General features: G+C 42.5%; 3 protein-coding genes across 13 annotated transcripts; 1 reads left to right on the plus strand and 2 right to left on the minus strand.

Moving 5' to 3' along the window:
* Positions 1 to 3,843: 3,843 nt before the first annotated feature.
* Positions 3,844 to 28,065, plus strand: LOC143012482 (uncharacterized). Of its 2 annotated transcripts, none has more exons than XM_076165623.1 (8): positions 3,844 to 4,204; positions 13,281 to 14,068; positions 19,498 to 19,659; positions 21,765 to 21,840; positions 23,610 to 23,740; positions 24,328 to 24,449; positions 25,296 to 25,415; positions 25,889 to 28,065. In XM_076165623.1, exons 1-7 carry the CDS (start codon positions 4,126 to 4,128, stop codon positions 25,405 to 25,407), a joined length of 1,470 nt encoding a protein of 489 aa, XP_076021738.1. In that variant the 5' UTR covers positions 3,844 to 4,125; the 3' UTR covers positions 25,408 to 25,415; positions 25,889 to 28,065. The 2 variants fall into 2 exon arrangements, with proteins under 2 accessions (XP_076021738.1, XP_076021728.1); XM_076165613.1 differs by having other exon boundaries at positions 3,845 to 4,204; positions 21,765 to 21,927.
* Positions 28,066 to 30,232: 2,167 nt separating this feature from the next.
* Positions 30,233 to 39,449, minus strand: prkg2l (protein kinase cGMP-dependent 2, like). Its single transcript, XM_076165085.1, has 19 exons — positions 39,240 to 39,449; positions 38,360 to 38,725; positions 37,241 to 37,407; positions 36,793 to 36,906; positions 36,113 to 36,218; positions 35,956 to 36,019; positions 35,789 to 35,866; positions 35,496 to 35,590; positions 35,079 to 35,147; positions 34,785 to 34,883; positions 34,497 to 34,644; positions 34,262 to 34,398; positions 32,732 to 32,821; positions 32,277 to 32,418; positions 32,028 to 32,191; positions 31,789 to 31,911; positions 31,400 to 31,462; positions 31,029 to 31,095; positions 30,233 to 30,899 (listed from the first exon to the last, which is right to left on the minus strand). The coding sequence occupies exons 1-19, from the start codon at positions 39,359 to 39,361 to the stop codon at positions 30,804 to 30,806; spliced, it is 2,310 nt and encodes a 769-aa protein (XP_076021200.1). The 5' UTR covers positions 39,362 to 39,449; the 3' UTR covers positions 30,233 to 30,803.
* Positions 39,450 to 44,326: 4,877 nt separating this feature from the next.
* On the minus strand, positions 44,327 to 120,884 carry col13a1 (collagen, type XIII, alpha 1). Of its 10 annotated transcripts, none has more exons than XM_076163922.1 (39): positions 120,078 to 120,884; positions 115,362 to 115,439; positions 81,525 to 81,551; positions 78,699 to 78,734; positions 76,761 to 76,787; positions 74,067 to 74,117; positions 72,472 to 72,507; positions 72,191 to 72,217; positions 71,878 to 71,904; positions 70,483 to 70,509; positions 70,363 to 70,389; positions 70,111 to 70,137; positions 68,900 to 68,971; positions 65,121 to 65,210; positions 64,939 to 64,980; positions 64,802 to 64,819; positions 64,334 to 64,360; positions 63,749 to 63,793; positions 61,729 to 61,755; positions 56,472 to 56,555; positions 56,338 to 56,364; positions 56,168 to 56,203; positions 56,014 to 56,070; positions 55,895 to 55,918; positions 55,766 to 55,810; positions 55,554 to 55,598; positions 55,287 to 55,421; positions 54,686 to 54,757; positions 54,446 to 54,481; positions 54,271 to 54,321; positions 54,062 to 54,088; positions 53,823 to 53,909; positions 52,631 to 52,666; positions 51,140 to 51,193; positions 50,980 to 51,033; positions 50,746 to 50,781; positions 47,904 to 47,990; positions 45,787 to 45,825; positions 44,327 to 45,685 (listed from the first exon to the last, which is right to left on the minus strand). In XM_076163922.1, the coding sequence occupies exons 1-39, from the start codon at positions 120,390 to 120,392 to the stop codon at positions 45,683 to 45,685; spliced, it is 2,061 nt and encodes a 686-aa protein (XP_076020037.1). In that variant the 5' UTR covers positions 120,393 to 120,884; the 3' UTR covers positions 44,327 to 45,682. The 10 variants fall into 10 exon arrangements, with proteins under 10 accessions (XP_076020037.1, XP_076020028.1, XP_076020054.1 ...); XM_076163913.1 differs by having other exon boundaries at positions 65,121 to 65,213; XM_076163939.1 differs by lacking the exon at positions 68,900 to 68,971 and adding an exon at positions 68,149 to 68,190 and having other exon boundaries at positions 120,078 to 120,883.
* Positions 120,885 to 144,179: the final 23,295 nt, after the last annotated feature.

Below are 144,179 nucleotides of genomic sequence, written 5' to 3' on the forward strand. Positions count from 1 at the left end.
GCTGCAGAATGTTTGGATTCTCATGATGGGTGGAATGTTTGTCTTGCGTCTAAAGTTTTTCCAATAATATTTTCTATAGTATTTCCTGTTTCCTGTATATCTGCAGATCTGTTGTGACAGGAACATTTGGGAACATATGGGAAGTATGCTTGAATACATATTAGCTGCTAAGATCAAAACACTGGACAGTGTGAAACTGAGAGGAGGTAGAGAGAGAAGAGACAAAATGTCAGCTTCAGTTTGTTTACAATAATACAATGTCGAGATTTTATCACGTTTGACAATACATATATGTGTCAATACTGTAGCTCCTTACCTTTACATGATTTATCAAACAATGAACTACCTTACCTGTATCTGCCTCAGTTGACCTCCCTGAATTCATCAAAGTTGACTACAACAACAACAACTACAACAGTAACTGCAAACACGTACAAAAATCTATCTCGGTATTATTAGTATATTGCTTCAAACTCTGTATAGATGTTTCAATTCAGACGTGACCACCACTGAGAATCATTAAATGCTGCTTGATGAGAGTGTGTGGCCGTATTTGTTTATTTGTGATAAAAGGAGCTTATGTCCTCATTCACCACAGTTCCTGCTCACTGTCCAGTTTATTTTATCAGCGGCTCACATTGTAGCCCTGACAGGCTGCTTAGATAAGGTGTGAGAGAACATCACCAGGCCTTACTACATTTAGTGTCATGTGGAGTAAAATGTACATTAGACTCTATCCTGTGTGTTACTGAGATTGTGGAGTGATCAAATAATAGTTGTGGAAGAAGGAGAAAGAAAGAGGAGAACAGATTTGGTTCCTAAGGCTTAGGCTGTCATGGTGCAACACATTTACTTTTATGCATACAGCCCTTTGTGTTTAGTTTAGGCTAAAGTAACAGAACAAGCAGGTTCAAATCTACTGTAGTGGTAACAGTATTTGTTTTTATAGCTCTGGATAACCTGACCCGTATGATGTCATGGGCTTTGATCAACGTGGCTGGAGAGAAAACAATGACGGCATGTGTCTTCCTTGCTGCAAGCTGATGATCTCTGCCATTGTGGATTGTTCTGTGTTGCATTTTTCAGGTGCCATGCTGGGGCTTTGCACGTGACAATGATCGTGTATGTGAAGCTGCACGTGCTGCAGCGGAACAAGTCGGGTATGAATGGAAACTTGTTTCTCAACTTTAAGCCAAGGTTTATTGATCTTGAGACCCCATCTCGTCTTTGTTATATCTGGCCTCACAAAACCAAACAATGACAATGCTGGCTAACATGACTTTCAAAGGTGGTTATCAACTCTCTGCAAACCCAACATGCTAACTGTAATGTTTCAAGTTGTAAAACGTGATAGCTCTGAGACAATGAGAAATATTCAGAGTCCTAATCATATAAGCGGGCAGATGTCAATACCTGCACAGACTGTACCCAAACAATAGAAATCATTTGGGATCTGTCCCTGGAAGAACTTGAAAACAAGCAAACACACATGTTTTGAGCCCACTCTGTATCACCACACATGGTGCTGTAGTTTCCCCCCGTATTTGCCCTGAAAACAATCCTATTTTTGCTGGCACAAGCACTTGTATGCATATTCCGTTATCTCTCCACTGATAACATCCCCAGCAAAGACCAGAGGGACTTTGTGTGTTAGTTTTTTACCAGAAACTCAGAGAATACTGTAGGAAATATGAGCTGTCTCGGCCAATTTAATTCAAGAAGAAAATGTGTGATTTGTCCCAAGCATACTTTTTTTTTAATAAAGATAAAAGGTTTGTAATTACAAATGAATCAGCTGGCAAAACAACAGCAAGGAGTGCAAAGAGTTGAATCATAGTTTGATGGTAATCTGCCTGAATTTGATATTCTTTTTAGACAAGTGGACATTTGGTTGGATGATCTCTGTGGAGGAAATGTGATAAGGTTACGGGTGGTACAACTTAGAAGAACAAAACATAGAAAAGCTGCCCAAAACTGTCCAAAAACACCAAATTAAAAATGGTAGATACAGTACCAGACGCTGGTGCAGGTATGACGAAAGCTACACAACATTTAAAAAGCCATTTACAATTTAATACACTCGCATAACAATCCAGTATTTTCAGATACCTTGTCAGGAGTGTGTTCAAATGGAATTGATGCTGGCACTCCATGAAAGGTCAAGGAGGTCACAAAAATCACTGTCTCTCCAGCTTAGGTCCACACTATGTCCACAAATAACAAACCTTTCAAGTGACAGTGACCTCCACAAAGCTAAAATTACTCTTTGCCATCCTCTTTTGCATAAACATACTGACTGAAAGAATATATTGTATGTTTACAGTTAATCCATGCATACAGTGTGAGAGGTGTGAGGCATTCTTTAACCAGGTGCCTTATCAGTGCCCCCCCCACACACAACACACAACACACACAGACACACACACAGCTGTGTTGTATTTACCCCACCTGTCTCTTTAGTGAAACACAACATCGATCAAGTCAGCATAGGCGGGAGATAGTTATATCCACGCGACATGATTGGTCAGTTTTGCAAACGCTAAGATGGAAAATTACAGCAGAGTTCTTCAAAAACAGGTTAGACTCCGTGTTTGGATGTGTTGCTGAGCAAATTGTTTTATTTATTTGTTTTATTTTAAAGTCCGTCATAATTTGAGCCAGTAGTACTTAACCTGAATAACTTGCTCAATATTCTTCAGCCCCTATTGGATTATTATTTCATTCTAATTCTGCGGATGACAGTTGTTGTGTTGTTGTTTTTGATTATACTTTAAGAAATTTTTGTTATTTAGTTTGACCCATTTCAGAAGTTTTCCCCTTTGTTTCCACTGTATTGCATCATATCAACGGTTAAACAGAGAGAAAGACTTAACAGTTATGAAGAAGCCACGAAGAGTCATGGAGATGGTTTTGCTTTGAGAGCACATGTGGGTGTGTCTGAATTCCACCCTTTGGTTTTCAGTAAGGAAAGGAAAACAGAGGAAACACCTCTTTAAAAAAACAAAGCAGGATGATATCTAATGAAATACCAATATTTGGGAGGAATCTGATATTTAAATACCAAGCCCAGACATATAACACAGCCCACTGTATGAAGGCAAATGTCCAGTGTGCTATACTACCTTTCATATCAGTGGTATGGAAATACTGCATATTCCAAATTATATTGTACGTTTTCATATATCAACAACTTTACAGTTGACCCAGAAATGACAAAGTAGGTCAAACTACTGTATATTGGCGCATTCCAACGTCTGATCTGTCAGGCTGATAGTGGAGGGTGTGTGATGGGGGGGTGCTTTTTCCAGCTTTAAAACTGACAAGTCTGACTGTTATATGGCTAATATAGAATAGAATAGAATAGAATAGCGTTTTTTGTTATTGTACATGATGATACAACAAAATGCATTTGTGCTGTGCCTGAATCTTTGAACAGTAATAAATAAACAGCAATAAAGTATAAATAAACAGCAATAAAGTATAAATAAACAACTATAAATAAATAATAAATAACAATGACATCACAACATCACATGACATCATAGCTGAAGATGACCATAGTTCACGATGCCCAATATGTCCAAGATATGTTTCCACTGCTTTCGTTTCTGCTACATTAAAGATTTGTTCCTTATCTACTCATCAACTTCCACCACCTTCATTGTTTAACTCTCACTATCCCCCCCAATCTCATTGATCCCTTTAGGCTTCAGGCTGAATCTGAGCCTGTCTTTCCTTCTCCTGCCTCCTTCACCTCTCCCACCATCTGGCTGCCTGCCACTCCTCTTCCTCCTCCTCCTCCTCCTTCTCCTCCTACACTACAGAATGCCGCACATGGAGCCCGGCCCCCTTTTACACTCCTCAGCTGGAGGAATGAGATGCATTCACACACGCTTTTCCTCGCTCCCTCACAGAGACATACTTAGGCAGCCAGCAGCCCGGGAAACACAGGCATCATGACCCTGTTCGAGGACAACATCCCTGCTGGAACTTCCAACAGCTTCCGCAACTGAACTATAAACCTGAGTGCTGACATGATGATGAGTCTCTGATGAAGATAATTTTTTACTCCTCTCAAGGGTCACTTTTGAAGTTTCCAACAACCTCCGGGATTATTTCCACAACATGAGCGTGAAGAGGAAGAAGCCTGGCCTGGTCATCAGCTGGCAGAAGTCATTCTCCTTCCTGGCTCCTTGGAGGAAAGGTAACAGTTGTGTTCAGTCTCTCAGCTTCTTCTTTCTCTTTTCAGCTTGTAATTGAATTGTCTGTGAGACAGAGCAGTCATTCTAGTCAGGTGTGTTTTATTTGAGGTGGCCATTCTGTCATTAGAGCTGATGCTGCTTCCATCCTCAAACATCCCGTGATTTGCTTGACATCCACAGCAATTGGTCCCAACAAACAGAGTGATCATTCACACTCTTTCTTATATAAATTCACTCAGTAAAAGCAGTGAGAACGGTAAGTGTTACTTGTTTACAGGTATGTTCAATACGGTCTTACAATAGCAGCTGCTGCATCATATGACTTAAGATAAATAAGAGTTTAATGGGATTCACACATACAAGAATTTTTTTTGTCAATTTAAAGGGCAATTAAGTGAATTTCAAGGAGGGTTCAAAGTACTTTTCAGAAAACAAGTCAATGTTTTAATGGAAGCAGAGCTGTAAAATGCTCTGTGTTGTGGTTGATCCAACAAAACAGACATCAAGAACACATGTTTATACCACCGCCCCCATGTGTCTGCTGTAACGTCAGCGCAGGGGTGTTTACCAGCTTCCACAGGACAATTGATCCGACAATAGAATTCATGGATCTTGACTTGGGGCTGAATAATGGAACATTTTCATTATTCTTCACATATGCTCAATGAAAACAGCTAAGATTGATGTTGAAATCTACAGTCATTAGCTTCACATATATAACTGTAAATGTAATCAAATGTTGCTCTGTGGTTTGTAACAGCCTGATTCATTTGTACGTTGAGGCGCAGAGCTTTTATTATTACAATGCTGCTTTAAAGAGTTTTTATTACATGTTTACCTCAGTGTTAAGGGCTGTTTTGGCATTCAGAGAAGTTATTGCACCATCAGGGTTTGTTACATTCTAACTCAGCAGTATGAATATCAAGCAGTGTAAATATTTTTGTAGAGTGGGAGACATTTTTAATCTGTGTGATGCTCCCAGACGCAAACAAATGCAGAACTGCACGGCGAGTCCTCGTTCTCATCCCGCTATCCTGTCTAATCTTGGCTTCAGGTTCCTCTGCATTCCGCATACGAGCCTTGCTCCGATATCATGTCAGCTTATTTACAGTGAGAGCCTCCACACCTGCTGAGCAGCAAATCCTCAAGCTGTTGTGTTGTGGGAGCGATGATAAATCTGCTCATTGTTGCAGCTATGAGGGAGTCTCTAAGCCTCACTTGACAGCAGTCACATTGTTTGTGGCGATATTTTGAGTAGGAAGAAGAGGCCCATTGTAAAGATAACACTTCGGCCTATATTGTGCACAATACAACAGGGAACAGCTTCTTAAAAGCGTTTTTCTTGTGTGCCTTTGCTGTCATGCGATCACTGATTCGATTTAGAAGGGATCAGGAGATTGTTTGGGAAACGTATAAAATACACTGTTATTTGTAACAAAACACTCCTGGGTGAAATTGGATGTCCTGTATGTTAGAGACTGTCCTTCCCCTACTCCCTCTTAGACTTGTCTGTTCATCATTTTGTGACTAACACCCTGAAATATTTGATAAATCCGAAGGACCTGTGCAATAGAGATGATTACAGTGAAGAGACGAGTTGGCAGACGTTACTCAAACTTGAGGAATGTGAGTTCCCGATGTGAGCAAAACTGTAAATATGTCATGTGTCACACAGGTAGACCAACGGCGGCAACATTCTGAGGGTGGAGAGATAGATTTGCAGATAGTTTTGTTCCAATTGCTTTGGTTGAGCAAACCAGGTTTCTAGACCAGTCACATGGATTTAGCTCAGACTATGACAGCCCAAATATGGGCAAAGTAAATGCGTTTCCAGCTTTTATAACTTGGAGCTAGGACTGCCTTTGATTATTTACCTTCTCTTGGGGTCAAGTCAAAGAGCACATGATGAAATTGTTTGGATATGAACAAAATTCCTTATTCCTTGGAATTTTTTCCTTTATGTCCTTATAGATTCTTGTTGTTTACCATCTGTAGTCATATTGCAGTGATCTCAACTGACCTAAAGGAGTGAACTCTCTAGAGTTCCAGTTACTGGCTCCTAAAACCATATGTCCTGCATTTTTGAATGGAAAAGTCAAATGCCAAACTGTCAAAAGAAATGAGCCCAAAGGAGTCTTGACTTTAGTTACAGCGCTCCTGCACATTCTTGCCTTATCCTAATGGTGTCTGATAGGAGAGAGCGGAGTTGGGGGGGCGCCTGTTCGCTGTGATAAAGGGAGGGAGTCTGGGAAGCATCCTTGGGGTTGATGACACCACAGCCAAGGAAAAGGTGGAAAATAAAGTAAAGATCCCACTCAGTCCACGTGTTTAGGGATCAGCTGAGGAGTGTGTGACTTTTCTTGTTTTTTGGGGGCTGTTTAGTAGACGGGACACAGATGGAAGGTGTGTGGTAGGAAACGTCAGCATCTATCTGGTTTGTCTCGCCTGTCCTGGCACCATCATGGGGATACTGATATTTTATGTAGAGAAAGCATTTTTTAATCTTCCCTTTTAAGCTACCAGAGCCTTCTGTTTCATCAAAGCACATCAAATGAGTTTTTACTCGATAGTTAAATTACAATCTCCCTTGTATCATGTATTACGATCAAATTGGTAGAATAAATTAGTAGACAAATCAAAAGTCAATGAATAACATATTTGATCTTAAATCATCAGTCACAGGTTTTTCAGTCCATAACAACCTTTTATGACTGATGACTATGATTTGATATATTAAATCACAAGTTAGGTCAATATTTTCTAGCTCTTAACAGCCATTATTACAAAGTCAAAAGTGATTTGCCATTGATTTTACAGCAATAATTTACTGCTCCCTTAACTACATTATTCATTGTATATAATGAACACCACATTTTTAACAGTATTTTTGTCTGACAACCTAAACATCAATCACAACCCACCCTTTGTCTCCTGCTGTCAAAATTGTGTCCTTTGTCTCCTGAGGACACCGGTGGTCAGTATTGACCGGTGACCCCCCAGAATGCTACAGGGGAGCTGACATGGCCGTAACCTGCTCTGGCCGTAAAAATAGCTGGCTTGTCACAGCCTGTTTATGACCTCTCCTCTCTGAGCCAACAGTTTATCCTGAGGGCTTACGCATGCCTGGTCTGCCTGCAGCACCTCAGGACCTCCCAAAACCTCACAAAAGCTTTAGAAATCTGTCTAAAGAAAGCCATGCAGCGCACACCTGCTGCGGAGGGTGACGCCTATAATGGTCAGTGATATAAAGGGTCAAAGGGCAACCAGGTGGGAAATCATTTTAGGAGAATGAGGATTTTGGTTGAAGAGAGGTGAGGTTTACTGGTTAAAGGTTCAAGTGTCTGCTATGAATGAAAACTCAAAAATCAAAATCTTGATGCTGATAAGATGTTGAAGATTGATGCTTTTCCATCTTTGCCGTCAAGCTTCCTTTTGGATCCGCTTATCTTTCATGTTCCACATACAAATCATATTTGTGTTGGGAAGTCAGCCATGACTGGGAATGCAGGATAGGAATGTGGAGTCTTCGTGATGGCAGTGAAAACCCCTGCGGGAGTTTCTGTGGGCAAAGTGTACACACACTCACACACGCGCACAGGCAAACGCACAAGCACACACACACACACATTTACAGGGTACAGTCATGCTGTGACTATTCCACTATATTTAAAGCCAAGTAAAGCCACTATATTTCTCCCATAAAGGAAAATGGAGTGATAATTTGTTGTTGGGAATATTAATTTCACAAAGGCAACAAAGGGATGATGCTCTTAAATGTTTTTTTTTACGAGATAACAGGTTGTTTTGTATCAAAACTTTGGCACTGGTGATGTCATCCAGTTCATAAAAGCTCAGCTGGAACATGTTGGGATGTTTAACTGCAGCGGAGATGTGATTTTGTCTACCTTTGATCAGTTTGTGTTGTCAGCATGATTTCTTTAATATCACAAATGACTACGATGAGGGAAAACATGAACAGTAGAATAAGAACATAAATCTGAAGGCTAAATGTACTCATTTGTTCTTGAATCCAGCTTGGAGTGGCCATTAGTAAAACTGCAGGTCAAGGCACTTCTATGACGGTTTCACCACTCGTAGTCATCGCAGTGATTTGTGGTTGATACTAAAGGCTCCAGTATACTTTATATGATCTTGACCTTTAGTTGTGCTTGCTTGTGATCCCTCTTTGACCTTTCTCAACACTTGTGGCCCTGTGGACTAAAGCTTTCTAGATTGTTTATCATGCCATAAACTAGAGAGACAGACCCAGGCGGCTTCAGAGCTGCTGGAAGTGTCACGTCTGACACCAACAATAACCAAAGTCACAACCATGTCAAATTCTAACATACGCAACTAAACCTCTTGACCCTGCGAGTCAGCTGTTAAGATGGAATGGAGAGGTTTACCTTCCAGTGGCCACATAGGTGCATGTGTGTGTTTACTCCCAGCTCCTTCTGTGTTGTTCCTCCATGAGGGAGTGACAGCCTTCCAGGCAGCTCAGAGGTTTGTTCTCATGTTGCCCAATCCCTAGGCATCGGTGCGGACAAGAGGGCAGCCCAGTGACTTTACTGCCCATTACTGAAAACATTGACTTTTAAGGGGGGATTGGCTGGATGACAATACCAGCAACACCTGGAATGTGAAATTAATACGATGGGAAATGGCTGAAGGACATTTTAAAGACACAGAAGAGGCTTAAGGATGCGTCCAGGGCGAAGGGGGATGGGGTCAGACTGTCTTTAATTATATGTTGTGAGGTTTAGTCAAGCGTAGAGACTGGAAATAGGCTGACTCAGCCTGTATAGACAATTACAGGCTAGAATACCTGTTTGTGTTGTTTTGGATGGATGAGGACAGCTGGTTGTACGGCTGACGGTGATTGCGTGGAGCGGATTGCGGGGAAGGATGGAGATTGTATCACTATAGCGCAAAGTCGGATTACACAGCCGAGTCGGTGTGGTGGTGACTTCAGTGTGTAATTAAAGTCTACCTGCTTCTCCTCATTGTCTGCCAATAAATCACGTGAGCGGGAGAATAAATAAGGCGGAATGTTGAAAGGAGAACAGAGTAAAAACGGAAGTCTGCCCCCAGAGATATAAAATGATGATTTCCTGCTTGTGCCAGAATGGAGTTGTCGTTTAATTTACTTCAGAGGCTTCACATTCCTGGTTTATGGAAACAAATTCTTAGCTTATTTCACACCAACGCAGTGCTGTACAGGGAATTTGATCTGCTGTGAGTGACAGTTAAACAGAATTAGGAACTCCTGATAAAACTTGTGCTGCCTCTTAGAGACCATTAACATGAACTGTGACATGTACAGAATTACAAACAGACAAAGAGAATTATAAAGGCCAACTGAACAATGCCTTTGGTTACGCTTATTGTCAACATCTTAGTGACTTCACCTTAAGATGTAGGAAAGGGCAATTTTTTAGGGAAAAGTTGCAGTTGGATCTTCTTAGCAAAGGGATTTCAGAATGGTGATTTAAAATGACCTTTATTCATAAACAACTGACCAATAAAAACAGCTAGAATCCCAAAATGTCTTTAGGCTATAAATGTGTGTCAGGGTAGGACGCTCACGGCAGCCCTAAGTTAACAGCTGGATGTGTCTGGGGACAGTAGACAGACTTTGAAGCTCTGGCTGACTCCTGAATTAGCAGCCATAATGTGTCGGGTAATTTTACAGGTGTGCTGCGTGTTGGTACATGTTCCGCTCACTCGAGACGTGAGTAACAACCACGGGAATCAAGTGCAACGTGTCTAACACTGAGGTGCAACTGTCTTGATACTTGGCAGTTACAAACTTTGTTTTTGTCTCCGGAATTTCCAGTCTCCGTTGTGGAAACAAGGATGGATTACTGGCACCCACCATTCTGACACGAGGGTGAGGCCCGGAGTGTGAAAGACGTTGCACTTTACTCATTCATAGAAAGAACAGAATTGAATGGCAGATTGTGCTGGCCTACGCAAAACACACCTGTCAAAACGTCACATCATTGGCCAATCTCTATTATTTGATGGTAGTTTCGGGTTTTAGGTTTGGCTCTGGATGGAGTGAATGTCTTAACGTTCTCTGCCTGCCACCATGCTACTCACGCCACTGGAGGTTATCAGTGTTGGTCTTTTAGCCTCTTAATTCGTTTATCTCCTAGCTGCGTGTGAAATACAGCAGCTCTCCTTAAAGTGGACTGATAACACAACTGACTGGACAAAGTCTTGATACAGCCAATTATGAGATTATCAGGAGCAGCTCCTGGAGACAGTGGACATGGGTGTTAAGCCTCTTTATAGCTACTAATGGTTCACAGGCTTATCAACACTGTCTGCTGGAACACGTTTAAATCAAGCCTTCACACTCACAGTGCTTGTGGTAATATCTTAAAATCAGTTCATTGCTGTGTCTTTCTGACTCTGAAGTGGAACGGCTCTGCTGAATATATGAGCGCTTAATTTATAATGAGATGCAGCTGCTACTGCGGCCCGTAAGCAGCCACTGCTGAGCACTTACCAAAGCTAAACTAACCCCCCCTACACATACATACAGCACATTTAAGAAGAAAAAGGTCAAATATATATCAGAGATTGTGCCTGGCGGTGTCTAGCATTGGCTAACTGGGGTAATCTGTCATAATTACAGAAGCAGTCAGTCCTGCCATTCCACTATAAACTATTATGGTGCAAGGAGGCTCATCTGAAGTTTAGTTAGTAAATATACCTGACACATCATTTATTTTCTATTCATATTTGTGGGGGATGAATTAATTAAGTATCAGTAGTATTAATAAAGTATCTTAAATCTTAAAAAAATCTTAAATATAAACTGAACTCTTAATACCAGAAATGTAGCCAACCTAATGAGCGGGCTGCAATTTTAAAGTCTTCTCTTATATTTACAAAAGTCTTAGAATGTTAAGCAAAAAAAAAAAAACATTGATGTAGCAGAAACACTTTTAATTCTTATTTAGAAAATGATGTGGCCTCTTTTTTTATTGGACTGTTTACACTGCACTGTGGGAGTGAGAGGAGGAGGATGCGTTCAGTGTCTCTAGTTTGATTGGTGATGCAAAGTTACATGGAAAATTGCTTGTAATAGTTCAGGATGCACTGGTGCCAGAGCAGAAAGATGCCTAGCATAATTGTTCTGGACATGTACAGTGTGCAGAATGTTTTCATGAATGGATACTGGCCTTCCTCATGCTTCTTACAGCTCAATTACCATGTGGGTTTTGCATTTCACAAGTATTGTTTTCCTTTCTGGTGACTCCACGGTTCAGGATAGACATTGACATCATGCTCTTTGTGTGGCTTTAGTGGTCTTGCTCAAGAGATGGTAAACATAGAATTCAGCTACCTTAGACATAAGCCTTGTCAATTCACTCAATAGTGAGGTCATTGGGAAAAACAATGGTGACCCGTTGCTGAAGCCACAAAGGAAAACCGTTGGATGCACTGCACTGTTTTCCCAGCATTCAGCGAAAACAGGAAATAGGTTTTCTAGCCTCCACGGAAAAGTATTTCTTTTGAAAAATGACAGCCCAAACCTATTTTGACTTTTTCTCCACACATCCCGAAGCCTGATGCAGACTCCCAACAGAGCACAATCATCGCATCTATTGCTAGGCTCTAATAGAATAAACTCCTTATGATTGTGTAGTTGATTTAAGTCACACTGAAACTTGTTGCGCAGTAAGTGTGTTAGGGGAATAACACACTACACTATTTTTCATTTAGAAGAATCTTTGTAAAATCCACAGTTCTTGCTTTGTATGGGTCCAAATCAAAGACATTTCCCTCTTTGTCATTTGAAGTGGTTCGGAACAAAAGTATTAAGTCACAATCAAAGTTGTAAAAGCCTAATTGAGGAATTAACATCCTGTCCAAGTTCATTACATCAGAGCCATTCATGATTCAGTCCAGGCGTCCACCCCTCTGCCTAATTTAAACTACAGAGAAGCAAATCCACACTGATTGTTCGTACACACACTCATTCCCAAACCACGCTTCTTTCACTTATTTTCTACTTTTGCTTTGCTGTTCCAACAATCAATGACCTAAACTTCCACATTCATTCCAGTTCACATAACACGCTTTTCACAAAGTTCCCCCCTTAAAGGACTCCCTTCTCTAAAGTTCCCCTCAGAGAGGATAAAAGCAGCGGATTTACCACTTCAAAGAACTTTTAATCTCATATTTGCCTTGGCAAAATCTCCAATTCACCCTGCAGGAAGTTGCCAACCCTCCTCTATTGTTGAGGTGCGATCTAGTTATGTGGAATTATATTATTCCAAAATGGTGCTTAACTTTAATTTTCAGAATTAGACTAAATAAAGTAAACAACCCCAAGCTTAATCAGGATCATCGCTTTCCCCGGGGAAAGTGGGAGCGCTATTCGCGGTGGAAAAGCTCTCTTTGCTCTTCAAATTCAAAGGTTGGAGAGAGAAAGGAATGGTATTTGACTGACAGCGAGACATATCAGATTGCCCACAGTAAGAAAGAGGAGAGGACACATATGACTGCTCCCTGTAATGGTATTAACTGCAGCTCCAGATCAAAGCTGGACAGTCAGGTAGGGGACACTGACAAATTGTTTGGGTCCTGTGGAATTTCAGTTAAAAATGCAGGATTATATAAATACCACTCCTCAGGTTTCACTCATGCATGTGTTTTTTGCTGAGTTTCTGCAAAACACGATCAAAAGAAGCAGGACGCATCGGAGGAAATCATTACCTGGGATGTGATGTAGGATGTGATGCCATGGTTGAAATATCACAGCAGCCTCAGCCCTCGGTTTTGTTAACACCCTTAAAATTAATGGGTGTTGTAATTCATCCAGGTATTATATAATATGTTTATCTTTAAAATGGCCTCAGTGAAGCAAAGCCTCTCTGGCAGCCCTAAGCAACTCTTGAACTTTGGCTCATATTCAGGTATTTCAAAGTGTTTTGTTTCATTTGAGGTATTTAGGAGGGAAATTAAAGCCAGTGTGAAAACACAAAAAAATGGCAGCCTAGTAAATACATACAGGTGGGTGGTGTGAGAGTAAACCTGTGTTTGTCTATCTGCTCTCTACAGGGAAAGGTGAAGCATTACCTGAGAGCGATGTTGTCCTAACAAAAATGAAGCTCTTCAATAACTTTCACGAGAAGCTCCTGATGGCTGACGACTCTGCGTCCACCATCTCTATGGGGTCCGTTTCTGAGCAGGACATCACCGACCCCAGCAAAGCTTCTGAGGCAAATGACCTCAAGTCTGGACATCCTCAAATGGAGTTAAGCACAGACTACCTGGCCATTTTTACAGACTCTCAGCTACCGAGGTTGTACAAGTTTGAGTCAGAGGACTCTGGAGTGGAGCTGCCAAGTGGAGCCAACTCTCCTTCCACCCCTACAGGGTCGGAGCAGAGCTTTGTGGTTCACAGTCGCGGATCCTCCTGTGACTCTTGCCATCTAAACCCTGACCCTACTTCCCTCCCTGATAAACTACTCACACACGAACAAAGCTCTGACATTAAACAGGAAGAGGACCCAGTGGATAATATTCAAGAAAATGTGTGTACGCCATCAGAGGAGCTGAGCTTTTTAGCTGAGGAAGTAGAACTACATGAAGGTGAGGACATAGATCAGGACCAGTGCAGAGCTTCAGGAAACGTTCCTGGAGGAGATGAGATATCTGAACAGCTCGAGGAGAATAATGAGGCGACCAAAAGGCTCAATTCAGAGGACTCAAGGCCTGGAGACCAATCGCCAGCTGAGGCCTGTGATGACTCGACAGGCAATGACTTTGAGATGAAACCTTTAAGGAAGAGCAGCTTGAGTGACAGCCTAGAGGAGTACATGGATGAATGCTGCAGACTCAGTGAGGTAAGACGAGAAGTTTATAGTCTTTCTACTGTGGTATTGGTACTTTTAATAATTTAATAACTTCTTCCACACCTGTTTGCTGCCTATAAACACGAAGACATATTCTCAGTTTGTCTTCCCGTCTAAATTGTCTCACACATTCAAACTGCCTGGATCACTGATGTTACTGTACAAGTGATCTCATGCAATTTGCACTCGTACAGGAGATTACATTTTTGTGCAGCGATGCTTCCATAAGTGTTGAATAGAGTGTTACACAGTTATTTTAGCTTCCTCCAGACTTTGAGGAAAATCCCTTTAGGCAAACAACAGAGATACTGCACGTACTCTGTCATTATGTCTAATTTTAAACCATTCCCAGCCTTTATGTCACCAGGTAATTGCCTCACTGCAACTGAAATAAGGTTCCCTGAGTCAGTATATATTCCGGTGTCTAGGTATGATTACAAGTGGAAGTCCTTCAACTCCGGGACATTGCTGTATCTGTAAACTAAGAACTAAGCAAATGTAAATCCTGTTCAGCCTGCACTCTTTGCTTTGACCTCTTCCTTTGACAAAATAGCAATGTAATCATTCATAAAGACCTGTTGCTGCATGTCTCCTAATATGAAGCTTTCAAGTAAGAACGCTGGCTCCATTCATGTTCCAGGAAAAGAGGTGTTTTCTACTTTGTATCCAAAATGAGAAAACAGAGTATATTGTACAAGGAGAGCACCTGACAGCTGTGGAAGCTGCAGAGTCATAATCACCTGTTTGATGTCCTGGAAACATCACAGTCAAGCTGTAAGACTTTGTGTCTTTCAATACCGGCTGCTATTACAGAGAGAAGCTTGATCCAGCTGTAGGTTAGGGTTAGCCACGTGAATACATGCTGTTGTTTTAGACCGTCGTGCCACAAACACATGGGTTGGACCACAATTTGATTATTGAACGTCATTCCCAGAATATTGAAAAGGTGAAGTAACATATTTGCACACCGGTCTGAAATAGTGAAAATAAAGAAAGTGTACTCTGATAAAGACATTAATGCCTGAATAAAACAATTTACAATCACAAAACCAAGGTTGGAGTAGACGTACTTCCATTGGCCACAATTTGAATCACATAGTAGTAGGATGTTAACTCTAAAGTTGAGTCTAAAGCCAAATTATCGCCCTAAATGCAGCATAATTAAAGTTTTAAAGTGCTTATAAACATACAGAGTGTGAGAGGCAGTTAATAAAGGATCTGAGTGTGACATGTGAAATGGAGATGGTGGTCCACAGCTGTGGTACACGTTTTGCCTTCATTCTTACATCGCAGAACCTGGGCTCGTCAAACTCCTCAAGCTGATACAAGGCCGCACTTCAAAGCTACAGATGTCTCAACACATCCTTCCCATCTCCTGCTCAAAAGACCTTTCAAAACAACGTCAGGTTCAAAGGGCTTCGCTGAAGACAAGACTGTTATTATGGCCGGTAGATCAGGCGAACCAAAGCGTGAGAGCGTGCTAACACTCGGGCACGGGGAGCGAGGTGGGGAGGGCGTGCGGTACAGTACACGGCCGCTTTTTCATGAATCCGCATGTCATGCAGCACCTGTTCATCTGTGCTGAGAGACTGAAGATTTTTCCGGCGATATTGCCACTGACCGCCGGGCCCTCTCTCATCTAGACCCTCCTTTTTCTTCCAAGCGCAGACCTCGGCGGTCTACCTGCATGCATCAAATAGGTGTCAAATATCTCAAATTACTCACATATTTACCCAGATAAAGGCCCTTTGATAGGTCCCTGGGGCCCTGTGAAGTAATGGCGGGCGGCAGCGGTTTTTAGGGGCCCACCGTGACTGAGTTTAGGGGTACATTGCTGACAGGCGGTTAGGTAGCAGGGCCCCCTCGGTCATCATTATCACTTGTCACCACAGCTAATAATGTAATTCCAATGCCGGCTAGATGGAACTCTGCGGTCGGGGCTGTAGGGATATTGGAACAGCTTTTTTTTCCCTCTCCTATAAAAGGACTTTTCTCTTCAACACGCCTCGTCTTTCTCAACCTCAGATCACAGTTAATGACACGCGATGGCGAGGTAGCAGGTCTACTCGTGTTGCCATGACATGAGATCATAAACACTGCCAGATAGCATAACGCTACAAGAATTAATCCTTCAATCCTGTGTTGGTCTCAAGGTTCAGAGGGCTTATCGTCCAGCACATAGCAGCCGTATTTCATCATATGGACCTATTTATCTCCGTTTCTGACCTCATACTGGGTGTACATATGCCAAAGCAACTCAGCAGTGCCATAACGTGAAATACAATGTAATTAAAATATCTGTGCTTCTGGTTTACTGGAATTCCGCAGCTGCAAAACAGAGGCACTTTTAAGAGCTGCGTTTCATTCACATACATCAGAAGGAATTTCAAGTGTCAGTGAACAGATGGTGGGTGATTAGTGATGAGATGAGATGAGTAGACGGGTCAGATAAGATATGCATTAAAAAAAATCACATCAAGCTGTCCATTGTACTTAACTTTTACTGGATCTTGCTGCCAAAGCTGGGAAGCAAAATAAATGTACTTAGATACTGTAACTAAGCCTGTTTGGTGATATGGTACTTCATTTCAAGTATCTGACAGCTATAGGTAAGAGATTCAAGATTTTTGACCATTAAATGCCGGAGGTGTCATGGCAATTTTTCAGGAACATTGAACCTCATTTTTGTTTGATCTCGGTTGCAGATTTTTCCCAGGCAGCCACGTAATGCTTCAACTATTCAAAAAGCACAAACCTCCTCAAATTGGAGATATAAAGTTTTATGACACATTGTTAGTGTTCGATCCCCTACATCATAAAGCATTATAGTCAGACTTTGCCAACTTGGACCATTTACAATACTCGTAAATTTGATTCTATTCACCCTTTGTTTACCTCTAATACTTGTTTGTGGTGTTGTACCCTTTCGAAATTCTCTCATTCCAATTTTGTAACTCTAATTCAAGTGTTTTATAGACACTGTGCTTGCTTACAGTATCATGTGTGTGTGCGATGTCAGAGGTTGCATACTGGAAAGGAAAGTGTGAGCACAGCACGCCTCCACACTCGCTCACTAGTGATTTACTCCTCTATCCATTCCATTGTTAACTACTAAATGCAAAATGCAACAGTCAATTGCAAGATAAAGGAGTAAACCCAGGCAGGTTTTGTTTTCCAGTTCCCGTGTGGATACTTTGAAATAAATACTGTATACTGCAGTGAAGAGAGGCAGGAATACTATCTCCTCCTCATTCCACAGTCTGGATGTTGCCTGGATGGGAGAGGCTGCTCTGTCTGTACGTGAGCTGCTCCTGCACCTTTCTCTCCCTCTCCAAATTCTCTACACACATCTGGCGCCTCATTCCTTTCCAGCGCTGTCATATTTAGGAAAGTATGTTGGGTGCAACCGAAATCATAGTAAGTGAGGGCGTCACTTTCCACCGTGATCTTGGATGTTACTGTCCAATCACGCTCATATTTTAATGACTCAATGTGATATACGAGTGGAAAGAGGGAGAGATAAAGAGATGGTAACAGTGATGGAGCTCCCCAACTGTTTATGCAACAGCCTAATTTTTCATTGCTATGTATTTTGTGAAATAGTCATAATAAGGCCATAGTTTATAAATGTTCATTCTTGGAGGACACTTTTTCATGCAGCATGCAGACTATAATCCCCCATGTGACACAGGAATGACATATTCTGCCAAGTTCCATGTTATTTCTATTTCTCGTCCCTTTTCCTTTTGTGAAGAATCTCAAATCTTGTGACTTTTACTCCTGATTGATTTCAGTCCTCATGTTGAGCCGTACAGATGAATGTTTAAAGGGTTCGTCGTGAGTCAGACTTTCTCTTTAATCAGACAAAGACTTAACCACATGATCTTAATCCTTCAGTCTTGTTTCAAAGCCACAATAAGACTGAATATGGAAGTAGTTGACTTTTTCACGACGGATGTTTTGAGGAGTGTCAGGCATTGCTGCCCCTTGACTCATGGGATCAGAGGAAACACAGAGGAAGGGGAGCAGGGTGTGTGTGTGTTTGTTTGCGTGTGTTTGCCCGTTTTAAATGGGTTTGTGCACGCAAAAGGAGGTTTTCCGGGATCCCGCTCTAGATCCCTCAGTGTAGAGGGGCTGTGAAAAAGATCAGCCCCTGCCCTCCTAATTACAGACCCTTCCCCCTGTGACCGCCATTGAGGAAGTGAGGGTCATCTCCCAAAAGGAATAGCAGTCCTTATCTAAATTGGCCTCTGAGAAACTACAACTCAACTGCTCACCCGGATTTAGCAAAGAGCAGATAAGGATGAATAGGCCACCAGATAAAGACATCCACTTCGCTTAAAATGATGCTTAGACTACAGAACTAGTACTGTTGTTGTAATTTGACTTAATAAATTTTAATGTTTTATCAGCTGTTTTAATTTCAAAATATTGGTTGTGGTATCATCCAACAAAATAACATCAACCAGATGCTACTAGAGATATAAAATAATATTAATTATCACTACTGAACTCTGGTTTTAGAGACTTTAGAGGACTTTTGACAACAAAAAAAACTTCCCCAAGAATCCTCCATAGACACATCCTCTGTGGGGTTCATGGTCAAGAGCATGTGTGGGGCACAGAGGGTTTCTCCATCAGAGGAAATGAGTGATGTCAGCCCCCAGGCTCTTATGGCCGCTGTCCCATTGTTTGTCCAGTGTTTCCATCTCTGCTCACAGTTCCCCGACTGGAGTTTCAGCATCAGCAGCACGGGAAAGGGGCTTCAGAGAAGGGGGGAAAAGACCCCGACCTGAGCTCACATCCTGCTTTTGTTAAGACACATTTAAGGAATGTGAATGATTGGATAAATATTTGCTCAAAATTTCCTTTTCGTATTGCCCAAAAACGTGAACAGCTGCAGCTTCAGGTTGTAGAAACACGTAAACATTACAGGTTTCCATCCTTTTCTGGCTTCTTGGTGAAGCAGTAAATCATGTTAAAAGTCAAACAGAGGTGACTTTGGTCTGGCAGAAGCCACCCGAAAGCCACTTCAGTTTTGTTTGAATCATTCTTTTGTTAAAATATTTGTATTACAAAAAGATAACCAAATCTATAACCATTGACACCTAACTTCAAGTGAAATGGAAAACAAACTAAGGCTGGCACGTGAAGATGTACACAATAATTTCAGGATAGAAGGATAGTCGACCCTGAGATAACCCCTAACTGCATCACACGTGAGTCTGTTTATCTAGGATCCCTCTTGGATGATGTTGTGAATTCATTGCCTGTGGCATTGGAATGCTTCTGCAAGATTTCACACTGATTTCACGCAGTAAATCTGAGCGCAGCACATGTAGAGAGATTATTTAGATTTCCTTGTCTTTGTTACTGCAGAGCTCTTAAGTGTTGACAAGCCTTTTTTTTGTTTTGTCCAGGCACAGCAGACCAGCTCCAACCCTCTGGGGTCGGGCTTAGGCTACCTGGAGCACATCTGCCAGCTCATTGAGAAGATCGGCCAGCTGCAGGAGACCAACCTGAGACTACAGAGGCAACTCTGCTGCCTGCAGAAAGACAGTCGGATGACCAAGACCAAAGAGGTGCGTGTTGGTTGAAACAGCATTTAATTTTGGTCTACAGTCCTCATATGGAGCACACGTCATCAGATACAAACTATACATGTTTAGAACAACTGGAGGCACTGAAACAACTTCCTTTCAGCTGTTATCAGGAACAATAAAGATGGAGGGAACATATGGAAGTATATCTATAAATCCAGTCAATCTATCAATGTTATCTCTCTTTTTCCAAAAAGATTAAAGGTCTCCACTTCACATTTGCTTTGTTATCATACACCTCAGCACTCTAGTGACACTGCACAGGGATGTCGAAATAAGAGGAATGTTGCTTTCTTGTTGGAGGCCCTTGGCACAAAAGAGAAAGTTTGGTTTCAGAAAGCGTAGAGTGAAATTACCCAGGTCACTTCAGGCTCAGATACCGGAAAAGCTTTTCCACTGGAGCAAAGCATGAACCCAGCAGGAGTGCGACACTTCAAAGGTACCAAAGCCAGGCTGAGGAAAAAAGCTAAAGAAATGAGAAGGAAGAAAGAAAAATGTTAATTTAATTTGTTAAACGTATTAAACACAAACATCACTCCAAGTGTATGTTTAAAGGGGAATTTCAGAGTTCACCTTCAGTCTGTAACATCTGAGCGAAGGACCACACCGGCTGCTCTCCCAAGCCCATTCCGCTGAGTCCCCGCTGTGATAATCTCAATGCCAAATCCACGGGTGAAGACAAAGATGATACTGCAGCCCAGCTGGACTGTCTGAGGTCCCTGAATGGAGCATAACTGACAGCTCTGTGTCTGTGACAGCTACACTCCCACTGGAGACACAGCTGGATATGTGGACACAATAAACTCTCTCTCCGTCCAGCTGTCCCTGCTGCCTCTTAGTTATGGAAGAGTGCCGTCCTCAGACCACGGACGCATTTCATCCCAGTGCCTCAGGGTTCTGGGGATGTGGGCACACGTTTTACATTTTTAAAAACATTTAGCCCGTGCTCTTGCAATACATTTTTGTATTCCTTTGGGGAGAGTGTAAACAATCATATGCTTCCTCCATGACATACACACACACACTGTCAGTATTGGCAGTTGAATATGTGAAGGAATATTTAGCACTCCTTCTTCTACCTCAGAACTCTCTAAGAAAATAAATAACATGCGGTTACGCAATAGAGAAGTGAGAGGCGTGTGTGTGTGTGTGTGTGTGTGTGTGTGTGTGTGTGTGTGTGTGTGTGTGTGTGTGTGTGTGTGTTGTTTTAGAGGCCCATTTTAACCTCCACAGTTGGTCGGTGAAAGGTAACTCCAGAGCAGGGAAAGAAATTATTTGGCGAAGAAATCCGGATATGACCTCACCTAATGAGGCACTTGGGTTTCATGCTGAAGCTCTACGCAGGTGGTGTGTGTAAGTGTGTTTGCATGTGTAGTTCAGTGGTCTCACTTTAAGGTGATGAAAACTGCTGCAAGAGTCTTAGTCTTAGTCTTAAAGTGAGACATAATAGAGCAGGGACAAAAATTCCGATCCTGCCCTCAGCTTTTATTTCACCATCATTAAGGTGTTTCGGGTGCTGAATTTGCATTTGCGTAGTTTTGGGGGATTTTACATGGAAGTGATGCCACACTTCCTTCCAGTTAGGATAGAAAGAGGTCGCTGTCAGCGCTAGGATGTCTGAGTCATTTTTATTGTTCTCCATGTTTTACTCGGCTGCAACAAAAAGACACAAGGGATGACATCTGACAAACACACACACATACAGTGCGGCAGGACAGAGTCACACATGACACCATCCACTACAAAAGGTCCTGAGAAAGAGCGTAAATTCTAAATGAGTGGAGATTAAGTTTGGATCACTGGCCGTTGCTACACTCCATTCCTTTACTGCTTATAAGAATAGAATTTCTGAGGTCAATCTTCACCATTTAGGTTGCAAATTATAAGGATTAAGCCTGAATTTATGGTCTGAGTGAATATATTTTCACCAACAACACCCTCAAAGCTGATGACAGATGATTGTTATGACTATTGTGAAATTCTAAAAATGTTTTAGCTTCATTATTCTATTTATGTGATGAGATTTATGTGGCCGCATCAGAAAATAACTCCCTCTCTGTGCCTTTTCCTGTCGTTTCTCCCATCAGGACTTTTTCCGGCAGCACTGCAGCTGTGGTGTAGCCAGTGTGACCTTCCAGGATGCACAGAAGAGACACAGCAGAGGTGAATTCTTGTCATCCAGTGGAACCTTGTCTGACCTGTCCACCATTCCCGAGGTCACCCGTCGTCCGCTCAGTACAACCAGAAGCTGTAAGGAAACAGAAAATAAAATGTATTAGACCTGTAGGCTTAACATGGGAGGATATTTCAGAACAACTATCTAATAAGAGACATACTGTACCTATATTGTGATATTCAAAGATATTCATTGGTGTGCCTTAGCTGTAACCTAAACCGCCCCTTATTAACCTTTACCATTTAATTACTGGTTGGATCAGCACTTCATAATAAGCTCAAGTTGGATGTGTCAACACACAGTGTACACAAAACCATATATTAATGTTTTAATTTCAATGTTAGTCTTACACCTTCCTGAAATGTATCTAATTCGGGTGTTTAAAAAAGATTTAGTTATACTTACATTTCACAACCTGACCCTGCAGCAACCCCCGGTGTGTTTCAGCCTCAGTGTTTACGTTGTCACCGGACACCAACTCCAGGTGATGTTAGTCATTTGGGAGCACAGTCATCTCTCTAAATGTTATTATTACGGTTGTGTTTTTGGTGAGGCTCACGTTGCCGGAGGCCTCGGTGGCCGACAGCTCGGTGGTCCCGCGGCGAAGATGAAATTATAAGTCGAGCGGGACGTGGGCGGAATTCCTGGCATCCTGCTCATGACGGGAACATATAATGTCCCGTGGTCTCTGGAATGCCTCGATCCTTCCTCTGATGGGCAGGAAACTGGATCTGGGGAAGAGTTTGGAGAAGTCAGGAGAGAGAGAGAGAGAGATAGGGGGCCCTAGTTGAGGTGTGATAAATGGGAGTGGATTGTGCTTCAACTGCCAAGCTTTATTTTTAAGAGTATAGAATCAGATTTGATATTAACCACAGATTTTTAGGAGTGTTCCGATAGAGCTAATTAAATTCGACATGAGTGAACATAGGACAGAATGGGGAGTGTTTTCGTTTAAGGGAGCTTTTGCATTTGGAATCTAGGGAATCTATAGGGAGAAACTGCATGCAAGAGTTCACACAGACCATTAAAAAGATTGAATAACTGACTTTGATACGACCAACAACAAGCAAATGGGTTTTCTTTGAAATACAGATGAAGCTGGAGCCTCATGCTCGGTTTTAATAGTCAGCAGTAACTGTTAGCTCATGTGATAAGAGGAGCCGTGTTTACATGCACACGGGAGAGGTGGGGAGGGCGAACAGAGGCAGAAAACAGGCCTGTGCTGATTTAAATCACCATCTGTCATAACAGTCATCACTCCCATATCAACACACGTCTCTCCAACATGTGATAAACATTTCTAACTCTCACACAGTTTGCTCGCATTTGAAAAGCTGCAACATCCAACTTTTCACATTGAAATGAAAACAAACACCCTCCAGTTTAATCACCTACATCCATCTCTTTGGCTGGAACTGCAGTGATGTTGAACTGGGCTGAGCCTTTTTGGACCCCAGCACCCCCCAATTAAATGCTTCACATTTGAACTTGCTCATGTGGGCGCCCCCTTGTGGCCATTAGGCCCTAAGCAGTTGTGCGTTCTACGTTCACACTCCATATCAGCTCTGTTTAAATGTCAGTGGTGGCTTTATGAATGGGGCTTGTATAAGAGTAACGCGGTGTAAAGGAGTACAAGATAAGAGTAAGAAGAAGAGTAACCTGAAGGAATCTGAATATGGATACTTGAATCTATTCCTCTAGTCTTTCAACGCAAACACACACTAAAACTGCTTCTTGTGTCTGATTTGTGTTTCAGATGTGAGCAGTGACGCTTCGGCACCCTCACCAGTGTGGGTGAGGCGAGGGCTAAACCGGAGGAGTTACCCTGAGGGGGAGATCCACTTCCTTGGTGACAGCACCGAAGGGATCTCCTCCTCCCCTCGGAGGGTGAGTCATGTTTGCATATTAATGGTCCAGTACAATAAGAAGCCCAGTCAAGCATCTCCTGATGTTCAACAAAGGAACATTTCAAGTCCAAAAAGACAAAATACTGTGTCTGGATTCGATCGCTCTTATATTTGGTCGATGGATCATGACGAGAATTGACTTTAACACTGCTTATAGTGACATCATTGGATTTTTGCACGTTAGAACAACAACTTGCCAGCAAGAGATGGTAGTTAGCACGTCCGCATGGTGACCCCTGCCCTGCACAACCTGCCCTCCCCCCTACCCACCCACTCACTCTGACTCAGTGTTGACTGTGTCTCTGGCAAACCTGCAGGGGCAGATAACTCTCTGAGTGATGACACATGATGAATGAGATACTATGCTTGGGCCTGGAAGTAAAGATCCTCAAGGGCCTCAGACCGGAGATTTGACTGTAATTAATGTGGCATGAAGGATGTTTCAGGGTGAAACAAGCCTTGTGTTTGGATTGATGTTTGTCAGCCAGAGAGAGATTTTGACCTTGACCAAAACCTTTCATTCTGTCTAATCCTTGTCTCTAATGATTCTGTTTGTATTGTGCGCAGCGGAGTGAGAGCTACACATGGGGCCGAGTGAAAGACTTGGTGCGGAAAACGAAGCTGAGGAACCAGAGCAGACTGGGCCTGAGCTCCACCTCGCTGAAGATGTCCTGTCCACAGCTCTACAGGTGAGGAAACGACACTGTGGACACGCTGGAGGCTGCCATTAAAAACTATGAAGGGTTTAGTGCTGCATCAGGACAATCCATACCTATTTTCTTGTGACTTTGCCCCCAAAAATCTCAAATCTACCTCCAAACTCACAGATGGAGCTTAGATTTTACTGCCCCTGCATTTGTTTTTGTGGTGAAAGTTGGTGTCTGGTTCTCAACACCACTGAAAAGGAGCTGGTGCTTGCCTCCCTTATTTGTTGAACAAAACAAAAAAAAGCTTGTTTGGAGGAGAAGGAATGTGAGTTATTTAACTGTAGTGAATGCAAGCCAGCATGAGGGGGAAAGGGGATTACTCTGAGGGGTGAAGTGGTGACAATGTCAGTGACTTAAGCTATGAAAAAAGAAATGACAGGTTTCTGGCAAATCAGGATAAAAGCAGCCACAGCCTTCCTTTATTTGAGAGGGTGAAGAAGAGAGGAATCTGGTGGGAGGTGGAGGACTGCCCTTCCACCTATTTCTCCATCCTTACTGAGGCTTGGCACAGACACAGATGGACTGACTGGGGGTGGGGGTAGCGGGTTAGTGTCAGGCCTGAGGTATGCCTGGAGTAGTGGGAGAATTCCCTCCATGGATTTAAACAGAGGCCTGCTGAGATATGGCTGCGGTCCAGGATTGATTAGAAAGAACACAGCCCTCCTACAGAGAAATGCATGTTGGCCTGCTGCACTGCCCTATGTCCACTTGATCCTAATGGAGAATAAACGCTCTCGCACGCTCAGGGGGCCGGGAAGCGGCGGGAGCGTCCCGCTTCTTCCGACGGCACAGTGGCTCCCAGCAGTAACAGTATCTTCTCCTTCACAGGCCCGATCTGGGACCGGTTCAACTCCCTGTCAGGAACAGGAACTCCATGATCTCCTTGCGACAGCCGAGCAAATTGGACATTGGACGACTGGACATTCCCTGGTTACAATAAGCATAGAGGTAATACTCAGTACTTAACTTTTTAAGTGTATTGATATATCCATTAAGATGCATCTAATCTGATTTGACCCAATTTTTTTGAAGTATTGTAAATAACCTTAAATCAATCCTCAATTTCAGAATGTAAAAATGTGCCTGTATAGCACTTTTCATGCAGGGAATGCAGCTCAAAGTGCTTTTGAGAGTAAAATAATAGATACAATTCAAATTACATTAAAAGCAAGAATTAAATAAAGAAAATCAGCTTAAAAGTCTAATTAGAAGCAAACACAGATTTAGTTATAGTTGTTCACTGAACTCGCCTCCAACCTCAGAAAAACCCTAATCGTTGCCTAACATAGCAGACACACATACTGTATGTACATGGATTAACTTCGAGGTGCAAAGGTCACAGTGGAGGTGGAGAACATTTCACGGCCGTCACGCTTCTTCACTGGACCCTTTGGTGAGAATCTGTGTTCTTTCCTTCCCAGATACGGACCAGATGGCTTCACGTTGAGAATGGAGGGCACCATGACGTTGCACAGAGAGATGATTCAGGACGGGAGGAGAAACATGAAGGGAATGAGGAAGATGTACAGCATGAGGAGCGGCGGTATTGCGTCAGAAAAGGGAAAATTGGTGCGCTTATGCAAGATTCATAGACTGTATATGGCAGTCGTGTACATGGACATTATAAGTCTGATATATTTTGAACTACATCACACGTTTGTAGCCATTCTCAGCTGTTCAACACAGATTTCCATTAGAGCGCTGTAGATAAACAAATGTAACAATCCAACTAATGTGAAACAACACACACGTCATAGCTATGGCTCTATTTTGTATATTGTAAATAAGTTATAGACAACTGGCAGGCTGCACTGTATAAGCTGTATATGTGTGTGTATGGGTTTTATATAACGTGAGTGCGTGTGGAGTGCATGCAGAGCTCATATGTATGAAGAGTTCAGGAGGTAAAGCCTGTGGAGTTCCAGTGAGAATAGATAATACATCACGCTTATGTATGAGATACAGATAAGGTTTTTGGTGGAAGCCACTGCCTCGCTGCAGGCTGCCGTCGGACTTAATGTAACATTTATGAAATGTGGAGTCTGTTTCCACTTTTCGCTGCAGATGAAAATTCACTTCCATCAAACAGCAGGTTGTCGAAACGTTGAGTTTTTTCAATTTTCAGCAGATGGTAGGAGGGTGCTGAGATCCATCAATCTCTTCATATTAATGCAATATAGATTTCTGGTATATTTCCTGGCATTTGCTCTCCAAATGGACATGCAGATCAAAGCTTATGTAAGACAAGTTTAGCACGACGATTATCTTCCCTTGGGTCAGTGACATTCTCTTGTCTTGTTTCAGAGAAGAAAATATAGACAAAACTAATGTCAAGTAATAATTTCTACCATTTACCTTTGAATAAATGTCTACTTTCTTGTCACTAATTGGTTTAAACATTAGTGATTCATCCTAGAGCCTTAACACATTATCCACTACAGCTGTGCTTCATTACGCTTCTCTGTCTCACATCACTGTTGTTGATATTTTCAAAATGTTAAACCATTTTGGATCTATGACAGCGGCTTTGAAAGGGTTTTATGAAGCTTACAGATTGGAAAATAGTCCCAAGACATGGAGGAGCATTGCATTTGAACGCAAGGCAGCCACCTCAACAGCAATTACAAGACAACCATGTAACATTGACGTGTGTTACGGGCATGGACATTATGCACAATGTCATGTTTAACTTAAATGAAAAAGAGACTTTAAGGTCAAGGTGCCAGTGTGCAGGGGAAAAGGCCCTCTGTGATTTATCATCATTTTAGGGGTCTACTCATAAATACATTGATCCACTTCTACTTTTGTTTGTTATAGCACCACTGTGCACACACACACACACACACACACACACACACACACACGGTACAGACAGGAAGATCTGACTATCCTGGGTACATAAGGTTCCCCTCCTAAACACCATGCTGTGTTTAGATTGGCCAGATTTGTCAGCGAAGTTGAGCTACACACAGAAGCACAGACGCTGGTCAAACACATGATAGCCTGGTGCTTCATGGACGTGTTTAACCAGGCTTGTTTGTGCATAACTCAAATATGTGACATGTTGATGCGAAACCTTTGTAAAAGTAAAAGGACCAATTAAAAACAAAGCTTTCAGGACAGTTGAGGGCCTAGGGGTTTATCTTTCTGGATGCATGTCTATAGGCACGAAGCCAAAGTTTGGGGATTTTGACAACATTTGGCAAAGACAGTACGGCCCATTATATTAGAATATACAAATGAGGGGAAATAACTTAAGCATATTGATAATAATCCTGTCCCTTTAAAGCTTGCTTGTTGAAGTAGCTCATTGCTGGCACATGTGGTTCAGTTCCAGTTACATAAAGCAATTATAATAGTAATTTCTTCACTTTTGTGGGTCTGAAACCTAATGCTGGCTGGTGTCTATGCTAAGACAAAAGGGGAAAGAAAGACGAAGAACAAGACCGATGGTCAGCTAGTTTGGCCTTGGTGGAGTAAATCCAAACAAGTTCCAATTGATGTTGGTAATGCTTCAGTAAAACTGTTCTTGTATTATGACAAGCTGTACTTGTGATATTTTATGGAAAAGGAATAAAAACAGCATACTTATACTGTGCTATAGTGGACTCCTCCTCTGATATCTCTGAATAGTCAGTAAAGAAAGGGATATGTATGTTTAAGGTTACAAGAACTGTTTGTGTGTAAATGACAGCTGATGATTATCCTGGGAGTTTATTGTATGACTACAGGCAACTATGTGTATTTGTATTGTTTCCACATGTGCATTGCATCAATTTTCAAAGTTATTTTTGAAAATAAAGTTAAAAGTAAAGATATTTTGTCAGTTATGGTTTTGGTAATTGTGTTGATGGATTTCTGTGCATTAGCAGTGAGTTTCCAGCCAAAGCCAGAAGAGGGCAGCAGTGAGCTGGAAATCATCACACATGCTGTCTCTGGGCTCATTTCCCACTTTAACACACTGGAGCTCTATTCCATCAGGAGTCAGTAGAGCATGAAAAGTAATATGTACATATATTAAGAACATAGATTAGCCTCAGTATTTTAATTTTGGGGTCAGTTACACTAATTACTTTTGGACTTAAGTAATTATTTTCAAAGTAATAGCGCATGTTAAATTTTTTTTGTTTAGTTCGGACCCTATAATAGACACTATTTAGTTTTGGATAGAATAGATGACCCAATACACTTCATTACTTCAGACTTAATTTATGGTTACATTTCAAATAGATTAGATACAGTTCATCACTTTCAAAGTAATTGGTTACATTTATATAAGTAACTTGCTTTTTAAATTTGGATATGTTGCTTGGACTGTAAAATGCTTTGATAATGAAATACTCTTCCCCTTTCTTTTTACTACGTTTGGCTTTGCCCCTGCCTTTCTGAATTCCTTGATACTCAAACACACAAAGACCTCGATGGCAGAGATCAACTTTGATCAGAGGGAACCTTTATCTTTTTTTTGGAAGGGAAGACAGAGAGAAGATTGTTCTTCAGAATCCACCTCCAAAGGAATTCTGGACCAAATGTAGGAAATGCCTGAAAATTTCAACGCACCATTTGTTCACCCACTGGGCGATTCTACCCACTACACACACACACACACACACACACACAGACACAGAGCAGGGCAAGCTGTGCTGGGCTCAAGAAGAAAAGGTTCATTCATTCAGTCACAGAAGCGAAATGTTCACATTGAATCATCCTCAGTCAGCTGATGGTAAAACGCAATGACATTCGTTGTTACATGCAAAATATTAAAGAGTTGTAAATCCTTGGTAAACTTTAATTACAGAAAAACCATGACAACTGACATTCCTTGGACAGTCATTGGGGGAACCATTGCTTTATGCTAAACATCACATATAGAGAGATACAGCTGCATCAGCACACTTTAATTTGGACTAGTATCTATTAGAGCAAATGCTTAACAGTGACTGGAGTGGCTGGCAGAAGATTCATCAATATCGGAACCTCCAAAGTGGCTGATTTGATGAAACTTTGTGGAAAGGGACTGATTTGATTTTACAGCTCCACCGATTAAAAAAAATGCATGACAGATCTATGCAGAGTGGAGAAGAGTGACACCTTATGACTATTGCCTATTTAAGATGGTGTGCTGAATAAAGATGCATACTTACAGCAGCCATTACACTTCAGTCAACACTGGGACCTGCAGTAAAGCTTAAATGTTGGCATTAAGATGTTTGGCACTCGAAGTCAATCGAACGTTGGTGCTGATGAACGTCAGTAATGTTTCCAGGCAACGGTGGCTAGAGTAGCTCTTGAGTTAAAACTGCAGGATGGCAACAGATCTTAGCAGACACGGTAGAGACGAGACCCACACACACACGCATGTTAATACACACCGAGCAAAAATGGACACAGTCCGATGTCCGATGGCCTTAGAATAAGTAGATTCATTAAAATGATTTGCATAACGAGATGCTCCTCATTTGTTAATTTTCAACTTAGTTTAAGATATTGATAACTAGATACGATTGCATAGTGGATGTTTTCACAAGAAATCTGAAATAATTAGTCTCAGTATTGAAATCAACTGATTCGTTTCATTTGACACATTTTCCTTCAGCTCACATGTTTGTCTCATGTAAAATCTATCGACTCATTTCACATTTTCCCAACCTTTCACCATCTTTTGTTTGGCTCAAAGGTGAGGCTGGGTTGCTTCTGTTCAAAAAGCTAAGACAAAGTTGAATCAAACCATTTAAACAGACGGTATCCATAGAGACCCAAAACAATCATCCTGATATAAAACTTTTTGAATTTTGAGGTCCATTTGGCACAGGAGTAGATTCAACTCTGGATTTAATTATGCAGTAAAATGGGCCACTGAGGTGATGGCCTGATGATTCTAAACTAACTTTGACAGTCCAGAGTTTACCTCATGCCCCCAAAGTCAACATAAACAGGATACATTTAGTCAGAGTCAATATTACATTATGTTAAGTTGTCAACAGCTATGAACACATATGCTTACAAAAATGTGTGTCAGCTTCAGTGGCTGATACTTGCAGTGACTGTGGGATGTTGACAGCCTAATATGTATATTGAGGTATAAAATAGTATGAATAGAAGAAGGGAAGTAGCATTTGCTGCAGAGGATGAATTCCACTGGCAGAGGACGTTCTCTTCAGTGACAGTGACGCCGTCGGTCACACTGAGGCAGTACAAAGATCTACTCACAAGCTCGTGTTCTCTCTCTCCATTCTCTGTCCGGTAGTGAAAGGATTTCAGTGTACCTGATGTGTCAACCTGAACACAATTTGAGACTCTTCCAGCTATTTCGCAGCTGCAACAGAGTCCGAGTCCTCAGAAGTCTTTATCCCAGCCGGAAAACTCTTCTGGAGGCTCCTCTGTCTCGGGAGGGAAGATGTCAAAGTGGCTGTGATCCATCGGCCCTTTTAGCTGCAGGAGAAATAATGATAATAGTGAGTCCAGCTACTTCTGCGACGGCAGTATATTTTGTCTAAATGTGACAATTCACTACTTCCAGAGTGACATGATGAATGTTGGAGTATTATTAGAGAACCTCACCTCTCTCCTCAGCGGTGATGGAAGCTTACGATGTCTCAAGCCCTCCCAGTTAAAACCCTGGAACCACCTATAAGACAGCACAGATTAGGACTTAAGTTCATAAAAAACCTTTATCCAAATTATCTTTTAGTAAAGATGTTTTCTAGAAGCTTTGATTTGGAGGGGAATCCATCAATGGTTAATAAAAATGGAAAAAAACTGTTAGAGTGCAAGAAATGTTAAAACTCCAATCATACTGGATTTGTTCGTCAATCCAACCAGAAATGTTGGGAAATGAATTGTAAGAAATCGAGAAATACAAAAAACCCAATGCATGGTGTGACTGTTCTATTGGTCAAATGTTCAAAACAAGCATTTGGATAGAAACCTACTTGTGCTTCTTTATGTCGATGATGCCGTTCTTCTTGTTTCCTAGCCTCTCCACAGGGTTCAGCCTGGGAGGACGGAGAGATAACCACTTTTAATAATAGTGACGATACTGAATAAACCCTGACCAGGACACAGACAATATTAAATTAGTCCGTCGCATGACTAAAGTAAATCCTGCTGCAGGTACAGAAGCCAAACACAGATATCAGTGTGCGGTGTGACGTCGCTGCAAGATAATCATCCAGTAATTATTCTAAACGATCCTGCCTGGCCTCTGTACAGGAGAAGATTACAATTACAACAGAGTGATTCAATAGAGCTGCCCCTCATCAGCTCCGTTTCAGTAAACAGCCACTGGGCTTTATCACGCTCTTATGTGGACTCGGCGTACTTGCAGAGTCTCCTGATGAGGTCGTCCGGACGCTTGCATATTCTCTTGGGGAAGTCCACCTTCTCGATGCCGTGGAGGACCATGGTGTAGATCTTTATGGGGTCTGTGCCGGCGAAAGGTGGGCTAGGGAGGGAGGGAGGGAGGGAGAAACAGGTTTGTTGTTTTTACCCGGACGTTTCAAGGATGTAAAGCAAGAATATGCTGGATAAAACTTCAGTTATTCCACTTTACTAACTTACTTGCCAGTGAGAAGCTCAAAAATGAGGATGCCCAAAGACCAGCAGTCGGCTCCAAAGTCATGGCCTTTGTTCATGATGACCTCTGGAGCCACGTACTCTGGGGTCCCACAGAAGGTCCAGGTCTTCTTCCCTGGACCGATCTTTTTAGCAAAGCCAAAGTCTGCCTGAGGAAATACAAACTAACTGTTCATACATGCTTACTAAAACAGGGGGGAGAGAAAAAAAAATGGAAAAAACGATTCCCGTTACCATTTTGACATAACCTTCAGCATCTAGCAGAAGGTTTTCAGGCTTCAGGTCTCTGTAGACGATGCCCCTGGTGTGCAGGTAATCAAAGGCCTCCAACACACAGCCAGTACAAAACCTGGCTGTGGGCTCTTCGAAAAAACTCCTGATCAGCAAGGAAAAGATCAACAGATTACAATTTACCCAAAATAATACATACAAGTATACAGGTGTTTCATTTTATCATTTAACGTGTTTGATGTGACCGTTTTCCCTATTTAACTCCACTAATAATGCAATTTAGATCTCAGATTTCTGTGTCAGGTCCTGTTATGAGAGTCTGCGGTGTGAACCTTCACCATCTTTATTCAACTATATGGACACAAATGGTGCATTTTGCATTTTTGCATTTGCGGTGCAACCACTTTCTGGATGTTTTGTTGTATTTGTGATGGTAGAGCAAAAGGACCTACACTCACATGTCCCTCAGCACAGTCCACAGCTCCCCACCGAGACACACCTCCAGCAGCATGTAGACAAACTTATCATCCCGAAATGTTCTGAATAACCTGAAAAAAACAGATATTATTATAATTAGTAGTAGTAGTAGATGTAGTCTAGTATTGGAGTAGTAGATACCTCATTTTTATTTTATTTTCTTTTTTAATGTACTGTATTACTTTATAGTGCATTTCCAAAAGCATTGAGATAAGTTTATATTTTAAAAAGGCAGTGATGCGAGTGTACTGTAGCATCAGAATAAGAAATGGGGAGAATGAACAGAACATTTTGGCTGAACTTCTCCCTCAAATGACAGTCAACAGCCCAGCTTGTCTGTGGCCTTTGTTTTTGAAAGTCATAGACCAGATAAATCTCCCCTGGAGCAGCGGAACCCAAACACCAACATATTCTGCCCGGCTGTTTCCTAGCAACTCCGCTGGGAAACACGCAGGGCTCACACACACACACAGTCTCTCACTCTCCCTCTCTCTCTGTCCCAAGTCCTACTTGAAAGAAGGGCGAGTTTCATCAGTGTAGCTAAATGACAAAAGGAGTTTGCTTCCCAGCTCGATTACAAAACGAGAGAGTCGCTTTTAAACAGCCTTCAAATATTGCAAATATCCAGGGAAACATGGCGATATTGCTTGAGACAAATGTGAATGTTAACATCCCCAGCAAATACGGATTAGAATTGCTGTTGAGCAGATTGGAACAACTTGGGTCTCTGCATCAGATGTGTTTGTTTACAGAGATCATATTAATATCCATTCTCTCTCATTGTGTCTGCTCCCTTTCATCCCCCCTGCTGAAACAACAAGAGGGGCTCAGTCTGCCTAAATGTGCAGATATGGTTCATTTTGTATTCCACTGCATAATCCTGAATTGACAATGAGGGTGCAGACACTGCTGGATTCATAATCGTTTTGTTGGAGGATTGTGTTTTGGTGCCGTTGAGGTACTTGTGCAGTCTAATGCCGAGATCACAGGGTGACAGGGGCCGAAGAGGACGTGTGTGTGTGTGTGTGTGTGTGTGTGTGTGTGTGTGTGTGTGTGTGTGTGTGTGTGTGTGTGTGTGTGTGTGTGTGTGTGTGTGTGTGTGTGTGTGTGTGTGTGTGATACAGAAATGTCATGCATATTATTACTCTAATACTTCATGATTTCATACATGTTTTCAGCTCAGTGTGCTTTCATGATGATCTTAATTTCGCGTTAAGCCACAAAATGTTTAACCATTTGACAGAGTTTTGCCAAATTTTGTATCTGAATATGATGATCTGATATGTTTTTTCATTTCATCTTATTTTCATGTCATTAAGCAGCATCAAGTGTTTCAATTCAAGATGAGACAGAAGCTTCAGTTCTTCCTCCTCCATTGTTTGGCTGCATGAGAACAATGTTGATAAATGGAGCTGGGTAATGAAGCTCAAAATTAAACATATGTCTCATGTTTGCACGTCACTGCGGTTGAGGACATCTAATCCGTCTGAACGCTGGCGTCAGGCCCTCACCTGACTATAAAGTGGGAGTTTGTTTGCTGGAGGATGTTCTTCTCAGAGTAGATGTGCTCCTGCTGTCTGGTGTCTACAATGTGCTTCTTCTTAATGCACTTCAGAGCGAACGTGGTGTCCTCGTCCTTCAGCTTCACCTGACACACGGGAGGGAAGAGCAAAGGCACTCATGATGCTCATTTTGTCCCGATACAACACTAATTTTCAACTAAGCTAAATATAATGGAATTCTCACCAGCTCCACTCGTCCAAATCCTCCCATGCCGAGCGTGGCGATGACCTCGAGCGCTTGGAAAGGTTGCAGGGCGGGAAGGAGAGCGAGCCTCTCCGTGAGCCGCCGCAGCTCCAGACCAACTGCAGCGTCAATCTGAGGCGAATGGGGGCTGAGAGAGAACAGAAGGACAAAGCGTTTACATTTGACCCATTCTACACAGCTGCAGAAAGTGTGTATTTCTTGATGCCCTACAATGCAATGCAATGAATTCCTTGTGTCTCCAGTATCCTGATCTGGTGTATAACTCACACAGCGTTTCTCCTCTCGTCGCTGCGTGAAAGCTCTTCCACGTATTCCTTCAGATAAGCCTGAAGCTCCTCATATGTTCCCACCATCTGGTTAAAGTTTCTGGAGAGGCGGCAGACAAGAACAAGTCTCATCATCACATAAAACAGAAACACTGATGAGGACTTTTGCTACATTTTCCAATTACAAATGAGGAAATGTGTATTCTTGTTTTGAATGATTTGGCTCATGCATCCATCACAGCAATGAGCGATAGATAGTCATGTTTCTGTGTGTGTGTAACATCACGTCACTCACTCTCTGTCCACCACCAGGCACTGTGTGTCGCTCTCATTGCAGATGATGTTGGCCGAGCGAACGTCCTCACTGTAAACACACAACTGGGTTCAGTTACGCAAATGTTCCACTGGAACACAAAGACACAGGACAGCATTTTATCCTGGCACCGTTATGATGAAGCGTGTCTTTGTGTAACGGCTGCAGCTTAACAAATGAGTGGGCGATTAATAGCTCATTCAGACTGCTGTGACATGTTGGATCATCTCAATTGTTTACTGTGAGAAAATTAATACACACATTGTGAAGAACGGTATGATCTGAATGTGCAGACGGGAGAATTCCCCTCTGGTGTATCTTCCATTGTGCCTCTGTCTCCTCATTCAATCATATATAATATCACATGGATTTGTCATAATATAATAACTCAAGTCTGACCTGATGAGCGCCTTCTCTCCAAAATAATCACCGACCCCGAGAGTCTTGATTTTCTGCGGTTCAGAGAAACCCTCTGTGGTCTGAGTCACTATAACCTGCAGGTAGAAAATGAAAGAATGAGAAGAGCACAAAGACATTCTGTGCTTTTTTTAATGATAGTTTTTGGTGTCCAATGTTTGTCCTCAGACGAACCCCTGCAGCTGAGTAAAGAGGGTGAAGTATAAACGTGTCACTCGATAGGATCAGAGTGGAGATTAAAGTTAGGACAAAGCCACATGGTGCAGACGTCTCACCTCTCCTTTTGCAATAATAAAGAAAGTGTTCCCTTCTTCACCTTCTCGAATAATATACTCCCCTTTCTCAAAGTAATCCTACAACCAAAGGAAAAAGGAGAATCAGTGTTTTGCTTGTTTGCTTTGAGTGGAAGCAAACACACGAGAAGAAAACACGGGTGACTCACAATTTCAAGACAATCAACAATCTTGGCAAGTTTCTCCTCAGGCAGCTCCCTGAGTAGCGACACGCTTATAGAGAGAGAAACACACGTGTTATCAGGGATGGAACAATAAATGAAGAGGAGGAGGAGGAGGAAGGTGGAGACCCAGTGGGGTTTGTACCTGCGCAGGAAGCTGAAGTACTCCTCGTGTCTGGCCTGTGTGGTTCTCATCATAATTGTCTGAAAGGTCTTGCGGTCCAAAGCCCAGATGTGAGACTGGGACACAGCTGGATGAGAACAGAAGCATTACTTTCTCATTAGGACCTTCATCACCTTCATCACTTTATCATGAATAGGATGGAGAATATTCCTTTCTTATGAATGTGTCATTTGCTTTTGTTTCTACAGGGCCTCCAGTTGTGTCACCTCATTTGTGCAGCAGTGTCGTTGTGATGACATAATGAGACGTATGAGCTCAGCCATATAGGAACGATATGGACGAGTCATCTTCAACGTTTAATTGCTCTCTCTGTGGTTTGTCATCTGTCACACCGCTGCTGTTTGGTATGGATACGGTTCGGCAACCACATAACAACATGACACACACTCATTTGGGAGAGCCTCTGTGTGTGTGTGTGTGTGTGTGTGTGTGTGTGTGTGTGTGTGTGTGTGTGTGTGTGTGTGTGTGTGTGTGTGTGTGTGTGTGTGTGTGTGTGTGTGTGTGTGTGTGTGTGTGTGTGTGTGTGTGTGTGTGTGTGTGTGTGTGTGTGTGTGTGTGTGTGTGTGTGTGTGTGTATTTCCCCAAAGATGCCTCAAATGAAACGCAGAGCATGTGAGGAAGCGGTTGTTCCTGTCCCTCACCTTTCACGGTGGCCGTTCTCTTGCAGTTGTACAGAATGGCGAGCTCGCCGAACGCCGTGCCAGTACGCATCTCGCCCAGCCGCTTCCCGTTCTGGATGACCTCCAGCAAACCCTCTGTGATGTGGGCGAGACACACACATCAAAACCTGCAAACCACATTAGGGTTGTATGTCTGATGAAAGCTTCCATTTGGCTCATCTGTGGCTCTCACTCAACCTCATTATTGTTGAAATTATTTAAACAAAATAATACATAACTTGGGCAAATGTGTTATTTGAATCATAACAAAAAAACTGCCAAAGCTGAAATTTACAGTAACAAATTGGTTGTTGCTTGACTCATTATCAGACACAAAAAAAAAATCACTGTGAGCATCAAAATCCAGCTCTTTTTTTCGAATTTCCATCTCTTTCCAAATCTCTTCAGTTCTGCAGTCTGTTGCTCCAACCTGCCAGCACATAGAGGAAGTTCCCCGGCTCGCCCTCCTGGATCACCAGCTGCCCCTCGGTGTAGATCTTCTCGTACATGCAGTCCACCATCTCCCTCGTGTGCTGAGGCTCCAGCTTCTTCAGAAAGTCGTTTTTCATGATGGCACTGTTGATGAGCTTCTTGGTGCTGGAGATGAAGATGGAGGGAGGAGAATTAACGACAAACAAAGGAGGACACAATTTCTGGAACTCAAATGCAGATTTTCTATATGGAAATGAGGGATTGGTGTAGTTGTCAATACACTGATTCTATGATAGGTTCAGTATTGCTGTCAGTCATAGTTTTGCGACTGTAGCAGCAATCTGACAAATTACCTGTATTTGTGTGTTTTGAGGAAAATCTTGCGAAATTCAATCCATTTTTATTAACCTCTGCAATCACTATTCATCCAGCACATCTCCCGGTGTGTATGTGTGTGTGTAGCCCTGATTACCACATCACACAGATGATGTGCCAGTGCATTAAGCGGAAAGGCTCCTGCTGAATGGCTCTGTAGTGTAGTGGGCAAACGAGACAGCATAGGTTGTGTAATTGAAGCCCGTAATGACACAGACGGCGCATTTAGATCGCACAGCCTTTTGTTTGCCTCCGTCTCTCCCTATTATCCAGCCATGCTAATACGTGTTGTCAGATCTGCAAACAGTGGGAGGGACGATACAAAAGCTCAACCAGAGCTGCTGCATCCTGCTGCCTGGCAGGATCACTGTTGATAGAATGCAACAGACAAATGCGCCTGTTCCTCTTTTTCCGTCTGTTTTCTATCGTCTCATTGTAATTAGTAATTCTGACATATTTCATCATTACAGAAATGAGTGAAATGAGCCGATTGGACGATCGATTGCAGCAAATATCTCCACTTATTCCAGTGTAAAGGGCTTCAAACTGTATTAATGTCCCCGTTTGTTCTTCCTGTCAATGTCACACCATGTAACCTTTACATTTTAACTTTGTAGATTGTTGTGTTAATAAAGTTTTCTGACTGAAATTGGGAATCTTCTGTCAACACTTTTAGAACCTTTTGTTAAGCTTTAAGCAGATGTTTGGTGTATAGGACTTGTAGGAGTTCCAATCCACTTACTGTGAGTCCTTACGCACAGCCTTTGCTATGGATACGTGTGTGGCTCTGAACCCTCCGCAGAAGTTCTCTGAGGTGGGCTCAGCAGAGACGCCCTCTTTGGCTTTGAGCCTGCGGTGGACTTCCACGGCGACCCTGTGGAAGCGGCTTGGACCCTGGTTGATGACGCTGATGCGGCTGCGGCTGTGTTGGCACAGAGCGGGCGGCGAGCGGCCCAAGTTGTTGTTGTAACCGATGGCATCCTGAAGCTTGTCAATCTGGGAGATCTTGGCCTCCAGCTCCCTTTGGAGGTGCTGCAGCTGGACCTCCTGGGCTTGAAACTCTCTCTCCCTGCGCGCCAGCTCCTCCTCAAGGTGGGCGATCCTTAACCTGAGGATCACACTGTGTTAATCTGCAATTTTCCTTTCAGGAAAACATCTACTGGGAGGACAACTGAGCCTGACCAGATACATATTTAAACTTAGGAGCTATTTAGGCTCAATACACTGAAGATTTGACACAACTACACAAAGGTTGAACCTGTATTTTTGCCTCAGATCTATTCTAGAAACTGAATGCCTCGTGTTTCTGCACCGCTTGGTTTATTTCTTCCTTTTACATTTAAGTAACTGAGGAAAGAAGCCAAGTTCTCAAGCCAGTAAAGCTGTTGTGTCTCTTCTATATTAATCTTTCTTTCTGATCTCTACGCCACACATTTGACTTTATTATTGGGTCAATTAGTAACCACAAGGTGTAGCAGGCAGTTGTCTATATTGTAGGTCACTGATATGTCAGAAATAGAGTTTGTATTTGTACAACATATACACAAGAATATGCTGATGTACTTACAATGTGTAAAGGGAAACACTAGTATTAAGACTTATTCATGAGGTTTGTTTCCTACTTCAGGGTTTGTGTGTCCAGGCTGGGATGGTCTTTGTGGATAGCAGCCGGGCAGCTGTTCTCCTCAGCCTGCGGGGCTTTTATCGAACCGTTGCCCATGGCCAGGCTTTGGCTGGCCACCATAGGAATGGCCCTCAGGTTCGCCTCACCCCTGGGACCGTCTGACAGGACTCGCTGCTGCAGCTGGGAAAGGGGCTCTTCCTTCTTTGATGCTTCCACTTTTAAATGCTGTAGAAAATGTTTTACACAAAGGAAAGTGACAAGCTCTGTTCATTTAACTGTAACATTTGCTTGGATTGACTTAATGCAATTGAATTTATCAATAACCTATAATGCACACATTAAATATTCTTAGAGAAAATTTACAGAATTAATCTTAATTATATGCATCATAGCCTCCGACAGTTATTATGACATAAGCTTCTTATTAGGAATTACCATAAATTCATAGTATCCAAAGTAAGTCTCCAACGCAGCTTTTGTCCCTTGGAGATTTCTTACAAAATCAACCAAGTCTATCAATTTACCCAGAAAGAGAAAATATTTGAACATTTACTTACGGAGCAGCTGAGGAAAACATTCAAAATGCTGTTGTAGAGGCTGTAACACAGAGTGTGTAATCACTCTTCCATGTCCTCTCACGTCTCATTTGGTTGCTGTCCACGAGCACAATGACACTCATCTGTGCTGGGAGGCTCTTTAACCAGCAACAGCTGTGTCATTTAGAAGAGGGGGGTTTGCTCATAACGTGGAAGGATCTGGCGACCCCTGGTGGTGTTACATGCCGATGTCCTGGAGGCTCAGCTTGAATAAAAGTAAAAATACTCAAAAATGACTCATTCAAACATCTGAAAATGGTTTTCTTTATTCTGAATTAGTGACAGTTGCTTGAAAATTTCACTTCTAATGTACATTGCTTTACTCTGGCAATCTGTGACAAAAGCTGCCATTGTATGGATTAGAAAAAGTAAAAATATTTTTGAAAAAATAATAGTAATTATATTTCCTTGTGGTGCTCCACAGTAAATTCAAAGACACTCAGCTGTGGGTTGTATTGGATACCTGTTGTGGATGGAAGTCACATTGAATCTTGGAAAACAAACGTATACATCTCAACTCAATGTTCCAGGAGCACAGAAGTCTGCAGCCATGGATAGACAATATTGAAGGTGGTTCAGTTGTCAAATGAAATGCATTGATTACATAACCAATATTGGGAAACAAATTAATAACAAATAGTGCTCGGTAAAGACTCAACAATATCAGCATGCAAATGGTTTTTATATAATGCCCTCTTATCCATTATTCATCTGGCAAATACAGATTTTCAAACAGAAAAATCATATACATCTTGATTTCTACTCTGAGCCTATCAACATAACGCAGGCTAAGTGTGTCTATGTACAGATTCATCTTTCTATTAAATGTACCTTATCCAAATGTAAATCCAAACAACCGTAAATAAAGAAAAGTACAACAATTGAATACAAAGCAGAATGAGTAACACTTGAAGAGTCGTGTGAGGGTTAAACACTACCAGCAGCATATAATGGACTGTGGGCCTTCAGCATAGATTATTCTGACTGTATAAATAAACATGAATTATACACTGGAATCGAATAAAAATGATTTTTGGAAATGTAGCTATAAGATTGCTCCATAAATGTGTGTCTCTGTGTGTGTGTGTGTGTGTGTGTGTGTGTGTGTGTGTGTGTGTGTGTAGCAATCAGTGAGCTTGCTGCAATGCACATGTAACGTCCTCACAATGTGCTTATAATGCCTTAGAAAACTTGAGTTCTAAATCAGCACACATATTACAATAAACTACGGATCATCAACAACAATGATGTCTCAAGGTGTGTTAATGGTGAAACTATCCTAACTCCAGGTTAAACTTGCTAAAACACTTTCAGTACAGCCTCCCTCCCTCCCTCCCTCCCTTCCTCTGATGTGTGGTCATGGTATGAATGGCGTAACCTCAGTAATACACGAATAGATGATGTAATATAGAAACGAAAAGACTCCTCCGCTCCTCCTAGTTCCTATTTCACCTCATATTACACCTCAGAGTGTATTATTCTTACACGAGCAGCTCCAGTGGAGTGAAGGATACACCCTTCATAGACAAATAGCACAATTCCATCTTTGTAACTGAGACGAAACCAATAACAACATATAAACTTCATATAAAATGTGACAACTATTGTGTGTTTGGATCCAAGTAAATATCAACCTGATACATCTCTCAGGTTGTGTTCAGCTTAGTCTGTCCTGTCAATCAAGCTGCAGCCGCCATGACAACACTGTCTGGATAAAATCATAATCTCATTGAACTTTACAGTAAATAATTGGATAAAAAAAACAAAGCTATATATTGTATAGGTAAATTGAATCTGCTTTTTGTTACATGAAGCGTCCGAATGAGACAACGACTGCTCTACAGGTTCAACACTGATATGGCAATAATGGGAAATGTAACTGCATATCAAACCAAGCACATGAGCAATTCAACAGTTTGCCTTCGTCAAACAACAAAATGTATGTTAGTTCCATTTTTGTGCAAAACAGAAACGGGAAGATTACAGCAGAAAAATGTAGAAATCAGTTCAGTTACTGATGATATAGGAGCAACCAGAAGCCTGACAAAGCTCCCAGATGTATCCCAGCTCACTGTTAAAGGTTTGAAACAATAATTTAGTGAATTTTAAACCAGACTTCTACAAAGTTCATACCTAACAAACTTGATTAATTCAGTGTTTAAATATGAAATAAGCTTGTAATTCCTTTTGGATGTAAGTGGCTTCTTAAATATACTGTATGTGTTCCAATCTGACACACATTTTGTCCAATATTGATCATAATAAGGTTATTTTAAATGTAAAGATGTCATTTCCCCCCTCCCCTCCCTCACTGAGTCAGGTCTGTTTACACGGCAGATGTCAATATGACATAAGGAATGCTTCTGTCCATTTGAGTTTCAATAAACAGGAAAGTTTTTGTGAAAGAAAAATTGACAAAGGGCGCCAAAAACCTCTTAGAGTGTCGGGGTTTTGACTCAAAAACCAGAGCGACAAAGTAATAAATGATTTGAAAACGCCATTATCTGTTGAAATGATGCTGCTTCAAAAGTAACACAGATATGTACACGGAGCACAGCTGAGAGAAACTGGAGCCAAAATCAAGATGCACCATTTGTTTGTAGCTGTTGTAAATGAACTGAAAACAGACTTTGAATGTGCCCATATTGGGACGCACAACCTGTGTGTAATCAAATAAAGTGTTAGACATTTCTGTGCTCGCTCTGTACGTCAAATCGTATATCATCAAAGCAAATCTATATACAATAACAACTGAGAACCTTTATACATACAATCCCTTCTTCTATATTGTACAATACTTACAATTGCACCATTCAGTCCTGGTGTCTCCTAAAAACTCAATACAGTAAAGTAAATCAGATAATAATAATAATAAAATATGACCATGCATGATTTGTGATGCTGGTTTCAATGAATTTGCTTTACACAATCATTCACACAAAATGTAATAGCTGCAGGCAAAGGGATTTTCGACAAGGCAGTGAGTCGGATAACATCAATAAGGAATCATCAACAGTTTCCCTTTACTTTTGGTTTTTCAGGGAAACACTTGGCATCTATCTGCTCTGTGAGCTGCTCAGAATTCTTAATCACAGTTACAGTATCGATGTCCAATCAAACACACAAAAGTGGTAAAGTGTCCATGCCTCGCTTTCACTATGAGTTAAATACAGTAGATCAAAAAATGTAAAGTGTATGAACTCAAAGAAACAGGTTTCTCCTTGTGGCTGTGGCGGCGGCTTTTCCTTTTCCCAAGAAGACTTCAACAACTAAATGAGTGCACGTGCCCTCTGTATTCCATCGGTCTCTTTCAAGTCATTTATGCTCGCCGCCACCACCGGAGCCTCCAACCTTTACTGGCCCTGCGTCCAGCCTCCTGGAAAAACCTTGAAACGGCAACCCCAGGTTTGGGTAAAAACTCAAAGATATCTCCAAAAAAAATGTCCTCGAGTTTCCTTTCAGTGGCTTTGGGGAGAGAGAGAATAGTGGAGAGGAGCTCTGGTGGCTCTACTTCTTTGCCAGTTGAAAAGGATGTTGACCCTTCGAAACACAACACAACACTTTGTCACTTTAAATAATGTTAGTTTAGGCTGAAAGCATTTAAACTGAAACTTTAAGGTGACGTTGTTGTTGGCTGAAAGATTTAGATGTTTTGTTCAGTGTGTCTGTATATCACTGTGCATTTCTATGGCCCTGCAGTGAGGTGAGAACTTTGCCCACTAGAGGTCAGCAAAGGCAAGATTTCAGCGTTTTAGGTTATTCCTTATACTGGAGTCCTAATTCCTGAGCCAATGCTACACATCTGCAGCTGCAATACCGATACGAGTCTCAGGGGGCAGTAATGTCTGCTTCTATAAAGGGATGTGTAGCAAGTATCAGAAATATGAGGAAATTTGTGGAAAAACTGATGGAGCACAGAGGGAAGTAAAATGTCGATTGCCTTTATTATTGTGGTAAATATGAACAAATATATTTACCACAATAATAAAGGTATTTATATATATATATATATATCCAAACAAAGACAGTAGTGAGGCGTGCAGGCAAAAAAAACCCAAAACATGAAGCACACACACACGCGCACACACAGCAGGGATGGATGTCAAAAATGAAAGGAAGGGGGATTTGGATGCGACACTTGTTTGTGTGTGTGTGTGTGTCAGAGAGAGAGAGAGAAAGAAAGTCAGGGAGGAGAAAGTAGATCTAGCAAAAGCAAAAGCTAAATATTTCAAAAAATAATTATCTATTGATCACTTCATCTATTACATTTTTAATAGTTTGTCCTGTTTTAATAATGACATACTTCCATACTTTCATTCCAACGGTTGTTACGTCCAGAATTGATTTGGAGATAATTGCAGGGAAAACGTTCAGGTGCAATAGTGAGTATAATACACATTTTTTGAAAGGAAGTCAAAATCTATTTTTGATCAATACAACCGCTAAAGCCAGCTAGAGACAAAAGCACAACTTATTGTGAGGTACAATGTAACAAAAGGACATGATGAAGATTTTATTGATGACAAGGATCCAACAATCTCTCGTGGCAACATCAAATGAATCAAGGCAGAGCAAAACAATTTTTAAAAAAGCTTTAGCAAAAGAGCAGCAGCATTAACGGATCAAGCTTCACTCTGGTCAGTCCTCATCCATCTCTTCAACACTGGTTCACTTTGTAAAGTTAATGAGGTTAGCTTAATGAGCAATAAAAGGGCCTGTGGGTTACAGATTCTGCACTTCTTCATTGTCCGAGCAAGTTACAGCTTTTCTTCATAAACAGATGAGACAATGTGACGCAGCAGCAGCAGCAATATTTCCATGGTTACTGTGCCTCAGATTAGAAGACAAACAATCTACACTTAAAAGAGAGCTGGGCCGTCAACAAGCAGGAGGTGGCTGCTCTTTACATTTGGCAACGACTATTTACAATGAAGTAAAACAAAATGTAACCAGGAAACTCTAGATGCTGCGCTCTGGCTGTACAGTTCAACTTTTACTTTCCAGTTACTTTCATGCCTTAATCTTAAAGCTTCATATGGTTTTGGCGATCTTGGTTGATAACCTCCTCTCATGACGTGAGTGTTCAGTTTGGAGCTGGGATTATCTGAAATGATTGATTCCATGTGATTTAGTTTAGGATGTGATTGAATTTCAGGGTTTCTGTGTTGATTTTGCGGCGTTTACAGCTTTAGTAATAATGGGGATAAAATTGGTTAAACTGGTTGATTGAAAGGTGCAGCAAACACCACCTTCCCTCAAACACATCTCAGCCCTACATATGATGCTATGTGTGAGGTTCATATGTGTCTAACACCTTCATCAGTACATTATGAGCACGTGACCAAACTTCAAAGTGCAGACCGAAACAGAGCTCCCTCACTGGTGAACGTGTAAACGCCAAAATGTTGTTAAAAACCTAACTAATGTACTTGCAGTGCTCGTGCATGTTTGTGTTAAAACACCTTATCACAAAGAGGAGAGTTCAACTAAGAATTTCCAAAGGCTAAGAGTCAATTTTCCAGCCCCACACATCAGTGCAGCATGGTCCACACAACACAACAACATAGTACAATAAGTTAATAAGCCATATCCACTTCACATTATGCACAAATATCATGCATATGTAGCCACATTATAATTCTTTCCTTATCCAACCATATTAAAATAATGCATAGATATAAAAATCCAGTACATAAACATTATCATAAGTATTAAAATAAACAATCTGTACAAAAATCTTGCCTTATCTTTTTTAAGGATTTTTAATTAAAGGATAACAGGGCAGATAAAAAGTAAAAAAATAAATATTCTATTTACAATCACACATGCCACTCCAAAGTTATCGTCACTGCAAAGAGAAAACAAAAAGGCAAAACGGCAAATGTTAGTTTGAGTGATTAGCACAAGGGACCGGCTACAAACACCAACGCATCAAACTCTCTCACTTACTTTATTCCAACATCCTGGTACTGGTAAGCCGTCGTCTCCCTGGAGGAGGAGAAAGAAGACGTGAAGAGGAGATACGAGTGCTGAAAGAGCCTCGCAATGACATCATGCAAGTGTGAAATGCACCAAACACAAAAACACAGTTTACAATCTGAGTGAAACATATCGGTTCCTTACCGTAACAGTTTCAAAGGGGAACATTCATAATTTGGAGTATAATCAACAGAAACAAATGAGACAAATGTTGCATTTACGAATCGTTTTTAAGTGATTTCTAACAGCAGGAAGGATTAATTACAACATGTTTACATCCTTCAATGAAGCCAAGTAAGAAAAACGAACGTGTATGCTTTCTTCACCTGATATACTTGATGTAACCCGTCTGCTCTGTTAAAACCAGTTACTGCTGCTGAGTTGTGCAGATATGTTGGGACACACTGATACTCTATGTTTACTCCTCCCTGGTGCCTCCTTAAGGCCACAACATGTCTGCATGTCTGTATGTAATATGATGATTTGTTGACCTAATATATGTGTGAATGTACTTCTACTCTCAGCTGCGTCTTTATTAAAGTTGAAGTCTCATTAATTTCTGCAATTATAACAAGTGGATACATTTATTTATGAAGTTGACACTTACATAGAGTGAGGACAGGAATAATGAGCATTTTGCCTCAGCAATTAGGTTTAGGAAGAGTTCATACTGATGTCTGAGTTGAGCAGAGAATTATGAATTATTCAATGCACAGCCAATTAGAGATGCCATCTGTTGAATGTCAGTTAATTTTCAAAATGATCCCTCCCAACCACTACTGCACGAATCCCATCCTGTGGTATTCCGCTGCCTCGGGAAGTAAGACAAGGAAAATTTGGTTTTCCATGCAGGAGATGTAAGAGAAATAAGGATTATTAAAAAAGGAATTCCTGTTCTGTTACAAGGATTTGGACTGAGAGGTTTGTGTGGTTATGAAATAAGTGATAGTATTAGTGACATCCATACAGCAGCACATTACTTCATTTAAGGTTATGGATTAAGTTATGGAAGGATGAGCTCTATTGTTCAGTGTGTTAGTTCAGGAAGTCACTTGAATAATTTATAAATTTATCACTGGTTCAAACAAACCATTCATTAACTTTCAGTAAGTTCATCTTTACTTCCAAGCAAGCATGCAGATTACAGTCAGTTTATAGTTTTATGTTCATCGTTAGGGGCGTGGTTAATGATGGCTAAAAGCATGCTGGGAAAAGTGAAGGGAGAGATAGAGAGCACCATACCACAGGGCAAGGGGCATCCAGCCCATCCAGGCCCGGCAAGCCCGGTTCACCTTTCTCCCCTTTAAAGCCTCGGAAACCCTGTTTGTGAAATCAGCCGTTTAAATATCTCCACTTTGCACCTCGTCAGCAGAGCCGCGTTTGACCTCCACCGTATGACGGCACCGGGATCTGCACTTCGCTCAGCGGTAGACCGGGATGCAGGATTACCTAAACATGCAGGCAACCTGGGACCGGCAGGAACTGGCCTCACTGAGATGAGTTCTCAGGGTTTATAAAGCACTCAGGGCTCGTACATGAGGACTAAATGACATAAGGGTGGGATTGTTATGTCACTATACGACAACAAAGTCTCCAAGTTTTGTGTCAGCCTCATCTTTAACATTAAGGAAGATATATTATAAAGCTTTAGAACATGTTTGTCCTCATTGGTTTGTATTCGGGGAGGTAGAAAATACAATTCTGATATCTACTGATACTCATCATCAGTGGCTGCCTGGTTCCTGCTGTCTGATTCCTGAAAGAAAGAGTTTCCTCCAGCAGAGTTTGAGGCTCTGCGCTCCACTGCGAGTGCCTCAACGTCAAACTGTGACTCGGTTAATCAAATTTCATACTAAAGCAGTGGATAAGGATACAAATCAGATTGTTATCACTTAATGTTTTGGACTGCAGTGAACACTTGGACCAAACTCTGCTGGAGGCTTATTAGAACACCAGAGCCAAAAGGAAGTCAATTACAGAATACAAAGGCTTCAGAGGAACCGAAGCCTGATTGTAATCTTTGGTTGTATTCCGAGATAGTGCAGCTTCCCTTTGCCTCCTGGTTACACATTAGACTACTGACATACCAACGGACAGGGGGCATCTAATCCTGGTGCTCCTTGGTCTCCCTTATCCCCTTTGGCCCCCCTGTTGCCTTTCTTGCCCCTCTCTCCCTGCAAACAGCGCATTAAAAAAAGACAAACTTTAGTCCTCCTCTTTAAGCCACACATTAAGCAAATGCTTGTTTGTTGTAACCCGTTGCATATGTGTAATTAAGACAGTCTGAGGTGTAAGTTCTTTACATTCACTAATGAGTGTCTGATGTGCTTTTTTTAATGGCATTTTCAAAACAGACTATCTAAAGTCAGTTTAGTGAAATGGTAAGAAGAGGAAGTTAGGGAGGAGGGACTGAAGCCAGTGCAGTTGGTGAGCAGGTTCTCATCAAAGAGAACTAATTAATGAGAAAAGTCAACTAGGAGTCTGAGAGAACCGTTCAAATAATAAACAACAACACCATTTCTTCTGAATTAAGCTGAAACCAACAAAAGTAATAACCATCTACAGTTCTTCATTGATTGTAGATAAAAGATATCATTTCAAATAATACAACAAACGAAAATGTCCTGGACAAAATGATTGGGTCCCATAACCCAGTGTTTTATAACCTGTGTGCCGCAATGTGCCGTGAGTGATGTCAGATGTGCCGTGGGAATTTATCCAACTTCAGTTAATTTGTCCCAAAATATAAAATTTACCTGTGGCTCGAACCCGCCCAGCCCGCGATCCGGCCCGTGAGACACACCGGCAGATCGGAGCACAAATTTCATAGCGCAAATTTCGAAATTATGCAAAAACGTACACGTCTGTTCTAAGCAGCAGTATTTATGGCTTCATTTCAATTCAATGCTCTGACCTCATTATGTCGACAACACCTGCTCACCAAGGTGAAAGGCTTTGGGGGAGTGTGCCTTTGCATTTAAGGTATAGGAAATATGAATGATATGCTGCCTGACTGCAATGTTCTCCCAGAGCTGTCTCAGTATCACCTGTCTTCAGAGGGGGATGTCTTTGTCTCCTGATCAAACAGAAAGCTCAGCTGTGAGTGCTTTTAGTAGCAGAGGCTCACATGCAGATAGACGTCTATCCAGTAAGAATGTATCCACGTAACAATGGAGTGTTTATTTTCTCAGAATAGACCTGAATTGTTCGGCTCTTGATAAGACTGTGACCGACCTTCAACCCATCACACAGGTGCTGCATGTTATTACTGCCTAGGCTCCTGAGGGGTGGAGAATGAAACATGGAGGCCAATGATCTGCAACTATCTGGACAATTGGGTTTACGTTTATAATTTTAAATTACAGGGTAATGAGTGGGATACAAAAAAGACAACAATTGTTTCGCTTTCATGGATCTCACTTCAGGTAGACGACACTGAACATTTCCTTATATCACTTTGTGAGGTCAGTCATTTACTGGTAACATGATTTGTTACAAGTTTCAGCAACTGTGGTGTTCTAAGTTAACTAACTGTGTGGGAGACTCCACTGGTCTGTCTCACAAATATAGTAAAACAGCCATGAAACATGCACAATCTTTCACGTGCATATCGTAAGCCGATATTGTGACAGAGCTGGGAGAGCCTTACGTGCTAATTGAGGGTTTTGGGGGGAGGGGAGGGGAGGGGTGGGATGGGGTTGGAGGGACCACATGAAGGCTTGCAAGGAGGAGGTACAGTAAGTAGGAGAAGGAGGAGGAATAAAGAGGAGGTGTAAGAGGAGGAAGATTAACCCGGGACTACATTAGAATGCAGGAGGAGTAGCAGGAGGCCAAGGTTTGTGAGAGGGAGAGAGGTCAACCCCGGCAATAAAAAGAGCCACGGGCCACAGAGCAAGGTGGAGGGAAGGAAAAGGGGATAGGAAGACCTGCGGAAACAAAGGAAGACAGGACAAAGAGTAAAAACACCAACTCTATCCCAGAGCTTCATCTTCGTCACCTTCAACTGGACATTTAATTGTTGAGTGGATACGTGACTTACAACTTGCCATATTGTGGCTGCACACTCATTAATATGACTACTTTTTGGATTTAGAGCCAGTTGAATGTGCTGAGAGACAGCGAATGAAAGGTGAAGTCTTAAAAGATGGGAGTTGGAATATTAAAAGAGTCACAGGTTAATGGGAAGGAAACAGACATTCTCTTAGAGGAAAGGACATGTAGACACTGAAAACAGATTCTCCCAACTGCACCTGTAGATCAACTATATCTTTTACAAAGTATCATTTTGCAGGGCTGTCATCATGCAGGGCTGAGGAACAAATAGACTAGACAGTAAAATCCAATCAATTTAAGATGATAAAAGATAAATCAGGACTAAATTATTTTAAAAAGATTATGAGTCACTTTCTTCTGATCTGTTTGAATTTATTCTAAAGTGTCTCAATGAGTTTTAAAAAGCCACTGCAAAACAAACACATTTGCCTCAGAAAGGCAAAAAGACATCTTGATGTGTATTATGCAGAATCATAAAATAAACAATCAAAGCTGTAACTATCTGACTCATCTGGCTTTGTTTTCATGCACGATATCAAAGACACCATCTCATTTAGCAGGTTATTGATATTCAGCTTCTTAATGGCAATCACCTACTTGAGAGCATCTTTGAACTCACCACGACTCTGATCAAATGACCTTTCCTGGCCGATAAGGCAGTTGCAACAATGACAGTAAATGTTAAATAATACTGTGGATGCAGCTACCAGCCTGTTCCAATCTGACTCACAAAGACCCAGAGAGGGTCGAGTTTGAGCCGCTTCATTTTAATGAGCAGCTACATATAAAGCGGAGGTCTGCAACGTGCATCTGTTAGCCAGAATTGCGTCCTCTCCTATCTTCACAACAAGCAAAAGATTACAGGTGTTGTCTTACCCGATTCCCTTTGAATCCTTGTGGTCCTACTAAACCCTGTAAAAAGAAATTAGGGAACATGTGAACGGTTGTACAATCAAAGTAACTACAGTGTGTTAAGAAAATTGAACACCAAATCAAACACCAGGGACTTTCCCAGCTGATGATGAGCGTGACACCTCTGTCATTCAAGTAAATACTACACGTTTAACTAAAATTGTGCGTTAAATTCCTGTGTTGAACCCCAGAACTTACAGGGATGCCTTGAGGCCCAATTGGTCCTGGTAAGCCCCCGTCTCCCTTTTCACCCTGTAGTGGAAGGAGGGAATCAAAAAGGTTTAGTCATCCCAAGAACTTCATGTTTATATTAGAAATGACAGAAAATCTTCCTACACACACACACAAAGACACTCACTCTCTCCCCCTTTGGTCCTGCTGGCCCTGACACACCTCCTGGTCCTATTAGACCCTTTAAAATAGATAAATAAATAAAGTCAGCATTGTAAGAGACATCACAATACCAACAGATTGGTACTGGAGAAAACATCACGACCAAAATACTCACATCAGTATATCAACAAGCTTTCTGGTGGATATTAATAAATGTCACGAAAATAGAAATATCATTTAATAATTTATAATGAATCTTGAAGTTGGAGTGTCAGGAAAGGTACAGGCTGTAATTTACTGTGACATGAACACACCAAGGTTGTTGAGCTACTGACTAGACTGTTAAAAAGGAGAGAAAATGAAGAATTCAGCTGCAGTTCTCTTATGGAGTAGCAGTCAGGATTGGAGAGGAAGACCTTTGCATCTCAGGCATATCCAGTATGAGCGAGCTGCATGGAAAACATCAGGAGACAACCATACTGTCCATATACACTGGATGACATTCTGTATCATGCAGCATGGCCGTCTCTGCATGCTACTGTTGGGTACTTGTGAGCTGATACGGGATCACGAGGCAGGGAACTGCTCAGGCATGGTTGAGGTTTGAGGATTTACACTGTCAGGGCCTCCAACATGGGAGGTGAAAGTTCAAAGTAGTGATAGGCAAGTTTATTTGTAATGTGTTGTAATGTGTAGAGCGACTCTGAGCAGCCATGGTTACTCATGATTTGTTCAAGCCTGTTATCAAGATATTAAAACTTATCCTCATGATAACTTAAACATCTCATTGTCTTGAGGTAACACATTTCTCTGTCACATCTTGATTTTTGTTTTCTAGTGCCTGAAAGTTTAAAATACGAGTATATCATGTTCATATATCAGGTATCAAGTGTTTTAAGTCTTACATTTTGCTAATATCTAATTTAGGATTCCTAATAAAAGTGTAAATACATGATTACTTTCAATTCCTATGGCAGCTGCTTACATGATCATCATTTGTGATTTTACCAAATCTGATGGTTTCACTTTCTAATACTGTTAATCCTGTCAGGCTGATTGACTTATAAGTGGAGTTTCCAGTAAGGTCTAACGAAGAATTAGCTCTCTTAAGAAATAATAAGCTGTTACGATCACAAGGAAATAATGTGGGGTAAAATAAAATAAGGGGTAAAAATGTAAATATAGGACGTTGATGATGCTTTTATTGTATTGATTGGAGTTGATGTGTTTGCCATTGTGTTCCATAGTGGATAGTTGAATAGCCAATCAAACTGTTGACTTTCGCCGAACAGTGCATCCTCAGAACACAACCCTGAATGGTGCTGCCCTCGTAAAGCTATCGCAGGAGAGAAGACAAGACGAGACAAGCACGGAAGGCAGGAAAGCAAGCAGACATGACAAGCAGACATGGCAGACAAGCAAATAGTAGCAGGGGGTGGAGGAAGAGGAGGAGGAGAAGGAGGAGGAGGAGAGCGCTGAGGGGGGGGGGGACTGGAACAGGTCTTGTGCCACTCACCACTGGACCCGGTCTGCCGTCTAACCCATGAGCCCCCTGTATTGCGTTGTACATAGTTAGAGAGCAGAGATGAGGGGTGGGGAGATGGTGGGAGGAAGGTGGGGGAGAGGGATTGGGATGGGGGGGTGGGTGAGTGAAGCTGTGATTTAAGTGACTCCAAAAAACACGTACAAGATGTCGACAAATGAAGGGTGATGGAAGTTGTGGTGGAGGTGGAGGTAACGTGAGTGACAGTAATTGTCAGTAACTCCTTCTGCTGTTCGTTTCATAAGACTTTACATTTTTCTATGGCCATGTTGTTGCTGATAATAATGCCGTTCATTCCATCCACTGTGCATATCGGCTGCAAGGGTGGAAGTAATGAACGACACGATTTAGGATTCACTCTTATCCATGTTTTTATTCATTATCAGCTCTGTGCCAATTTCTGTAATTCAAATATATCAAAGTCACAGGCTGTTGGTGTTGTTTGACATCAGCCCCTTTCTCTCCAATAAGCCGACTCAGTGTTTCCACCCCGGATCTGCAGGGGACATGGTCCATAGTTTCACACAAATAAAGAGGAGTTACTGTGCAATGATGTGACAAATATCATTGATGTCATGTGAAAACCTCATGACCTATCTGAGTTGACGAACATAAACACAGCATAAACACTGAATACTAACATCTTCGAAAGCTTCATATTTGGAGATATGAGGTTTTCACACGACAACGATGATACAGATAAATGATTTCTGAGTCAGAGTGTAAACCAAGAATAAAGAATAGAAACCCAAAGTGACAGACACAGTGTAAAATCGGCATAATATAAGACAGCTGTAACACCTGCATGTGATATTTGAATAAACATTTAGATTACAATAAACAGTTGGGTTTGGATCTGTAGCTGTTATGTTAATCCTTTACTTTCCTTTCCAAGTATTCATGCATCATTTCAACAGAATCTCAACAACATAATGAAACATGACATATCCTTGGACAGCTCAGCCTGGACTGAACACCACAACATGGGCCACACACAGCTCTGAGGAATGAGTTAGACCAGTGTGGGCTTTTGATTCATAAAAAGCTAAAGTTTTAGTTTTTAGTAAGCATAATTCTTAAATAGGTAAAAAGACAATATGCCTTCAATTTAGACGAATAAGGCTGAACTGTCTCTCACACTAAGTACAAAGTCCAGTCTACTTACAGGGAGTCCAAGGTGGCCTCTGTCTCCCTTGTCACCTTTGTGACCTGATGCGCCCTTCTCTCCTCGGATGCCTATGCCCGGCTCTCCCTACCAAGGAATGGAAAACTGAATCAGACGCTTTACAATTATTATGAAGAGGTATTTTCATGCACAGAATGCTTGTGATGAAGACCTCCAACGTGTGTAGGTGAAGCTAGATTACATAAAATGATGGTGACGTGATGCCAAACTAGTCTCACCTTTGGCCCTGACAGCCCCTGGGACCCCTGAAAGGAACAAAATAGGATAACTGATACAACTGCCACAACATTGAACCTTCGTTTATCAATCCACACTTCCATTTTCACAACCTATTGAAGACAGTTGTGGTTCAACAAGTGGATAACTATTGATAACATAAACTTGAATCTTAGGTTTGGGGCCTAAAAGGAAGGTATATTTGACTCACCGCTGGGCCAACTGGCCCTGGAGGTCCTGGCGGCCCTGAAGGACCATAAACCTACACACACACAAACACACACACAATAACCACAAGCAGCACATTAGACTTAAGCACAATAAATTGATTCAAGTGCATTATTATAAAAGTTCATGTGGTGAATTGTTTAATGAATGACTCTTACCATTTCTGACCTTCCTCCAGGTTCACCTTTGGGACCCTGTGTGTAATGGGTGGAAAACAATAGAAGGATACAAAATGGAGAATAGTAATTAATTCACTACAAAAACTGTTAACTGTATGAAACATCAAGCAACACATCGTTATTTCAAACAACACATGAATACAGCAGAGCACTGTTCTCCCTTTGTCAGGTCAAACATCGCATACAGGACGACGCAGTCTGAGGGGCACCATTGCGTACCATTGTGCCTGGTAATCCAATAGGGCCAGGAGAACCTGTTGACCCTTTTTCACCCGTAGGGCCATCTAATCCCTACAGAACAAGGAAGGGGAGATAGACGTTATCTTAATGGAAGGGCGCTTCATTTCAGGGACCGATGAAGTGAAGAAGACGAACCAAAACAGAAAATCAAACGAGCCAATCCTTTGTTTAGAATGAGTCGATGTCCAATGATGTAGTCAGGGACGCAATGCTGCCCATCCTACCTCAGCAAATACACCAACATGTATGAGCAGAAGCAGAATAAATTCATACTTATTTATTCATATATAATTGCCAGATAAATAACAGCGTACGCTGCCGCTCTTTAACATAACATGAGGCTACACATAACTAAGCCAAATGGACTCACATTTAGTGAAATGGTGACTAAAAGGTTAAACACGCTGTCATTCCTGGGGTCCCCTCCAACCAAGTGAGTCTCTAATTAGATAATAAGAGGGCAGCCGTAAAAGTCGAGGCCTTCCCTCTAGTTAATGACAGATCTGGATTCAGCCTTTGGTCACAGAACCCCAGGCAGTGGTGTGATGTGGTGTGCTGTGTGGTTAACGCAGCCACTTACAGGTGAGCCAGATGAACCCATGTCCCCTTTATCTCCCTTAGGTCCCGAAAAGCCCATCACACCGCCTTCGCCTCGAGGACCTTCGGGACCAGCTGGGCCTGCAGGACCTGTGTCTCCGGGCTTCCCTCGAGGTCCCTGAAAATATGATCATACTCGTCACTGAGTGCTGGTGAGAGAATACTGTTATCGTGAATCTTCATCATCATATTGACATTTATTAGAAGATAACAAATTACAGTGACAGAACAGCTGAAAACAACAACTTGCCTTATCTCCGTCAATTCCTGGTGGACCTGGCAGGCCGACTTCACCCTTGGATTAAACAAACACATCCATTTATGTATAAAGAAAATACATGTTTATTTTCGGAATGTGGGTACATGACCTCTTTTGTCGAAGTGAGTTACAAGTAAATTCCAGTTTCTAAAAATGAGTTAAGAAAGTCGGTTGTCAATTATCTTTCTAGAAATGTCTCCTACCTTGTTGCCAGAAAGGCCAGGAGGTCCAGGTAATCCAGGAGGACCCTACGGTGAGGAAATTCACAATGACTGAACAAAAACTTCCAAAAGTTAATCATTATGTCACACTGAATACTAGAAGCTACTTACCATCAGGGGTATGTTACGAATATCCTGTGGATGAATATTAGATGTTAAAATCAGGCTTCACAGTCTTACATTCTACAGTCTTACCAAAAGAAAAGTGAAACTACATGAGAGAGACCTACATTTTCATTGTTTTGGATTTCTGACTTTCCTGGCTCTCCTGTCGGGCCTGGAGGACCCTGTAAGATGAACCATCACAAGACATCTGGTAAAGCTCATAGTGAAGATGCTGATTAGAGATCTTATCAGAATATGAGTCTGTCAGTCATCACTTACTCTGGGTCCGGCTGGGCCTTCAGGGCCGGCGTCTCCCTAGAGGTTGAACAAAGTTAAGACGGTTACATTCTCCTCTCAAGCTGCTACATTGTAAACAAACTTCTCATCAAATGTTTATGTTTTATTTGAGGCAGGAGGGTGAACCGTTACATAATACTCTCACATCCTACCTTGCCTCCGTGATCACCTCTTTCACCCTGTAAGAGACAAATCATTCAGTTCTCTACTTCTTCCCAACACACCATAAAGGACGCATTGCTCTGATTGAAGCCACTGATCCACTACACACACTAGTTTCCTTTACCTTCAGTCCCACCCCAGCCATCCCCGGCGCACCAGGTTCTCCTTTAATGCCCTGAGCTGCAGCGCTTCCCTCTCCCTTCTCGCCCTGCAATACATAGCGGGAACAATGTTAATTAAGTGGAATAAAATATATTACCCTGTAACTAGGCGACAGTATTTATATGAAGGGTTTAACTGATTTTTGCCACAGATCCTCACTGGACAACAAACATGGAAGACTTGAGTGAAACTGGTCAAGATTGGCAGTAGAATACTGAGGAGAAGTAAAAAGTGGAATTAAAAGACCATAAATAATATAATTGTCTTGAAGCAGCTCTCAATCTCCATCATGTCAGAGGTGTATGACCTGTGTGACCTTTTGCTGAGAGAAGTTCAGTCCAGGTCTGATACGTTGGCAAGGGAAAACATCAGTTGAACCCTCTTTTGTCATAATAACTCATGAGAATATTCTGCACATTCATTAGGATTACTCACACGGTGAATTAAAATGGAATGAATGAAAGGATGGTTGACATTAAATTCACACATTTGCCCCGTATGTCACTGACCAATAAAAGTAAATCAAACAGCGTCTCTATGCATCCCCACAGATCCCAGATGAATGAGTTTGAACAGAATTCATTCCACAGTGATCCACAGTGAATGTATGAATGTTAGCAATTCACTGATTGTCACCCCTGATGACTGGTGTGATTCAGTTCTGGGCAGCAGAAGACACAATCAGGGGTTAGCCAGCCTAATTTGAAACTAAGCTGGCTAATTATCTTAACATCTGTCACACAGATCAAAACACTGCAACCAAGATCGAGTGAAATACAAAAAAATGCAAATTTGAGACTTATTTGGATCTTTGTCCAATCACAAAGACAAGTTGACGGAAATCTGACTTTACAAAGGAGATGGAAAGGAACGTGGATGACCGACAGGACAACAAAACAGTTACGGTGCCCATTCCATGCCACGCCTACCCTGTAGCCCCTCTTGCCGGGAATGCCGGGGGTACCAGGGATGCCAGCCTGACCCTTTCCAGTGGAAGAGAGATTAAGTTATGACACGCTACATCGGACTTGATTGTGTAAGGACGATCACACACACTCCTCAAAACACAACTTTACCTTCAGCCTAGGAGTGCCTGGAAACCCCGGGTCTCCCTACCATAGCCACAGCAATGCAACGGTCAAAGTTGACAGGAAAAGAATGGAAAGGAGACAGAAATTACAGTGTTTTCTAGGAAATTCCAAGACGTGCAGACGCATTTACTATTCATAAGCGCAACATGATGAAAAACTTTGGAGTGCCTGTCAAAAGTTAATGAACCCTCTGAAATGAGATGTTATAAATAGTAAGCAAAACACACTCCAGATATTTAACGCATCTGTGTGTGTGTTCCCTACTTCAAATTGGCCATATTAACAAGTAGAGGGTTTGGGGATGATGTGCAGTCACAGCTGTGAACACAGACACGCACACACAGAATTCTAAGGGCTAGGAGCAGCATATGGAATCTTCACAATCCTGTTTGTCCCCATAGGATCGGGCAGCTATCAACCGTGTGTCTGTTGATGCTTGGAGGACTTTGAAGTGTATTTACTTACTCGGTTATCCAACACACACATAGACTTAGTGAAAGGTTACAGGATGCTCAGTCCGGCAGCATGCAAAAGAGATCCAAGCCAGAAGCGCTTAAGCAGCTACAGTTAATCCTCAAAGATCAACATTATAACGTAAACAGCTTCTGCGGTGGCTTTGATAAGCAAAATCCAGCATTTAAGTGAATAACAAATGCGGTAAGTGCTGTCAGAATGCAAACACGCTTTGGAACACAACATTTACAACATCAAAAGCAGGCTGTTTTTCCTTCATGCTGCTTAGAGCTTGATTGCTGCAGTGCTGCTACAGTAATAATGGCATTTCTAATGGCTAATGAGAGCTCATTTTTCCGTAGGAGCTTTTGATAATGTGATCATTATCAGTGATAATGATAAGGAAAATAATATCTTATAGCTACAACAATATTATTCACGACTAGTGCCGTTAATAAAGCAATAAATGCCATAACATGACTTCTACAACTGCCACTACAGCTACAAATACAGCTCCTTGGAGATAACGTTAATGTGTTATTGTATAAGCTGTTTGTAGTGTTGTTGGTAGGATTGCAGTCTTCCATATTGCCATAATTTCTAAGAGAATACGCTGACATTGTGTGTGTGTGTGTGTGTGTGTGTGTGTGTGTGTGTGTGTGTGTGTATGTGTATGTGTATGTGTGTGTGTAAAGCCTCGGGGCTCTTCTTTCAGGTGAACAATACAGATGGAAGTGACCATGATGGTGATCCAGTACATGAGCTTGTGGACAGATGAAAGCATTGCTGGTCGCTCCTGATCCTAGTTTTCCCTCAGGAGGACCGGAGTGGTGACTGCTCTAATCACACCGTGGGATTCATCAGAGACACTCCGAAACAACCCGCTCCAGCAAAACACCAGACGGCATCTCTCTTTGATCCGCCAATTAGCTTTTAGCATTCTTTGCTCGACTTAGAAGTCCTGCGTCCACTGTGCGTCTATTTTAACATCTCTCTTCCTTTCTGGATGTGCCTGTGAGGCTCCGTGCAGAAGGAGAGCCTGCACCGCTCTGTCACCCTGGCATGCCATTCCCTGATTTATCAATACGCTAATCTCTTTATTGAAGCCCTGCAGCCACAGGCTTTCCACTTCAGAGGAAATGTACAAAGACGAATGAGGTGAACCCATCAGTCACACTCACATTTAAAGGAACTGGAGTCATCCTGTAACCACGCTGCAGGATCGCTTGTTTTCATTCCGTTTGTGCCTCAGCCAAGTCCTTATATCAAACTTGCTTCTACAGGAAAGACATCGAGCGACGGGGATGCTCTGCCAATGTTTCCATAACAACCTAATACAAGTCAACTTACTGTCTGAATAAGCAGAGCAGCTAATGAGGATCCGGAACAGTGGTTTGTCACAGTGGTAAAGAGATTTTGATATTAAATACTAGATTTCAACAACCTCAATCCAAAACAGTACATTTAAAACCATAACTGAGCCTTAAAATGTAAAGTTTGACCTCAGGGTGGCACTCGGGGGGAAAAGGCTAAGAGGTTAGAAACGCCAACATCCATCAACAATTTAGACCAAAGACCTGATTAATATCAATACATAAGATTTTCTACAGAATCCTCACACTGCAGCTTCAATGTATAGAGATCAATTCCATGGAAATCCTTCACAGGCTTTTGCATACATGTCTACAGCCACCATGAAGAATAACAGAACAAGGTGGGTGATCGGAGAACATAATTGCTGTCTTCCCCTCTGCTCGTAATGCTTTCTCCAGCTGTGCTGCTCATTGCTTTCTCATTTGCAGTGACAGGAGGAAGGCAGTGACGCCTGTTCATTCAGTCCAGAAAGTACAGGTGCTGGCAAAAACCCGCCGTCTCCGCCGTTTCTCTTTCCTGCCCACAGGTCTGACCATAGGGGAAGTCAAATCAAAGACGGAGCTTATGACATCAGGCTGGACTACAGGCGTTTCACCACAGCGGCAGACTAGACGAGGTCCTACGATGCCAGCCCTGTCTGCTTCCTCCGAGGCAGGGCGTGGGACTGATGCCTGCTGGGAATTTTGGAAATGGTAGTTGGCGAGTGTGTAGTAAAGTCGTCCTTTGTGGTCGGCACCATGAAGAGTCAAAGCCGCAATACCTCTACCTGCTCCACTCAGCACATGGAACCACCACTTAAACTCTGGGAGATTATATATAGAACAGATCTCTCTTGGGGGGCAGACCTTAACTCCTTAATGCAACTTTGAAGGATCAGCCTGCAGAAACACTTTCTCTTTCTTATTAAACAATAAAAGCCCTTTTCTCACGGATACCACCAAATATGCGCCTTTCCTTGAAGTTCCTTGAAGCAGGCTTGAAGAAATTTACTTTCTCCTTCCTCTTTCCCTCATCTGTCCATGTCCTGTGAGCCGTAATGGGGAAAACACACGTGCAGGACCGCCAAGCTGCTACTGCAATGTGCTACTGTGGTACAGCAGCCAGAATAATTTGTGACTGACTTAGACTTGTATCGGACGACACGCTTCATTTCACGTCCGAGGAAGCTGCTGAGCTTGATCTCACTATTGATATACAGTGTTTATGAAAAAGAGGAATGACTTATGGTCGGTGCTGAAATTCTGCTGTTTGAAGGTATGTAACGTGCTAGAGACAGGGAAGCAGTTGATGGGTGAAACATGGAGGATCGATTACACTCGATAGGTGTACACTGCAGAACTGCAACTTTAACATCAATGATACCACACCTAGAGATTGTTGCAGCATCAACTGAAATATAAGTAACCCCACTATTACGATTATTCAATCTTTCCTTAACAAACAGACCCAGTTTAACCCTTATGTCTTGCTATACACGTGCTGAAAATCTGGGAAATAGGCAGGTTTGAAAGCGTAAATCAAGATTCAATCATCCAGACTCCAGCAGTGAGGTATCTAATCTCGCCATGCATGTGACCGTCCAAAACCCTCAACATGCCACACCAAACCCATGCTTGGCTTTCACTCTACCTTCTCTCCTCTCTCCCCTGGGAAACCTCTCCTTCCTTCATCGCCCTACAGAATGAACGGACGCGATAATTCAGAGAAGCGGCGGTGCAGTAAAAACAGACACACCCTTTCAAACAAGAGGGAAAGCTAAAGACAAGTCAAGGCTCAACAGAGAAGGGAGTGCTCCTTTCTTGACAAGCACCTCAAAGAAGGTGTTGTAAATCTTCAGAGATGACACACGGGCCTTGTATCATGTTTGTCCCTGGACTGAAGCAAGTAAGTGTTTGCCTTTTGCTAGAATTGAATCAAACAGTAGAGAGACAGGGAAGGTTTTGTCTGGTCTGGGGTTTGTTTTTCAAGTGGGTTGATGTCTTGTCCAGATCAGGCAACTGAGCAGACTCAATGTTAACCCCCTAAAATTAAGATGAGACCAGGAATACAGACACGATGATGGTGAAGAAGAGCAACAAAGCTGTCCTGTCACAAAAGTGGCACAAACTGAGACCTTTCACAGAATGTATTGTCTCTACCTTAGGCACAAAAAGCAAACGACGTGAGCAAAGTATGATGCAGAATGGTAGAACATCCTCTTCTTTCAGGTACAGTAAAAGCTATGATGCCTTTGCACTCACAAAAGAGGGATGGAACATAAAAGTGTGTGTGTCATCTTAGAAAATGCAAAAATAATCTTACCTTGAGTCCTTCATCTCCTTTAATACCCTGTAAAACAAAGCAGAGACACATAAGTCACACACACCTCTTTTCAAATGAGTCCAATAATAACTGACCACTAGATGGCGCAAAATACCCTCTGTGAGCATTAATAAAATGGAATTGGGGACCAAAGCAAGTGGATGTAAAAACCAAGGGAGCAGAATGTATTTCATCCAAGAAGTTCTAATCTTTGCTGGATAACATTCCCTGTAATCAAACGTATACCAAATGTTGAGAACAGCTGAGATGAGTTTGGTAGAGAAAGTTCAAAGGAGGACGAACAAGCGTATCAGACGATGTTCAGCATCACCTGTGCCTCGCCTACAACGCCAGTGCACTGATGTACTCATAAACCAGAAAAGAACAGAACCTTCTGGTATGATTTCATGGGAAAGGAAACAGAGGCTGAACAAAATAAGTTTACAAGGCAATAACCTGCACAGAAGCTCACAGCCACGCAGCTCTTAATGTACCTGACCTCAGAAAAGCTCCAGTATAAACTGCAGAAGGATATTGTGGGGTTTTTTTAATGCAGCCAAATGAATCGACAGCTGAGCTTAAATCTGACTTTTCAAATCTGGCCTTGGGCAAAACCCCCTTTCAGAGAGTCATATAATATATAGATACTCTATATACTGTGGTTTGCTTGTGACAGCAGCAGCCAATAAATTGACATTACCCAGATGGCTGAGCTGTTTTTCTTAAGCCATGTGGAGGAGGACACGTTTAAGTCCTGAACATATGTGGAAGTAATAAATGAGTTTTTTCTACTTAATAAATTGATGAATGAACCACAGTCTCTTCCATAGTTTCTAAGCGTCAAAATGCTTTTTCGCTTTCGCTGCATTTTCAATCCAGATTAAACATACGGCAGACTGTCCATAAATATTACATTCCATCTGAAGCGGGCTAATCAAATGTGATCCACATCAAACTCACACCGGCATATGGGAGAAAGGTTCAGCTACTGAGATCATTAGCCTTGTCAGCCATTTGGCTACCAGACATGGAGCTCTGTTATTGAATAACAGCAGAGGGTACCGGCTGAATTTATTATTTAGTCACTAATATTCAGTTATTATCAGAAAAATATCATTACATCAATTGACCACACAAGCTCATTAATGATACTTTTGCTTGTCAAAACAGTTCGGTCAGAATCATTACAGTAACTCAAATGTGTTCTAAATCTCTTTAATTCATGTATTTATTACCTTTTCCGTGTGAACACATTCACACCAGTAATCTAACTCCAAATTATGTGAAATATAGTTGAACTAAAACAACTCCTTTTACTTGTATTGGAAACGTTCCAACCTCGGTGTCTCCAGTCTACCACAGTTTGATTTTAAACTAGAAAAGGTTTCTTTTGCAAGTTTTCAATTTCTCTAAGTTGCCATTTTCCTTCCTTCCTTTGTTTTTTGTTTTTTTGCATCACCCTTTTTGCCATTTCTGAGTAATGGCTTGGATTAGAAGAACAGTTGCTATGTGTGTGTCCTCCGGAGGAAGTTTGTTAAGCCATGGAAAAGTGGAGAAGGACAAGCACGTGGAGGGTTTAACAGGCATAGCTCCCTCTGCCCCCCCATAAGGCTTCAAGCCAAGGTTAGATCCTTTAAGCTGCCGCCGAGACTGCATGTGTGCATGTTTGTGTGAGCGTGTGCACGTCCGCTGTGTTTATCCCTGTTTATTCAATGCTAAAAGGAGGTTTGTGCAATTACAGTGTGACCATAATCCAGCAAACACTTTCCATTGAATAGGTGTCAAAAGCCATAAAGGAGGCAGCAGAAGTTACCTGCCAGGAAGTCTGGATGACAGGATCTTTATCACCTCGCCTCTAAACTATTCACAAACCTTTAATTTTTTATTTCTACCATTAAAGTCACACCTCCATCATTTCATTTTTAAGCAACATCCAACTATATTACTAATTCATGACCATACTACATCATAACTACAGGAAAGAATGAGCAAGCTGTAAAACATAGAGAGACTAGAATACCTTTGAGCCGTCAGGGCCTGAGGGACCAGAATCTCCTCTGTCACCCTGTAAAGAAAGAGAAACAAATATTAATATGAAGAAACGCAATGGCTGATGGGTATAAAGTGGACGTGTCACAAGCAAAGAGGGGGAGAATTTGTTGGGACCATCTTTTCCTGAGACGTTTGGTGAATACAAGTGTACTATACCACCATATCTGTTGAATGGGTACATTCCTCCTGAAATACCATTACTGATTACAGACAGGCACATGTTCTATGTCTGAGAGTAGTAAAGCTGTGTCACTATATTGAGACAAACCATAGCAACAAGAAATGAAATACTGCTTCCTTTTGTTCCTGTATTAATCCCTGGTCCCTGGTGCTTGAGAGCAGATGATACGGCTTCTACTGACACATAAAAGTACTTTTTTTTTCCTCCACTTCCAACAGGAAATAAATGGTTATTGCTTTCCTTCCATGATGAAAAGTCCATCAATTACTCAATGGACAGTTTGTGGATTGTGTATTGGAATATATTAAGCTTTGCCAATCAACTTGAGAGGCCACATCCTTTTTCAGAGGTAGAGTAGAGACAGGAAGTCACCTTTTGTCCTGGTGTCCCTGGTTCACCCTGTAAAGAAAAACAGACTTTTTCATTATTGTGACTTTGAGTACATATCCATCAAGTGTGACCAAATGTAGTTTTAACCGTAAACCAGGGGTCAAGACTTGATTTGAGGGTATGAAAGTAAAGATTTCAACTTTAGTCTTTCTGCAGCTAATCGACAATTCCTCTTTTGAAATGAACCTTCACAGTTAATACATCAGGCGGCGTTGTTAGTTGTCTTCTCCAAAATAAACATAGATTTGTAGTATTTCTGTTGGGATTATGAATGTATTTCAGAAAGACTTCACCTCTGATCCCCTTTTGATGCGAGTTGTTATTGGGGACTATGTGTGTTTGACCGTAATGAATGAGGAGTCATTATGAGAAGCAGCAGCAGCACGCTGATGCTAATCAGCGCTTGAAAAATGTAGTTTTGCTGTTTATACAGAGGAAAATGTTGTTTACCTTAAATCCTGGTAAAAGCTGTGGAAACAACGTGGACATCACAACATGATTAATGTCATACCAATAAATGTTCACTGATGAAAAAAAACACATGAAAAACAAAGGTGGAACACTGAATGAAGCAGAGCAAAGCTCACCCTCGGGTCTTTTCCTGGTTTGCCCGGTTCACCAGGTTTACCCTGTAATGAAAAAAGCAACAAGAATATGAACAAAATATGGAACACTATTATGAAAGAATCAGCCTAACTATAACTCAGGATGTCCCTCTCACACTCTACTCCAGCCAATCAGTCGTGTCTCTACAAGTGAAGGGACTCACCGGGGGACCGCTGGCTCCATTCAGTCCGCCGACGCCTGAGGGTCCGGGGGGTCCAGGAGGTCCCGGTGGGCCTTGCGCTCCAGGCTCGCCCTGCTGAGAGACCTTGAGTTACAACCTGCCAGGCCGGTGAGAGCCTCACCACACTAACCATGCCAACACAGCAGCCTCACACTACACTGCAAACACTGGAGAGGGGTGTAGCAGAGGGGAGTGTTAGGTGCGGAGCAAGGCAAGCGGTTATAATTGCATTTCTTTTCACCAACTACCTTTGTTTGGAGAACGTGGCGCTGGGAGTAAGTTGAAACTACAGATTTTCACTTTCTGATGAGCCACATGGAATAAAGGAATCTGAACTGTCCTGATCTTATTTTCACAGCACTTTATTTTAATCAGATGACCGTGTGACACACACGTTAGAAGCTAAAGCGCTGCCTGGCCTTTCTATGGTTTGCTTTGAAATATCACCACAAAGGAGCTGCAAGCTGCAATTTGAGCTCAACATTTATCCATGACGATATCAGTTATTGTTTATTTTTCAGACAATGTAATTTTGTGATTTTCCTGTAGCTTCTCTGCAATCATCCACCACCCATTAATCTCTATGTGGTCAATCGGTCCACTGACAGCCAGCCAGGGGAAGCCTAAGCTAAACAAAATCAAATAAAGGCACTTTCCAATGAGCACAGGATATGAGGAGAATAAATACACCTCACCTGAGATAAATGTGTGTGCCTGGTGCACATCCTGAATCTGTGTCTTCATTGTTTCACTCAAATCACTTCTGCTACTCGTCTCTCGCAACTTGTAAAAGCAATTCCGGTGCATAATCTATCATGGAAGCTGTAGGTTCATCATGAATAGACTAGCCTCCTGCAACAATTACCTCCACCTGGAAGAATTCCTGTGTCAGATCTGTAGAATGGGAACAGCTTCATGCGGGGTGGCATTTCATCTGTTACGCTACACTACAAAATTGATTTGCACATGTGGTCCAGCTTAGAGGACCTCATAACAACGAGTCTTGGCCCTTCTTCAGTTGCTCAGTAATCACCGTGTTACTGTATGAGAGCACTCATCTACAGTAGCTCAGGCTCGGCGAGCTTTGCCAAGTCTGGCACTGAGTTCTATTCTGAGATAATGGAGAACATATCCATCCATATTAGATCCATTTTTCATTACAGCGTCTCTGTAGTACAGAACGTGTCCACAATGATTTATGCCTTTGGGTGCGTGTTAGGGTTTTCTCAAGGGTTACACAGATCCCGATATGGATGGTGTGCAGCTGCCAATAGCTGATATAGCATGCTGCTCAGCAAATTTTTACCATACGCATAAAAATGTAAATGCCTAAAAATAGCAGTCAAGCATATCCAAGACCTGAATGAATTGCAGAGCCAATAATTATCAGTGATATCTGATCAGTCATAAAAGCCTGATATATTTGTCCATATTCCAACTGCTGTTATCATTCAGTATTCTGTATTTAGCTCACTGATCTCCAAACAAGGTGTTCTGTCCTGAGACAGAGCAGATTACACACCTGGGACACAAACGGTTGCAGATGCCAACGAGGCCCTCCTGTGCCAGGCTACCACATGATCCATATGGCAGCCCGCTGAGGCATGGTTGCTCCGGTGAGAATATTATCACTTATCATTTCATGACTATATTATCACAAATTATAAGCTCATCTGATTTGTGATTATTTCTTCCAGCACTTTAAAGGGCATTGATATTTCAAATTTTCAGTATTTTGACCTGTTACTACATCATTTTGTATTACCAAAGTCTGTTCTTGGGTAAACTTACTGAATAAACCTGAATTCTGCTTTTTTTTAAATATATATTCCTTGAATACCTGCATAGAGAAACAGTATTTTTAAGGCAAAGTTAAACTGAGGTCACTAACATCACCTTAAAATTGGGCTTGGGGTCAAATAATAACTAATGTTAAGAGTGATTACTGTTATGAAATGGAACAGGAACCTGCACTGTTGTTATGGGGGCAAATCTGGAGTTACACAAGAGGCCCAGAGCAACTCAGGGGCTCTGGAACATGCCAGGGATTACAGCTGTACTGAGTTAGAGCTTTAGTTGACCTGCATTTAAGGGCCCCAAAATGTCTAGTGGCACCTCTGTTTGACCTCGTCATCCTGTTTTTTTTATTTATCCAGTAAGGTCCCATTGATACAGTATCTCTTCTTCCAGGGAAACTTCCTGGTCAATGGACAGATGAGAACGTTGGCTTATGAGATACAACTAGATAAGAAGCAGTAACGGCCAAAGCTGGTTAATTACAGCATGAGGGCGGAGACGGGGCGGTTTTGGCGATGGTCGGCGGCGGTTGGCATCCACGGGGGAGAGAGCAGAGGGGCAAGTGAGGGGGCAGAGAGAATTGTACCTTGAGGCGTTTTAGGATTAGAGGGCTTATTGAGGGCATGTTGCGCACGGTGATGGGCAACATCTGATGGGGGGGAGTCACAAAGCACAGGTGGCCAGCGGTGCAAAAAGGTCACAGGGCAAAGGTCACCAGGAGGCCAGAGAAAGGAAACAGGGTAGGACCAGGAGAAGGGGGGACGAAGGGGTGGAGGGGTATGGAGGGAAGAGAGAAATAGAACATAAGGTGAAAGTGAAAGCAAAGGAAATGGGACGGAGAAGGAGAGAAAAAGGGAAACAAAGTTGCAGAAAGGGAAAAATGAATGAGACAAAAAGAAGCACTGACACTGCAAACTATGGGCCTGGAATGGGTGGCAATGGGAACTGTTGATGTAATGTGATACTCAGATTCCTTAGATCAAAAGCATAGTTGGTAGATACAGGCAGTATCTGTGGGTTGCAAATCAACAAGAGTCCCCTGCTGTCTCACTGAGGACTTGTTTTTAGCTCTGAATTGTCTTGACATCAACATCCACCATTAATCAACAAGAGTCCAGGCCCCTAGAGTGCAGCGAAGTAGAGATCAGGTGGACATCAGTCTTGCCACAAAGAGAGTATACAGCAGTACAGTACGGTGCACATCCAGACTTACTGTGGCCAACTGTCCAACACAGGGCTGTACAATACGCCGCTTCTGTTGAGATGACCAGCATTATCAGATACAAGTTTAGAAGAGGGCGGTAAAGGGGTGATGCTGCTGATATCTAGTTTACCCTTTGACACATACGTAGTAGAACCAGCTGCATGTAACTTGCCTACTTTTTACATACAGCACATATTTCCATACATCATGTTTCATTATGTAGCGATCCAAACCAAGGAGTACTCTCAGCAAATTCCTTCGCACACTTGTGTCGATTTTGGAATGCACTTTTTTTTTTCATTGTGTCATCAATCACCGTATAACTGTGTAAATCACAGTTGAACGGCGAAAACACTACAAATTTGTATGGAAATCTATACAGCATGTGATGTTTAAGTATGGGGGAATAAATGTGTTAAAAGTAGGCAAGTCTGCTGCTTTGACCCTCACCGTTTACAGCTATCCACCACACCCAGTAACATGCTGAAATGTACAGAGCCCTTTTACCTTCAATACCAGTAACAATTCAGGAGATAATAGTTGCATTATTAACACATTTTAATCCTCCAATCTTTTTTAAGATCAGTTGATTGATTAAAAGGTGGATTGAACTTCTTCCCCACGTTCTACAATCAGTGGAATGTTTTGTTTTTGGTGGAGAGCAGAAGGTTGAGGAGTGCCTTGGCTCTAGGGCACTAGCTCTCTTTGCGGCACGACTGGGTGACACCACCGCGCAGGGTGTTTGGGGGCACCCACAAACCTTAAACGTGAGAGCCTGGCTGGAGCGCAAGGCAGCCAGGGTTTTCAAAGGAAGATCCTGCACAAAGAGGCCCTATACATCGGGACAAATGGTCATTTCAGTGAGTGGTTGTAATGGTGATGGTGAAGAATTATCCAGCCACACAATAAGTGAACCATTTCTCACGAAATCTGGCGATAACATTGCTTTGAATCAACCTTAGATAATAAATATGGAATCCTTTTTTGAATTTGTTGGGTTTGTTTTGAAGGCAAACTCAACAAAATCTTACCTTCACCACCCCACCCTCAGGGGTCCCACTACAGAAATGAGGACAAGAGCAGGAGCACACACCAGGAAGAGACCTCCCATACAGAGTGCTGCAGGGGGCTCTGAGAGGTGTATGAAAACAAATTCAACAGTCATACGGCATGTTTCAGGGGGAAGGGGACTCCTTAAAGCAACGTCCTCGCCGGGTCCCTCTTCCTCTGAGCGCTCCCACTCTGAGCCCCCCTCCTGTTTATCTAACCTAAAGCATCCAGAGATGTATGCATATCGCAACATGACGCATGACGGAGAACAATTCAAAAAAGCATTTCAATATGCGTCGCGATGTTATTTTTAGGGTCTCTTGAATGAAGTACCCAAAGTTTAGGGCAAAAAAAACCAACTTTGATCGCCTCAACAGGAGCTCGATAGCTAAAAGGCTGAATTACACTGGAAATAGACTTAGCTATCTGAAAAATCCCCCATTACACAAAAGAATCTTATTCTTGGCACCCACACATACAGCCTCTTATCACGTCTGACTGTACGCTCCAGCAGGCAGCCGGTAATTGCCTTGTTTTCGCTCAAACGGTCAAACCCAAGAGACGCCAGGCCAACAGTCCTGCAAAGCTCTGCATGTGCTACCCATCATCGTGCTACTCGTCATTTGCTCTGACAGTGCTTTGGTCTTTTCCAACATCTCTTTTTCTCTCCTCTGTCACAACAAAACTCTACGCATGTTGGGACCTGTGAAAGATAACACGATTAGCTGGGAGGGAAATCAAAAGTATAGGTTATTTCTGTCACGTCAGCCTCAGTTTGTTTGTGTTACAAGCTGATCCAGTGGTAAAATGAGGCGGGCGGGGAGGAATCAAGCTGCCATAATAATAATAATGACAATAATAATTACTAGGCAAAACAATGGCTTTACGAGTGAAATTTGCTCTGAGATAATGTTTTCTTACCCTATGTGTGTAGTCTCCACAGACGCCCTAAGGACAAAACCAGGAAGCTTATCAGAGAAAGAAGGCCAGCAAAGACTTTATTTTTATTTCGGCATAATTACTTATAACCACTGAGTTTGAAATTGAAAGCAGCAATCAATGACTAAGGTGGAAGCTAAGAAATTTCATCCCCCTATTTGCAGCCAATTCATATGAAAAAAAACAACCTTTTACTGCAAATAATTTCATATCATTGTTGTAAAGCCATTTTACCTTTTCCCCTTTGGGTCCAGGTTCCCCCTGAAAGGTAAAGCAAAGCAATGTGAGTGGTGACTGTTTTTACAGGCAGGTTACTCATCATCACAGGGCTGATACAGGACTTTAGATACTTACTGGAAGTCCTTTCTGACCACGTTGACCCTGCAAGACAAAGAAACAGTTTTTAATCACACCTGTGTGATCATGACAGAACTGAACATCCAATAAAAGCAGTCAAAGGAATGAAAGGATGTCAACGTATCGCTCAAATGGACGACTTGGCTGCTACAGGAGTCAATACCAATTAGGTGTTATAAGGACGCCGTTCAGTTTGACTTCCCATCAGGCCCTGGGGTGTGCCTGTCTACGTAGCTGTCAAAGTTGAACTACTGTTTGATTAATGGACTCCGGTTGACGGCCCAGTTGGACGCATCCAGCACACCGCATGCCCGTGACCCCACAGGCACAGCAGCTCTGAAGCCACTTTGTGTAGGCAACAGCATCCCTATACATTTACCAGACAACCTCTCAAAGCCCTTTTTAATGCTACTCGACATTTGTCAGGAAGGGAAGTAAGAAACAGGAGCTCATTACAGGACCATTAATCAACCTTTAGCATTATTTCAACAATATCCAAGCTCACTTAGCCAGCTGGAAATGTTGCCATTTATACTGGCATGGAATTCATTGAGCTGGATAGGGTTAGTGCAAGTCCCCCACTTCAACAAACAAACCCCGACATGACGACTTCCCCCAGTCTGACAAGAGTAATGGTTTTCAAACAGGAGCGTACAAGAGGTTACTGAAATCACTTATGGGTGTGACAAAAACCAGAGCATCGAGCTGTGACTCGCACCACAACATCCTGCAAGAAGAAGCAAAACGTTCTTTTCCTTGTGGAACTCTGTTGACGTTGGAAGAAATCCGAGACGGTCATCAAATTTGGTGAAAAGAATTGTCAGTAAACGTGTGATTGAAACTCCAGGAGTAGGTGAGAGGTGTTTTTAATGATCAATGGCTCCTCTTTCTCAAACGGCACCATCTGATATGAGATGAGGAAGTCTGCCTACTTCCTTTGGCTCCACAAGGACGAAGAGTCAGCCAGAGTTAAGTCATCTCTCACCTTAATATGACATTTAAAGTATCATTTGATTTGAAAATATCGCATAGGTTAGCATTAATAAGCCAGTGCAGAGTCTAAAATCCCTCTGTCTGTCTGCTTTCAGCAGCATTTTACCTGGTTAACCCTGATTGAAACCCAGCGTGTAAAAAACAGCTCCCATGTGACAATCCTGTCTAATAAATATGTCCGCCTGTCCACTGCAGAAAGCCCACTGCTACCTCATAATCATGTCATATAAATCAGACCACCACCAAGCATGCAGCTAAACAAACACCTAATAAGATCGAAACGGCAAAATAAGCCTCACCGTACTTGCTACTATGTGCACAAAGTACATACCTGAGGTCTTTTGATTTTTTACGAAATGTGTGTTGTCTATAACGATGACAAGTTAAAGGAATGCTTACCAGGTCTCCTTTAGGTCCATTCTGTCCCTGTGTGAACATTAAACACAAAGTGCAGGTGGTAAAATTATTGAATCACCCAAATGAAACAGATCTCTGGACTCGATTTCCCTGGAAAAGCTTCTTAGAAAAATCTATAGTATGTTCCACCCCCCACTATAATAACAATAATGACACTAATAGAGATTTTATTACAATAATGACCATAATCATTCTTAGGTTAATTACGCTCATTATCATCATATGGTGCTGGGATCTGGGCACTAAAAAGCAGTTTAGTTATTGAACATCCTGACACGGAATGGTGTAAACTTACAGGCTTGCCATCCAATCCGATTGGACCCTAGAAACAAAAACAGCAGGGTATATTTTAAATAAATATAGACTCCAATATGGAGACAGAACCAACTGCAAGCCAATAACAGCCAAATATACATTATATAAAAGATAACAGGCGAAAAATGAAGTAAAGCAGGAACAGATTCTTTTATCTTTTAGTAGTTGTAGTTATTCTCACATTTGACCTATTAAACTACACACAAATCTTCAAGTATGAGCTCATAATTCAACAATGTTAACAATACGAGGGTGACTTACTGGAAACCCTGGGAATCCCCGTGTTCCCGGTTGTCCCTGGAATTAAAGAGAAGCAAAATCAGAAAGTGATGACAATGATGTCGGCCTGAAAAAAGGGAGTGTGTAAGTAGGTTCGCTTCTCTTCCCCCAATCCCTCCACCGCGGTGAAGCATTTGGTCCCAGCTGTAATTGACTTTGACATAGGGAGTGATACTGAAGACTGTGGGGAATACATTTAATAGAGCTGTGTGTGTGTGTGTGTGTGCGCGCACAGCAGAGGAAGAAATACGAGGCTGAAATGCAACACTGAAAACTGGAAGAAAAAAAACAATGGATGGCGCTTTTCCAATGTAATAAAGGTGGACTTCTATGGAGGAGAGGTAAGCGAGTGTATGTCAATAACAATTAGCCAAGCTGCTGTGATGGCGATGTCTCTGAGCTGCAGATTTCCCCTCCTGCTCCACAGGATATTCAATATCCTGGTAAGGTAGTAAGGGGTGAATAAAGACGAAGTAGGGAAACACATTTACGAGGAAGAGGTGAACATGACTGATAAAACAGATTGTACGTGTTGTAGATATTTAAAAGGTCCAAGAGATTTAACTATGGAATAAGTAATATTTGTCCACGGTCTATAAAGTATCATGTGCATATTTCTGCAAGGTATGACTTACTTATAACCCTCACTCAAGCTGGAATGCTTTGGGAAAATACCTTCGCATTCATCCATCTAACCCCCATGAAATGACAATGTGGCGAAGCAGCCGAGGCACTTGGCTCTCCAAAGCGTCCATTTCCTTTTCTCTTCACCTCACTGTTAAATTAATTCTCCCGTTCCATCCAGGGGCAAGACTGGAAGCTCTCATGTATAAATACAGTACCTGCTAAAGTACCTCTGACTGACTGGCACTCACTGATCAGGACGAGGCTGCTCATAGCTTCCTGCACAGCCTGTTGCTCATCAGAACAATGCAGATTACTGTCCGGGCAGAGTGGGCACGACTGTGTACGGATTCTTATAATCATCGATTTGAAAAACAGATGTCTGCCCCAGTGCAGTGGCTAGACTGTTGGCTATGTTATCAACACTGTAGACTCAACAGAACTCCTGAACAGTGAATAGAGAAAGAAAAAGAGACGGGTAGCTGATTTGTTCTCCCAAACATTGCGGTTTGAAACAAAAGCACCTATTACGACCCGGTGCCTGGATAAATCACATCGACCCAAACTGGACCGGGATGTAGTTTCTGATAAAAACAGCCATGACTGATGATCCAATTTATGGCCAAATCACATTCCAGCCCCGGTGAACAATGCTGCTCTTTCCTTATTATATGCAATTACATCGCATTACTCCATCCTTTGTGGTATATTAACACAGACCGTTGGATGGAGAAGTTTGGCCAAAATAGTGTAAAACCTGGACCTGGTGCCCCACAAGCCTGGAAAACAACAAATCTGTCCAAATGTCCGCTTTAATCAACAGAGTTGTTAAGTCCTGCTGATCCTGATGTGTTCAGCAGAAGTCGACAAAAATGGCAGCAGGACAAAAGGACAGCAGTAGTTAAGGATAAGGGAGAGGTTGAGTATGTGTAGGGAGAGGTGAAGACACTTACAGGAGGTCCTCTTGGTCCAATAATAGACAGACCTGGCTCCCCGGGCGCTCCCTATGGACAGATAGAAAGTTATTGAGAGGACATAACAAAGAAATAAGATCCAGTTCTTAGTTCCTCTAGAAACATTATTAGAGACAGGAATTCTGCACAATAAGAGCTTTGATGTAGTAAATGGTGACAGCTTGGAGGGAGCTGGGGGTAAATCCATCCACTAACATCTGTTCAAATACACTATTGGTACTTCTAACACAACATTTTTCTCTCACACAATCATGGTGGACGTGCATAGGAATGCAAGTGTTCCCAATGTCCTCTCACTTTCAGCCCAGTCAGAGGGCTCTGATTTCAGGATCATACTTTATAACTCCACAATGTGACTTAGAAGGTCAGCAACACTGCTGTGCAAATAGCTGACAGCCTCCGGGCTCTGGCTTTGGCACAAAATGGGTGATTTGCACCATGACAGCCATGGTCTGAATAGCCCCGCTGACCCTCCTTGCACAATCTCACAAACCACTGAGGCCAGTCTGACCCAACTCAGGTTTCCAGCGCTTTCCCTAATTAGCTTCTCCGCTCCTGGAGGAAACCCCATCACAAGGACATCTTATGGCCCCAGCCATCCATCAAAGGCCAATGAACTACGTGGACTACAGGAGAGCAGACATATTTGTTTTCTCACTCTGGGTTGGAGGGTAGATACATCACTCAAGGGTCAAAAAGTCAAAAGTAATGATGGGGAAACGGGGGTTCATGTTATCCAAGGCAGATTTGTGTTACTTCATCTGCAGTTTTAGTAGATTAGACAGGTGAAGACCTACAGATACACTTGAACACAGATTGGATTTCTTTAGTTGAAGGCTAAAGTAAAACTACGGCTAAAACACCGACTCACTCAGGGAAAATACATATAAAACCAACAGCTGAGAAATCACAAGCAGACAAAACTATGTAGATTTCATTTCCTTCAAAATAAAATGACACTTTCTCTGTGTGGTTCTTTATACTCTTTTCGCACAATCGGTCTATCATTTCTTTCAGTTCTCTCTCCACCTGGCTCCGTTTGCCACACACTAACCCGAAACACCCACCCCCAAAAGCCACAAAGCCCATTTGTTTGAGAAGAGCAATGTTCTGGAAGGGCTTGTCTTCTTCGTCTTCATCTTCTCTCTCTCCCTCTCTCTTTCTATCCTGGAGGGCGATACTTCCTTTTTAGAGGACGTCTACTGCCAAGTCTGCTGCTCGATTCCTGTGTATCTTCATCCATTCTCTCCTGGCAGCTCTACCGTAGGAGACTAACCACTCATGGGACAAACCCTGGCCGTACTATTAGAATAGTTGCCATTAAGACAGCCGGAAGCAGGCAAATTATTTTTGGATGTAAATCTGTTGAGTGCACCAAAAATACAGCAACTACATTGTCTGGTTCTCTGCTTACTGTCTTGGTGGTCACAGTCCACATGTCAAGGCATAGACCATGAGGCTAAGAGTGTGTTTGTCTTGGCGGACGGGCCGTACCAAAGCTTGGCTGACAAGAAATGCTTCCTCTTGTGACCAGACAGTAACCATTGTGATGTGTGTTAGCGCTTTAATGCACGTTCAGGCCTTGCACTTCCCAAATCACGCTGTGTTTGATGAGAGCAAACCTATAAATCTACAGTAAACCTGGCTTCCACACATGTGATAGACAGGGGGGATTGCCTGTTTGATTTTGTAAACTCTGAAGTTCGACAAATTGGCATGTTTGGGGCACGGCACGCAGAGGATTACAAAGGGAAGACGCAAAAGACACCTGACCACGTCTGGGTGAGAACTCCCTCACTCTCCAGGAGCAGACTTGATTGCACTGATGGGAATGAAACTGATTATTTGATTTGATCTTCCTGGCTCTGCTGACGCTGGCAGATCCACTGCCATGTTTACCGTCTCTGTCGACTCACATTTGCAATTCATGAAGCGGAGTGGGAGATACATGAACCTACTATAAAAGACGTCTTACATGTAATTTCCATCTTGAGGCCCGTATCAATCATGTCTTTCCCAGCAGGCAGATCAAATGTACGCTAACCTCAACATGATGTGAACGTGGTATGACACCGAGCTGCGATGGAACTGTTGCACAATGGTCCAGCATATAGGAACATACAGTATAACTCTACTGGTGTTAAGAATCTTCTCATGTACTCTGCTGCAGCCTCCATAAATGTCTCTGCACTTTCTTCGGGGGCTTTTAAATGAGAAGTTTCAGACTCTTATGTGACAAATCGTTACTATTGTGTTTCACAGAGTAAGAGGTTCAGGTAATCCAACCTGGGTGGGAAACCGTTAACAGTATGTGACCCTCATGCTGTTTAAAAATACAGACCCAAGTGCCTGACATAAATCAAATGCTACCTGTACACACAATACAGTGGATAGCTTTGCACTTCTAACCACCAACACCGCCACCCACTAAGTCAGATCTCAACAATGTCTCAAGTGACACCCTATTTATACCTCAGAGTATTTTCTACAACTCATCCAACTTGCACTGATGCAAGTTAACAGGGTTGAGAATAGACGAGCAGAGGACATAAAACACACTTAAACGCAAGCCAGGAAAACACTCGCATGACAAATTTGTGTTTTGTCTTCGACCCTTTCCTGCTACGGAATATCAGCATAACTCCTCCTACTGCTACGTGCTCCTAAACTTACCTTCTCCCCTGTGTGTCCTTTTAAGCCCTGGGATCAGTCACAGCAGACACAGTCACATGCAAAGTGGTGTGAAGGGAGGAGAGAGACACAAAAGAGAGAGAGGAACCAGTGTTAGAGACGTGAAGAGGGCTCGGGGCATGCAGCATGTTCAGGACAGGTGACGGGTGGGCAGGGGGGGGAGGAAGGAGCTAAGGGGAACTATGTGTGAGGCCGTGTAATGTAAGGGCATGTAAGTGTGGCGTCATTACATTCTTTAGTGAGGGCAAACGTCATTTGGTCTATGGTTATGTTGGAAATGGTAGTCGACTATTTTAGCCTGGATCAACAAGTCAGTGTCAATGATAAAATGTAGTTTAATAGAGTATATGTTAATTCGAAAATTGATCTAATCCTGTCCTATTGTCTAAAAGCTGTTTCAGGGGCTTAAATGTTAAGTTTTGAGACACTAAATCATCAGTTAGCAATCCAGAAATCAATCTAAATTTATTTCCACTTCTATTTCCATTTAGATTTCTTAAAGCACAATCTGAGCAGAGAAAGGCAGCGAAACATATCATTGATATATACATCCAGTATGTTGAGGGGCTGAAATTGCTTTGAAATATGTCCATAGTCAAGAGAAATGTTCAAAAGTGACTAAATCAATTCTGCGGTTAGCCTGTGAATTACAGGCAGTTAATGACATAATAATGTCTCAAAGTAATGCAGATGTATCGACTGGTTACATATTAAAGCCTGGGTGGCCTGGAAAAGACATCAGGCAGCCATGTCCAACCGCACAAATACATTATATACAATTTATACACGCTGGGAGAAGTTTAGGTATTTCTGTTTCAGTACAATGGGAATATTTCACTGTCAATATCAAAGTCTTTGGTAACAAATGACCGGGTACTTTTTCTGTTATTCTGTTATTCTTCACCTTCATATGAAATCGTCTTTAAGAGTTTATTGTAACAGATTGCACTTGGGCAGTACGTTTAAGAATCGCTTCCTGATTTGGTTGCAGCAGCCAACAGCAACACAGTTCATCATTGAGATTCCAAACCTCTCCACTGTGCTCGGAGGACGTTTGGGGCTTCCCATGCTGAAACTAAATCAGTCAGGGAATGTTTTAAAAATATTACAATTACACATAAAACCGCCTTTGTTCTTACTATACTTGATAATTAGATTTGTTTTACTGGCCTTTACAGAGTAATTATTGTCCTCTAACCGGCAAATCCTTCGTCTTCCCTCAGTGTAAAGAGTTTAGTAAATCACAGATATTATATGAATGTAGTCATTTAGTGGTGATATATAGGACTGCCTTGTTTTGAAATGTGTTTCCTATGTTCTGCCCCCCTCATGTATGTGAATGGAATGGACATAATATTAGAAACACATTTCAATACAATGCAGAACCACAAAGCATGTCCACAAATGTTACCAGTGAGTTGAATAAACAACTCTGCTAACACAATGTCAACAAAAGGATCATTATCTGCTTCACAAAGGCAGAATTTAAAGCCAGAGTGTTATATTGAATTGTACTGGTGTGTCTAATAAGAGGCCACTGAGTGTCTATGAGAGATCATTTACTTGAATAAATTACAAAAAGAATGGAGAATGACAGAGGACGACAAACTTTATCGACAGGTACCTATACTGAATGATTATGCAATTAATATCTCCCATTCGTGTAAGTATGTTGCATAGTGTTCCATATTGATGTGGGCTGATCACAGGCGTCTACATCAACAGGTGATCAATTCTTTTTGAGTATCTGCTGTTTTGTGTTTATACATAATAATGATGAACATATTAGCAGTCTGCCTTCTGCTTTGCTAAGATTGATAAGCTTCTAGTTGTGTTTTGGTTTGAACCAAAGGCCCGGTCCGGTCATTCGGATGTAAACTCTACTCTAACGCATTTAATGCACAAACCCAAGTCACTCACCATTCTTCCAGGAATTCCCATACTTCCTTTGTCACCCTATTAACCAATGCAAATTCAAAAGGGACAGGGGTCAATCATGAGGTTAGACTCCAACTGATCTGAGCTCTTAAAGGGATACCTTGACATTCTGACTAATCACATCATCTTACAGACACAACAAGAACTTAAGACTCTAACATCTATCCTTGACTTAATGCATTCTATAATACACTGTTTAAATAGTATATGACGGGTTTAAATTCACACTACAGTCCAAATGCCATGGTATCCATTTAAGGAATATAGTAAATTACTACTGAGAAGAGGGCTTAGTCAGTGAATCATGCCATGCCAAGTGTTGTGACAAGCATTCCACAATACAATGACACATCTACTCTGATGCAGTCATGCAATAATCATCATATCATCATCAACAGTCCAAACCTACATGAAGCATCTACGCTTGCACTACCAAACCCTTTTATTACACTCAAGGCCCCCTTCCTTCCTTCTTCCACAGCTGAGGATAGAGCAGCATTGAAAAGAATACCAATTTTTTTAGAATCCTTAATTTCGAATTAGATACAGGTTGTAATACACAACAATGCATTTTAAATGTAAAGGATTCAAGTAAGACAGTGGCAACAACATGAATGAACATACTCCACATCCAGGCCTTAAGGTGCAGTTCCTCCAATGGCCTCTAGACACATGGTTCTAAGAAAACCCAAACTATATTTACATGAATGTGAAAACCTGCAACATCAGTCAAAGAATGCAGATTCCTTCTGTTCATACATGTACAATATACATCTGCAACAACACTGCATAGTTATTATGTCAGATTTGTTATATAAACTGATTTAAGTTTAGTTTGAGGGAGCTTTATAAGTCTTAAGAACATGTAACAGAACTGTCTGAAAACCAGAAATCCTTCAGTTGTCCAATCAGATGCGAGGAGGATTTATATTTGTGTCAAGTAGCTTAAAATGACATCTGTCCCAAGCAAAAATGCTGCTGATAAACGTATGACCAAATATGTCGAAGAGAAAGGAAACCAAATAGAGTTGCAAGGCTAACAGGTGATTTCGCAGAATGTGATTTCAAAAATACCTATAGTGTGAACAGCATCTGCATTTTACATTCAAATCAACCACAACCAATCTGGCTTTATGAACGATTAGAAAGAAAGGAGAATTCAGAAATGTTCCCATATGTGGTAAGCAGCAGTATATTTAATGGGATGTCCTGTATGTCGTTTGTGTGTTTTGAAACGTCTTTATAGCTTCTTCTGGCAGAAACGGACTAAAACGTGGCTCTTTAAAGCTCTGTCCAAGGTCCTGATCTCAACCAAGGTCTTCAAAGAATCCAAAAAATTATTTGAATCCAGAGCCGAGGGCATCATAAAGTACCTTGAAGACGTGAAGTGATTATTTGCTGTACCACAAAGTGTAACCTACTCTTAAGTACGGTTTGTAGCCTTAAGATGAATTGACTGCTTTGCAAAACCACATGCAGTTCATGGCCAAGTCAACCAAGTGTTGCATTCCACAGACGGAAACCTGATCGCAGCGCACTATTCCTCACTGTGTGTCGTGACAATGGCTCAACTGTCAAATTCGGCCTCAGTGAAAAGTTTAGGGTCAGCTATGCCGTTTTGACCGTGCCGACACACAACCACACATACACACACACACAAATAGACTCACATGACAATCCAGTTGTTGCGATATAGTTTTGCAAAGGTGCAGACAATGTAAGATTACGTGTCTTTGGTTAAAATAATACTTTCTAGAATAGGCGGCGATGATTACAGATCAGGTTCAAGTAGTAGGTTATGCACTCAATGAGATGTGTATGTGTGTGTAAGATGAGAAGGTAACTGTGTGTTTCTGATCCATCTATCATACAAGTGATGTCTAGAGGCTTTGGTTAGAGGAATCTATAATGTCTAATTCCCAAATAACCACATTCTCTGGAAAATACTGCAGATAGACTCCAAATTTCCTACAGGTCCTCTTTCCACAAACCACATCCTTCTGCCCTCATTCAGTCAAACATCGCTTTTGATTTCATTGCCCGGCGGGTTGAGCGCTACAATCAATCACAAATTCTAGGCGGAATCCCGTCCTCGCTTTGACACAAACTGTCAGCAAATGTCCCAGCAAAGGGAACAAAACCTGAGAGGACTGAGAGGTTATAATGGATGTGTTCCGGGAGGCAGTATTGTCTGAACCGAATGAAGGGCTTTGCTGAGTGTAACTGGCAACCATAGTAAAAGGTCAGACGCTAGATGGCCACCTGTTGCCATGATGAAGACTATGTGGGTTTGACATGTTAGACCCCGGGGTCATTAGAGAGAGAAGAGAGGAAGACTGAAAGTTAGTGTTAGACTGGAAAGAGGACAGACAAAACCAGAAGCAGAAGGATTTGATTAAAAATCTATTATATAAGCATGAAAACTACAGAGAGGATTAAAGGCTGGAGATAGATTCTAATACAGCGAAAAGAAGGCAGCTCATACAGTGTTAAGAGTCTGAAAGCAGAGTGCAGTCAGTCCTGATATTGTTCATGACATTTTTGAACTAAGAAGTTACCATCATAGAAAAAGATGTATCCGTGTTTATTTAATAAGGATTTTTGAGTTAGACAAAACTCACACACAGTTCAAAATGTGATGGGAGCCCAAATTTCCAAAGGTTTATCCCCCGTTAATAAGGAAATAGTCTTGTTTTGATCTCTAACGTCATTTCAGGGAGAGCAACTTCTCAGTAGAGGGATCAGTCGTCATCTACGTCATGCAAACTTAACACAGACACACAATGACACAAGTTAAAAGACAGTTACCGGAAAGCCTGCTCGTCCAGGAGGACCCTGAAAAAGGTTTGAGAGAAGATTGGTACAAAAAGGAAAGAATAAACCTACAACTTTAAAGACAAACTCCACATCATGAAAGATACCGACACTCAACCCGGACCAGAATAAAATGGCTGCACATTTTATTTTGGCAGCTGAGCTCAGTGATAACACACACACAGACACACAGACACACACAGGCACCAAGGAAAACAGCATTCCACAATCAAAGCTCATCACTAAATGGTAATAATGCTAATGCAGTGACATGCCTGTTTCAGTTCTGGTCATCTGGCATTGACAGTGAACCGTAATTCAACATGACACAAGATTTTCTGTATTTCTAACATAAAAGAACACATGATGTCATCATTTCAACAAACAGACGCATGCAAAGATTGGTTTTGGGAGAGGGGCATGCAACGGTTTGCATTTGGTTTGGTTGAAGACGTTTGAACCCTCACACACAGACCTCCGCTTACTTCCTTTACCTTCCTGAGGTGGACACAATAGCGTGTCAGCATTAGCGGCGTCCATCAAAAACAAATCGAACGGAGGTAGAATAATACAATAGCTGTCAATTACGGCCGAGACCTTGTTGTAGAGAAAGTCAAGTGTGTTTTGTTTGCAGAGAACGAGCAGGAACTCAATCAATGGTTCCTGTGTAGGTAGAGGATGTCACGCTAATTGGTTGGAAGTCCAAACAGGAACTCTTGACACTTTCCAAAAAGGCTGCTAAGGCATTTGAAGGTTCGCCGAGGAGAAGGATAACTCCCTGCTCCTGAATGCTGGCATGCCATCAATACTCCTTCACGAGGAGTCCGGGGAGAGGCCTCACCAGTTACTTCCCACAGTGTGTGAGTGTGTGTGCGTGCGTGGGCGACTGCTGGCTGACAGCAGGAGAGGGGAAGTCATTACTCTTACATCAGTAATCCCACATTGAAGGCACGTCAAAAATCTATCAGAGTTTTTATGAGCATTTCAGATTAAACACATCGTTCCATTGTGAGTTAGATTAGCTGAGAAGCTTTAGCTTAATTTGAGTCAGGCTGTGGGTTCTGTTGCGCTCTAATCTTTCTATCTGCTTCATATTTATGTTATATTCAGTGAGTTCATAGAAGTGTTTTGATTGTATTGCTTTGAATTGTTTGGTAGATTGCAGAGTGACCCGAGGACGACTACCAACACATTAAATTGTAATGCTGAATGCCTCCAAGCAGTGAGCCTTATTGATTCATTGACCTTAGACCCAGTCCCCAAACGTGAGGTGGTTTGTTTTTGGAGAAATGGTTATTAATGTCACACTCTCCTTTGGACCATGTGATAGTAATTTACTTGCACTTAGACACTGAGGGCTCCAGATAAGTGTGGCAGGGTAGCAACTGTTTCGGTTGCCAGGTGATCGCTATTTGTGGTAAAGCAACCGGGCAGTCAGAGGGCAGTGGATGAAGGTGCGTGGCCAGGTGCCGAGTGTGAACATGCAGCACATAGGTGCCTGTCTGTTAGCCACGGGGGCCCCTGGGGGCTGCCTGCAGGGGGCAGAGGTCACCCACTGCCGGAAGGAACCCTTCACTTGAATTACATAGTAAATGTCCCACATGTGGCTCCCATTTGGCCAAATGCTTCTGAACGAATGGAAATAGGCCGGGGGGGGTGGGGGGGGTATCTGGCCATCACACGTAGCCTCCTGGGTAGATCACTGCTTCATATGAAGTGGGATGTATAGAAGAAAGCTACACTTTATCTTGCTGCTGTTATTTTACCCAGAAGCTAGTTTTGGAGTGTTACTATGGGCAACGAGGCAGGAGAGAACGTGAAAAAACTAAAAACTCTGGCAATTAATCGTTTCTTGTTGTTAGAAAAAACGTTGAACTTCCTCTTCCAGCTGGAGGTGCTAAATTGTAATTTATGTTTAACGCTTTTGATTGACAGTTAGTGAATCCCCCCGCAGCAGTGAGAGGGCGTCTCCCATCACTGCTCATTACTCTAAAGTGTGCTACGTGCATGTGGCCAAACAAGGGGCCAAGAGGGTTGCGACCCTATGATGCGACCTGTAAGCAGCATGATGGGCCAGGCTAATCTGTTTTACACAAATGGGTTTAGACAGATGGTGGAAAATGTTCATGTCTATTATTCATCTAATAAACAAGTCAAACTATCAATCTGTGGTACTCTCCTGATCCATATGAAATTACTTTTAAGTGTTAAAAACTAAAACTTAAGTCTTCTCTTAGGCAGGTTTATATGTTGGATAGTTTGGTCGGTTCCAATACAAATAAAAAAGCTCAATAAGCATCAAGAACGGCTCTGCTTGAGTTTTTTTATCGCCTCACTTAATCGTTCACATACCCTGAACTGTCTTCATCTGGGAGCCAAACAGCTCTGTGTCTTTCAGTTCATCTCTGACCAATCCATCATCATCATCACCATCATCATGGCCCCAAGCAGGGCCACAACCTCTATGCTTCCTCAGCATCAGGACCCAGCTCTCACATCTGCGCCTCATTTTTCCACCCCAGCCCAAGGTGCTTTGTACATCCTGTGCTCGCTTTGGCTACATTCACACTGCCGTTCTTTGTGTTCATTTCTTAATTGCAGCCCATATCTGTTTTTTCTTCTACAGTATCTATTTCAGGATGTTAACCTATATCTGATTCCAAAGTGAACCTACAGAAATGTCAGGAGGACATGCAGAATGAAATTACACAAATAGAGAGAGAGAAACCACTGGTTTGCCAAAGGTTGTCTGCTATGTGGCAAAGCCAGATGAAGGGAACATGGAATCTGACCATGTCTCGGTATTTGAAATGCTCAGATCCTGTGGAGATGGAGGCGAACGCGAGTGGAAAATCTGCCTCGCTGTCTGACCTCGTGTACCTTAGACACTCCTCCGTAGGAACTATCCCTCAAATTTTCCAGGGAGGGATATTTGGCTGCTGTGATTATAAAACTGACACGGCTGCACAAATGTCAAACTCATATTGGCTAAACATTTAGAGCGCTGCTTGTGAAAATGTGCTAAAGCTTGATTTCTACCCTTTGCATTCCTTCAATCAGAGATGGACGATTGATCGAAAACCTGTTGATCTAGTGGAGTTTGTGTAGCTGATGCCTGCTTGCAATTGTCAAATTTGAATTCAATTTATGAATTGAGTGTCTTCGATTGAGAGTCTTTGAAAACTCATATTGCATTAAAAGCAATGATATATGCTGTATATATATAGTATCTTGTATATGGTAAAGTAAGCAGTAAGTATAGTATAGCGATACACTGATGACCACTGGCAAACCTCAAATACACATCATACATGAATGAAAAGGGCTGCATCCAGACAAGACAGAATACTGACATTAAATTCTCCATGTAGGAGAATACACAGTATATATGCGTCACAGCAAAATGCAAAAATAACCACGTTACCACACGCAGTTCACACAAGGCGTCTCGTCTACTTACTGGAGGTCCTGCAACACAAGAAGAGAGAGAGAGAGAGAGAACGTGTTAAGAGTCAATATCTCATCAATGCAAGAAAGAAATACACATCAAAGAATTCTAATGTTAAATCACGACTCAATCCAATGTAATTTCATTTCGATAGTCAACAAAACATGAGGAATTATTCTCCAGACATAACCAAGACTGGCAACGTTTTCAAAGACATGTCATGTTCAGTCAGAGAAGCCAGAACCAAAGTATCGGTTTCAATAGTCTGCATCACACCGCATCTGAAAGCCTCTCCGTGCCGTCCCTTGGGGCTGCCATAGTAAGCCGCGACTCTTTCAACCATTTCACCGCCCTGGCAGCGCTGGAAACACTCCGCCTAGCAGCTAATCCTGTACTGATGGAAGGAAAGCGAGCAAGAGGAGAGGTAGACAACAGATGATGCAGATGATGAGCCTTCGTCTGCAGCCTGGCTCGAGGGAAGAATGGAGGACTTGCATCATTCCGTGCAGAAATTCCCCTCATTCAAGATGCGAGAAGCTTTGCCAAAGCTGCGAGACCTTTTTCCACATTCAGGCATTGATTCCATTAAATCAGTCTGCCAATATCTGCTGCTTCTATCAGCCTTTTATTAAAATTCAACTATGAGGTCATCAATGTCAGACTAGATAACCTTCATGGAAACTATCACTACTGCAGAAGCTGACTATGGTACGCCAGGTTATGGATTAATGAAGAACTTGTTTAATATTCCTTTTCAAATATTTCAGTGGACACTTTGAGGAAAAGCACAGGACACAGATGGTGCATTTAAAGTTTCATAACCCAAAATTCCAGTTTGTATCAATTTTGTTGAGTCCACAGAACACATGAATCATCCTCGTAATCGACTCCCCTGTCTTATAAATCTGTGGAGCTTCTGGTTTATTAGGAGCTCTGGCCAGACAATCCTAATGAAAAGTCTGACCTGTAAGGTGTGTCAGATGATACCAGACTATGAAACTCATCAAAAACATATGGGAGAACACGGGCAAGGCAGTGTGTGTGACGCAGACTCGGCCTTGTAAAGTCGACCTTTCACAAAACACCAATATGCTTCCCTCGACCTTTTCACGGGTACAATCAAAGAGCCCCCCCCCCCAGTCATCCGACAAAATCAATTACTGCTGAATCAAGACAGAGATCGGTCAAGATCTCGTTACGTCAATCACACCGAGGTGGGGAAAATCACAAACGACAAATCTCTCCTGCGAAATGTCAAATGGAATCCTCTGCATTATCCCGGACACGGTTCTGTTCTGCCTGCTCCTCTGCTCGGGCCTGCTGTCGGGTCAGTTTGCTCACTTTGTGCCACAAAGTTTTACAGAAAGCAGGAGTTTAGAGGTTAAACTAGGTAAACGCTCACCCAAATCAAATAATGTGTCATTTACCTGGAATTTCATTTGACTGGCAGGAGAACAGAACATTTGTACCCGTCTGACACCAGCGTAACATTCAGCAGTGACAAATTTCCCCCCTCTGGTCTGGGACATTATTTTCTCTTTCCCTGTTTTTTTGACTGCAGTAGTTTTTCTAGTAACTGGAGGAGGCATTTGGCTGCTGGGTAAGTGCTGGTTGGTTTTTTCATTACACATACCTGAGTGCGAGTAAATATCAAACCAAAGGTAACAGTTCAATAGTTCTTTCTTACTCTCCCAGACCAGAACATTGTATTCTGTACTCTACCTCTTTATTTCCTAGCGTTAAAGTTGAAACTTGAGCTTGATCTCTACCAATGCGTGACAGAGATTCCCGCTGTATTCTGAGCTCGCCATCACATCCTGTCGGCTCGATTCAAACTGAGCACACGGGGCACATCCATCCAAGGCATTCTGAGGGGCTTGAGGGGGGGAAGTGGGTTCAAATATAACCCGTGTGGTGGCACCTGACCAGGGGGCCACTGAAGCAGCGGCTTTACAGCGCCACAAGCACACTTACACACACACACACGTACTACAAACACACACGCACACCAAAAACGGGGAAGTTGTTTGAGTGCGTTGATGTGGTGTACGCCGAGTCTTTTTCTCCGCTGGGATTAACAGTGTCCAGCTATTATCCACACCTGTTGCATCCACTTATGTAAGCATGCTGGATGGAGGGGCTAGAAATGGACATCGCATGCCAACAAGCAAAGTTGTGGCCACCACCGCCACCTCCCCCCTTCCTGATCATGTCACTGAACTCTGGCTCTTATGTTTACTTCATATGTCATTATGCATTCAAATGAGACATGTTGTTGTAATCGCAAACCACATTCAGCAGATTAAATGTGTCAACTAGATCATGTTTGACTTGATAACATTGGCAAACAGCAACGACCTTCAGTTCTACATGTGCAACTTCAAACCTTATAGCAAACCTGCATCATATCCCCTTTATTCTCACTTCATTTGACCTTTTGTGTCATGAAGAGTAAACTAGTGTGGTGCCATCTTGAGACTAATCCTGTCCCGGGACATGGATCCAGGAATAACCCATGGAATTTCAGTTCTGAAAATACCCAGATCCAAAACCCAGCACAACCTCCCCATCCTCCAATGCTCTCTCAGATTCCCTTGCTTCTCCAGTTGCCCTTGTAAACACACAGCAGCAGCCACTGGTGCAAATGCGCCATGTGCGTCTGTAGGGTTTGTGTATGGTGAACGCTCAAGTGAGAAATTCAGGGAAATATATCAGAGAGACGAAGGACAGTAAGGACGCAGCCCAGAAACATAAAGAACCATCAAAGATGGCTTTAGCCCCGCGAGGCCCCGGTGACCGTGTCATGGCCTGCAGAAGAACCAAAGTGGTTATTTGGACCCTCAAGAATGTCCATTTTAAGGATTTTTCTTCAAATAATTAAAATCAAGAAAATGTCTTTCTTTGCATAGATCAAAAAAATTAGGGATGTGGAAGAAAAAGCCAGATTCGTTTTAAAATGTATGGCGAGAGGAAAATTAAGAGGTTGCTCTCCTGCGTGGGAGGAGCCAGTGTCCAATCACTGTCGGGCATTAATCACTTTGCTCCGAAGCCCAAACCGTTCACACTTCCTGATCTGTGAGAGCAAAGGGACACTTTGCAATAACAGCTGATTGGTTTTGCTATGTAAATTCCCGTTCACACTCCACGGATTTCCAAGCTGCAGTTGTGCAAACAGTGGAGGGGATTTACTTATGGGTGTGTGTGTCTATCAACGGATAAAACAGTGAACTTTTGCACTTTCTCTCCACCGTAGCCAGAGAGAAACGCCTACGTCTTCTGCTGAGACCTGGAAAAATCATTTTTCAAAATTTCACGCCTTATCGCTTATTTTATTCACATAAAAAGGACCTCAGTTTCCAAATGAAAAATGTGGACGCACCGTCGTCTGAAGGAGTCAAGGGAGGTGAACTGAGGGTGAAAACTCTTTAAAATAACAAACACCACAAACCTCTCAATGCTCCCCTGCTCTCACTCCACACACACATGGGAGCCCATAAACATTAACAACATAGATATTGGATTCTGATCTCTCAAAAATCACATCCAGACATCTAATCATTAAACGAACACCATTCCCCTGTTCATTTCTAGAGAGAGAGCCAGGTGTAAAAAGATGGAAACGTCCCACCAGACAAGCAGCTACGAAGAGGGAGTCGGGACAAAGACCATCATTATCCATCCTCTGCATGAAAGTACATTCATTGTCGCTTTGTTGTTTTTTTTTGCCTTGTTAAACATTAAGTCATGGTTTTAAAAGCTGCTCGTGATTTCTTTGGCTCTCGCTGACTTGATGTCATGCTTTGAGAAAATGTCAAATGTGAAGGTAAGCGGAGGGAGTTTGATCCTCATGAAAAGATGCCTTCTAATACTGCTGAAAAGCCACTTGGAAAGTCGTGGAGCGATATTGCTTTGGCTGCGTGACAGGAGGTGGATACTCCTCGGAGCTCAAGCCTACACATCCAGTCAAATTTCCTCTGCGTCACTTCTGCTGAAGAGGTGGATTCATGGCCAGGAGTTCTCGTACAGAGGGAAACATTTTTCGCTTCTTTGGCCTCTTTTGGTTGTGACACCTTTAGAGGCCAGACAGTGGAGCCAATACGCTTTAGGGTTGGGACGGGAGAGCAACATGCGCTTTGCTCTGATTAAATGTCCATGTGCAGGTTGGAAAAGCCCCAATTTCGTATGCTTCAAAACAATAACGACAAATTATGCAGCACAATCAGAATCTCATTCCATTAAATTCGTCTCTGCAGGTTTTCATTTTATGCCGTTAATGTCGCTACTGCATCGGGGGGGGTGTAGATGTTTGCTCTCTCCGCCAAAACTGTTTGCAGGAGACTGGAATGTTTTCCAACATGCTCTGGACCACAAAAAACAACGCTACTAAGCCCGGGATTAAATAATTACACAGTGGCTCTTACAGCAGATCACCACAAAGACGACATTGTACCTTTGCCAGAAAAGCCACGATTAACCTGACTCAATTATTCTTCAAAATGACTTTCGGGTGGTGGAAAAAAAGGCACGTATTAAGACTTCAACTGCAGCCCGAACAGAAGCTTCCTAATGCGATCCACCGCAATGGCCCAGCCTAAAGCGGAGGGAGCGAATAAATCGTACCTTTGTTTACCCGCTCACCATTCTTTCCTCTGTTTAAATCACAGCCTAGAAATAACAAGAATTGCTCCAGGGGGCTTGAAATGAATGTAGTTTGGCAGTGAAGTTTTGAGCAATGAGCTGCGTGTACAGGAGTCTGTGGATTAGCCTGCTGAGTGATGAAAGACATACTATATTTACTACGCACATATGTCTTCAACGTCATATTTCACTGCATTAGTTCCGTGTTCCCATGCAACAAACACTTCACTTAATGCTCGGGAAACTAATGAAGCTTGGGGTCTATCATTAAGAAATTAGGCTAAACATCAGTGCCTGAGGATACAGGGTTACATTTCCCTGACTTGCTAATTCACCTAACCACTAGAAATGCACAGTCAGGGTCTTTCTGCAATAGGCCAGAGCTTTTAATGAGCTTTGGCTCCTCTTTCATTGACTTAATGGTGGGGTTGGATTTGAGGCGCACTGACGGTTTATTCAGGTTTTTGCTTTTTTGTACACAGTGAGCTGTTGTTAGACCTGAGGGCAGGAATTAGCAGGATACAAAAGGTCCTGCGGAAGGAGATGAAACTGGGTTTGAGTTTACAGCGAGAGCAGGAAAGGTCAGAGAGGTCAGCAGGGTGACCAAGGCTGATGGGAGCGAGCCGATTTCCCGTGAAAACCTTAAAAGCTTTAAGCAGAATAAAAAAACGAGGGATTATTCAAGTTATTGTGAATAATCAATCAAGAGGAAGATTCTATTCAGACCATGTCACATCCAATAAAAAAGGATAATAAAGTTGGATTTATCATTAGAGAGTGATGATGTGAGACAAAACCACAGACGGATTTTAAAACATGTGAAGTATTAGAGCGGCAGATTCACCGGAAAAGGCGACTTCTCAACGCCTCCGGCAGGGATGATCCCACCTCCCACACTGTAACCCAAGAGGGGCCTCTGTGTTGTTAAATAACCTTCAAAAGCCCAGAGACCCTCTGTCATGAAAAGCAATATGTCATCCAGCTTGCACTTCCTTTGCTCGCTGTCACCCGCTAAAGGAAACAGCATGGGTTTGGGAAGTCAGACGGCGGAGACAGCAAGCGGGAGACAGGCAGCATATGGAAAGAGAGATAGCAGCGAGCGAGTGAGAGACTCGTCTGCTCGGCAGATTGAAAAACAGATTGATTAAAAATGTATCCTGTGGGTTTCCAGAGCTGTTATCCTCAGAGCTGAGGGTGGAGCAGGCGTGTGTCTGAGATGTGGAGACGGGTGGAGAAACTTTAACGGGAGTAATTGCTGCCAACGGAAGAGCTACTCTACCAAGAACAATTAATTACAGACCCATGATAGTTGATAACAAAATGATGCCAGGTGATTTCATATTTGCGCTTGGATTGTGTGCAAACTCAATAATGGCCTCATCATCTGGTGCTTCAGCGTCTTGGCTTCTCCTTTACGTCCCCAAAACCCAAATGAAAGAATAACTAAAGGTAAACAATGTATAAACAATTAAAGAGTAGCAGGAAATGTTAAACAGATGCAGCACAGATCATGAATTGTGATCCACCCACTTCAGTATCATACAGGGTTTACTCTTCCTCACAGGGTCCCTAAAGTATCGATTTCAGAATTACATACTCTTCCCACGCCTTAATTCCCTGAATTATGGATTTTGGTGTTTAGCGTGATTGATGCCGATAGTCATTTACTCCTTAGTGACTCGTATCACATTCACAAATGAATCGCGTGGCAAATGTCAGGGGTAACACTCACATGTGCTCTGGCTGAGAGCGACATCATCCTGTCCTCAGACTCCAGCTCAACAGTTGAAGAAATTCAGAATTTTTCCAGACTTCTGTCGCGCCGTTAAAAGCTGATGATTTATCTAGAGCGCATGATGACACTATATTCAATCAGCTAAAGTAAGCAACGTCTAACAATAGGCCGAGCACGTGCGCGGCACACAGCCCGCTACATTGTGAGCAGGATGCGGGCGGCGCTCTCTTCCTCTAAGCCGCACATTAACAACAGGCAGCGGACATCATGGGAGGGAAAATCCACCTCCGCTTGACCCACAACTACATTATTTACTCAGATAAATGGCATCTTGGCAAAGGTTAACACAACAAATTCACTAAGTAAACCTGTGGAATGTCACATGCACGGGTTAAGGCAACAGCAACCGCCCGCCCTCCATATCCCCAATGCTTATTGTGCATGCATATCCTTCATTAAGAGTCTTCTGAGACGTGATTTAAAGGGTGTTATTGTTTTCACAGTCTGAATTATTGGTGTCGTCCTGAACAAACAGCTCTATCAAAACAAACAGGGAGCAGTAAAGTAAGTAAGTTATATCACGCACAGCATTTAAGCCTGCATTCATAACCAAAGATTTAAGCTAATCAGCAGGGTTAGTGTCATGTAATGCTCATTTCATAAAGACTTATGCACATTATGAAAATGGAGTCAGGCTCTTGTTTATTGAGCTTACATAATGGATTATAACTTTGGACAAATTTAAAGTGACTGTGTGCCGCAGGAATTTTTATGAGCTGACATTTTTCAATTTGTGACTGCAATTCTCAGTCTTATTCGGCGCTGGGCTGCTGGAATACATCATAATTTTCCAAGAAATGTAATCACAGTGTGGCTTTTACATGGAAATTAGTCGCTTTTCTGACACCCTGTGGTCCTAAAACAACCAAAACACACTGGTTTGGTCTCCTCAGGTTCCCCGTGTGTAGACTGCTCTGTCATCTTGCAGTGGTGAGTGAGGCAAATGCCTTTAGTCCGGCGTTGTCACATCGCTAATGTGAAATATCACAGACGTCCGATCTCCCTGAGGATCACCAGGCTGGAAGCTCATTTCCCCACTTGCGTTCACGGGTCAGACTTCTGCCAACTTTAAGAATGAGGTGGCGTGTGTTTGAATGACCATTCATATCTTAAATGGAGTTACCAGGCCGGAGAAATGGTCTAGAATGGCCTTGTATCTCAGCACAGTGAGGTATAGAGATATTAACAGAAGCTCAGCAAAATGGACAGAGGAGAGAGAGAGAGAGAGAGAGAGAGGGGGGGGGGGGGGGGGGCAGAGCGGTAGAGAGGCAGAGAGAGAGAGGGAGAGGCATTGCTGAATTAAACAAACTCAATGTTTTTACCATGTGTGCCGTTGGAGTTCGGCACTTGTCCAGCTTCACACTACACACTTACTCTCAGTGTGAAAACAGAGGTCGGACCTCTAATAGGTCTTGCATGTTGGGCTAATAACAAAAGCAGAACTACCAGCATAAACGTCACAAGTCCTACGTGTTAAAAGAAACCAAAGGGGTCTGGCTCTAATCAGAACTGGAGCAAACCCAAACAACGCTAACATAGAAAAATATTTGACCGTTTCCATAGATGGTATCTGGAAATGCTTTGATATGCGAGTCAGGAAGATTAGAATTTATAAATTGAGTCGTAACCCAAGACCCAAGCGCCTCTCTGCCGTCCACGCACTCATTTCACGAACATTTGGCCACCAATATGCACTGCAGTCCTTGAAGTCCTTGTGGTTCCACAAATCTGAAAGATGAGCTTCGGTTCAAGCCCAGGTCCCTCGCTCAGTTTGACGGTGAAATTTCAGGTTCTTTGTAACAACACATGGCACGAAACCAGCTCAACACCCAACACGCAATATTTCGCTGCCTCTCATTCTCACCCCTATAGATTTCAGAGAGCCAGCAAACGTGTATATGCCAATTTTTTTTGTTGCTTAAAGGCGGTTGCATTCGCTCTGCATCCCCTGTTTCCTGGACAATTCTATACTTGGTTGGAAAAAGTACAAAAAAAGTATTTATCATGATTTACTGTACGATATCGGCGCCACTGAAACTCATACTTAGATTAGAGCTTTGCATTGGGCGACATTGGAACAAACACTTCACTAAATCACATCCTTACATACCTTTGATGGTGATGCATCTGCAAAACACATCACTGAAGATGCTCATTACAATGCATGACTGTAAGAGCCAAGACCCACTTCTTCTACTACTTCTTATAAGTCATGCCACCATGTCCAGGTCTACATATCTGATACACAGCCTCAATTCGCACAACTAAGTGTGCCGTTTGTCATTCTCAAGGACACTTAAATGTCATAAGGTCCCCGGCTCAGAATGAGAGCGGTCATCAGAGGCATTAATCATCTGGACTCCTGCTGTCCAAAACAAATGAGTCAAGTACACACGGACACACGGTGGATGTAAACAATCACGTAAATATAGCACAAAGAAATTCTGTATTTATCTTGAGGTGTTTGGTGTGTGTCATAGACTGTGTAAGCTAAAGGTGTGTATCATACACATGCTGAGGAGGTTTACAACAGATCACATTGATGCTTCAGCGGTGGATGTTTGTAGAGGCCACAAAATGAGCATAAGTGATTAAGGAAACCACAAAGCTTTACGTCACATTTAAACAAACTAATCATTAATTAGGTTGATATGCCGTCACCAAGACTGTGCAGTGGGACTGTATACTACACTTGTTGTTATTCAATTTGACACAAATGTATCATCACCAGACAAATAGTAAATGAGTATTCCAGCCACACAGGGAGCATTGTAATTCCTGTGGCAAACCTTCAGCACCGTGCACAGTGGATTGTCTAGCTCTCCTTCCAAACAGGCTATCAAAATAAACAGTCATGTCTGATGAGGGATGGCATGTCCACTGCAAAGACAAACAAAATGAAAAAGGTAAATCACATGAAGGGGTCGGGTTTCGCACAGAGAGGCTCCAAATGAGGAAAACAGTCCTGGCTGCAAAAAGCGTCAGTTTAACTCCGGCTTGGTTGGAGTTATGACTGACATTCTTGCATTCCTTCATCTCGCCACCACAGACCTTTCCCCACTTCCACAGAGTTCTGATCCACGGCACACAGAGACGGAAAATTGGATCGCAAACCAGAGGCCTCAAATTAAAAAAATACTCAAACAATCCCAGCATTTAAGTTTTGTATACTGACAATCTAATATTTGACAATACTGACAATCTTATCCTTTAAAATCAAAAGGGTTTGGGAGAATTTGCACAATACATCCTATGCTAAGTTAAGATTTTGCCTGTGGGTGAAGCTAAAACAAAGCTCATTGTTAAAGGAAAGAGTTCATCCTCTGGAGAACAAGCATGTGCTCAGTGAGTTTAAGATGTCCATTATATTTTGATATTTCTTGTATATGCAAGGATGTTTTGGGCTTGACCAACTGCGCAGGAGGAATGAGTAGCCACCAGACATTCATCCTCAGACGACCATGAACACCCCCACACCAAATTTCACGGTAAAGTTGCAAAATCTCCCTCTGCACAAAAGTACTATGATGGTCTGGCAATCATTTCAATTTCTTTCCACGCTGCTTAGATGGAAATGTTAAGGCAAATGTTTGATATGAACATGTGAATATTGGCATTGGCAGCTGTGAATGTAGCAGAATCAGTGCTGATCTTCAAACACGCTGAAAGGTTAAAACCCTCAAAAAAATGCCAAACTCAAACAGAAGCAGTTCCCACCGCTCCGCTCCAACAAGACAAATATGCAATCACGTCGTTTTCCTGAATCTTATCCCTCTAGTGTTTTCTTTTGTCTCTGTTTTGCCTTCATCTGTCTGCTTTTGTTCATCAGTCTCTCTTTGTCTCTCTCCCTCCCTCCCTCTCTCTCTCTCTACCTCACACACATACATACATAAACAGATCGTCCCTCTGTCTCTGCTTCCAGATGTCCTCCTCCCATCTACACACAAATGTCTGCTGTGTGATCTTCATGGGATTGTAATTCAACAAATAAACACTTTTCAAAGATCTCAATTTGTTGTAGAGTTTTAGAGATGGACATATGCAAACATTTGATGGCCTCACTCTGACTAGCTCCGGTGTAAATGACCTCATCTACCTTCGCAGTACTGGACTGAGCCTGATGCACTGTTGAGAGCAGTGTTTGTTGAGCAGCAAATATTTACTGCACATGACATTTACGCTGCAAATTTAAAAAAATGCGGGACAGGAAAGCAATGGGCAGCGTCTTTACACACATTCACATGTATATGCATGATGTGTGTCGTGATGATATATGAAGTGTGTGGTGTTTCTGCATGAAATACCAGAGATCTGTCCAGCAGTTTGTGTCAATCATTACTTTTGATGCTGATGAAACATGCATACACAAAGCAAGTGGTATTGTAAAGCGTATAATGGTCTCCTGGGGCTTGTTGAACTTTGAAGACACGTAAAGTACACACGTGCACACACACTCCAAAAGCATTATCTTACATCACTGAACAAGTAACAGGCATTGTTGTTGCCATTGTAGAAAGGGGGATGTGGACTCTCACAGTCCACACCAGAAATTAGCCGTGTCGGCCCCTCGTCACCTCTCCAGCCGCTCGCAGTTACTTCAGGGCGGGTGTGTGTGTGTGTGTGTGTGTGTGTGTGTGTGTGTGTGTGTGTGTGTGTGTGTGTGTGTGTGTGTGTGTGTGTGCAGGTTGAAAGGATCCTCAGAGAAATATAAAAACATGCACCCCCTCCCCTTTCTTCTCTTTCCCCAGGGCTTGGACCTGTGCCACTCACAAGCCACGGGGGTCAAGTCAAACTTTAGTCCACTGCAGTTGCCGGCCACAGCTCCTTTATAAAAGAGAACCTCCCTCCAGCAGAGAAGAGGAGATTTGGGATTCCTGTGAAATAGAAATATCCATCCGTATAGAAGACCACTAGCCATGTAGCCTTAGCTCGCCTAGTGTGTGCATCTGAATGTGTGTGGCCTGCGTGTGTGTGTGTGTGACCTGGCAGTGGTCACTGGACTTGCATTTCAAGGATTTACAGACTTCAAAGCTTTAAACACACGGATGTCAGTCTTGTGCCAAATTCCAATAAAACAATCCTAAATTGCTGCCGACTCCTTGGGGTGATAATAAAGAAAAAACTCCAATGTTTCCGGACAGAGGAAGCTCAGATCTGAGCGCCTGGCCTCCCTCTGAAGTCTGAACTCTGCTCGCTGCTCTCCATGTTTGTTCAGATCAACCATCTGCTATTCAATTGTTACCTACAGAACAAAAACTAGAGTCCATTGTGTATCCTTGTATGTCTGATCAGCAGAGTAGAACCTCTGCCCAAACACGCTTCTAGTCCCCCAGTGGGACCTCGGACACAGTGCTGCAGGCGGGGAGGCTGCAGTGTCCATTTTGGCTCACTGAAGCAAGACTGAGCCACTGCAGCTACACAGTGGTTGTCCAAACCCCCTTGTTGGCATCAGGCCTCATAATCTGGTGTATCCATGTCATTACGCATGAAAAGGCACAGGAGGGTCAACCATGACAGCAAATACCATCACAAAGTCCATATTTAAAGCTGTGATTCAAGGAATTTAGAAGTGCAGTGGAGGTTAGAGGTGTAGAGGTCGTTTAGAGAGGCTTCTGTTACATTATAGGCTTACCGCTAAGGCCTGTGACGGCGATCTAAACTGCTGGAGCGCTCCAAAGAGAGGCGCTCATCCTGATGTGATTGTGTGTCCAATTAGGTAGAGTCACACTTTTTAACTGGATCAAGTTTGCTTTTTAATCATTAGGCAACAAACCACATTTACAGAGACAGGAAAAGAAAGTAAGAGCCTCTCTGCGGGTTGCAATGTTCATTACACCTGATAATGTTAAATGATTTGCCAGCAGGGTGGAGTCTTCAGCCTGAGGGAGAAAACAATACGCTCTGTTAATCCTATGCCAATACGGCCCTCGGATTTGGATGTTTTTGTGTACAGATTTGGCCCAGGAACATTAGAAACATTAGATTTCGTCTTCTGCAGACACACGCATGCACAGAGAGCACAGACCTACTTCCAGCCACTTAACGTAGATCTAGGATGTTTCTCTGGACAGAAATGTGTGGATTGATATTTTGACCTGCATTAAATTAAGAAGCTCTGCCTGAAACATTTGTACCCCGTAAAAGTGCTTTAACTCTGCAATGATGCATCCCTTAAATGGTTTAAAACTGTTAACAGGCATGTTATTGTATCCTTTATCAGTAACAATACATTTTGAAGGCGGTACAATTGATTTGAAATGGTTTTATGAGGTTTAAGATGCAGATTAATTCTCTGGGCCTTGAGTGGAAAGCAGCACGTGACCCTTTATCTTATCTGAACATGTGTTTGCTAGACAGTAATGACGATCCTACATAGACGGGCTCCAAGTGGTTTGACTGCCAGAGTGTCAGACACCTGGAAAACAGACTGAAGGTGGAATGTGGAAGACAGGATGTGAAGAGATCTCTGGGCCAGGAAGCAAGAACATCCCACCGACTGCCCTCCTGAGTTTACTCGTGATGACCGCATCCCGGGCCACTTCACTGAACGATCCACCAGGGACACACGGATTGATTCTGTAGTGTATGAGCTCATCTGTTAATTCTTGTCTGTTTCTGTTTGTCTTTTAATTGTTTTTTCAGCGCCGAGTGTCTATTTGCTGTGTGTCCAACTCCACTACAGCTGTGCACAATGTGACCCGACAGACTTTGAAGTTTTGGATACGTGTCATTGTCATGCTCTTTATTTGCTCTCACCTATGTTGCTGCATTGTGTTTAGGGCTATTTATGAATTATGTGGATGATCAGTTGATACCTTTGAGTGACACGGCCAGCTATATTGAGTTTATGCTCCAACAGTTTGTACTTTCCACATGTCAAAGTCACAATGACCGAAACACACTGTGGACCTGTTGCTAAACACAGGTGGCTGCGTTTCTCCCCTCTCAACAGTCCATTCCATTCTTGTAGCACAGACACTCTGTGAACCACAGCCAAACATTTACTACAGGCAACAAATTACCAAGCAACCCTGACAACAAAGGCTCAGCTTGTTGGTGTGCCGCACCCACACCTGTCAAGACACTGCAGGAGTCTGAGGGAAGGGGGGGGAGAGAGAGATCTAGGGGGAAATGGCATGAAACTGAGTGCGAGAGAGAGAGAGAGAGTAAAGCTGAGTCAAGTGACCTCAGGTTCATCACTAATGTCCTCCAAAGAAGACTTATGACATGGCTGATAACCATAACCGTCTATCAAAGTCAGTCATATTCAAAGGACATGAAGAAGAATCACACCATGGTGAGAATAGTAAAATAATATTACTTAACATTTCCAACATCTCACACCTATCTGCAAAATGTGCTGTATTTGAATGGAAAAATTAGCGCACAAGTGAAACACCAGTGAAATGTTGTTCTTGTTGTGGAGACCCCCACCGCGCACCTCCGACACAGACACACACACCCAAGCATTTCATTTGGTTATACAGCCTGCAGTTTACTATGGGAGAGGGGAGGTCGGTAGCATTCTCGCGCCCAGCCCATCTGGATTAGCCTCAGTCATCGCCTCCCTGCTGAGCTGATGTTGACACAAGGTAAACAAAGAGAACGGCGACCATAACACACAAACAAACACACATCTCTCTCTCGCTCTCTCTGGGGATTAAAATCTTTGAATACTATAAAGAGGGACTTCACAAGCTTAGAATGCTTTTTGATCAGCCAGCATCACACACATAATTCTCAGCTAAACTTACGCAACTTCTGTCTCTCTCTGGCTCTCACTCATACACCCGTTGACCCTCACACACTACACCATGCTGGAAGGTAAACCACAGAAGTACATCTCGATATCGGGTTTTAGTGGTGGCTGTGTGAGGCCCGGGACTCTAGATTTGTTCTTCATGCCCAGCAGTTTGCATATGTGCTTGGGGGCCCCCCGAGCTCCTGGCACAAGAACACCAAAAGGGTTTAGGGGTGAAAGTGGTCGGGGGCCTTTCAACTTTAAAGAGAGCCATCATACTGGCTGGCACGTTTGTGTCATGCAGACAGGTGGGGGAGGTGAAAGTACATCGCTGGCTGTGCAAAGTTACAAAAAAAAACTTTCAACTATGTTTCCCTCACTCTTTAGAATGAGAAACAAAGTTAATTTCATTATTTTTGTCTAGCTCGCAGTAGGTCTGAAGATGGCACTAGTGAGCCTCCAGAGGAACATAATTGTAGTCACCCTTTCACATATTATCTGTCACCACTGTCAGCTCAAATTTGCCTCTCAAAATTACCAGCGTGTCGTCCTGTGATGAAGTATCTGAAAGCGTGATGGGTGAGATTTCCATGCAATTAGCTGTGGATGTTTGTGGAACCCAGGAGGAGAAATCCGGACGATTGCGTTGAATGATTTGACTTCCTCTGAAAACAAACATTAGGCCGACGTATCCACACAATAAATATCTAAATCTTATTGGGATTGAGATTGGGATGAAATGTACGGACTGCATTCATGAAACCTAAACTAAACCTGGCCGTTGTGTGAACACCTACTAATTAAACTTAGACAAACATTAAAGAAAGTCTTGCCACTCTGCATTATTTTCCAACCTAAAAACAATGTGGACTGTGTCTTCTTGGTATTTTAACAGTCAACGAAACGATGACTCACTCTCTGGGAAAGCGATCTGGCTGTTTCGTGCAAGTCATTTTCAAAGCGGGAGCTGAATGTCTTTGACCTTTTGTTTGCTCCGGCTGACTGGCTTGAAAAAGAGGAACCTTGCACACGCAGTGAAAAGAGGAAAAAGAGGAAATTTGCTGCCGGTAACAGGATCACAGATGAGGTATGTAGAATCAAAACACATACACACCAACTGCATATCCATAAACAGCTGGTGTTTGAGATACAAGCTTGTGGCTGGAAAGTCATCAGTTTGAATCCCTGATCAACTAGGTTAACATGGTATAAAGCAAAGCAAAGCAAATAAACGCCCTCCGCTCTCTCAATAACTGCTGCTGCTGCTGAGGCCCTCAGCCAGGTAATAGACCCCCACAGGCCCAAAGGCAGTTGGTAGAAAACTGCGCTCGGTTTTCTGTGTGAATGCGAGCGACTGCATGAATGTGAAGCATGCTGCCCCTGCTGCTGCTGGAAAACAGCATGGTGTGCCATCAACTTTCCCTTGGTAAACGCGCTGCCAGAACAGTTCAAACACACGTGGCCTGACAGGAGGAGGAGGCCGTTCACGCTCTCACCTTCACAGCGCCACTCCTCCGAAACTGTAAACAATCCTGTTTATCTTGCGTACATCAAACAGCTGGTCAACAGCTAGATGAGCAAACCAACTGTCCATCCATACCCCAAAGCACCACCCCACCCCCCTCTCTCTCTTCCTTTCTTTCTCTCTCTCGCTCCTTCTCTTCCCCCTTTTATCCCCTTCTGTCAGTGCACAGTGCTCTCTCATTTCACAGCTGGGGAAGTCATTGGGACGCATGGTGTCTTCATCTGCTTCCACACACGCACACACACACACACATACAGAGACAGACAGACAGACACACAGCCTGGGGGTGAACAGGCAACAGGTCTGACCTATGACCCTCACAGATAAGAGGCCTGCTAACTAGTGATGGCAAGCTAGATAAGCTCCATTCACCTCCAATTACCGGTAGCCCACGAGTAATTGGAGGTGAATGCAGAGTAGCCGACTCATTATCAAAGGAGAAGGCGCTCTGACAGCCAGGAGATTAATGAGTCCACATAAAAACTAAATGATAAAATGATAAACACAACAGAAACAAATGAATGGAATTGAAATTAAGCAAACTATAATTTTGTTTTGCATTTTATATCGTACAATATAAGTTAATTTGTCCTGCTAATAGGCCTAGATTCTAAATCATTTTACTGCCTGTATTTGAGACATTTTTGCATAAGGAGTTAACTAGTGTGAAATACAGGCTGACAGATTCAAAGGATGCTTTTGCTTCGCTACGCCTGGGTGCAAGATATTATTATTGAAACCGCAAAGTTATTATTAACATCAACCATGTCACAGATTGGTTTACATGACTTCCTCGACACGGTCCTTTTATAAGATGACCCCAGTCTGGCAGGCATTTTGTCCAGCTTTTGAAGTGGGTTCGATGGCAGGAGGCTTCAGTCTGTTGACAGCTCCGTATTCTGACTGACATGCTGCTGAGCAAACGTGAACCTATTCTTGGGTGGGGGGGACTTTTCTTTTTAAGCAAACTGCTATTGATAAGTGTTTGTTGGCAGTGTGGGAGAAGATGCAGTCGGTTGCGGCTGTGCGAGTGCGACTGGAGAACAGCTTAACCTCACTGCAGCCCGGGTCTCCTGTGAGGTGTTCCCAGACCTCGCCGGTAGATGAGCCAATATATTTGGCTCTCCAGATTAGTTGCTTTGCCGTTTATGACCAGAAAAACAGAGATGGATGGATGGACTGGCGCGTGAACGACCACGCCAGGGGTGACTTTTCCAAAACCTATAATTATGATGGATTGACAAGGTTATTCACTGCGCTGGGGCCTGGACAAACCTTTAACTTCTTGGATCAAACCTGTGAAAAACTGGAGTGTCACCTAGCGTAGCGATCGCAGCGCCTCTCTGGTTTCTTCTCCTTCTTAGTCACCCTCAGTCCCACCACAACTGGCATCTAGCATCTCCAGTTCAAGACTTGGCGTCTCTGGTAAACCCATAGAGCTCTGCTGCATTCTTCCGCTCACCTCAGAGACCCAACATGCTAACGTCTTTACAAGGCAACAAGAAGCAAAAAAAAGTGGTTTCAAGGGAGCCCAACATATTTTTCAGCTACTGAAAGGAATTTCAGGCACTTTGGATCTGATTTCAAATTCAAATGATATGAAAGATTCATTTAAAGGGAGAGGATTTGATTTTCACCAAAGAGAGAAAAATCAAACTAACAAATGAACTTAAAGGTCACTGGGGTGTTTATAGGCCTTCCTGAATTCAAAGCTGTTGTATATTTGACACAAACCTTTAAATAAATGCATTTGTAGAAATTGATTGATTCAAATCTTGGAGGGATGTGACAGAAACCTGACACGCTCTCTCCCCTTTCACAGTTAATCACCGTGTTTGTTTTCATTAGCACTGTAGCGTCGCAATGTGAGCGATGACCAGAATACTTACCCCCCCCAAGAGAAACTTCCACAGAGGTCATACGAGTAATTATGACACCACGACAATGAAATACTGTTGTCTCCAAGTCTCGCAATGCTAACTAAATAAGCTCCGTGATAATTAGCACACTGGTGTCCCATTAACAATGCATTAATGTAAAAGGCGTAAAACAAAACGAAAACCCGCATGTTATTGACCTACTAGATAATTAAGATCAACACTTCAGGATGCTTCCTGTGGTGTCGAAGTCAAACAGGATAAAGGAAACCTAACTTAAATCTCAGTAGGGGCAAACACTTGGAGTGCATGTACTGCATGTAAACATATTCGCTGGTTTTCAGGCACAGCCTTTTGCCAGATTATCATGGGAAAAATTTGGGGCTTGAGCGAGTGGATGGAAGGGGTCAGAGGTCAGAGAGACCCACCCCCCGTCCCCCTCTGATGCAATGCTTTTTATCCCAATCTCCTCATTTTTACCCCACCCCCACTATCCCATCAATAGGCAACACTAATAGGTCTGAAAAGAAAAGGCCCAGGTCCTCATAGAGCCGGTATGGGTTTATGAATGAAGAGTGGCGTGCAGAAGGGGTGAGGGTGGATGGTGGAGGGTCCGCTGTGCGGAAGAAAACCAAGCTAAACATTTATAATAAAAAAACAAACAAAGCTGTGGACTGACCGCCATCGTCAATGTCTACAACTATTTGAGCACAAGATGACCACACGTCTGTTGGGCAGCTGAACATTGGTGACTGAACATTTACTTGGTCAGATGCTATGACATATGGCTTTCAGTACTGTGTGGATCATTGCAATCATCACACACCATGTGTCAACTGGAATTGGAAGCCCATAATTCTTGATTATGGGTTCAAACAACAGAAAATGGATGGAGATATGTGTTGCCCCCGATTGAATATCACACTGGCTTACAGCACAGTCTCTGCCCGTGATTGGACAGCATATGATGTGCTGTGATCCAGGTATCCAAGTGAAATGGAAAAACACAATATTATGATTATGAACAGACGGTGCTCACAAGCCAAATCAGGTCACTATGGGCCAATCAAGTTTGAGTCTGAGAAATAAAAATCCAGTAATAAAACAATGTGAGGGCACTTCACCGTACAGAGGCCATACGCGTCACAAAGCCTGTGGCTTAGGGCCTCATATGCAAAGTCAATTGAGCATAAGTGGAAATAGAATAAGCTAAGCCTCAAGACTGATCAGTGCCTGATGCTCGACACAAAAGGTAACCCATCCATAGGCAAAGCGTCTCATACTGTGGACATCTGGAAAAGTCCTTGTTGGTATGAATACGGCATGAAAGCACCGTTCTTATTCATAAAGGGTGACAGTGATTTATCAAACACAGGCCACGTCCATCATGTGTGCAACCACCAAATATTCTTCAGCTTGGTCTGATTTTGGGTGTTGCCTGTAGATAAGATTATAAATTAAATGCCAAACAATTCGGACAATTCGAAACGGCCACATAAATGAACTAATTATCTTTTAGTGGAGCGAGGCAGTTTTGGTCAAGCCTGTGAGATGAGAAAGGGCTGTCAGAAAAGATTTGAAAAGTCTTCTGAAATAATATCACTTGTCCAGGCAAGGAGGTTGTTGTCGTCAAAATGTGCTTTGAAAAGAATACAGCTTTTGAGGAGCTGAATATTCGAACCATGTTTGGCAAAGAGCCTTTTCCTGTAGTCCAGGTTGTGGGTTTCAGCTTTCCACATTCCTCCACTCCTTTTCAAAGCCAAATACGTGTACTGGTTTTCCAGCAGGCAACTTGAAATGTAGAGTATAGCATCTCTGCAGCAAGGTGAGAGCAACAGCAGAAAGAAATCCACATTCCACTGGGAATCTAAGCCCAGCAAAGAGGCAGAGAAGCCAACCGTTTAACGAATAATCTCAGCACAATGTCCGCTTTTATTCAATACACAAGCAGAGTCATTATAGTCAGATTATAGAACGGAAAGAGGTGTCAAGAACGCGATCAGAGCAGAGACATCTTGTGAAAAAGCGCTCTACTGTCCCGAGCTGAGGGGGAAACATCAATCAGAGTCACGACGGCAAATAAACGTCTTCCTCCTCCAGTGACTGTTGATGTTACAGCTGGGCAGAGAGAGCGAGAGAGAGAGAGCGAGAGTGAAAAACACCAACGTCTTAGAGGATGGCTCGCCGAGACGAAGATGTTTTTCCAGTTGAACATACTATTATTCAAGGTCTGAGTCCTTTGGCCAGTCACACTGTGATCCAAAGCAGATGGCCCATGTCGTCAGGCCCATTAACTGGCAGGTAAACGGACGTTCACACACCCTAAAAGCCCTTATTAACATTCGGCATGCAAGTGTTTGCATTTGGTCCATCTCCTTAACAACCCTTATTAAGAGGGAACTCCACTGTTTTCATTTGGCCCATCTGTCAATGACATCACACCTAAACTAAACAGGGACGGACAATATATTAGAAACACCTCCTCGAACGCAATCAGACGGCGCCACAAAGCCCCATCTGTTATTTTTCGGATATTTAGTGTAGATTAAGATGTGAAGAGTTAAAGTAGTATTAAAATGAATATAAAAAAAGACAACATGGAGTCTAATACTGGCCAGGCAAGCATAAACTGCATAAACAGTAACTGACTGTTAAGTGGGTGAAAGTAACCAGCGGATAGAAGACGTTTAAACACTTTTAACACACATTTCCAACATTTCTGACTTCTGCCAGAGCACCACTTAGAGCTGTTGATCCCCTCTTTGGTCAATTGCACACTGCCATATGTGGAAGATGGCAGCGTGTGTGTGTAGGAGTGTGTGTTCCCCTCAGCTCGATCTTTCAAGTGCTCCTAATTACAACTGAACTCTAAAGGTGATACACGACCTTTTGCAAATGAGCTACTGCAATTTTAACTACCGTTCCCACTGCCCTGCTGCAGCCAGCGGGAGGGAGAAAAAAAACTTGAGATTCGTCCCTCCGTTCCAAAAAATGCCTATGAAACGTGCTGTTGTTGGCAGGCGGCCCAGGTCTGTTAACATAAGAGCACGCTCCCTGTGGGTTTGCTAAATCGCTCTGATACCCACAGGATGTCTGGAGTAAAGCAATAGAGGCCTCACAGACTGTGTGCCGAACTGGGAGAGTGTATGGACCTGTGTGTGTGTGTGTGTGTGTATATGTGTACCTTTTGGGTAGGTGAAGCAAGCGAGGAGTTCCATGGCAAAGCTTCCATGACGTATCGAATTTTGGACGCGTGTTTCCGGCAAACACTAATTGTTGTTAGTGGCTCACAGTGTCGTCTGTTTGTTAAGTGTATGGCAGAGGAAAGACAACATGTTGTTCGCCGTCTTTTAATTGTGCAACTGAAAAAGTGACTTTTAAGCAAATCTTGAAATGTAACATAAAACAAAATGCAAGATGTTGAAGGGAGTCAATCCAACTTTTAGATTGCGGTCATTGTTAAATAAAAAAAATTGTTGTGTCAACCATGAGGTCAGGAACATGAGAGGGTGACGACTCGTCATAATGACCCTGCAAATGTGCAAATTCTGAAACATGATCTGGGACGCATGAATCAGCCGTCCAATCATCTTCCTACAATACACTGAATGCTGCAGTTGCACACAAACACAACAGCCCAAGAACAGTACGACTGGCTCATCACTAAGGCAACTGAATCTACAAAGTCATTTGGGTTGTGTGATCACTTCTAAACAGCCATTCTGCTGATTGGACATTATTTTAAATAATCCTTTTCTAGTTTAAGCTGCAACAGTGGATTTGCTCACTTTTTGTTGAACAATGGAACATATTTCAGACTCAGATTGTTGCTACAGTAGTAGTAGTAGCGCAAAATCGCAGGTGTGATATTCACACAGGGATTAATTAACACAATAAAAAGGCAGGAATGTGTGAGCAGCACCAACGTGTTAGTGATGTGTGAAGTTCAACAAACACGTTTTGTTTGCAGAGACTTGACTGGTTTAATGAAGCCGTTAACTCTCGGCTCTCAGGGTAGCAGATTTGTGATAATTGCCTGTAAAACCTTATTCAGGTTAATACCATAATGTGAACAATGATTCTGGGAAAAGATCTGTTTAAGCGGCATTGTTATAAGCGAAACCTGTAAGATGTTAATAGGTTTTCGGAGGAATTTCAAGAAACGTCAGTACCATCTGGAAAAGCATTCAGCTGTCGATAAGAACATCTGACTGAAAATGTGGCTCAGATGTATATTTGTGTTTAGTGGTCTACATCCAATGAAAATAATGTTTTATTCTCACATGATTCTTAATTTTAGTCTCTTTGGATGAATGTAGACTTGTATTTCACTGATAGTGTTGACATTACAGAGGTTTGATTGCTCCCAATACTCAGAGTAGATGGCTTTTGTACACTGAAAGCCACAAAGGTCTCTTTACATTTTCTTAAAAATTTATTCCCAGGCAAATGTTCCAACACGCACCATCCAATCGTCATAATTTGCTCTCCTGATTTGCTGACATCCAAATGTGAAAAAACAACAAACAGAGCAAAGTCATGTCAATAATTTGGGGTCCGTGTGGGATTGGAGCACAGCAGCAAAGCTCCGCATTGTGCCAAGACAGCTCGACTCCATTTGGAAGCTCTTTTCCCATAGGAGGCAGCTGAGGCGTAATTGTAGTTGGGGGAGCAGAGGGGGGGAGGCAGGTCAGATTCAATTACATCTAATTTCACCTTGCTGTATTCACTATCATGCTTTTATTTGGAACAGCAGAAATGGGCGCTCGTTTGCGGTCGGCTCTGGCTGAATGACTATGCATTTCCTAACTCCCATTCACACAAACATGCGGCAAATGGGTCAGCGTGAAACGAGACCCGGCGTGCTTTGCATCGCAAAAATGTCTGATTCACAGGTGCTGAGGCTCTGCGGCGAAGCCAAACAGGACTTTATGGGTTAACACCAACAAAATCAGACACTTTTATTTGAAAAAGTTGTCTGATTTGTGCAGGAACATTGGAGGCTCCCTTAGACTTTTTAGTACTATTTAAGATTTGTTTTAGCTTGTTATGGTCAGAGGTGTTGCGACATTTCTCCAATTGATCCTCTCGATCCAGCAAAGAGAGAGCAGGAGGTTAAACGGCCGTTAAAGATATTTCTTCTGCAGGGGAGTGTTCGGACTTGGCTGTGAACACTTTCCAAACAAGATGCTAACACGTTTAGGGTGTGAGTGGTGTGCTGGGTGTGTGTTTTATGTATGTGTATTAGAGCTGGAACAGTGGGAGAGAGCGAGAGATCAGGTGGCTGAGAGCTCCAGGATGATGAGGAAACCAGATGGCCCAGTTTCTTCACTCACCTACTGGACTTTTGTACAGCTCAGGAGTTTCTTTCCCACTTTTTCCTCAACAACAAATACATCACCTTCAAGGGCTTTTATGAATTCAATGTGTCAAATTGCTGATCCATCTCTAGGAGTACATATATATGGCCTTTCTTGTGTGGGGGGGCCGAATATGAGAGCTACCTGTATACCAACAACCATCTGTCTGATCAGCACATCAGATGGAGTTTATATACTTAAAAATGTGCATCACATAATTATTAAAATACACTTTTATACTGTTCATATTTGTGACTTTTAATGTCTGTTATTGGAAATGTATCTAATCGTCTACCATCGTGTTAAGTGACTAGAGTTTGATATGACATGTGCTTTAACAAATATTACATTAAAATGTTTGTAGTATTGACCATCATTTCTGTGTAGCAACTATCTGAGGGGAAAGTCAATTCAAGAAAATTCTGTCCAAAACTATGACATCACAACTTTGTCTCTCTTTGGACTGAAGTGACTAAGCTCCTGAGAGGAAGCTGGGCGTGATCCTTAGTCAGTGCTGTAACATCGGGCTGTGGGTGTAAGAAATCTACTGACAAGTACCGAATACAACATTCATTTGAAATTTATTTACTCATGCTCATGCACATTTTTCAGTTGAACTGTGCCTCTGATGTTCAATCACTCAGACACTGAAACCTGATTGATTAAGCGTACAATTACTCTGCATTGAGAATAATAAACGTCAGCATTTGTACAGCTGGCAGATGGTTGTCAGCTGTGCCACCAACCTGTCAGTGAAGCAGTTTGCTCAGGCTGATTTAAGTCACAGATTACTTAACATCTCTTTATCATCTTTCCCTTCAGTTCTCCTTCCTTTCCCCTTTCCTCTTTTGTCCATCCCACTTTCACTATCATCCCATCCCTTTTCCCTTCCCTCGTCTATTCCCGCCTCCTCACTATGCCAGCCGCATTCCTCCCAGTATGGCTACACACTGGCAGCTGCACTGTAAACTTATCACGGGCGAAGAAAGGGGATCTGCCGTGCTCTCTTCCTGTCAGCACAGATGTCAAGGTGAACTTGGGGGACTCCTTAAATAACCGGCTCCACGACCCCGGGACCCTCGCACCCCCGTCAGCTGCACAGATTAGAGGAAGCCTCTTGTTTACAAGGGTAACATGGGGGGCTCTTTTTTAGCTGCAACCGTATCTACATCAGAGAGGATACTTACACAGGATGAAAAAAGATAGAAGGGTCTTGATCACCTGGTTGGTTGATAAATCATACAATGTAATTTAGGAGGTGATGGAGGTGGAGAAGGAATAGTGTGTGTGTGTGTAAGTGTGAATGTTAAGCAGATTGACTAATACAACTGGTCAAGAACTGATTCTTACTGTATTCATAAAGAAAGATGTGATTTAAATAGTGTTGATCAGCAGCTTGAGTTGTACAGTATCTTGGCATTAACATCCTCCCTCGGACCCACCCCAAACACTCACACACACACACACAGACACACATGCACACATGCACACACGCACACACGCACACACACACACACAGGTTACAGCTGTCTTTGATCCAAGGCTTCAGGCTGCACCAGTCTGTCAGCGGTCAGACTGGTGGGGAATACTCAGAGTGCCCGAAGATCCAGTTGCCCCCAAGTTGCAGCACCGCCCTGGCAGTCGTTTTGGCACCAGAGCTCCACTGACAAGAGCCTGTATCTCGCGGCAGTAAAAAAAGTGGCATTGTTCACACACAGCAGCGTCTGCGCAGGTTTCCTTCCTGTCCTGCCCACTCGCCATGTACACCTCCGCTAAGCTAACCTCTTCGGATAGTGTCACGAAATGGTTGGAACAAGAGCTTCCAATAATAATAATTACTTGAAGTTGTTTGTTCTCGTCTCACTCAATGTTTTGGATGACTTAGATTGGGATGAACTTTCTGTAAAAATTTGCGAAGAAGCAAGAAGCAAGAAGGAGCAAGAATTGTGTATTTTGACAATTCCTTATTCAATTAAAATGATTGACAGCACAGTAGGTAGACAGATGAACAAAATGCCATATTTGAGTCAGCTAAGGTTCCAGTCTCACAAGATGATCATCAATGTTAAAATTCTGCTTCTGCTGTTGGACTTTTACACCTACACTAAGTGCACTCATTGACACTTGTAGCACTTAAACATTAACATTCAGAAATCAAGACGCATGTTCTCCACTCAGTTATAGTTTGACTGCAGGACGCCCACATAAGCAAGGATGGAAAAGATCTGACTGCCTGACCGCCTGTACTTTATTCTTGGTTTATATCCCTCTTCCTTTTTTTAGAGACTGTTTCAGCACAAATAAATCAATGTTCTCTGCTGCAGCCGCGATACGCCCGTAACAACTTTAACATTAACCAGAAAACCGGAAAGCACAACATGAAAACCACAAATAACAATGCCCTCCTCATGCCACATTGATCATATGGTCAGTCAAACCCATAAATTCTGTCATGCTGTACATCTGAGATCTGAATAGGGTGAGGGGCTGATCTATGCCAGCCATGCCAGGCAGCGCAGTTGGGGAGGGGGTTGCGGGGGGGTTCAGATTGCAGGCCTCTGTTCTCTGGTCTTGGCTTCCCCTGGGATCCCAGCCAGGTAAACTGTCAAGGACCACTTCCTCCCTCACAAGCGGCAGGCTTTAAAGGGACTTTAACCCCCCCCCCCCCTACCCCCATCCTAGCCTCCTCCCTCCGTCTCCTCCTGTTTATACCCCGGACTAATCCACCCTCATATCCCTGCCATGTTCCTAGCCAATGTGGGGTGGAGGGTTTCAAATTATTGGCCAATCAACAGTCAAGGTGGACCACTAGAGCAGCAATGACAACGTCCTCCCAAGATAGAAGTGTTCTAATCGGGATCAAAACATTCACCGAAAAATGAGAATAGAAGTGACGGAATTTGTTTTTTCTTGTGTCCTGTTGTGTTTTTACTGAAGCATGATTAAAGCCTCCATTGAAAGTGTCAAATTTAAAAATGAGAGTAAAGACAAAACGCGCTCATTAGCACGGTTCGGACTTTCACGTCGCTCCTATGGATTGATGCACGTAACCCTCCCCCATCGCTTTAGGTGCTTTGGCATTGTGATGGTGGAGCACAATGCAGTTAAATCCTGCGAGTCAGGACTTCTTTGGTGAGACGGAAATGCGATTGACAGCGGAGGGAGGAGGGGTATTGGCGGCGTCTCACAAATCCTTTCTCCCTTCTTTTTCCTCTCCCGTCTCAGCCGAGGAAAAGTGCCACTCAGACTCTCCCTGGCAACAATGTGCTGAATCAAGTCAATTATCGGACTTGGGTCTGGAATTCAAGTCTGCCATCACATCACTGTCATACTCTTTTCTTCTTTACTTTGACTGACAAGCAGCTAACTTGTACTTACATGGCTTATTTAAACAAACATGACCTGGGACTTGCTTTGCTCCCGAATAATAGTTTGTCCTTTTTTTTCTCACATGGATCTCACTCTGTGCTATATTATGACCGCAGTATTTCAGGTTCTATCTGGCATCTTGTTCCAGTAAACGGGTTAAGCACATATACTTTGTCACTGATGGATGCTTTATGCTCTTGTGAGGTTATTTCTGTATATTTCCAAATTATGGGTTTAATATTTTAGGAAGTGAAAAGTTTAGAGAGTTCATTTGGATGGCGGTCCAAACCTTTTAAAGCCCTGTAGCTCAAAATGGGTCTGGGGGGGCAGACAGAACAGTTTGATACTAAGGTCACGCTATAGTAGAGTGTTCTAAATAAAAATGCAAACATTATTTATGACAGTCCTGTGTAGCCCGGCTTAACTCTTGCACATGTATTTTCACACCCATAAATCCGTGTAATGTACACACACTGTATCCTCTGTCCTGACGCACAACAATGGCCTGAAGCCACTACATCATAAACAGAGAGTCACAGACGCACAACGTGTGTTTATGTGACCAGGACATACACTTCCTGTGGTAATGACTGGACACATTTTAACTGGTTAGTCAAAGGTGCAGCAAGTGAGGTTTCTACTGTCTGATCGTAAACTGTTATACGTCTGAGGAGGGTTGAATGTGCTGCTGCCAGTGTATCATGTTTCGAGACAATAATTCATGGAGGTATTATTTTGGAAGGAGTAGATCTCCCACATTACAGTGTCACCAAAAGAGGTCGATAAAGAGCTATAGATATTGGCTGAAATGCATTATAACCATCATTGCAAATCATTGGCTTTGGCTGCCGATGAAAACAAAGGCCCGGTGGAATATTCCAATCCTCAGCTTAGAAACTTTATTCTTGGCACATTGACGGGCCGGCATGTGACACAGCGTGAGAGGTGACGCATACAGGACATAGTTTTACTCATCCTGTCAACTACTACAGGTTTTCATGTGAAGCGGAGAGCAAGTTCAACTCATCTGACGTTTGTGCCTCAAAACGCTTGACAATGTCATATTTAAAAAGGGATTGAATTTCAGTTTCCGTATACTCAAATCCCCATATCAGTCAAACCCTAATAGGACCAGGTGGTGATTACACATACAGAACATACCCAGACTGTTGATACAGGGCCCACTCAGCCATAAGCAATGTGTCTGGTGATTCATTTCCATCCACTTAAAGCAGCACGTATGTTACACATATTTGTAGGGCTATTGCCAGTTTCACGGCCATGATAAACATTTGAAAGACAACAGACTCGGTGGCACCTTTGAGGTCTGAAGTGTCTCACATTCTGCTGCTCCACTTTTAGCATCCCCACAAAGTTCATTTTTCACAGGCTGCTAACAAACATGTCGAGCTCAGAATAAAACTGAGTGTCCTTCAAGCTAAGACAGACGTCCGTGACACTCAAATACACACTCCGGAGGTACAACAGAAATGTGCTTAAGAACACACACACACACAGATATTGAATGTATTGATGCTTACTTGTGCCCATACAGACTAAATGGTTCTTGTGGTGCTATCCTAAGCAATCGATACAGGGTGAGATTGTGGAATGTCCTAAATGGAAAGGGTTAATTCTTTGGGAAGCATTAATTTGCTCTGTAAATTTCATAGCAGTTTGCGTATTAGATTGAACATCAAGTTGACATTTTGGCCTAAGGGTGGTGCTAGAGGAAAGCTTATGTAGAGACCAAAATGGGAATGGCTCACCCTCTGGAGAGCATGAATATGCTTTGTCAATTTCATGAGATTCTTATAATGGTTGTATAGGTACTGATTGTATTGTTTGAGAAATCTAGTTGTGGATTCAAAGAGATCTGACAGCAGCGTCCTCACGCCCACTGGCAGGCAAACCGTTTTCATTGTTTTTCATTTTGTTGTCTTTATTGGCTTGCTTTTCCAATCAAACTCATATTTTCAGGTTTTCACAGTTTCAGTCTGTAGCGTTTCCAACAAGACGTCTGTAAGCGTTTTAGTGCCTTTTAGTCACCTGGCTCTGCAAATAATCAAAAGCACTGCAGCCGTGTAAGTATAGCACGGAGCAGGGGTGACTGGCAGGGGCCAGGTGGGCACTGACAGGGCGCACAGTACCAAACTGTACATGCACACAACCCACAGTTCACTGAAGCAGCCTGGAGCCCAGAAGTAAATGGAAGAAAAATATGTTTTGGCTGCAGGGCATTTCTACAAGGATGATAGGTAGAGTGATCATTATTGGACAACAGGGAAACAGTCAAATGTGGTTTAATGAAAAGCTGGCCAACTTAAAGGTAAATAGATATGGCTATTAAATCAACATGTTGGTGATTTCTTAGTTTTCAAATTCGTAGAAGGATTTCTCTGCTCCTCTGTCTCATACACGGAGGTTGGAGATATGAGGATTTCCTGCAACAGTGACATACCAGCTTGGATTTGTCATTCACTGGCTCTTTCATATCATGATTCTGTCACATAAACTTGTTAAACGGCAGATTTTGTCCATTCATACGCCACCAATAGATCTAAAAGTGGTTATATGATGCTTTTAGTATAGCAGTATGGAACTTAAGCAATGATGTTACAATATTTTCAATGGCCTTTGGATCCCGTCTTACCATTTGTGGGACACAGAAAGTCACAAAAAGCTGTAAAAGTGCCAGACCATCTGGAAAGCTTTGAGTTGAAAGGCTTCCACACCTGCAGTGGCTGGGGAATCTCCTCTGAAGCTGCAGACAAACCTCCACGTTAACAGGTTTCACGCACCATCCAACAGACACTTACTCCCATGTAAAAACACTAACATCCTATTGACAAGACCAATTAGCACTAATGTGCGGTGACTGGCACCTCCCCTTGGTCTCACAGGCTTGCACCGACAGACTACAGCTACATAGATACACACACATGCACACACATTCCCAGGTACTAAATTCACTAAATGTGTATTGCTAAACTGTAAATTACTTTAGTCTTTTGAATTTAGTACGTACACACACACACACACACACACACACACACACACACACACCTCTAAAAAAATGGCCTAATAACTACCACCCGGGGGCTGCAGCAGGAAAACAGGTGGCTTTAGTGTCTGAAGGAGTCGGTCTGCTTTAGCTTTCAGATACAAACAAGGAACAGTCGCTGATCACCTAAGAGTATTTTCAGCTACATAATTCACCTATAATTTATAAAACAACCAAATAACATCTGATAATTGACCCAGGTCAGTTACACAATGCTACACAGCAGGAAAACTGAACCAACATCCTTTCATCAGGTTCATCAGCTGCATGCCTTTCATGGCCTCCACTATTTTGTATTAACATTTTTGAGCAGTCAGCGTATATCATTAGTTCTCACATAGCAAAGCACTGATGGTTTGTTGCAGGCAGCACACAGCCGTTGCTTATTCGAGGCTTGTTGCCCAGTGGCCAGGGAGCAGAACACAGTGTGATGAGCCAGGTTAGACAGGAATGACCTAATATGACACAAAATGGCCCTCACTGCCAGCTGAGCTGGAAATACACCGCCACTTGTCATCATCTGTGAGTGAGCTGAAGGGCACCAGTGAAGTGTGAGGGCACCAGTTGGCATGAACACCATCAAATGCATCGGATAGTAAAACCAGATCATTGCGCAGTCTCACTCAAACTCATCTGGATAGATATAATCATGAATTTGAATATTGTCTATCTAGATGCATTGATGTGTACATTCTTCCATAGTTATTTGGGTAGTAGGACGATGCAAATAAAATGCACAATAAGTGCTTATAACTCACTAAGTTGACAAATCTAGTATAAGCACACCCCATTCATTTCCACTAATTCCCACAATTAATAGCCGTTTTCACAAAACAAATAAAAAGGAATAATGGCGATCTGTATTGTGTCAATGTAAATCATCTTGAATCTATCCTATATTCACCTGACAGTCTGCTATGATTCATCTAAACCAGATGTTTAGTTGGTGAAGCGTCACACGTTGCAGGTTTTATGTGAGTGAAGTGACGTGTGTCAGTCACCAGATGGATGGACGGACTTACCTGGGGGACACAAGCAGCTGTGGGAAATGTCCCTCGCGGCTCGCGTCTTCGGTAGTCGCGCTGCAAGCTTCTGCAAGACAGAAGGAAAAAAGAAGGTTGGTTGTACGTTGAGACTATTAAGAGCCTGACAGGACGTCTCCCCTCCATCAAAACACTGTAGTTTTTGACATTCACTTCTTACCGTGTTGACATTTTTAAGACTTTTTAAGGCTTATAGCTGCTAGCGATCACTCAGAGTTTATGTCGCTGATGATATATAGAAAGTATCCTAAAGCATTCATCATTTTCAAAGTAAAAACGCCTCAAAAACCTTCTTTAAATACAAAATGTTTGCACCTGAAAGCTATGAGACTAATACTTATACTCTTGCACAACAAGAAATACAGTGAAAAAATACAATAAATCACAATGTAGGCAAAACAATACACTAATAAAATCCTCAATAATATTTCCTTCAAAAGATGTTTTTGATGCACATAGTGTAGTCTTATCTGAACCGTTCAGACAGAAACTGAACACTGTATATTGTTCTTCAACACAAGGCCACCAAACACCTTTTAGTCTTTATCAAACTATCAAAGTGTGACAGTTGACCCCATTAGATCAACAAAAGCCTGCTTGAGATTTGACCCTGAACAGAATACAAAAACATCCAAGTGCATTCCCCCACAGCATAGCGTTCAGTCCCATCGGTGGTGGTTACTAGCAGAGGAATGCCGGCGCTGGCTGTTTAGAGGCCTGCAACAGGTGCTGAAGGGGATGTTATGAAGCTGCTGTCATTCTAAACATTGGTTCCGTGTTCTCGGTACTGCCCAGTTACCTCAGTGTGCCCTGTTATCTGTGGCGAGAGATGACGGCAAGAGAAAATAGCTACGGTCCCTTATTATGCACGGGGATGAGATTCGGTCACGGGTACAAAAACAGTGCGTCATCAACGTACTACAGACTTGCTGAACCCAATCTGCTCAAAGGCTTTCTGTCAGTAGTCCAAATCAAAATCGTCCGCCAATTATCAAATTCAACAGGTTACTGACTGAACCATGACCCCATTTTCAATCTACTGTCCTGTATGACCGCACCCTCAGACATGTTCCCCTTAAATCACATGATATTCATTCCTTATTACTTCCCGGAATTTATTTGGTTGATATTGGCAGGCAGCTACGTGGACCTGGAGAAGTCTTTAGTGAGCCGGCACAGAACCAGAACTCTGTGGACGAACCTGAAACACTTTAAATGAAAAAACATTCGTCCAACGAGATCATGGAGACAACTCAAGAGGATAGATTCACCTAAATTGCTGCCGATCTCAAAATACAACCACATCAAAGTCATAACCGACTCTCAGAGGCCTTTAAACTCTGACTGAGAAGGTTTAGTGTAACGGCCACTACACATCAAAGGACCGTCAGTGTTATTCCCATGCACTCATGTATACTGTAGGTTCTTCTTTACCTACACAAGCTGTACAATATCTTTAATATCTTAAGTCATAAATAGAGATCTACCACAGCGATCACAGTCTATGTCTGCGGTCGGCCAATCAAAGAATTTCTGCTGCATCCGAGCGATAACTCAAGGTCATCTGGTGATCGGTCTAACATGCTAATTATGATGCACAGCATACAGTATAAGCAGCTGGGGTGCCTGCCCCCCAGTCCATTCCACTCCCAGCACATTCAATCTCTGCCTGCCCCAGTTTATAATGGTAACCCGACGCCAGAGTTTTTCATGTGGATTTAAAAATCTATTTTAAAAGGATGACAAAACTCTTTAACTATCCTGTAGTCAGATTAACAGTAAGCCGTGGCACCGGTGCCCACAGCGTCCCTCTTATGGTGATATCTGCCTCGTCCTTTCCTTTGGGTTTTTCTTAGCCTTACTTCTGTCATCCCACAAGAGGGATTTGGGGATTCTGAGTAGTTGCAGCATGAATCCTGTGCTCCAATATGACCCCAGCTGATTTATCTACCAGGCGTGCGATTAGCACTTGGGTGTCGTCACTCAAACAGCCTTAAGCACTTAGTACTGTATTATTCTTTTCTTCTTGGAAGTCGTCTGATGTTCCCCGTAGGAAATCATGACCGTATCTGTTATTTGTAAATACTGTAAATACTATGCATGATCTAATATTGTGACACTCTCTCTCTCTCTCGCTGTGTCGGTGTGTGTGTGTGTGTGTGTGTGTGTGTGTGTGTGTGTGTGTGTGTGTGTGTGTGTGTGTGTGTGTGTGTGTGTGTGTGTGTGTGTGTGTCCAGCCATCACTAACTGTTCTCTGACATAGTGCAGAGGTGGCCAGGGCCCTTCTGCTGGAGTGTGTTGTTTGCATTAGGCTGTCTGATTAGCATGTGGGCCATTTATACTCCCAAATAACCACACACGAGGAAACATTTGTGTTTGTGTTTGTGAGTATGTGTGTGTGGAGGGGGCACGGCCGCACCTCAGCACTACATAGACTTCACAATGTATTGGGTGACAGATCTGCGGGGAGCACGGCGAGGAAACCGGGGCAGGGGCAGACTGTATTTTCCACTTTTCTACACCTTCAATTCTGGCCTGCAGCTCACAACAACCTTCTGCCCTGACAATGTGCACCAGGCTTCTGCCAGGCCTACAGCGAGCACTTTGTGGCTAATTGTAAATGTTTAAGAGGCCATGTTTAAGGTGAGATAACGGTGGAGTCAGGGGGAGGTCGGGGGGTCAAGATATTTTCAGGGGTGTTTGGAAGGGTTTGGAGGTTATTTGGGGGGGAGGGGGAATGAACCAACACAAGGACCTCACAAGTCTTTTTAAACTTGAACACCTGCTGAGATTTTAGCTTCATTGTTTTGAGGTGCTGTGAGCGCCTCCATCCATGTTAAATGATGTTTAAAGTAGGGAAATATGGAATGCTTCCACAGAAAATAGTTTTAGTGCAACATACTGCAGTAAAACCGACCGCCTCTGCTCTACGCGATCAGTCAATCTTTCAGCACATGCATGTTAAGAATTTCACTCTCAACTCTTTCCTCTTTTCCAATGTCATATATACATGCACACAATAATGAGACTAAAATCTGCATACATTCAGGTATGCTTACTATGAGTAACAGACCAATGCGATACTGATTTACTCCAGCATGTCAACATTGTGGTCCGACCTACACATGCAGTCACTCCTCATATGATTACGCAACACATTGCATATGCTCAATCCAAAAATATGAGTGCCAGCTAATCCACAGCCCTCCAAGGAAGCATTGCAAACAAATGACTGTCAAAGGCAAGGTGAGCACGTTCAAAAAAAACAACATACATCCAGCATCTGTGAAAACAACTAGAAACATTGGCCGAGAGCCCAAAAGATTCATCCTTGATCTAAACAGAAAAATAGCGCAACAAATTCTCTGATGCTGGAACGGAGCACAGTTTTCCATAACAGAGGAAACTTGCCATTATTGACACAGACAGGGAGGCGTATTCTGGACAGTGTTGTGTGAAAGTACCACTCTCTCTCCCTCTCTCTCTCTTTCCCTTTTCAAAAGGACACATCTGTTGTTGCATGCCATTAATAAAGAGTATTTATACATGCAGAGCTAAACAAAAAGGTGGGCTGCATCGCCTGAAGGCTGAGTTGGAGATGAAGATGGAGAGGTCCTCCTCACTGGGCCCCAAATGAGGAGACCCAGAGCCAGTCAATGAAACAAAAACATCTATTTCTGGCTTATCCTTTTCTCTGGCCTTCTTACTACAGTATTTGTGGTCTACTATGACGATTAAAGCTACAACATCAAATGTGACCTTCTTCTGTCTCCAGCAGCAGTAGTAGTAGCCCATGCGCCTCTGCCCACCCTTAGGTGCAAACCGGCTCTAGTGAAAGGGGACGGGGTGGAGGGGCCGGGGGAGGGCATTATAAAAGTTAGGCAAACAGAGGGAGAGAAAACAGGGACCCTGCGGGACTTCAATCACTCTGGAAGAGCTTGTTAGTGGAGCTGTGGAAGTGGTCTATTAAAGGGCAGCGCAGGGCCGTCTATGGGAGCAACAGATGTGAGAGACCCGGGGTGATTTTTATCTCAGCAATGATGCTCGGATCATTTGTTTGATACTTTGCTTTAAAATCTGAGAGTCCTGCAAGGAACACTGGGAAATATGGAAATTCATACCCTTCAGTACAACAGAGCTGCTTTTCTACTTCTACTGTCTCTGTGGATGAATTCAACTATTTTCTCTCACTGGAATAAAAAAATATACTGATGAATATTATGAGATCATCCAATTTCCACTCAATCTGCAGCATATTATTCCTCTTAAGACCCAAAAACGAATAAAACCACTCAAACATACAAAATAATCAAATTAGAGTTAGACACACCAAGAACTTAACTAATTAGAAAACGAATCCACTAATTGCATTGATTGATATTCCTCATCATCTAAAAGTTTAATTTGTTACTGCGTTCTATAACAAAAAGTCCGAACTTTAATGCAAAATACAAAATCCACCACACGCTCGATCACTTGTGGAGCGATCGAGGCGCGTCTGTCCTCAAAGGAAAAAGTTCAGACTAACTCTTAATAGCAGCTGAGCCATGACATATAAGCTTCTAACTGCGCTTCTTCTTCATCTCTTTCAACAATTGTCTTCGGGAGGAGATGACTGAAACTATCCAGAACCCCCAATTGTGAGCACAGAGCGTGCGTGTGTGTGTGAGTGTGTGGACGCGCTCACCTCATCCAGGATCCGCTCCAGCCGGCCCATGATAACGGGCTCCACCTGCTCCACGGACAACATCCAGGCGGAGAGCTGCGCGTCCCGCTGCTGCCTCTCCAGACTTACTATCCGGGATTGCAGCTCCGACGTCCGCGCAAACACCGCTACGCAAACCCCGACGGACAGGAGAGACAAGACCATGCAAACGGCCACCCCGGACAAATCTCTCCAGTTTCTCCACCAAAGCGGCTTCTTGGACGGGTGCTGCTCACTGCAAGATCTCCTCCTGTCGCTCGCTTTCCCATCGACTCCCAACTTCTGATCCTCTCCCATTTTAGGCGTCTTATTCGAGTTTTATCCACTTCGAAATCCCTCTACTCATCAGGTGGAGAGAGGCAGAGCAGGAATCCCTAACGACATGCAACTCTTGGGGGGGTGCTTGTTGAGAGGAGAGGAGGTCTGATCTCTCTCTCTTATATGGAGAAAAGTGTCCCTCTCTTCTGCAAAAGTGTCTCCAAAGTTCCCTTCGCTGCCCCTCGGATCAACGTCTACAAGAAAGTAAGAATACGAGACATTATGTAGATGTCCATCAATCAATCAAGTCAGTCAGTCAGCGGTTGGTTCTATTCTGAGGGAGGACTCGGTGGTGGCTCCTGTGCGCTCCGACTGTCCCATCTGCCGGTTCTCCTCAGAGCGAGTCCCGCTATGTGCCGCAGGTTCAGCCGTCAGTGCGCGTTGTCCTGTAACCTGAGCTGGTCTCTCTCTCTCTCTCTCTCTCTCTCCTCTGCCGCGGGCCCTTGCTCCCCTCTGCACGCTCCTCCTATGAGCGCCTTTAGGTTAGATGCCTGGGCGGGATCCACGGCGACGTTGCTCATCCCCCCCTCCACCTCCACCCCACCCCCGACCCCACTTTGATCACTTAGAGAGGGATATTTTTAGGGTGAGCACAGCGACACAACGCAACACATAACACTGGCCCTTCCTGACTCCAGATCCAGGATCGGCTTCCATGGAGGAGACCGAGAGTGCACCCGCGATCACGCAACCTGCAGCGCGTCAAAAAGACCGCAGAAGTTTATGATTGGAGTGTGATCACAACACATAAGTTTGTTGCCACGATAACAGAGATAACAGATGTATGTTTGTCTTGTTATTGCCTTTATAACAGACGTAGGAGGGTCGTTATTTATATAAAGTATCATAAACATCATAAAGTCACAAAGAATCAAGCCCATCTGCAGCACATTGAAATTGAAACATTGGCCAATAAAAGTTCCTCTTTGATCATATCTCTAATCTGACATGTACAATATCTTTACTCAAGTGTTCCTCACATCATCAGAACCATTTACAAGTACTTTCATTTCTCTGCTGCTCTCTACTTCAATACTTAAGAGGGAAATGAACTTGATTATTCATGACAGCTGCAGGTAGTTAGTTACTCTGCAGGTTCAGGTTGGACTTTCACAGCTCCTCTACTCCCAGTAGGATATTTAATTCACCTTTTTTCTTACCTATAATGGAGGCATTATTCCATTGTGGTATTTTTTTTAGTCCTTTTTCCACCTCTGCTGAATGTTACTGCATGAAATAAAAATCTATCAACATAAAGCTGCATGTGTTTGTGTTTATCTCCGGAACATCTCGCCAGGCCCAACAGTAACTTCTTTCCAAAGTCTGTGTGTTTACTGAGCCTCAGTTTTATTAGTATGCTTATCTCCCCAAACAGAAACATGTGCACCACCCACATATACACACACACACACACACACATATGATGTAATGTAGCCCATTGCCAACATAAACCTTTAATCGGCCTCTCCCATGCACAGATGAGAGATGAAGATCTGCTGGTCAAGGTTCAGACCAGTTAAGCACCTTTCAGGAGAAACCACACAGAAACCAAGGTCTGGCAGCAGACTTCAGAAAGGACGGAGCGACTCTATCAGCTTATCACCTCATTCCATCTCTTGTTGTTTACTCTATCAATAATAGCAATCGATCAAAGTCAATCAAAGATCTTCAGTTGATCCAGGAAACTCAGGGGTGTATGTTTGAAGTGAAATGTTGGTTGGAGATTCATAATTGCACTCAGCAGTGTGTGTCAGCAGCTAGAGGCTGTATGCAGTGTATGCTGGGGATTTAGAGCATTCGGGCCTGGTTTTAGGCTCTAAAAGTACTAGAGCCGGACATATAGACCCAATTTCATACATTGAATTCTTCCTTTTTGTGAAATCTTTGCCAGATTTCACTACAAAATATTTGCTCTTGGAATAAAAAGTAGGAGAGCAACACTAACTGCATGGTAATTGATACGTTCCTCTTATATGGATAATAAAAGTGTGGTGATGCATAATGACTCGGCCTTTTACAGCTCTCTGTGGGGGCCGTCGCTGGAAGGAGCTGCTACGTTCCGGCTGCCGTCTAAAGTATGGAGGTGAATTCTTTCCCTTCCCGGTTGCCTGGACCTCAGAGGGTACGGGCCGGTCACGAGGGGAAGACAAACAGCCCTCCCTCTTTGATTATTTTGCTGCCGTGTTTAGGTCGGCTCCACTGGCCTTTGAAGTCCCCTCCTGTCTCCCACCCCATTAATACAACGCTCTCAACACAGGCTGCTGAGCTGGACTCTGTTTGTACCCCTCTGAGCTGTGTGTGTGTGTGTGTGTGTGTGTGTGTGTGTGTGTCGTATCTTGTCCAAACACTCAGTTATAAGTTAGTATAAATAATGTAAAATGTGCAGAGTAAGTCTGAACGCGTTTCCTGCAATGAAAAGTGTAAAGTGTGTAGAATTTACAGAAGGGATTTAGTCTTGTTTCCACTACTTTTCTGTATTATTATTGAATTAATACTTCTTATTATCATACTGTTGTTTTGCACAAATCTGGTGGACTTTCTGTAACCTCAGCAGGGTTGAAAATGGGGTGAAACAACCCGAGCAGTTATAGACACCCTGGGTTAAGTTTGGGATTGTGACCCATTAGCAGCTATTGTCAATCAAAGTGTGTGTCTTTTGAGTCCATGAAAATGTGTCTGGATAGGGGGTAGAATCACTTTGTTTGATTAGAGGGATATATGAGAGAACATGATCACACAAAAAAGGCTGAAACTCCATCATATTGTTGGATTCATAACATCTATGAAACTATGAAGCCTCAAACAAACTGATGAATGAAAGCACAAATGAAACGTGAAAGTTATGGATGTTGGAAGATTAAATGGTGAGGGTTATGTGTTCAAATCTGTCAATTTCAGTCAAGAATTTGTAACTCACTGATTGTTGGAGAATCTGTTTACCATCTGTGGAGCGAACTGCACATTTATCATTAAATAGCAGCATAATGTAAATGTATAAGCCTTTATGTCTTTATGTGGTGATTCATCACAGCCGGATGTTGATTAATTCACAAAATTGAAGGGTGTACTACGTTTAATAATGCCAGAGTTATTAAATTCAGCTTAACAGTAACATGATGACTGAATGGCCATTGGATGGAGACGGTGGACCTCCGGCAGTGGCTCGTCTAATTGCCTTCTTAAAAAGCACACGGGTGGTTTCCATTATGGGACAAGTCTCAGGCCACCACAGAAGCTTTTAAAAAGCTAATAGAGAATTTCCTGTCTTGTGTCTTGTGCGCTGTAATTGTAGTCAGATCCGAGAGATGTCCCTTCCACTGTCTGCCACATCTTAGGAAGTCTTGCGCCTCACCCAGGTTTACGGCGACGGCTTCATTGGGCCGGAATCGCAGCGTAATGAAGCCGTGTGCCGCCAGCCCTTGTAATTACGACGTGGCTCTGTGTGGCCAGCTGGCTTTGTGATTCACCGAGCTGGAAAACACACTTTGAAAATGATCCTCAAAATGAAAGGAACATTTATTGCAATCATGGGATTCTTTTAAATTAAAAATGACTCATCTTGTTGTTATCGCAGCTGTGATAGTGATTGTGTTTGTAAAATGACTCTGCAGTGTGTCTTGCAGATCCACCGGTGATATGTGTCAGTTTGACTTATCGTTCATTTGATATTGATGGTTCTCGCCGTATTCTCAGTAATAACAACTTAAGCCCTGTGCAAACTCTGACAGCAGTAATCGTGTATGTTGTTGTAAGATGTGTATCTGTGTTAGACTACAGTATCGAGCTTCATCCCTGTCAGATGGTGTGTTGAATGCCTGCTGATTTGAAGTGCAACGACAAGTAGCCGGCAGCAGGCAGCAGGCAGAAACAGTTTGTCATCTATCTTCATCAGCCTACAGATGTGGCTTGTAGAAGCAGTCAAATTGTGAGATTTCAATCCTAAATATTTGACACGGAGACACAAAGGTGGTCAGAAGACGGCTGTAGGTACGGTGATCCAGAACCGTGGTTATAAACCCAACGACAACAAAAGATTTCATTAGGATTTAGAGCTTTGTGGGAGCGACCGGATGCTCCGTCTCCAGTACACCTGAGTTTGCAAGATCAGGCCTGATTCATACTTGAGGGCCCCACATGTGTCTTCAGGGAATTACAAAGAAAAAAGTGACTTACTTGGATATAGCTCCTTTCAAAACAAAAGGATAAAAGTAGATCAGAGCAGATCCTGTAAACATGGAGCTCAAAACATAAATTTTGGTTCAAAGACAATGTGTGTGTGTGGTTTAGGGTTAAGCGTGTGTGTGAGAGGATTTATCTGCTCACAATTATCTACCCCAACCAACTGAAGGGAGGACAATACGTCTTCATCCCCTCTTCTCCGCTCCTGACTGATGGCTCTTCCCTGGGCCTAAGTGGTTAAGGTCAGGGGGTTCAGCTGCTCTTCAGTGGTTGTGTCTGTGAGAGACACCCACGGGTGCTAAACTATAGATTCTCTGTTTGCTCTTAACCTACGGCAGATGGGGATTCATGTTAGTACTTCTTACGCAATAGCAAAATTGAAAGATTTAAACTGAATACGCAGATGATTTCATTGATGAACTCTGCGGTGAAACTTAAAAAGAGTCATCCAAAAATCATTCAGTGATTATAATGAATCACAGGTGCTCCAGAATCACTTCACCCCACATCGTCTCTGCATTCAGCATGCAGGCTCGATGTGGGTTGGAGCCTCTGGTCTCTGTAATGGATGAAGCCACCCGCCTGTGTGGATGGGCGAGGCTGTTTGGCTGCAATCTGTCTTCAACTTTGAAACGAGGGAAACATCTCAAGGTCAAAGGGATGTTCACAGCCCCTGAGGCCAAACACCACTAATCACCTGTCCTGGTAAAGTGGACACATGTGTCCAGCTGGGCTACTTTTCTATTAGAGGACGTGGAGGAAGGAGAGAGAGAGAGAGAGAGAGAGAGAGCCAGCACATCATTTGTCTGTGACTGGACCACCGTGTACGCTGCACGATAAATTGGGGAAAACTTTGATTCTCAGACTGACGGTTTCCCGCAGAAACAATTAGCTTCATAAATCAGAGTTAATTAGAGTCACACTGGGTTGGATCGGCTACAATTTGGTGGCATAGCATGAGCTGATAGATGGAAAAATAAAATATACTGTTTATAATACCATTACTCATTCTATACTTCATACAAAGCTTTCAAAATGTTGGCCTAATTGTTTGTTTTTTTTACAATTTTAGAAATTCCCATATTACGCTATTGATTCTAAATTCAACAAGCAACCGGTATAAATCCATAAGAACAAGCAAAAGGATATTTTTACAAAAAGAGGAAAAAGTATTTGACACAACTGCAGAAAGTGATGCTTGATGATGACATTAATATGGACCAAGTGGTATTTGTTTATGTCTGAAAGTGATGCTACTTGGTTTAACAGTACGTGACATCAAAGAACCACTTGACTGATCGATTGATTGAAAATTGTAATCCGTCTGTGTGTGTTGCAGATATTAGGTAGATGCAGGTGCGTCTCTCCTTTCCCCTCCATGTAATCTCACTCTGCCCTCACAAGCACCAGCTCCTATAAAGCCACACATGCCATATCAAAGTTCAGCATGAAACAAGCTCAGCTCAGCTCAGCACGGGCCATAAAAAGAGCATCAATCACTCTCTTTTTCATTAATTTGCCTCTGATCAGTTTAAATGAAACCAAAAAGAAGGACACGAACAGTTCAAGGACTCGCCGAGGCACCTTCCATCTTTTCCTCCGTCTGGTTTACCACAGTATCAAGCAGTCGTGGCTTTTAAATATCAAAATTACAACCTCCCTCCTTCTGTGCTGTGTTATTACATAGTGGGACGGTCACGGGGCTACACTTGTTCAAAGGGACACACAAGTCAGGGCGGACTCTAATGAGACCATGCTGGGTTACTTTCTCCCAGTTTCATTCACTGGCTTGAGGTCTTCATCACTTAAATTTCTTCTCCTCCTCCTTCTGATTCTTTTCCTTTCTGTTTACTACCGTTTCTTGCTCGTTCTCCATCCGAGCCCCTCTCCGTTTCAAACAGCGTGAGGGGAAGTTGATCCCCGCAACTGGGTTTCAAGTGGTCCGACTCCTCACCCCAAGCCTCTGGTGGCGTGTGTGGTTTTCTCACTCTTCTATAATTAGTCGTTTGCTCCACCCTCAATGTTATTTTCCTTTATGGATATTAAAGCATTGCTGACATTCACGTCACAGAAATTACAGGTTCTCATCTGCACTTGTGGTCAGGTCATTCAGCTTTTTCTTTGAGCTGGACTCCACATCCTTCAGACAGAAGCACCTGCCAGGCTTCAAGCTCCTCTAATATTCTGAAACGTCTTCTCACATCAGCACGGCACAACTTCAATGCTATGATGCAACATCTCAAAGCATGTTAGTGTTGTCTCCAATTCTTACAACCACCAGACAGAGACAACAAAAGTGATCAAAACATAGAGCCAAAAGTCATTCATGCATCCCTGGTCCATGATTCCCTCCTTCACCTACTTGTTCTTCACTCAAATTTATTTAAAAATCACTAAAAACTAATATGGAGGAATAATTTGCAAATAAACCACACGGTGCACCGCTTCAATGACTTCCCCCTCAGTAAAAGCATGTTTCAAAACCTGAAGTTTCATTTGATTTTCCATCTTTAAAGCTAAAATATAAAGTCAGAGTCCCGGTTGTGATACACTTTGTGCGCCGTAGGGGAGATATTGGTGAGTGAGTGATGGTGAGAGGATGAGGACACACAGTGAGCTTGCCAGTGTTGTTGTAGTTCCTCCTGTTTACCATTAGATGCTCCTGAAGAGTTCATGTTACCGATTGTTCCTTCAACAGCTGAGCAGCAGGACAAACTCTATAAAACCACAGCAGAGTCCTTTAGAGGATGACGCAACAGACCTGCGGCTTTCTCACTAAGGACTACCACATGCATAGCAAACACACCAAGTGCTTATTAGATGCCTTTGGTGTCATCCTCCTCCAAGCAACCCCGCGTCTCCACGGCTCCATCGCTCCCTCCCTCCGGCTGTCCTCCGCTGGCTTTGAGGCTGGTAAGGTTAATAATGTGTAAGGGATGACAAATTAGAACCAGCTAGCCTGAGGTTTTACTGTAGAAAGTGGGAGGGTTGTTAAACACAGATGTGGAGTGAAAAAGCTCTTTAATGATGAAAGGAAAACAGGCGGAGGCATAAGGAGCAGGGAGAAGCTGGAACTGGAGCATCCATTCACTGTCAAAGTGGGTCATCACATTATATGTCTAAGGATTATATACACTCCTGATTTCCATCTTATAGTTTATTTAAGCGTTTTATCAAAAGCCACATTATGATTGGTGATTTATGATTTGCTCGTAATGCCAGAAGATTCCTGGTGAAACGTTTGATTGATTCTCTCCATTCATGCAAGTATATCTCATTCAAATCTCAACTCAAGACCAAGACATGAGAACTCTTTTGGTCGTCATGGAAATCCTCAGTCTATATTAAGTATGTTTCCATTGTTGGGTACAGTCATATTCCTATATACTGTGGACCGTTTGGCCTTTGCACTCTGGATAACTTTCTCAATCATCGTGATGCGTTCAGGCACCAGTGGCATTCCAAGCTTTAATCTACCCAAGCTAATGAAGATTTATGAAACAAGACCGCAAGGAAAATGAAATGAAAACATACACACCCACTTATCATATATCATTATCATTAATGAGAAGTTACTGCACGTGATATTTCGGGACTCCTCGCAAAGAATGAGTTGCATTTCTACATAATCCGCAACCGCACGGTTTAATTAGACTGACCACAACGGTGAGTGAGCTCACTGGATGGAATCTTATTTTTAGAGATGTCATGAAAACTGCTGCTTCAGCTGCGAGTTCAGCTCCCTGGGGTTTGCCACCACTTTTGTTTGGTCATGCCCATTGGCCGCTTACTCCGAGCTCAGACTCGACTCAGCAGACGGATTTAGAAGCTGGGGTTTGGCCCTACTCAGAACCTGGGTCTGGACCAGCACAGTTCAGATGGTCCGGATTCAAACACACACAGTTGGTCTGCGGATGGTGAATGTGTCGGGCCATCTGTATGGCACTGCAAAGAGTCGGGAGTTTATTCATCACATCATGTTTAATATGGCCGATGATGCCAAATTATACAGGGCCGATTATTGTCAAATGAGGCACATAAGCTCAGGCAGACAGAAAACCACAACTGAGAGGAAACAGACAAGATAGAGATGAGAGAGAGCAAGAGAGAGCAAAAGAGAGACGAGAGAGAGCGAGCAGGAGAGAGAGACTGAAGCTTGCAGAAGCTCAGCTTACTTTGCGTGACGCTACTTGCTGTTGTACAATTTTACCTTTTCCTGATACTGACAAGGACAAGTCGGTTGCAAATCCGTCAAACTCCTCTGAGCAGATGTGACTTCCTTGGAATTCTGCTGAATTTCTCATGTCTGCTTGGCCAATTCCGCAATGTCAGGAATACAGGAGCGGAACACCAACTGATGACTCGGCCTCACCCTGTTTCAGAACATCCACTCATCTCCGTTTGACTCACTAAATATGTGACTCAGTGTGTGATGGATACTTCCCACTGGGAGCGGTCCGACGGAAAGGAAAAAGAATTCAGTTCATCATATCCAATTTCTCAAACAACATTAGGAATATGGGAATCCCACCTAACCAACAAAACAGTTTCTGCTAATATTATTAAAAGAAATAATTGTAAAAATGTTATCCAACATCTATATTTGGCTCATTATCCCCCTTCAACATCTTAACACCTTTAGCAAATGGAAGTTTGTTTGATTTTAAAGCTGCCAGATTTGCAATATAATAGATTGAGCAATAAAAAGCCGGAGAGACGCTGAATGTCAGACCCATATCCGCCACTTTCACCAGCAGACTTGCAGACATTTGGCAGGACGGCGGGACCTGAACATAGAGACCTTTGGGAGGAAGTTGTTTGGTTTTGATACATATCCAGCATTTGGGATTTATTGACAGACGGAACGCTAATCGCAGAGGAACAAAACTTCACCCAACGCAGTTACAGCTTGAATAGGCTGTTAATGGAATGTCTATAAAGTGAGAGAGAGCAATAGCCGCAACTTTATATTAAAAATTGGGGGATTAGAATGCTTTTTGCCTTCGGTTGGTTTATTGCTTCCATCTATTATTCTTAGTCGGGCTCCTTCCTGTCTGAACACAGAATTCTTATGTAATACTTTCCATTTAAAGTAATAGTAGTGTACGTGTTGTTTGACTACAGTGTGAAAAGTCACTTTTCAAACAGAGAATACATTCTAAACGCCACACTTATATACCTCAACAAAGAGGGAAAGGGAAAGGAAAACAGACTCAGCAGGGGGTCAAACATTTGCAACCTCATACTCCTGAAGAGAACCCCACTTTGTTTTGCTTTGATATTGTTGTTCTTCATGAGCCCAGACATCCAGCCAAGCAAAGCACAAAGAGATAAACTATTAAAAAAAGGGGAAAAATGAGCCGTGTGTAAATCTCTTCGAATATTTCCAGACTTCTGTGAACCTGTTGACACATTGCAACTCAACCGACTCAGTTGGATTAAAGCCACAAACATCTGCTGTAGTTCAAGAGAGAGAACCAAGTTTAACCCAACAAGATCTCAAGGTTTGTCACTACGAAACCAAATGATTGAAAATAAGTCTGCCTTTGTCTAGTGGTAGTTGTGCTTCAGCCGTACCTGTCGCTTTGCAGACAGTGAAACGAAAAAAGTGGATAGTGTGCTTACAGCTACTACACATGTAGGACCTTCTAATGATGGATGTCTTGGGCAAAGAGGTTGATCATCCAACCTACGAAAGAGTAACCATGTCTGCTTGCCATCCTGTGGATCTCCTGTTTTTGGAGCGTGGCAATCGATGTTCCACCTCAGCCATTTGTCAGGCTATAGCGAGGTCTTGTGCAGGAAGCTGTCAGCTGGCGTGATGGTTTCCTTCCCTGGGCCCGCGGGCTTCGTGTCCTTCTGGAGTCAAAAAAGGAGGAAGTGCTTTGATGCTCCTGTGGGCGCTTTCCACCTCATCGCCCCCCCCCCTCCATTTCTGCTCTTCCATCTCCCGACATGGCTCATGTGAAACGGCTTACAACCCTGAAGGGATTAAGCGCTGCTTACTCAGGTAAAGCGCGGGCCTCACATGAACCCTAGCCTGTGACGGTATGATCGACCTTATGCAATATAGTGTAACACGTCTGTCAGATATACTGTGATGTTGCATTTTAAGGTTAAATATAGCTTTACTACTGGGGTTTGTTTACCATCGAATTTATAAGTCAAACTAAAATTATCAATCATGTTGACCTAAATTACAGTCGAAACAACAAATTCCCACTGATGGAGACTTTGTGACTCACTGTTTCTATATTTACATTCACAATTAAACATTGCTTCTACTCTGTTTATAGCATTAAATCAATTTATTCATGTCATGTAAATGTCATAAGAAGATACAAATCTACACAAATGGGGTGCTTACACTAAGAGACCTAGATGATGTGTTTCTCAATTTCCTCGAGCACGTAAACGATCCATCAGCGTGAGCATTCTGTGCACGTTTTTATCCACCGGCCGCACTTCCTCTCGTAAGCCGGCGAAACAGCGTGTCACGTAATCAGTTTACACCACATAAACAACTCCCTGCTGGAGTTAGAGCTCAAACTGAAGAGAAGAATGGCTTCAATCTGGACCTCACTGGAGCACAAACACCAAATATGAACAAACTGGCTTCATTTTCCATTTCCTCAGAGATAAAAAGTAACTTGTCCAGGAAGAAAGTGATCTTGTTGTTGCTTTCTACAGATTCTGCAGCACGTGTACAGGCACAAACCTCACCTCTGAAAAGCTGAGGTTTTCGGAGAAAGGCCTCGTCTGAGCCTATAATGACTCAGGCAGCGGATTTGAACGGATGCACATCAAAGGCATTTTCTTGTTTTGTTGTGGAAATATGAATATGTGCTCTTTGCTGCTTTACTGGCCTTTGTGCGCCTGCAGAGTGGTGACATTTGTTCCTAGCAGGCTTTGAAACTTCCTCCTCCCTGTCTGTGTTTAAGACCAAAAGCTGCTGTTGTGTCTAGCTGAGCTGAAAAATCCATTCCAAAGAGGAACAGCAGACGATTCATTCATGGCTCCTCTGAGTGAATCTAACCTCGTTTCCAGCCAATTAACAGGAAACATCCAAAACCGCATTATTAACATTTTTGTTCATTGAGCTCATCAATGCCTACAACTCCAACAGCCTTTATATGCCAGTAAATACTTTAGCTATTAAAACACAAACGGGTCTAATTGATGGCCTGAGGCTGACGGTCAGCTGAGAAAACATGAAAGCAGAACTCGTAATCGCTGCAATTGAAAAACTAATCAGAGGCCTCCAGAAACAGTTTAGCCAGGCAGGGATCACTGAAATTCCAGCCTAAAGCCGCCTCCTCTCGCTCGCTCGCTCTCACTTCCACAGTCCACACCATCACATCGCATCCCAAATTTCCTCCATCACTGCCATTTATAGCAACACGATGGTTAACGTCAAGGATCAAACACACTAAATGGTCAAGCCTATTCCAAGAATAGTCGCAGGTTGACAGAGTTATTCTGAAGACTGTTTCTCTCAAGCTGGACATCACTTTCATCTATTTACGATGTTGATTTTTGTCAGTTAAATACACTTTTTCCTTATTTCAGCTATGTTTGACATCAATTTAGGTTCAGTTTAGGTAACGTTTGGAGAAGGTTAAGCAGGCTTGAGCAAAGTCTGTCAGGGATTGATGATCAGGCTCCACATGCATCAGCTCAGAGCCAGTGAATGACTACACTCTTACTACGATCAGACAGTGAGAAGAAGAACACAATGCAACTCTGCTTGCTTTATCCAAAATCATCACCACAGTAATGTTGTAGGTAGCGGACTGTTCTTAGACATTTTGACAGTTGTCCAAAGTCTGAGACTTAATAAGCTTTCAAATGGTTTCATTTTTGCTGGAGTTCTCTTTCACTACATTCCACAAATGAGTTAATTTGCAAATATTAACACTTCAAACTTATTGATGCATAAAACACAGGACAGAAAAACATATCAATCAAACTGATGGTTAGATTAAATTATTATCAGGGGGTGCATATAATTGTTTTGATCTGGCATTCAAATGAGAACCAGTGGAATTTATGCTGGTAATTTGTGTTTATTTGTTTCTCTCCCTGCAGCAGATAGATACAGAGTTTTACAACTTTGAATGTTCGTTTGGGACAACGGTGTCAACAGCATCAACTGCACAATCGAACATTATGTATGCAGACTGATAAAATGTTATTTTTCCCAGTGAGACCAAACTATATACTCCCTGCTCTAACCCCTGCTAGAAGAGAGTACTTCATAACAAATTCTGTCTATTGAAGTCTTTCTGTATGATACATTTGTATAAACTTGGATGTAAAAAACGAAATAAATCCAGGAATAAAAGGAGCAAACCTGGTCATCAATTCAAAGAAAAATGGAAATTCTTACAAATGAAATGCTGTATAACCCACTGCTCTCACATTTATAATAACAAATATAAAGTCGAACATTGCGTTTCACAGCTGTGATCGTGTTAATAAGGTCTGTCTGGGAACTGTTGCTCTGCAGAGTCACACTACCAGCAGCAGCCTCCAATTAAAGGCTCTGCTGGTGTTTCTTTGGCATAAATCAGAACCTTAAACCCAGGAAGCATTCGGTCCTGCCCGCCTCAGCTGTCCATGTTTATATTTAGTGCTGGAGGCTGAAATATGGAGCTGTGGTGTAAGTTTACTTTGAAATTCAACCTGCTTAAACATTTTATGGATTGGCTTATTTTTTCTTTTCTTCCCCCCCCCCCACTTGGTGATACTGTGCAGGTATGTGTCACATTTCCACCCTCTACCCTCTGTGTTCCTCCCATCATAATAAGAAAAGCACGCCAGCTCTCTCAGGGATTCTGCTGTTAAATCTGAACCCATAATCAGCCGTAGCAAGTCCTAATCTCGTTCTGTCAACTCATCGTTATGGTTGCTGCAGATGCTTCAACACCAAGAACATCTGCCTATAGCACCGCAGCAGTTAACTCAAAGAAACACATGATTCAAGCTACTGGGCTGTATTCATTGTTCATACGTCCCCAATTTCCATTTTCATTAGAACTGCATTTAATGAAAATACAACCAGGAAATCTTGATCTATGCAATTAGTTCGTAGGTACAATCGGCAACAGGCAGTTAAAGTAAGAGAACGTTTCCTCCTCCTGTCTAGCATTTCTCGGTGGTCTGTTTAGGGTGGGAAGCACAGATTAAGTCCGTTACAGTATCTCTTATATCCTCTTCCCACTAGGATAACCTTGCCGTTTCCTTGAACTTTATTCTTTGAGCTATCAGCGAAACGTCTGCTCTGCACCCAAGAACAACATGTTTTGATCGTATATTACTCCAGGACAAGGACACTGAAAATGACAAGATGATTTAGTTCTGCAGACAAAGAGATTGTGAGGATGACTTCCAAATTCACGATTCAGGTCAAGTAAGGGAGAACGCACAGGCAAGAACCCAAATATTTAGTTTGTTAGTTTGACGAAAACTCTTCAATAATCCACTGATAAAGTCTACTATTCCACTATCTTAGAATTGATCTACGAGAGTTGTAAAAGCGTCTTGAATGCAGAATTAAGATGGGGAAATTCCATGGGTGGTCTAAGAAAGACCTTCCAACAGGGTGATCAAAGTCAGTGAAAAGCCAGCTCTGGGTAGTGGGGTTGTGTCCCCTGGGTTAATGGGGCAGGTTAAGTGTTTTCAAAGCCATAACCAAGAATTTCCACTTTGATCAGCCGAGGGTTTTGTTGTTGCTTTACATTTGGCACGAAACTGACTGGACTCCAACGTGCTTGGTGGATATGGCAGAGGGGTGACGGGGTAAAAGGGTCAGGCACACTCGGGGTTAAAACCTTATTTCAGTGATCCCCCAGACAATAGCTGATTACAGAATGTTATTTAGCAGGCATCGCTGAGTGGGCAGGAACTTTAAGCCTATTCAGAAACAATGTGGGTCATAGTAGCCATGTTGTGAGCGAATGCCCACTTGGAAATGGATATGTAGGTTTGGCCCGACTGCTGGATACAGACAGCTGATCAACAGATACGTGAGATTTGAAAGAAGGACGTAACACAATACAAATCTCACACAGCTGTGTTATATTTCAGTACAGTGCCTGTGGTTAAAATGATTGAGAGACAGAAAGGAATATAAGCCGTTTCAGTAACAGCCTATTTCATATATTTCCAGGCTTTTCCATAATAAATCACAGAAAGCTGACAAAATCTTTTTAAAACATTGGACTGAAGAGGAAAGTATTGGGTTTAATTTTTTTATATTTTGCACATATAATTGATTAGAAATGACTTGATTTTTATGTTCCTCCATGCTTCCATGCATTTACTTATTTAAAAGTTTGATGTGGTGAAAAAAGAGCTCTTTGTATTTTGTAGTGTGGCAAATTAACTTAAAATAACCCACTACGGTTCAGGAACCTACTCCATGTAGGAACAATGAGGGTTCGAGTTAGTGTCCTAATTTTTTCCATACCAATTTTCTCCAGATGCAAGATTCTAGCTTGCATAATACCTTAACCATCTTTCAAGCCCCCAATTTCCAAATTTTTAAAGACCTAGAAATGATCAAATTCATTGCTTTTCCAGACGAAACTCCAGAGTGTTTTTTTCAATCAAGTTTCCAGATTGGAGAAGAGCTGTTCAAAACAAATGACTATTTCATGCATTTGCATAAAATGAGATCAAGTGATGGCATGCAGTGACTTCCCAGCAATCCCAGCATACAGTATATGCCCATGGCACTTAGCAGGTTATAGACATCAATGACGAGTAATTGCATCCGTGCTGCAGCTAAATGGACACTGTGGGCTCTGTTGATTCAGGTGCTTGACATCTTATTAATGACCATTACAGAGGTTTGTGGGTGGCAATTCATTTGTCTAGATGAATGACAGCTTAAGTGCATCACTGACGAGTGTGGCCCTTTAATAGGCAACGCTATGGGAGCCAAATGCAGTCCAAATGCACGTTCACTGATTTTTCCACTGCCTCTTGCTAGCTTTGTAAATTGAATAGTAATGGTAGTTTGATTGGTGTGAATTGGTCATTTTAGGGGGCACATGTCTCTCCTGACCTCCCTGCAGTAGCTGGATTCTGAGAAACAGATGATGCGCTCTGGAGGGACACACAAGGACCCATTTCCTCCAGATTCACTTTAATGTGAGTCAAGCATGATCACTTCCCACTGTGTCGTTTTAAATGGATGCAATTCTGAAGAGTGGTGACATTTGATGGCATCCGGTGGATGACCAAGTAAATGACATTACCAGCCACGTCTGTCTGTGAATCTCCACTGCAGTGTCATTGGAGACTGGTGCTTCAAGCCAAAGAATACCACGTTAGAATAACATCGCCTACATAATTACAGCACAGGACAGTCGCCTTTAGCTGTATTATAAATGTATTTGTGACAGCTTCATTATTTACCATTCTTAAGGATTTCGATGCACAAATGCAACAAATGAAAAGCTCTAAACTAAAACATCGTACAGAAACAATCAAAAGTTCCACACCTGGGTAATAATTGAGCTCCCTGAAGTGCAAAATTCAACTTCAATTAAACAACTCACTATTAAAATCAAAGCAATTCAGATACAAGACGGCATCTCTTCACACATAAAAGCACAAAAGGATGCAGCCTCGGGGGAAACTACCCTCTACCACAGTGTCCTTGAACTGACCGTACAAAGTAATCTTCTTATTGTCCTCAAATGGAAGAGCAGCTGCCGCCTTTTGCGGTCATAAAAAGGCTAATGTTTCCAAATTGTCACAATATCAATTGTGGAGCGGAGCTGATAACTTTCTGCCAGACGAAATTCTATGAAAAACTGCATGTGACGCACTGAGAGACAATAAAATCCTCCATATTACAAAAGCAGTGGACAAACATTGGATTTCCTTCGCTCTTGTGTTGATAATGGGGATATCCTGCTGATATAGACAACATAACCACCTTCTATTTACGTCCAACATCAACCATGTAGGTGGAGTGGACTTCTTTAATGTATACATAATCTGCCTTCCAGCAAACAAACAATAACTTCTTTATTCCTCCTAATAACGGAGCAAATGCAGTGCCTTTCTTTTCTTGTCAAAAATCGGTCATTTTAATGGCCATCAACACATCCTGAAAATACCAAAAGTACATTTAGAGTTGAAAGCTGAAAAAGGGGAGCGGTCCTCCGGTCGCCGCCTCAGGAGTCATTGTATGAGGAGAACCGTCTGCTTTGAAGTTTGTACCTATTTCAAGACGCACTACCGCTTTTTGGGAAATGAGCCCATTTGTCTTCATAGTCAAAGTTAGTAGAGAAAAACAATAAAGAGTCCAGTACAGCACAATGACTGGAAGAAGGAGGAAACTTGCTCTGTCAAATGTAAAAAGAATAAATGCACTTTCCAGAAAGTTTCTTGTATACACATTATATCTACATATGTAGAAATGCGACATTGTGGTAACAGGAGGTGTAATTAGAGTTCAGCTGGGCACAACGTCTCAGAATTCTTGTCCTCAATGTGATGCAGACTATCTCAATGCAGGAATGTAGATGATAGTATATAAAGTGACTTCACGCTTCCGATTCAGGAGTCTTTCTTCTACTTGTATATTTGATTTCTCAACTGAAAAGTCCAAGCCTGCAGCTATATCACTAGCTTTTCAATGCCATTTTGAGATTAAAGGCCTAATTTGGGCTATGAACTGCACACAAAGATTAAATTAATATGACTGTAGCTTTTACAATAGAATTTTCAAAGTCTTATCGCTGGGAGGAGAAAACGTGACTTGATATTTTTCAGAGGACGTCTGATTTATGGGTACCTGTCAGGATAGAGACAAATCTTCCTGCTGATTTATGCATTGTACTCCTTCATGACAGCACTAATACCGCTGTGGCACAGTGAGACTGAATGCAGTTGACAAATGTGAAAGCAAGACAGTTGGGATACAACTCATTCATCAATCGCGACTCTAAAGGACAAAGGTAATGGACGTAAATGTCATTCAGTCTTAAAATGCTCCTGAGATGTTGTTCGCAACATTAGCACTGTTGGCAAACCTCCACAACATGTCAAAGTCTGCGGTAGCTCAGCCTCTGACTTCATTTACTATAATTATCAAAGAATAAATGCCATTCTTCATTTATGGTATTAAATTACTCCACCCGTTCGCTACAAGGGCTCCATTCTTCAAACTTTCTTTCAGCCGCCACTCAGTCACAAGCCTTTGGATGCACACTACTGAAATGCTTATATTTTCAAAACATGGCTCAAACTTTATGAGGAAAGGCTTGATTTACAGAAATACTGACAAGGAAGCTAAACACCTAAATATATTGTTTGGCCCAAACACTTCAGATGACCGCTGGATTTGTATACAAGTGCTGAAGAGGGTCCTGAATCAGTCTGACCGAGGAATGAATACTGTAGATGAAGAATAAACATGCAGAATTATAGTTTAACTAGTCTTACACTGTACATCATGATGAAGATGTCAACTTGTAATGGCTAATACGCCTAATCGTTTGCATGTTATGGTCATCACAGCTGTTTAGTTTGAGCTCAATCTAGGTGGTATCTTGATGCCTTTCCAAGCCTGTTCAGCTTCGTACTCCAGGGGACAGAGATGCTGGAAGAGTTCTTAAGTCATGATGATCACTGTATGTTTGTTTTATCGCTGGGTAGGCAATTAAACTACATTCACTGGGTTCTTTCACTCTACTCTACAGTATGTCATCCAGAAGTTATCAAGCCATTTTGGCGACCACCCATTTTGCAATAACATTAACAGAACCTGCTCCACACATAATGGTCGAAACAGTAAAAATCTTATTGCCCCTTAAACCTGTACCACTCAGTGTTTGACCGAGCACTGACATGGCTGACGTAGCCCTCTCTTGAGGATTCGGTTTAAAAAGCATAAAATTATGCTTCCCTTTATGTCAGTGATGACCATCTGAACCGTGACCGTAACTAGGAAGCAATTTGTTAAGCTTAAGGAACCCTGAAGAAATCGGGGGAGGTCATCAGGTCAGCAGCACAGATATTTCCACTTAGTTTTAACGCAAAGACCTGTGGGTAGTTTACCTTTTGTCCTTAGCAGAAGCGGGAGACAGTCAGGGTCTATATATAACACCAATGACCCAATCACTCTTTACGGACAGGAATGTGAGTTTAAGGCTCCTAAAGCACGAGAAGGCAGAGTCAAACAGTCTTGTGTTGCCCCCTATAAAATTCATCCCTGATGCATTCATCATGCCTGGCTCAAGTTCACAGTACTGCAGAGGCACAAGTCAGAGTTATTTAAACCTGCAACCCAGCTGTCAATTCAATGTAAATTACAAAGCGGTGATGCAGCAGAGACGAGCATCCCAACAGACGTAATTGAGACGCCGCTGATTTACCCCGTCTGCTCTCATTAGATTCCAGTCTCACTTGGCACTGCCCTTTCCCTTCAGTCCTACTCATCATTCAGTGCTGAAGGACAATTCAGCGTGTAAAAAGTATTTCACAACCAAATCGTCTCAGTCCGTTTTGCTAAGTTTCTTCATTGAGACACTGAGATGCTGCATTTGGAAAGTCGGTAGCTTGAACCTTCTGAAGGCCAAAAGCTGAACAGCTCGGTCCATTAAACATTTTATGATCCAACAGTGATTACAAAGTCTTCCATTACAAAGGATGTAAAATAATATTTTGAGGAGTCAGTTCCAGATTGTTGACTGTAGGACTGAGTGTTTTACGACACCCTCTCATGGTGCCTTATACGTTCTATTGTTTTACAGCTATTACAGTAAATCACACTTTATTACTGACATTATAATGGTATGTATACCACAGAGAACAAGTTTAAATCTTATATTGCCTCTAATGAGCACAACTATAAATATCCGTACTAACTTCGCAGTATTGCTTTGACTTGTTATGAAGCAGACTTGCGCAACCAAACTGTTGACCCATCTCCTCCCAGAAGTCTTGGTCTCAGACCATTTGAGAAGAGGAACTTCGAGTTCTTGGAAAGCTCTCATCATCCTGGACAGCACAAAACCGAAAAACGGGAAAACTGGGATCACATCTGAGGTCTGCGCCTCTCCAATCATGAAACCAGTGTTTGCTTTAGCCATTTCCCACAGAAAATACCAACATATACACTGAAAGCAAATAGCTCTTCGACAGGATTATGGGTAATATCCATCTCTTCCATGACGGGCAAGCACAGATTTTTTTTCACTTTAGAGCACCGCAGTGAGCAATGCTTTTGTACAGATCCCTTGATACGCCTCTTGTTTTTGGATCAATAACCTGAAAGATATTCTTTTTTTTCACAATCCATACATCAATTAAAGGGAGGGACACAAATCTCCCAGGTTCTGCAGGTCCAGGAACACCAATAACTCAACAAATCAAACATAAAGGGTGGATTTACAAAGCCGATTATTCAAAGTCCCTCACACCAAAACAGAGCTGTACAGTATAGTTTATGGAAGCTATTATTACAGATCGTATACTTCTAAAAAAGTTTTTTCTCCCGTTTGTCATTTTGACCTACTGTTTCCTCCATATCTGCAAAGCAATGTGAGGCATGTTCTTTGCATTATACACAAATATAAATTTAATTTGACTGCCGTTTGCTCTGGTTTATTTAAAATATTTCTGCTACTGTTACGTCAAACCCTTCAGGCTGTTTTCTACATGCACAGACTGATTCAGTCACTGTGGGCTTATATTTCATTCAGTGACATGTCTGCCAAGTTCAGGCTGCTTCCACAAATTGACTTCTTACGGTCATTATTAACACCGTCAGGTTACGGCCTCCCATGTTGGACATAATATGTATTACGATTTCTTGTGACCTGAAGTTCTTTTATCTACCTATGTTGAACGCACTTATTGGAAGTCGCTATGGATAAAAGCTTCTGCTAAATGACCGTAATGTAATGTAATGTAATGTAATATCCATTCCCCATTCATCCTCATAACCCTGTTAGTTTTCAAAATAGAACACTGTTAAATACTTTGTCTGCTTTTTGTATTTCACCCTATTTATTCTCTTTCTAATTTTTTTAGCCTCTTTTTACTGGAAGTGTGTTCATCTGATCTGATCTGATCTTATGCCAACCTGTGCCAAGGTCAAGGGTCATTGTGTTCTAGATTGTAAAGATCCTTTCTGGGACATGGGCATGCCTACTTTGATGTTGAACTTCTATAAAAGCAAAGCCAGTGCTGATTACTCAGGAAGCAGAGAAGACTTGGACCTAAAACACAAGAGTATTACCAAAGTAGGAACACAGGCCTATGGAGTCATTAGAGAGTGCATTAAGGTCCTAATGCTTTCCCCATGTGCTTTAAGCTGTGCGATACATGAAAAACAATTAAGACTTCACCTTGAAAATAACGCAGTGAGCTGTCATCGCACCAAACATCGCTTTCCCCGATCTTGAGATTTATTGATTACCTTAAACTAACTGAAACATCCATTAACGATCCAACAAAAGTGCATTCATATGATCAAATAAAAAGGACAGTAAACTGGACCACAGCTGACGTGCTAAGGTAGTTGGAACCCCGTAGAAATAAACCTGGGAAATAAAATTAATAGAATAACCAAATCATTAAAACCAAAATAAAACACAGACTCCCAGTTGTGTTATTAATGTTCTAGAAACTGATAAAAGTATGAATCTCTACGCAACTTTACAAGGAATTCAAGCTCAACATACAAGTTAAGCATTCATGTGGTTGACCTTCTGCAGCACCTGTTACACAGCCACAGCTAAGTCTGTTGGACCCACAGGTATAAGACATGCAGTATCATAACAGGACCACAGGACCTTCAACTGATCGTACTTAGACTGAATTTAATATGAACCCAGCCCAACTTGGACACTGGGTTGGGTCTTGATTGGGTGACCTATATGATAACCTCCATTCTGTGGTGTCATACATCATCTGTTGCTGCGGTTTGAATTATTACAGTCATGGAATAATCAGGATAACCACCTCATTCATCAGGGTATGGTAAAGGAAAACAGGTCCACACATTCTGCACCAGAAATGTTCTTATTTTGCAGTGCAGTAAACTGTCACGGGCTATTAAAGTGATTTCAGATGCACAATATAGTTTGCTTCCGAAATCTTGGCTTTGAGCATTTTCGCTTATGACTCAACATTTAACTCATTCTGGTCAGCGATCTGGCCTTTCCCTGACCCATGGGTTCTGTCTTTCCTCTGGCTTTCAACAGCAGGTTTGAGAGCCGTCAGAGACAGGGGTGAAGGTGATAGGCCAGGGATAGCTCCCATGACAAAGGAAGTGTAGCTGTCTTGCCAGGAAATCAGGAAATTATGACCCCCTACATCCCCATCTGACTGATAGGCCAACATATATCCTGTCCCTTATATATAATGTGGGTCAGCAAACGCATCTATCAGTCAGTCAGTCCGTCCGTCAAGTCAGTCTGTGGGGGATCTCTGCCTGTCTTCATCATCTGGCAGTTATCAGAAGAAATTAGAAGACCAAATGCTCCTCGTACTCTGGTGCTGTGGTGTGTGGGTGTATGTGCATGTGTCCACTGTCCCATACAACCAAGGAATCAAATGTAAAGTGCAGGAACAGGAAGCTACATTTAACGGGGTCAGAGAGACATGTACGCCCAGGGGGCTAAATGCAATCCCGTAGAAGTGGGAGGTATAGTGTGGGAGTCGGAAAAAGCCAAATCTCCCTCTCCTCCGTTCACCTTGAGCTTGAAAAAGAATGCATCGCTGACAATGGGTTGCCATGTATGACCAAGGAGAAGTAATAGGTGCAATGTGAAGTCAACAGAGAACGTTTTGAAGCAATCGGTGGTCAGGGAGCACAGAGAACATGTGGCTGCAATGAGCCAAGAGCCATTAGAGGGAACGCAGATTCAAAATGAGGTAAACAAGACACAAGTACCTTGATCCCCTCTACAGAGCTCATAGATAAACATTATTACAATGTGGAGCAAGATGCAGAACGATCAGAAGTCCGACTAAGTCTGGCCCTAATGACGCATTTGATTTTCTCTTTTATGTTAAGATAGTGTTTAAATGGGACATTTTGACTCCCTTAAAGCTCCGAGGCCTTCATTCACCTTTACATCTATTTGACCAGAGAAACCTGTCTGACAGGTATACAATATACTGAGGATTAGCAATTCTTAGAACGTCTGTCCTGAGGGAGATGCTAGAGAAAGGACCATTAGCTTAAAAAAACCTCAAACATCTTGGAAGCAAAATGCATCAGACAATACACTGCAATTTACTAATTAGGTAAAAAGTACAAGCTGCTGAATTTAGTTCTCCTCTGGTCTTGGGACTCATCCTTATGGACAGAGCTGGGGACTCAGACATCAAGATAAAGCTTAGAGGGGAATCATTGCTCCTATACACCATTAGGACCCAGCTGAGGTGCCATCTCACCAGGATGCCTCCTTCAGGCCTCCTGAGATACGTCAAATGGGGAGCAGGCCACAGGACAGACCCAGAATACACTGGATGGATAATGGGAACGTGTTGAGATCCCCCAGGAAGAGCTGGATATCGGGCTACTTTGCACAGCATGCTGCTGCCAGATCCAGATAAACGGTGGAAAATGGTGGGGGGGAATCATAGGAAGCTATAGGATTAATGGTTGTTCATCACCATTAATTGGATCTTGACAGCTTTATGCATGCTGGGATCTGACACGCAGATCCACTTCCTCTAGTGAAAGGATAATACGAACCATACAAGCCGCCCACCACCTGCCACACTCAGCTCGCCAATTCCCAACCTGTTTACCGCCATTCTCCCAAAACAGACACACAGACAGCCAGACACACACAGACAATATTTAATCCTTCTTATCCAATGCACTTTAAAATAGTGCTTTAAAGTGACCTGTCAGATGAAATGTGTCCCTGTGGGGAAACCAGGTAGAAACTAGATCCAACAAAGACTGAGTATAAATAATAGAGGGACAGCCAAGACAGCAGGTCATATAAAAGGTCAGACAATCTTAAAACTGGGACATATTACCGTCAATGGACAGGTCTAACCACCTCGACAGGAAAATCGGTGCAAAAAGCTTGTGTCTGTCTGCATCTGTCTATACACACCACTATATTCATTCCTGTGAGAGACTAAGGGAGTAAGGGAGTTTGTATAAAAGGACAGGAAATAAAGGACACCTGAGAGGACAATCACAGGGCCAAGAAAAGAGAGAGAGGGGCACTGGGAGTGAATTAAAGGAACCAAGTGAGCTATGGAAAGACTGGCAGAGATATCCAGCGATAGATTAAGACAGAGAGCAGGGTTAAAGTAATGAATTCTGTCACCAGGGTAACTAAAGACGGTCAATGAAAAAAACATTAAGAGGGGAAACACAAAAGAAACGTAGACGTGTCCCGTCTGCCATTGATAAGATTTCCAGTTACGCCGTCGCTAACCACTCTACTGTCCTTTTCTTTCCTTTCCCCTGTCGTCGTCTCCCCGCCAGTGACCGTCTCCCCCTGATTCCCCAACCTGTAAAGTCCATCAGGACCCGAGAGGAGGGAAGCCAGTCACACACACACGCACACACACACACACACACAGCGG

Source organism: Genypterus blacodes, unplaced genomic scaffold (genome assembly GCF_046128005.1).
Source record: "Genypterus blacodes isolate CSIRO-AG114 ecotype Tasmania unplaced genomic scaffold, CSIRO-AGI_Gbla_v1 ptg000012l_1, whole genome shotgun sequence".
NCBI classification, from domain to species: Eukaryota; Metazoa; Chordata; class Actinopteri; order Ophidiiformes; family Ophidiidae; genus Genypterus; species Genypterus blacodes.

Excerpts from the sequence above, each read along its gene's own strand:
- LOC143012482 (XM_076165613.1), top strand. The coding sequence starts at position 4,126 with ATGAGCGTGAAGAGGAAGAAGCCTGGCCTGGTCATCAGCTGGCAGAAG. Across the intron at positions 14,069-19,497 it reads AATGCTGCAGACTCAGTGAG|GCACAGCAGACCAGCTCCAA; the intron begins GTAAGACGAGAA and ends TGTTTTGTCCAG. Across the intron at positions 23,741-24,327 it reads TCTCCTCCTCCCCTCGGAGG|CGGAGTGAGAGCTACACATG; the intron begins GTGAGTCATGTT and ends TATTGTGCGCAG.
- col13a1 (XM_076163913.1), bottom strand. The coding sequence starts at position 120,392 with ATGGGAGAGGATCAGAAGTTGGGAGTCGATGGGAAAGCGAGCGACAGG. Across the intron at positions 72,218-72,471 it reads GGGGATTCCCAGGGTTTCCA|GGTCCAATCGGATTGGATGG; the intron begins GTAAGTCACCCT and ends TTTTGTTTCTAG. Across the intron at positions 70,510-71,877 it reads ATGGACCTAAAGGAGACCTG|GGTCAACGTGGTCAGAAAGG; the intron begins GTAAGCATTCCT and ends TTTGTCTTGCAG.
- prkg2l (XM_076165085.1), bottom strand. The coding sequence starts at position 39,361 with ATGGTGGCCAGCCAAAGCCTGGCCATGGGCAACGGTTCGATAAAAGCC. Across the intron at positions 36,907-37,240 it reads CTTCCTCTATGTGCTGGCAG|AGGGTTTGCTGGAGGTCATC; the intron begins GTTGGAGCAACA and ends CCCACATCACAG. Across the intron at positions 36,219-36,792 it reads GAGAACGGCCACCGTGAAAG|CTGTGTCCCAGTCTCACATC; the intron begins GTGAGGGACAGG and ends GTTCTCATCCAG.